This window comes from Centrocercus urophasianus, unplaced genomic scaffold (assembly GCF_019232065.1).
Source record: "Centrocercus urophasianus isolate 14NV4802_14NV808 unplaced genomic scaffold, USGS_Curo_1.0 seq_10, whole genome shotgun sequence".
Classification (NCBI taxonomy): domain Eukaryota; kingdom Metazoa; phylum Chordata; class Aves; order Galliformes; family Phasianidae; genus Centrocercus; species Centrocercus urophasianus.
The window spans coordinates 37,161,346-37,284,054 of NW_024884142.1; the positions used below are offsets into that span (position 1 = coordinate 37,161,346).

General features: G+C 41.0%; 3 protein-coding genes and 1 long non-coding RNA gene across 7 annotated transcripts in view; 3 read left to right on the forward strand and 1 right to left on the reverse strand.

The window, feature by feature from the left end:
• Positions 1 to 11,795: 11,795 nt before the first annotated feature.
• Positions 11,796 to 30,778, reverse strand: SNX3 (sorting nexin 3). Its single transcript, XM_042822726.1, has 4 exons — positions 30,515 to 30,778; positions 16,526 to 16,621; positions 16,026 to 16,150; positions 11,796 to 12,462 (listed from the first exon to the last, which is right to left on the reverse strand). The coding sequence occupies exons 1-4, from the start codon at positions 30,674 to 30,676 to the stop codon at positions 12,357 to 12,359; spliced, it is 489 nt and encodes a 162-aa protein (XP_042678660.1). The 5' UTR covers positions 30,677 to 30,778; the 3' UTR covers positions 11,796 to 12,356.
• A 159-nt stretch (positions 30,779 to 30,937) lies between these two features.
• LOC122159712 lies at positions 30,938 to 34,311 on the forward strand. Its single transcript, XR_006168598.1, has 3 exons — positions 30,938 to 31,011; positions 31,313 to 31,958; positions 32,888 to 34,311. It is a non-coding gene; the product is annotated as an uncharacterized LOC122159712 (long non-coding RNA).
• A 1,990-nt stretch (positions 34,312 to 36,301) lies between these two features.
• On the forward strand, positions 36,302 to 100,681 carry AFG1L (AFG1 like ATPase). Of its 4 annotated transcripts, XM_042811639.1 has the most exons (14): positions 36,302 to 36,402; positions 39,907 to 39,966; positions 43,032 to 43,258; positions 53,766 to 53,817; positions 54,608 to 54,709; positions 57,108 to 57,238; positions 63,047 to 63,146; positions 65,528 to 65,586; positions 81,548 to 81,630; positions 85,158 to 85,228; positions 85,485 to 85,585; positions 94,224 to 94,364; positions 95,537 to 95,650; positions 96,349 to 100,681. In XM_042811639.1, exons 1-14 carry the CDS (start codon positions 36,303 to 36,305, stop codon positions 96,481 to 96,483), a joined length of 1,476 nt encoding a protein of 491 aa, XP_042667573.1. In that variant the 5' UTR covers position 36,302; the 3' UTR covers positions 96,484 to 100,681. The 4 variants fall into 4 exon arrangements, with proteins under 4 accessions (XP_042667573.1, XP_042667577.1, XP_042667597.1 ...); XM_042811643.1 differs by lacking the exon at positions 39,907 to 39,966; XM_042811653.1 differs by lacking the exons at positions 36,302 to 36,402; positions 39,907 to 39,966 and adding an exon at positions 42,835 to 42,905.
• A 21,857-nt stretch (positions 100,682 to 122,538) lies between these two features.
• The window catches only part of FOXO3 (forkhead box O3), an 84,642-nt gene continuing 84,471 nt past the window's right edge, over positions 122,539 to 122,709 (forward strand). Inside the window, 1 exon segment of the mRNA XM_042809365.1 lies at positions 122,539 to 122,709. Within this exon segment, the coding sequence (XP_042665299.1) occupies positions 122,539 to 122,709 (171 nt within the window).

A 122,709-nucleotide genomic window follows, 5' to 3' on the forward strand; every position in this document is an offset into this window, starting at 1 on the left:
CCCCTCCTCTCCCCTCCCCTACGCTTGTTTACACAGACAACATTTTTTTCTTGTTTCAGTTGTTTTCTGCAAACTTACAATACAATTAGTCCAATATAGTGGCATGAGAATTTGGCCAGCCCCCAATATTTTTTCACCATTAATTAAAATCTTCCCTAATCTGTCTTGTTTTCCTCTATGACAATTTGTCTTTGCTTCAAGTAAATCACATGTGAACCATACAAGATGAAGCAATTTCTTTATGACTTGATTCTTGATGAGGATGCTGTGTGCTTTGTATAACGCATTAATTCTAAAAAAGTAATCAGATAATTATGAAAAGGAAGGGGAGAATTCTACGCAAAACTCCAATCATAAAAGATGTTTAATAGTTTGATATGGTTGAGCTAATTTCACAAACTTGTTGCTAGAAATGCCATGCCTCAGATGTTGCATGTACCAGACACAGAGGAACACGCATCAGAGGAACTATTTGCTCTCCATGGATTCATGTTGCAGTACACGTGCAAGTATAGATTTTGAACCGAGCTTCTTAGGGAACACAGTTTTATGCTGAAGGGTACACCATCGTAGTGTGTCATAAAGCTCAGGTCTATTGAAAAGTCTTTTTTATAGCACCAGATCTTGAAACCTCTGTCTTCATAGCAGACTAACAAGCAGCTGCGATGCTGTCAGCGACTGAGTGTGTGAGAGGAGGGATGGGCAGGGCCCAGGAGGCTGCACAGGCCTTAAGCAACCACCCTCAGGAAGGCAATGGTTTCACTGCAGCATGCTGGTTTCTACTATTGTCTTCTGCTGCTGTTATTCCTGTGCAGCATTGGATCTCAAGGAGCAGGCCCCACTACCAAGGAGGTGCAGTAAGTATGCTGCATCAGTAGAACTGCAGGGTGCAGGAAGGTGCTGGGCTCATTTCTGGACCAGCAATGTCTGCAGCAACCAACAACATTCATGGGAAGCTCCTTAGGTGAAGGCTTCATTTGACATCATATGGATGCATTTTCCAGCAGGCCATCTCTATGAGTGAGGTAGAAGGGATGCCTCCGTTGCTGAGACCAGGCACGCCTCAACCAGCAAGGCCTGCTTTTCTGCCACCTGCCATCATTAACAACCCACTGTCTGCTTCACCTTCAAGGCTAAAATGAGTGAACTACATATAAAAATCCCAGCCATTCTAGATCCTTTTTCCCACTTGCTGTACCTCATTGCAAAATGTCTTCCTCAAAACTTAGAGCTGCTTGGGCCTTTTGCCACATGGGTCTCCTGTTGTGTTCAGGAAAGCTGGAGAAGAAATAACCCTGATTTTAATCACCTTATTTCACAAATAATCAGACCATTGATTTTTATAATAGTGCCGTTGCAGTATTTAATTGACAATGGCCCATCTGTAAATGTCTGAATTTCTCTTTTTGTGTCCCTGACATCTGCTCGAGTAGAATCAGAAACCTTTTCCTGGATTTGCTCTTGCTTCTTGCTTTTCTGGAATGGGAACTACACTGTGACTCTGGGACTCCGGAACAGCCTGATCTTGAGAGGAAGGAAACAAGCAGAAGCTGATTTGCTGTCCAGACACAGGTCCGTGTCTGGACTCCTCTGACTGAAGCAGAGGCTGCTCCTCTCCCACCTCTTCAGAGCCTGTCACCCTGTTGTAGTGGAGCCACACAACCAAAACACCAGCTCTGAGCTTGCTGGCTTGCACGCCTGCCCAGCTGCTCCACGAGACAGATTGGCCCAATGCAATAGAAAGCAAGAAAAGACCGTGCTAGCAAGATGAGATGGATTAAGAAGCAAAAACTGGTCCTTTAGAAAGCCTGGCATTTTTTGTTTCTTTGAAGGGCTGAGTATGACTTCAGCATGAATTACTTTAATTGATGGTTTTACAGACTTATGCATAGGCATGAAGAAAGCCTCAGCCATCGGAATAGTCTCTTATTTCTAAAGTCCTCTGACTTTAGACGCCCAGTGGGAAAGAACATATGAAATTGATATCTTCCAGGAACCACCATTCACTACCATTGTATCTGCATGAATGAATGACAAAAAACATATTACAAAAACAAATGAAAGGCTGGCAAATCATTTCCTATGTCATACAGAAACCTGTATACCCATCAGGATCACCTGGAGGAGGGGCTGGGGCAGGCAGACTGCAGCATTTCCAACGCTCAAGGGCTTCTTGCTCTGGCTGGAGCTGAGATTGGTGCTGTGCCTAGACTCAAGGTTTTCTGGCTCTGGCTGGAGCTGAGATTGGTGCTGTGCCTAGACTCCCCCCGCATAAAATGATCTGGGCAGCTTCTAGCATTGTCAATGAAATTATTTCAAACAAATTATATGTAACCAGAGACAACATGCTTTTCAGTCACAATTTCCTTAACCAAGTTATGTAGAAGTTCTACAAAGTACATAGCACACCAAAGTCTTAAGACTATAGCAACACGCTTATGAGAGCTCTTCTCATTCTGTTCTGAGCAGGGTGGTTTAAAACTCTCAGTGCTGTTAGGGCACTTAGATAAGGGATTCATTTTTAGTGCATGTTTTCTGTATCATCTATTACTTTCATATATCTAATTCCAAGGAAATTCATTTGGTATGAGGTATTTCTTTCTCAGAATTTTCTAGACTTCATATGCCTTCTTTTCTATCTCCCTGCTGCTATTTTCAGGGACCACAGCAATATTATTGTGGTTTGCTCTTTTTTGCCGTGCATTCTGCACAATCTGTTTTCACTGGATGAAGCCATGAGATGACCCCTTCTGAGCCCACTACAATCTCACCTCTCCACATCTCTCCCAGCATACAGAGAGACAGGAAGTCCCCCAGCACGTCCCTTAGGCTGGGTCAGGGAGCTAACAAATGTCAGTTGAACTAGGACCCTCCAAACCCCTCCTAAGATTTGGTCTGGGCCAATAACCCTTAGATGCTCTCAGTACTGGCTTTGCCATATGCATTATCAGGAGTCACATCTCCTCATATGCACCAGTGCCTCTCCACGGAAATAGATGGCATTGCCTCCAGAGAAAAACACATCATTCGTAAAGCCAGACAATGTACAAAAATTGCAGGGAAGTAGCAATGCTGACAGCATAGCTGCTCGAATGCTGAGTTCAGAGCCCACTGCCCTGCTGATGGCTGTTAGGAAGAGCTGAAAATCCCCAGAGAACGGGAGGAAAGCGCTCTTCCAATCTGTACTAGGACAGTTCTACGTGCCCACGGAGAGCAGGAGAAAGCCCACGCTGCCAGGAGTTGTGCTGAAAAACATAGGCAAGCGCTCAGGTCAAGTGCAAGCTCTCAGGGGCAGGACTTCTCACTCCCCTTTCTCTTCCCTTTTGGTCTACAACACAGTGCATAGTGAGCCAACACCAAGTGATTTTCTACAACGCATAGTCTCATTTCCAGACACCTTCTCTAAAAGCTAAGAGAAGAACTAACAGATTCGGTGGGGAAAATACCATGACAAGCATTTAAAGCAGTTTTTAAAATAACAGAAATTTACATATTTAAATTGTTTGTAAATCTATAAATTATACACTATGTTATATTGTACATCTATTGTATGACAGCTGATGCTTTTGGAAGATGCTTGGAGAGAACTGTTTGTTCTAGGAATAGCACAATGGGCCATTCCAGTTGATGCTAACACTCTACTGGCTGTATCTGGTAAGAATTGCACAATTTAATGACTTTGTTACAAAAATTACCATAAAAATACATTACTGAAAAAAGAACAACATGTAAAGAATAACAAATCCCTACTGAACAATAGAGCATACCTGTCATTTATAAATCTATATTTAAATGCAAATAATGTTGTTTTGTTGTATTCATGACTGCTTGCATTGTCATTTAAATGCAAATTACTGTGTTTGTTATCATCCAAGAGAAGATTTTATATTAACTTTCATACAATATAGTCAGTTTACCAGATAGACAAGTGTGACAATAGAATGGATATCGATACGCAGGATTTTGTCAGAAATCAGTATAAAATAAAACAAATGCATTTAATATTATTTATTTCATCTGTTTCTGTTTCAGGCATGAACGGTGACAATACAGATTCTCAGAAGCTGAATAAAATTATTTCAGAAATACAGGCTTTACAGGAGGTTGTGGCTAGATTTAGACAACTCCGTTTAGATGCTACTGAATTTGCCTGTCTCAAATGCATCGTCACTTTCAAAGCTGGTAAGCAGAAGTCACCTCACACCTGTCTGGCCCGATAACTTCGAAGTCGCCACGTAAAAGTGAAAATGACGTTTTAAACCACACATAGCACTGCACCACCCCATTGCTTCCTGGCGTGGAATTCCAATAGTCAGTGCTGTGCTTTGAAAGGCTGGCAGCGGAGCACTGGGGAACTAGTGAGACTGCTTAATGTACACGGGTAGTGCCAGCTGGTCTGTCTTGACCCCACTGAGCTGTAACCATCTGCTTTCCAGTGCCGACACACAGCGGGTCCGAGCTGAGGAGCTTCCGGAATGCCGCTGCCATCGCCGCCCTCCAGGACGAGGCCCAGCTCACCCTGAACAGCTACATCCATACCAGGTCAGCTCCGTCCAATCCCTCCCGCAGCGGCAGGGGTGACATCCCGCTCCTGCTGTGGCAGAGAGGACACAACCAGCCAGGTTTTTACAGCAGCCGGCCTCCCGGAATTAGGCATTTCCCAAGGAAATGAGAAAGGTGTTTATTCAGACAAATGGAAAATGGGAGAAGGAGAGATTTTCCTCTGACAAGTGATAGTGCCGTGGGGCGTTTTGCATTCTCAAAGGCTAGATTTCCTCCACCTTCTATTCTGCTAAGTAATGCTAACAGTGACGCTTAACATCATGCCTTATGGCAGAGTAAGTGCTTTTCACCCAGGATCTCCAGTACACTTCCCCATGTCATTTCCCCCATTTTGCAGAGAGAAATTAAGAAACAAAGAAGCTAAGCGACTCTTCCCAGATAAAATGAAAAAAATAAATTTGTGAAACTCATCTTGGTGTCAGAGCAGAGTGATGAGAATCAGTTTCAGAAGAAAAAAATCACCTGTCTCACCTAGTGTAGGTTTCCTAGGGCACAGCAATCTTAAAACCTGCTGTACAAGCTGTAGCTGGCACCCCACAAATTGTACAGGGCTAAACCCAGGAATGGGTTACATATGTTATACAAAATGCAAATCCCCACTCTAACACGTGGCTGAAGGGACGAGCAGAATGAGCAGCCTCCTGCCATGGAACTGTACATAGAGGAGGGGCAGGGAGAACCAAAAGAGTATACCCTCTGCATCAACTTTCCCTGCTGGATCAGGATGCCCAGGGAGAGCTGCAGCAGGTCCTGTGAAGTGCACATCATAGCCCATGCAGTAGACACCCATGAGATCAGCACAGTGGGAGACGAAGTGGTGGAAGAGGCTCTTTTATGCTGCTTTTGTTTCTGAAACTTTTATCTGCTCTAACAGCAGTTCTGCCTAGCAGAAGTCAACTCCATGTTAGAGAATAGTTGGCAGCAGTCTTTGAAACACTTTCATTTAGCCCAAAGGCAATGTCCTGCCCTGCAGATGGGAGCAAAAACACAAATTCTGTCCAGTTCTGGCTAGTTCAGAGCAAAAAGAATCACCACTGCACAGCAACCTGTTCCTGTTCTCACAGGAGGCCTTTCCCACGGAGAGTGCTCCCTGGAGACTCTGAGTGAGCCAGGGCTTGTTGGAGAGAAAAGCCAGGGAAACATATTGTCACACTGCCATGTTTTCCATTCCAGTCATGGTGACATCTCCATTACATTTTTGCACTATAGGAAATATTAAGCTAAAGAGAATCTTTTATAAAAGATTACTTTTCTCAAAGAAACTGCAGCAAATAATGCAGTGAAAGGCTGCCTGTATTCTGAGTAATGCCTACTCGCTCCTCATCCTCATCAACAACCTCATCTTCCCAGATCAGGAAATCAAGGCTTCTGCAGCTTTTCTAGAAAAGGAGAAATCCTGGCTCTGCTATCAGAACTGTCACACTGACTCCAATGGCTTTCACCTCCTGCTTCACCCTCAGTCTTGAGCGTACCTTCCTGTCAGTGTTAGAGTACTGCTGCCCTTCCATTGCAGCGGGGGCAGCTGCACTCAGCAGGGTGCAAAGGAGGGTGGCCTGGAGAAATGTTTCTTCATGGATCTGCTTATAGGAGAACCACTGCTACACAGAGACTTGAGAATTACACTAGTGTGAAGTCAGCGTAAGCACAAGTAGAATACATATCTTGAGTTATATTCGCTTCAAAAGCTGTGAGAAAGAATGGGAAATATTCTATTATGCAAATACATTACCTGGGGACAAAACACAGGTTCTTTAATCAAAAAAATTCTTTCAAAATGTCAATTGTTATTAAACGTGTAAGGCAATCAGGAGGCAAAATGATTACCATGACAATCCAGCTAAGTTTAAATTGCACTTTAAATGACAGGGTATTTATTATAGGTCAAGCTCGTCCCTGAACTGCATCAAGAACATAGTTGTTGTCGGAGGGACTAGCCAGAGCAGATCCTATATCTATATTGCTACTACTCTGAGGGAATAAACAAGGGAGCTAATCAAAACTCAGGGACCTTGCTCTATATTCTGCTAACCTCCATTAAGAGAGTTTTCCTTGGGGTCAGCCTACTTGTTCAAGTGAGTACAAAGCAGGGGTTTAGCCCAGGTAGCACCCATCTGTACAGTTCACTGAATATTGGTCTCCTCTATAACATAAAAGATTTTCTTTGGAGAAACATCAAAAAACTTCACTAACATTTTTTTTCCTCTCTCCTCTCCAGGTACCCTACACAACCCTGTCGTTTCGGAAAACTTTTATTGCTTCTACCAGCTTTACGTTCTATTAGTCCATCTACAATAGAAGAAGTGTTTTTCAAAAAGACCATTGGGAATGTACCAATCACAAGACTGCTTTCAGATATGTACAAATCCAGTGACATATAAATTTCCTTAAAACAAACGATCAGGACGGACAGTTTGAGAAGAACTTTTATCTATGGAGAATAAGCCTCAACTAACAAAATCTACAGGAAGCATAAGCCTGGGAATGTTTAGCCTTTAAACCCATTGACAAAAAAATACCCCAGTAGATATGATTCTGCTGCTCTGAACAGAGCGATTTAGATCATGGAGAGAATGCTTTGTTCTACAGAAAAAGTGGAAGTGGTTGGAATTTGGCTGCTTTTCCTGTTACTACAGGATGGAGGCAATTCAGATGCCAGTCATAGTTAACAAAGACTGTGCTATTCTCTCATTTAACTGGCAGATCTGAGACGAAATGTGAAAGAAGGTACTTTAGTTTTGTTCAGTATTTGGAACTGGGTGACCAAACTTGGCTTCTGTTGTAACGCGAGATGTGGTGGCCTTCAGAACTGTTCTAAAAGTAGCCTATGTTGGTAAAATGTTTTAATACGATAGGCAACATTGAAGACCAGGTTACCAAAACATTGCTTCTGCAGTAACACATCATAAAGTGGCCTTCAGAACTGATTAAAAAGTAGCTTATGACAGCAGTTCCATTCTTCCTGCAAAATAAAACTGGTGATCTGTGATGCACATGTCACCAGAATTAACATCTCATGACAGAAGAGCTTTATACAACTCCCCAATCCTTCTCTCCTTCTTACACACACGCACCCATCCACACAGCCTCTGGCAAAGAGTACAAGTCAAGGAAGGAAGACAAAAACAGCAAAACCAAATCCAATGGAGATGATTGCTTCAGTGACCTGCTGGCTGTCCTGTCGGCACACTGCTGAAACCAAAGGCAACGGCAGCCAAACTCTTTGTCAGTGAGATGCGCAGAGAAGTAAAAATGACTGTAAAGACACCAACGGAAATACTTTTATTTCAAGGAAATAAAGTTGGTTGACTGAAACGATGCTAACAACTTTCGAAAGTCTCCAATGCCTTTTTAGAAAATTCCAGGTTCTAATTTTGAAGCCTTGTTCACCTACACCCTCTTATACACAAAAATGTTATAAGCTGCTTATTTGATGTATGAAACACGTAGAAAAAAATTAAAGATAGCTGCTGTACTTTTCAAAATTTGATTTGTTATTAGAAACTAGCACTGAGAAAAATCAGCACTTGGACTATCATAGAATGAGTAAAACTTTTCTGTACAAAGTGGATTAACTGATTTGTGAAGTTAAAAAGTTGTACTCATTGTATTTACAAAGAATAAAAATATATTGAATTTACCTTTCACTGTCCTTTTAACACTTCTCCTCTTGTTTCTGGATTAGCATCTTCCACTGTACCCTACTTACCAGGGAACAGAAACAAACTCTACTAAAGTGTATTGCCTTAGGTACTGTGGGGGGTCTCCATCATCAGAGGTTTTAAAGAGCAGGCAAGACAAACATTAAGGGAATAACTCAGCTACAGGTGATGCTACCTTCACGCAAAGGGACTTCGAAGTCTTGCACAGAGCTGTTTTCTGTAGTCCATATATATATATACTCATTGCAAGGTTTCTAACATTTTCTTCTCAAGGATCTGACATACAGCTTTTTCTGGGACATACTTCTAAACAGATTAGATGTCTAACTTGTGTAAGTTTTCCATTTCATGTTATTTCAGTTTTTAGTATTTGTGAGTTGTGCAGCTCACAACGATTGATGAGTACAAAAACACTGCTTCAACTAAAAAGATTCGGGAGTTTTATTACGGTGTCCAATTGTGTTATCAAACCAAAGAAAAGGGTAAGAAACTTCAGTGCACAGGATGAAACTGGCAATAGAAGGAAAATAAAACACACTGTTTATAAGGCAGTGAGTAACCGAAGACTGCGCACATTAAAACGGCAACTGGAAACATACAGTGTATATCGACAGCTCATTCTTTGTTGGTGTCAAGAAACACAGACCAGGACTGAAATCCCAACTCCATGGGATACAGAAGTCAAAGCTTTTCCACCCCATCTCTGTTAAGTCTGACAGGTCTCACATTCCATTCTTTCCAAGACAGCAGGACCATTACAAGACTAGTTTTCCAATGAGTCAGGTAAGACAAACTATGGACTACAGGACTTTGGAACACCCTCTGTATGAACCAGCACGGAGCATTTGAGAATGCATTTTTACCATAGGATGAGGTGAATTTATCTCTTAAAAAAAACCCCAGTGAACACTTAAGAGTTCTTTCTGCACTTACAACAGATTTTACTATTTCTTGCTCTACACTAAAATAAACCGACGATTGCAGACAATTAGTTATTTCCCACCCTTGTGACAATACAGTTTTTGAGTTGAAAAGGCTGAGGGCACTGCTGTTCAGAACCAGTGACAAAATATTCATTTCAACAAGTCTCATGCTGTGCAGCAATAAACATGAACTGCACCTAAGATATGAATGAGGTAGCTGCACACTGCAGTCTGCTATCCAGTCCCAGTCCCTAGATGACTAATCTCAGTGTTTCTCCACAGATTGCACAGCAGCAGAATCACTTACGCTACACCAGAACTAGCTAGCTTCAAAGCACTGACACTCAGGAGAAATCCTAGAAGCCAGTGCAGATGCCCACTGTATCCAAGATCCTGTCAATTTCAGAGGTTGTAACAACTCCAAAATCCTTGCTACACTTCAGAAATACAAGAAGAATCTACTGACATCAAGTATGCAGCTCTTCCCTCTTCAGCTGTGATTTTTTTTGCCTGCACCAGATGATGAAGATCGTAACATCGTCTTTTAGGGATATGACAGATCTACTTCGATTTCAGAAAAAAGCTTCTCACAGAAAAGAACGTTTGAGAAAAGAAAAAGAACACCTGATTATGTATCTAAATAATAAAACTTCATATACATTTAATCTTTCATTCCCCATTTTCAAGAGTAACTCAGCCTAAGTGTAATTCAACAGCAGCAGGGAATTTTATAATAGATCGCTTTGCCTTAACTAGAACTACTTGAAAAGCTAGACTAAAAAGTTTGACACTCAAATAACTGATTTTTGCCCCCTTCATACATACCAAAGACTATGCTGATTCTATCCCACGGCCCTACCCATGGAATCAAGCATCAAAACTTACAGAACCCACTTGCAACCCAGACCTGTACCACTAGCAACTAGTATGTTTCCCTCCATTCCAGAATCCAAAAATAAAGACTGCACTTAGTTGCAAGCAACCAGATAATTTTTGTTGATATAGTCAGAAATGAATTCTTGTTTTATTGCAGCCACAAAATAGAATGCTAAAAGACAAGTGTTCACTGATACTACACATAACCCAGTCAGCCCGCCGATATTTTGTCAGCTCAAGCTTTCACATCCAGAATTCGATACAAATGACAGAGTAGAAGTTTAAAATGAGATTAACAGTCTTATTTAAAGAAAATTAGTAACTTTGCATGTTTGTAGCATGTTCTCTACATAGTGGCAGAACAGAGTACATTTTTATATAGGAAGGAAAAAGCAGCAAAACCAACTCTAAGCCAACATGCACTCAAATTGTTTAGAACATGCACCGTTAAGAACACAAAACATTGGATCAGATTGCTAGTGTTCTTGAACAGGTTTTCAAGAGCATCTGGATAGGTAACTTCCACATCACATTTCAGAATACTAAGAAGGCTTTTCTAGCCATAAAAGCATTTAGGGAGAAAGATTATTTCAGTGCTGTTACTTGCAAACTCAAGTTTAGGCATTCATAATCTGCATTTCACCATTGGTCATAAAAGCACAATGTTACAGCCTTTCCTTCTCTTAACATTCAGGGAAGTGAGCACACTGCACAGCATGCTTACATGACTCTATATCCCTCATGGCAGTTGCAGATCAGAACCACCTTAATCTTCAGCTATAAGACCTAAAAGCCCTATGATAGTTTATGTCAACATTTCTTTCTCTGCAGAATGGTATAATTTTCATGTAATAGCTGAATCTAGATTGAGGCTTCTCATACGAAATGAAGATGTAGCCTTCTTCGAAGTTTAATGAAGCCATGTATCTGTTGACTACCATGAACAGGGCTGAACAATGCTGGAACAACCTTTAATACTTTCCACATCTCATAATGCGACAAAAAGGAAAACACCATTCCCATTTATGAGAGGGAAGATCTGGGGAACTACAGGCCAGTAAGCATCACCTTTGTGCCTGGGACGATCATGGAACAGATCCTCCTGGAAGACACGCTAAGGCACACATAGGATAAACAGGTTATCTGAGACAGCCAGCACAGCTTCAACAAGGGAGGGTCATTCCTGACTAACCTAGTAGCTTTCTATATGTGATGGCATCAGTGGGCAAAGGGAAGGCAACTGATGTCATCTACCTGGACTTCAAAGCCTTTGACGTGGTTCCTCACTAACATCCTCATCTCTAAAATTGAGAGATACAGATTTTAAGGGTGGGCTATTTGATGGATAAGGAATTGGTTGGAAGTCATAGACAGAAGATTACGGTCAACAGCTCTATGGCCAGGTGAAGGCTGGTGACAAGTGATTTCCTCCAGTGGTCTGTCTTGGAACTGGTGCTCTTCAACACCTTTATGAATGACAGTTTTTCACTGAGAGGGTGGTGAGGTGCTGGAACAGGTTGCCCAGACAGGTTGTGGATGCCCCATCTCTGATGACCCTCAAGGTCTCTTCCAACCCAAGCCATTCTATGATAACACTGGATTGGTGAATGCCCATATCCCAGGGCATTACAGGGTTAGCTGTTAGGGGCAAAGCACTACCTTGCAGAAGAATATTACAGCAAGGCTGAAACATCAGTTCACTTAGAATAGCAAAGTCTTTGCTTCTCAGAAATGATGAGATAGCCCACACTCAAGGTCAAGAGTGACAAACACCTGAAGTGCATTTTCACTTTTATTTCAAAACTTTTAGACAAGTTATTTTAGTATATAAATTTGATTTTTCCTCTTACAGAATATAAAGATAATTCCCTCATTATTTCAGTATAAAGTGTTTTACAAGCTTGAAGACAATTGCATAAGTGTATCTCACATAGGGTTATCAGAAAGAAAGCAGTCTCTTAAAGAAGTTCAGACAAATGACTACCTCAGAAAGCATAGCAGTTTAGTCAAATACAAGTGAACATGTGACACTACAACTGTGCAAGTTCAAGTAAGGCCAAGTCAGTAAACATTGTTAAGTCATTGCAAGTGAGTGGAAAGGTTTGTGAGACATTGCAAGGGGTGGATGGTCTCATAATATAGTACTCTTGAATCAGAGGGATTAAGATAAAAGACAAGTGAGTTTTTTAATGCTATAAAGTATATGCAAAGACCAAGCAGTGTACTGATGTTAGTGGAGACTTTGTGCCTGTTTATCCTCAGCATGCTAAGACAAACTACAACCTCTTAAAAATCAAGCATAAGAACCACTAATGTTTGGAAAGGATTTCAGAATTCAAGTATGTCTTATTTTGGATGGTGTGTAGTTTTTGTCTATTACTTCATCTTGTAAGAACATATGAAGACAGCGTTCATTCTGTGCCAGTGGGTGGCCTGCAACCCTGGGGAAGGAAAAAAAAAAGAAACGTTAGTACTCACAGACTGAGCCTACTTGCAGCTTGCCAGTAGCAAGGGTTTTTACACCAACAACCTATGGGCTTGCTCTTCAGCACAGATCCACTTCCAGCTACTGTTGGTGTCTACAAAGATGTCTGGCAAGACTTGCCATTCTCCCCTGCATTAAATTAGCCCATAGGAACTCTGAGTTATCTCAGATCAGTAGGAAGCATATTATGTCATGCATTACCTGCAGCTGAGAGGGTGCTTTGATTGTACCCATTCTATGAAAAAGTCAAGCCAAGTTAAGCTGATTTTATTGGTCCTGATGCCTTTGACACAGAATAAGTCTCTAAAAACAGCTTAACACATCAGTTCTTAGTCTGATTTCATTTAGTTAGACCAGACAGAGTAATAGTTAGTCCACCAGGGGGTGTGAAGGTCTTCTGCAGGCCCTGACACAATTTAAAGCAGAACATTACCACAGTCGTATTTTCAGTATGCACAAGCAGCACTGATGCTTAACCAAAGGGTACTAGATATGGCCACTCTGTTAACTGAAAATGTCTTTAGATATGAAACACAGCAAAGAAAGTGAGTTTGTCTGTTCTAGAAGAGAATAACATCTCTATCATAGATTTTTGTTTCAGGTATGAACTAAACCAAGCCACTTTTTATTAGCAAAGAAGCTGAAACTGAATTATCTGTTAGAACGCGTCTGCTCTAACTGGAAGATTATTCACAAAACTAAATCACAGCTTCAGAGGCTCAGCATCAGTACCTTAGAGAATTTACATGCACCTTCTCCACTTGTATCTAGTAGTGTTTATTCCTCCACAGGACTGATTGATTTGTCACAACTGGCTACTGAGGGTACCCCTTAACAAGCAAAGCTCTGCTACCCAGCACCGATAGATTGCATTGAGAATAGTCAAAGCCTATCAACATTAACAATTGCAAATAAATAGGCAGCAGTCTGAAGCAAAACACAGAACAGCCTGGAGTAGCTAGTTTGGGTTTCTTACTCATATCTGACTAAATCGTTTGCCTTTAAGTTCAAAGAAAAACTCAGGAAAAGAAAAAGACTACTTTCTTTCACCCTCATCTAAAGGGTACAAATTGGTGGTTGGACTGCTAGACTAGGTCTGATCTCACATCCAGCTCTTGGTTTCACACAAATACCTCATTTTGTACTTCTTTCCCCCCCCCCCCCTCAGTATTCTTCACTAAGGTGACACACTTGCAAAGTTCTCATGCCTCCTTAAGTTAGGTTCCAGCAGAAAAGGCTTCTGCAGCATACCTACACCTGCATCTGGCACTGTGAGTAGTATTGATGGCTTTGCAAGCAAGCTGGCCCACTAGGCTAGCTCAAAAAGGCTCAATGTTGTCTAAAACTTCTCAACAACAGTCATCCAAATATTCCTGAGTATCAAGAACTGGCACTGGTGCACTATGACCTTCCCTGGATGCAGCAATACCAGTTACCATAGGCACTGAATAAGATGAGCTTTGAGAATGCAGTCTGGTAACTACATTATGCGAGATCCACTCTAGGCTAAGTTCACCAGCACAGAATACTTCGTAGAATCTTAAAAGCTGCTACATGATTTAAAACCTTAATTGGCATAGGCAACTCAAGCAAATACAACCATTAGAATAGATTGATGAGCTTGAATAGCCAAGTTCTGCCTGATGAGTCTTTTTCCAGATGTACTCGAGTCTGCCACTACATCAATAACTACACTAACAGCCTGCTTCTATCTTTCAAGGAAAAGAAAATTGACCAAGAAGTTTCATACTGCCACAAGATCAGTGCATCACTGGCTGTAAGACTCAAAGTGTTATCAGCAAATTGATCACTCCATTTCTATCAGCTATACTGAAATGTTCTTCTTTGAGATGTTCTTCAGCTATTTGAGTTAAGCTGTTTCACTGTCAGTTGCTTTAGAATGTCAGCCACCTTCTTTCTGTGCATGTCAATAAACTCAGTGCTAGTATGTACAGTTCCTCCAAACTGGACAGTCCCAAGCCTGCTTGAATGACAGTTCTAACTCCACAGTTATCATATAGCCTTACAAAGCACATTTTATCTTAGCACAAGCACATCTTGTGCCTTCAAGTACCATAAAAGCAAAACTGAATGTGCAAGAAATTCATCCCACTTGTCTTCAAACAGGGAAGTAACAGTTGAAAGCATTTTATTTCCTCAGAAATATTAGAAATACCCCCAAACTGAACTAGCAAGCAACTATGTGAAGACTTGTGCAAGTTCTAGTTTCCAGTAAACTAGTCATTCACTTGTGACTCCCCAAGCCACAGGCCTGAACTGATCAATAAAAACTGACTATAATCAGCTATATACGAGCAGATTAAGATCTTGTTTAACTGAAGGGTATCTCCCATTCCCATTAAACAGCATTATTATTGAACAAGATTAAAATATTAGTGGAACTGACAAGCTCAAACCTTCTATGATGAAGAAACCCAGAACCAGATGGTATGAACAATATAGGCTTTAGAGATCTGAGAAACCAGGAAATGACAGTATTCCATCTATCCAGCTACAGCACCTCTTCTGTGAAGGCAGAGGGAGCTGGCATTGTTCAGTTTGAAGAAAAGAAAGCTCTGAAGAAATGTCATTGTGGCCTTCTAGTATTTAAACATAATTTATTAAAAAACAAAAACAAAAACCAATAAGCTTTTACATATTGTAATAGTACAAAAGGTAATGATTGTAAACTAAAAAGAGAGGTGTTAGGTTAAAATTCTTAACCCAGAGACTGGGAAAGAGCTACAAGAGATTGCCCAGAGAAGCTGCAGATGCCCCATCTCTGAAGGCATACAAAACCAGGTTGATGGAGGCCCTAGGCAGTCCAATCCCATGGGATATATACCTGCCTACAGTAAGGAGGTTGGAACAAGATGGTCTTTAAGGTTTCTTCCAACCCAAATCACCATAGGTGATTTGGACCTACAGCATAAGAGGTTAAAGTAGCTCCTAAAATCACTATATATTGAGTAGTTAATAGTGCCAGGTGGTAGAGCAAGAAATAGGTGTCTTTATTACTGATATATATATATATTTACCCTTAGAAAGCCAGTGACAAAGTTTAAAGTGTCTGTTTCAAACTATACATATACATACCTCAAGCACCTTTTTTTTTTTTTTTTCAGAAAGATTCTTATAACATTACAAAAAATATGCATAGTTATATGAGCTGATAGTACCTCATACCTGCAATTGAAGTAAACTGCTGTAAGCTTCATCATTCACCTAGTGCAGGATACCTTCTCAAAGTGAAAAGCAGAACTATTTTGAATGCTATAATTTTAGTAGTAATTTGCATAAATTAGCCATAGCACTAGCATTCACTTTAGCAGTTCAAGTAAGCATCAAGATATCCAAACCTAACACTGGATGAGCAATGTTAATGTGTCCTATTGTGAGATTATGGAAAGTTTCAATTACTGCACCTAGTGTAGCTACCATAACAGATTAGCAGCTATAATTCCATTTTACACAGCTCAGTTCTGAGTTTATCTCCACATATTTAGACTCAATACTTACTTGTTTATGAATTGCTCAAGAGCTTGCTTCCTTTCCTCTATGAAGGAATCATCAAATATACCATCATCTCCTCGGAAGGGGAGCTGACGAAGAAGAGCTTTTCCTGGTAAAGGCGGTACCACGACCTGAAACATTTAGAAATGTGTCCTAAGTGCAGCCTGTAAGCAAATTTATACAACTCCTGTGCCACATCTTCCTTTTAGAGGACCCAACTCATAATTCAGATCTCTAGTGAAGGAAAACAGGACTAGAGAAGAACAGTAATTGCCCATACTGATAAACTGAATTTAAGTTGATCAACTCTAATTCAGTGCCATTAAACAGCTAATAGCTGTGTTAGTCTTTCAGCAAACCTCAAACATACTTTTAGCTCTGGAAGCTTTGAACAGCAACATCAGCTTTATGATGTAGCTATATGCTTCATAAGATACAGATAACATTTCATTATCAGTTCTCCCTGTATGTACATGAAGACTTAGTTCATATTTAAGTTTACCCACCTTGCTTTCTCTTTCTAGCTCATTCCTTAGCCATTCAAAGTCACTGTATCTTCTTCTGACTGTAGATTCTTTCAATTTGAAGATAGGAAGATTTGTCTAGAAATGAAATACATCCTGATTAGATGAGAATGAAGCTTTCATAAAGAGAATCAACAAAAATGATCTTAAAGGTTAGCACTGCGTTAGCAACAACACAACGGTATTGAGAAACACTCCATACAGAAATGCTGATAAATCCCTTTGTACGTTACATAACTAAGCTGTCTCAAACTGCTCAACTGCAGGCCCTTCATTCGTACAGCATCCTGTTAACTGGCATTTTGTCATATTGCCTAGGAGTAGATTTGCACATCGCTTGCAATGTTTCCAATGTTGCACAGGTATCTGCTAGCCTTACTTTCTCAAAAGTTAAATTCCCAATGTCAATATATGCACACTGGAGAGAGGTAGTCAGAATAAAAAAGCCTTCTTTATCCACTCAGGCTCTTCTTAATGTGCTCAAGGGAATGTTTCAGGTGCCAGCATACTGAATTAGCCAAGTTTCCTATGCTTTTCTGACACCTGAGGCAACAAGGTCTCCAACATCTTTAAGAACAAAGCAGGCAAGTCCTACAGTCTTCATCGAATTCACTCAGGACAGATGAAGCTGAAGATCTGTCAGCAGATCTGTCTAATCTGGATAGCTCTAAGGAAGCCTACAAAGAGGAGATGCAACACAACGTTCAGTGTAGCAAAACCACATGATCTCAAATTTAAACCGAGCAGCGTTTCATGATTCATGTCTAGAATTCCTAGACAAGTCAGCTCTCAACTCTAATGTCCTTGAGAAACATCAAATGCAAGTCAGGCTATAACGCTGCACACCACATTGTATTAATTTGTATATATTAATCCTGGGGTGCACATTTATCCCACTGTTATCTAAACTACATCTAAAGAGCAGACATGAAGAACACTCTTCTAATGATGTTCCCAGAAAGAAAAGCTCCAATATCTTAACGACATTTACACTTCAAATAATGATGGCAAACTGTTGACGGGGTTACAGAAAAGTTCACATAGGAGTTATGATCAGCTATAAGCAAGACCAAAGCTCCCTAAATTCCATGCATAACCAGCAATAAAGACTGCTGGCAGACCACATATTCACCAGCTTTGTCTCATACATCTAGAAAGGAAGCTTTCGAGGAGTACTCAGATACTAAGATTTAACTGTGATTATACAAAGTTCTCTTCTACTGGAAGAAGCACAGAAATTACTCTCAGCTAGTACCTTAAAGTGGGATGGCTTAAACATCCCACTCAGCTTCTGGTCCCAGTTTGAGTGGATATCCCTGAACAATGTCATTTGTGGGCTGTTACACTTAGCTATCAAGTGACATTTCTGGCTATTCATGATAGGTTTAACTGCCAAGCTATATTTCTGGCACCAGGCAGGCCTATGACTGCAGGCCATTGTGCTATTGCCTGTCAATAACAAGCTTTTGGCTGGGGCAGTTCAAAAGTAATTGAGAAGTTAGTTAGGTACTTTCACATGATGCTATTTAATCCACAATTCACAGATGAAGTACAAAACAGTATTTTATAATGAAATCTCATATTGCTGAATGTTTAAAAGCATTTAGGATCTCATTCCCAGGCAATTATTGTTCATTGTACTGCTGGCTAATAATAGACCCGAATGCAATTTTATTATGTCAGAACTCAGGCTTTATAAACACACATCAAATAAGAATACTCTACTCAAGAGTGAATGAATCTAGGTCCCCAAAGGTGCATGAAGGAGATTCCCAGAAGTGAAGCAGTGGATTATTTTTCTCCAATTTCAGCTACTGGCTTTTTAACTAAGTTCAGCCTTGCACATTATAACATCAACTCTTTGTTAGTGTCTTGGACAGAAAGTCCTTCATAATATTTAACATCTAGGCTCTCATCTGCAGAAAATATTCCATTCTCTTATCAAATTACTTACAAGAAGGATTACAGCAGAATAATAGCAGATAAACATAAGTTCCCAGGTCTTCAGGAACTCTTTTCATGCTTATAGGCATAAAGTCTAAAAAAGTTAATCTGTGAACAACATATCAGGCTGTAAGGTATAATGCGGGGATAGAAGGGCCAATTAAGCTCATTTTACCTCCTGCATTCCCTTGTCAACTTTTAACACACTAGTCAAGCAAGCAGGTTGGAGAAAGGAACAGTCATAAGGCTCGCCTTCCCTCCAAGGTGAATAAGCTTCCCCAGTTTTGATCATCACTGAAAACGTTCAAACATGTATACTAAAAGGTTAGCATTATACTGATACAACTTCAAACTATATGCTAAAAGAAAACTACATCCACTGCTCTTCAATCCAGATATGAACTCAGAGCTTCTAAGATCAACTTTTAAATATCATGTTCCTTTAAGTCCAAACTGCAGCAGTTCTCCTTCCTTCAGAAATTCTACTGTTCTTTAGTTATGCAGCTGTTAAAAAGATTCACGTAAAAAAGCAATTTGAGAATTCTCTTCTACACTGCTTAGCCTACTCATATCTTATGCACCTATTTTTAAGTCAGGTTATATTCACACCTGAAGTACATTCCCTCTCTAATGCAGGATTGCTACCCTGTTTGAGCAGACCACTTCAATCTTCAGTAACAAGGGGTTTTCATATGCCTCCACCCGCCATGGAGAGTTGGTTTTCATTAAACAAGCCAGTCAGTTGCTGAAGCATGGGCAACCACTGAGCCAGAATTTTGCAGACAACTCTAAAAAATGTCAAGAGGAACTTGAGTTCCTAATAAAACGTCAGCACCAGAGCCATGCAGTGTATTAAAAGTTATGCTCAGCTTTATAGTTCTTTGTTTAGCCACCAATGAGCCAGTGGCTATTCAGAACATTGCATTAGCTCTGTTTGCCTGCTAGAATGGGGATGAGAATAATACACAAAACTTCAAGTCAGGCCAATTTCATTTTCATAAACTTCTCCCTCAATTTTCTGGCCTGTTGATCTGCACAGTCTGTCATGAAACTCATGACTCGGTTTGGCACAGCCTTTGGATCACAGCTCATCCAGCACAGTTATTGTAACAACTGTTTCTTCTACAGCATAATTGTCTCCTTTTTTAATCAAAACCATTTTTAACAAATTTCCAGTCTCTTTAGTAGTTTCAATGCAAGTTATTAATCTGAAAGGATTGGGTGCTATCAAATACACTAGACAAGCAAGTCAATTACCAGAACTGCAGATAAATCATAACTCCAGGACCAATAAACCAGAACTGCAGAGGTTCTAAATGGCCCCAAATACCAAGTATAGAAAGATACTAAGAAAAGAGATGCTGTCTAGTATCATTTCTTCATCAGAATATTCGCACACACCCATTAGGCTTTCTCTGAATACTCTAAAATTATCAATTTTATTTTGCTGTGTGAACTAACAGCCAAGTCAGTGCACTAGAATAAGCACTGTCAGAACTGTTGCCAAGTCCAACTACTTCATTAAAAATCTAAATAACAATCAAATCCTAAGTCACTCCTGCATTCCTCCACTCAGATGCCAAGCAAGTTTCCACAATCAAGTCATCCGACTGGTGTTTAACAAACTGACAGCAGGAAGCAGCAGCTGCCTACTAATGCATTTTAGGGCAAAACCCGCATTTGCAGAGAAACTATTTCAGCTATGTTTATAACATTCAAACTACAGAGTCTAACCCCAAGCTCAGGAGAGTCACTTCAGAAGCAAATGACAATTCTAAGACTGCAGCTTGGATGACCACAGACTAGTCTTCTAGCTGCTACTATGGTTAATTCCTATAATACGTCCAGTTAGAAGGTTTTAAAATGGTGTACAGATACAGCTGAAGAGATTTGCAGACGCAGAGTGCAAGTAAATGAGTACAAGCCAACACTATGCTTTAAATTCATACACAACAGTACTCCAGTGCAGCCATTGTGGTATAGAAACAAATTTAAACGCAGGAAGACAACTGAGGTGCTCTAATACTATCAAGTACTCTACTGAAATCATTTAAGTGTTCTATTATCCGGATTGAATCAACCCACCCAGCCAGTAAACAACTTAGCAAATAGCCAGACTTGTCCCTATGAATCTGTTACCAGATATAAATTCAACTAAAAAGGAGCATTTGGGCTCTTCAAAGAGCACACTGACACTCCACAAGACTGACTCAGCACATCAGCACAGCCTAGCCTCCCCATGACTGCTGAACTCCACAATCATAGCTAACTAGGGCAGTTTAAGGCAGATTTGATTCATTTTCTCATATGCCAATATTGCACTAATCAGCAGCACGGCATTGCTCATGTCTCCTACTCTTAACAAACTGAGAATAAAGCAACACTGTTGCCATAGCACCTACTTTGATGTTGTCTTTTCAAGTAGGTTGTGGTAGCCTTGATACTACTCCATTTCCATTAAAATAGAATGAAACAAAGCACTCAGCTCACTTGTGATAGACGTTTGCAGCCTTGACTCTCAGAAGCTAAATTCGAGCTTCTCACCATCTCACCATACTAACCACAATCTTTGTCAGGAACCTACACTGCCAGCTATGTTTACAGGCAGCCAATAGCAGCTCCTGGGGATTACAGTAAGCAGTCCCAGGGTGGGGAAAAAGTATTACAAGTTTCTTAATGCAAGAGCCCCACCATTCTTTATAACTAAAAACAGCTCCAGCAGCCCACTGCTATTGCAGACACCCTGTCAGTGGTTTGCTTCCTTCCAGACTAGACATAAGCAGCAACTTGCCCATCTCCTACAATTATAAAACAAAACAAAACAAAGAACAAGTACAAAAGCAAGCAGGCTCTAGACTTCAGGTCACTACAAGTTTAAACTTTTTGCTATGTACTTCACCAAATGTAAGCCTCTTTCCCTGCAGCAGAAGTGAATATCAAGACTTATTTTCATACATGCTTTCTAACAATCAGTCATCTGATCAAAGCCAAATTCTACAGCTTTCCCTTATGTGCACTTGGCATCCAGGCCTGCTGTAGGTATCTTACACACCAAAAAGTCTGTAAAACACTGAAACAAATCTGACCATATCTGTGAGCCTGGATTTAAAACAATGCTGACTTAGCTAAACCAAGCTCTGCAGATCTTCCCATTCTACAGTACTGAGACACAAAGCTACAATATTTTTCATCTTGAGGACTAAAGCAGTAGGATCCTAATAGTGAAATAACCATGAACATTATCAGTCTCAACTACAGACAAAAGTTAACTTCTAGTAGCTGTCCTGAGCCCAGAGCTGCTCTATGATAATTAGCATGCATGCCTTCAAAGTTTTGGGTTTTTTTTTTTGTTTGTTTGTTTTTTTGCCAAAGAGGTTCTGTCATTACCTGGCAAAGTTTACCAATATCCTGAACAACTACACTAGGTGTGCCACAGTCAACAGGCTCAAAGCAGAATAAACCATAAGATTAGACCACAAAAACAGATTGTTTCATGATGCTTCGGATTGTATCCCCAGCAGCCTAGGCTAAAAATGGGCTCATTTTAGAAGAGAACACATTCAGACAAAGAATTAGTAAATTCACCAGGCAGGTCAATTGATCATAGGAGATCAAGTTGGTCAAGCAAGCTGGGCTTGATCCCCAAGTTGTCCCACACATGCCTTGTGATCGCACTCAAGATGATCTGCTCCATAACCTTTCCTAGCACCAAGGTCAGGCTGATAGGCCTGTAGTTTCCCAGATCCTCCTTATGACCCTTCTTGTAGGTGGGAGCCACACTGGCAAGCCTCCAATCCTCTGGAATCTCTCCGGCTGATCAGGAACACTGAGAGATGATGGAAAGCAGCCTGAATCATGGGGGGTTTATTCTACTCCCCATCCCAGACTTTCAGGTCAGGGGTAGAGTACCCTGGATAACCAGTCTGATTTCTGAAGACAGATATAAAGAAGGAGTTGAGAATCTCAGCATTTTTCTTATCCTCAGTGATCATGTTCACCACAACCTGTAAAGACAGAGATTCTCCTTAACCCTCTCCTTATTGTTAATATATTTAAAAAAAAATTTTATACTCTTTTACCCCAATACCCAAGTTGAGTTCAAGCTGGGCTTTTGCCTTCTAGTTTTCTCTCTGTATGCCCTAACAACTTCTTTGTATTGGCCCTGAGCTGCCTGTCCATTCTTCCACAGGAGGTAGATTCTCCTCCTCCTGGAGCACCAGGAAAAGCTCCCTGTTAATCCACCCCAGCCTTCTTCCCCACCGGCCCATCTTGTGGCACTGGGGGATAGCCTGCTTCTTCACCTTTGAGACTTGCTTCTTGAGGAACAACCAGCCTTCCAGGCCCTTTTACCCTTCAGGACTGAATCTGAAGGGACCCTCTCTACCAGCATCTTGAACAGTTCAAAGTCCACAGCAGCAGTTTTGCTGCCCCTTTCCTCACTTCACCAAGAAGATGAGGGCTTCTCCATCATGACAGGACAAGGGGAAACGGCCAGGAACTGCAGCATAGGAAGTTCCGCACAAATGTGTGAAGGAAGTTCTTTACAGTGAGGTGACGGAGCACTGGAACAGGCTGCCCAGGGAGGTGGTGGAGTCTCCTTCTCTGGAGATGTTCAAGACCTGCCTGGATGCCTACCTGTGCGACCTGCTGTAGGGAACCTGCTTTGGCAGGGGGTTGGACTCGATGATCTCTGGAGGTCCCTTCCAACCCCTACAATTCTGTGATTCTGTGATCCTCATCTCAAGTTTCAACAGCAATCTAGCATGGTTTTGTACTTACTGGAATAGTCTTCAGTAGAATAATTGGTATTGCAATACCAAGGGGAAAAAAATACAACATATTTTCTTTACAGTTCAAAGCCACAATTTAAACTGTGCTATTTATTTCATCGGATGAAAAACAGAAGACCACTTAACTGTTCTGAAGTTGACTTTTTTTTTTTTTTTTTTAAACAAGCCAGCTAAAAATAAAGATGCATAAAAAAAACCTCTGGCATCACATGCCTACCTGGATCACAGCCATCTGTCCTACAAAGATTAGACACTGTTCTGTTTGATTTGGTCTGTTCAGCACTGTATTAGAGTGCACTCAATATATGACAATCAAGGCATGCATTGTATGAGCAGAAAGAAAAAGTGCTTAAGTCACTAGTTAAACTAATATACTAATAAGGGCTATTCAAAGACTTGGTTATTTTATTTACACAGTAACAGACATCAACATCAAGCTAGTCCAGTACCTTTGGATTAGATTCCTGAGTTTAGTTTAAATTAAAAACTCCACAGAAAAATCAGCTGCTCAGAGCAAATGCATGGAATAGATCTGTAAATCTACTTTTCTTGCTTCAGAAGTTTGTTGAAAACATGCCTGTTCTTGGTCTTCTTAGTTAGTATCCTGGAAATTTCTTAGATTTTCAGCTAATGCTCTGAATTGTTGCTCTAGAGAACTGTTAATGTTTGTAAATGTGTATACAGTGCCTGGGCTATAGAACAAAGTTACCTGAATCACCGCATTTTTATTCTTTGAAGTCTAAAAACATTCACAATTAGTATCAGTATCTAGAATTAGAAGAGTAATTAGCTAGCATTAAGGTCTTGCAATGTGATACAAAATTTGCAGTAGCATAGAGAATTCATGCTGACTATGCATCCCTAAACATATCCGCACTGAGTCAGTGTTTAGTCATTACCCCACCACAAGCTTCACAGGCCATAAAGCTGAATGACACTAAAATGAATTATGAGTACCAGTGGACTCTCTTTCCTTGGCAGGAGAGGTCTACAACTTTAACCCCTGCTGACCTCAAGGACTGGAAATTTGCTATGGCTCAAGGACAAAACAGATCAAAACCACATTTGCTAGCTCAAGAGTCCCACAGGTAAAACACGGGCCTTCTGCTCATTAATCATTCTGAATTGATTTGATAATATAACTACTCAACTCAGACTAATACCAATAATCTGGAGTACAAATACAGTATCCAAACATAAAAAAAAACAACACACATTGGTTTAAGATGACAAAAAATTTCAAAAGAAACTGAAGTTTAGCAGTACAGTGATTTACTTCCCCAATCCTTCGAGACCAATACTATTCTTAACACCGCAGGCACTTCACAGCCTGTGTTCATTTCCTTCCCCACATTTGGTCTATGCAGTCAAGCATGTGTGATGTTCTGACAGTAAAGCTACAGAAACTACAACAAAAAAAAGAACACAATAACGCTTCTTGATAGAGCATATTCTTAGCTACAAAACATTATCTGTCAACAATCACCATTAGCTATGTATTTTCACCAGCTATGAACAAAGCCTGCATGCCACCCTCAGAAATCTGCACTAGTAGAAGTGATCCACTGTTTCACAGCTGGATATAATGGCATCATTGCTAAGATTCCCCTACTGTATGATCAGTGAATACACAGATGTTATAATTAAGAAATATACAAAGAAAGTTAGGCTAAACAGATTATCATGCTAAAGAAGAATGGATGGAAAGCTTACCGTTGCCCTGGGCTCACTGAGAAGACTCTCAGAGGGGGGATCTCCAAAAGAGATCCTTCCCCACTGGAATGAGGTCTAGGAGAGGTGCAGCCAGGCTTTCCTATTCTTTCCAGTAGCACAGGTGAATTGCCTTCACCTATGCTCCCAGGGCTGACTCATTGCTCACCTCAGGTGGTCAATCAGAGGTTCAGGCAGTGATTCAGCAGTTCCCACACACCTCACAGTCCATCTGTCATTGGCCTGAACACTTGGAAGTCAGAAGGTACCAAATCTGGACTATACAGTGAGTGCGATGGGTCAGTCCAGCCAAGGCGGGCAATGTGCCCCATCGTTTTCAAACTGGTATGTAGCCTGGCATTACTGTGTTGCAGGAGAAGGTTTGTCTTCTTCTCTGACCTTACTCAGGGAAGTTCAAGCCTTCACCTTAGATAGCACCATGACATAACTGATGCCAGGAAATTTCAGAAAGATCACCCCTTTCCTAACCCAAAAGACTGTGCACATCACTTTATCCACTGAGGGTGGTGTCTTCAACCATTTATTTGTTCGGACAATTTGCACACTGCCACTCCAAGGGCTGCTGTTTTGACTCCAGCTCATAGTGGGAATCTCATATCTTGTTTCTCACAACAATGCACTCCAGGAAACTGTCATCTTCAGCTTCGTATTGGTTCAGTAGATCCTGACAAACCTGCATACAGTGCTCTTTCTGTTCACGTGTGAGCATTTGTGGGATCCACCTGGCACAAACTTTGCAACATTCCAACATCACCACCGTCATTTCCAACACACTGAAGCCAGTATTCAGCTTTTTACACAGTTCCCTGATTGTAATCTGCTGATTCACACAGATGTGCTGATCAAGACTCTTCATTCTATGGTGCAACAGCTGTGCATGGTCTCTTTGAAATATGGTTTGTCTTTCACATTGCTGCCATTACTGCTGAAAAGCACCACTCACCACCTCATTGTGCTCACATTCACTGTTCAGTCTCCATCAATGTTCAGCAAGTGTCAATGAATGTCAAGGGCACCAGTTTTTTTTTTTTTCCCCACACAGAGGAACTCAGTGATGCACCTTTGCTTCATACATCCTTCCACATCAGATGCCATTGTCAAATTGCCCCTCTGCTGCCATCTGCCACACAGCAACAAAACGTAGCAGAACACTGACAGGAATGTTTAACCTCTACTGCCATACCCTCAACATCCACCTCTGACATTGTGGGCCAACACAATATAATGCAAGGTGTTACCTTTGGAGCAGCCATCGTATCTCTGCAGGCCCACAGATGCCTTCGTACAAAATATATAGAAAAGGTGACCGCTGCCTTATGGAGCATTAGTTCCACTCAAGTAATGTGTGTCACATCTGGAAGCAAAGCAGCCACGTTACCTTTCTACAAGGAATTGTGTTTAATACATATTTTTCCAAATATATTAAGTTCCTGTGCACTTGTATGCTTTGCTGTCCTCCTAACCTACATGCTCACCTCCTGTGGTACTGCTGTTATCATGGGAGTGTGGTTCTGAAGTGTCACCAATTGCTGAGATCAAAGTCGGCTTGTAAAGCTTAAATCTTGTCTCCTTAAAGGATTTAGCTACTGAGGTTGTTGCACAGAACCCACTTGAGCATGGATGCTCCTGCTGACCCACTTACCAGGAATACTATTGCTCCCAATTGTAGTATAAGTACAGTAATACCCAGAACTGGATTAGACTGAAGATATGCTCTAAGAGGGTAATATGTCATTTGTTCTAGATTTGTTTCCTGCAACTCAGAAAAAGTTCTAGCTTAGAGTCCACAAGTAGTAACATATGCTTTTACTGAAGTGTGCTGATGTGTAGGCCTGAAAAAGTAAAACTAACAAAAAAAAAAAATATGTCTAAGGATAGCTTTTGCTCTCTGAGAGAAGAGGGTGCTCTTCCCCACAAAAAGGACTCGATTGAAAAGCAAGTAAAGACTCCTGAGAAACTGCACATGACATCAAGTATATTTCCACTCAGAACTTAACTGTTAAATCACATTTCTCATCAAGGGGCAAGGGCAATAAAATACATTGCTGTATTGGCTTAACAGGCAATCTTGTTCCTTTGTATCAGTTTTAACCATTGCACAAGCTCTAAGTCATCTAGACAACTTTAGATGACTAATTTACCAAGCAGTACTTAGAAAACATACTTGAAGCTTCATGCCCTAACTACTTTATTCTCCTTTTTAGTTTACTCCAAGCCTGCAGACAAAGGATATCTCAGGATAGTATGAACTCACTGCCTAATGTTGCTGACAGAGAGCAAATTCTCAAGTACCCTGTCAAGAACATTACCCTCTCAAATTTCCTATTTTAGTAATACGCTTCAGTGACAAGATGGCGTTTTCCATCATTTACCAATACTGAACAAGATATCTGATTTTATTGTCATGATGCTGCTGCAGAAGTATAGTCCCATATTGCCACATTGTGCAACATTACTGGTTGCTGCAGTGAAAAGTTTTCCATCGACACCTTATTCAGTTTGCTGAGAAAAGAACGTCACTTAATGCAAGCACAGCATCAGAAGACTATATTTTGGCTTATCCCACCTAACAACTTTTACTGAAAGATTCCAATATCTGTGACTGTATCTTTACATGCTAAGAAAACAAAAACCACACAGGTAACTGGTCACTTGTTAAGCAAGCTGCAACACTGGAACCACTACATAAAGCTTGCACTTGCAGTACGCACACAAAAGTTTAAATGTCTGTCCACGTACCACATATTTACCACAACACAGAGGTAAACTCCAAAAAGCTTTTCTAAATACTGAAATACAACCAACTTGCTCATCCAGTAGTATATTACTAAGCAGTGTAAACACATTTGGGTTCCCTATTAAGCTTTCCAAGCCTGATGTCACCAGAAGCTGAAGAATACAGCAAACTGAGAAAGCATGAAATCAATCCACTTGTTGCTTTCCAAACAGCAGATACGCTTCTGCTGCAACTCTAGCAGAAAGCTTTCCAATACAGGTGATGACAAAAACCTGCAAAGCCTCACACAAGTACCTTTAGCAAAACATTAATTATCAGACATCAGTTCAAAAGTTCGCTATCAAGCTCAGTCTTCCTAAAAAAAGTTAAATCTTGAAATCCAGACAAAGCAATAAAGATAGAATTATCCTCAAACCAGGTTTGAAGGCACCATAACAATGGCACAAGTCTAATTGCTTCAACACCAAAATGACTCTCAGCATCTTCTGTGACATTGCTTCTGCCTTTACATGATATCTGCACGTGGTAAAGCTGTCCAACAGTTTCAACCATAATTTTCCAGGTGTTTAGTCACTCATTCCTGCACCACTCCACATGTTAGTGTTGGCGACAGCCTAAAACAAAGTCTTCCAGATACAACACAGGTATGTCAATCCATCTCCTCAGGTTTGTTCTGCTGACATTACTAGCACTGCTGGGGGAAAGTTGGGAACATCAGCTACTACTTTCAGTGACCACAACAAGACACCAAACCACAGAGACCAGTTAGTGGCTCCTGACTGTAATGCTCATCAAGCAGATTATAGTACAAGATCTACCTTTTAGAAAAGCAATACTGCAGTAATTCAAGTTCAAACTACTTTCATGCTGAAATTTTCATATTAGCAATATAGTTTGTGTCCATCTGAGAAAAAAATAATGGACGATAGCAAATATTCTGCATGACTTGCAGTACCTGCTCTGTAGCCTTTGGCATGCAGAAACACAAAACTCACCTTTACAGTTCATGATACCCATCAGAATACACATCAAGGACACAATATGTACGATAATACACAACTGGAAAGGGCATGATCATGTACTACAACAGATAGTTTTGTATACCTATGCACACAGATGCATGCAAGAGAGATGAAGGAGGAAGTGTTTACATAGTAACTGGATTAGCAGGAAAAATAGAAGGTCACTGTATCATTACAGAGTATGTTTGTTAAGGTCACTTCTAGCTCTTCCCTATAACAGGGATTCAAGATTTCTACCCTAAATAGGCTTCTTTAACCCATCTGCTATCCAGAAACCTGGCCTTCTGTTTTTCTTTAACCTCAAGGACTTTAGTTGGATTTTTATTTTTTAATCCCAAGCAACTCCCTGTAAATTCTCAAGGACATACCAAGGCTATGACTGCTCTTTCGCATTACGCGCCTTGGATCCAGCAACTCCAGATGCTCAGACTCGTGGAAAGAAAAGACATAAGAAACTTACGGCACTAGAGCATCTTACCCATCAACAAGGTGAAAAGCTGCATCCTTCTTTCTGCTAAGAGGGTAGCTGAGGCCCTGATAATCACAGCATAACGTAACACAAGGCAGCTAGTCCCAATTTGTCTTTACACAGAAGCCAAACTTAAGCTACAGTTGCATTTCAGTTTATTTCTCCTGCCATACAGATGTATCCTGGAATTTAATAATAGCAACTAGAGAATGACAATTTAGCAGTGCTATAATTAAAGCTGCATCCTCTCTAGTACCTTTAGGTCTCAGTTGATTTTGCATTCCTAAGCAAAATTACACTAAGCTGAAAACATGGACCTTTACTACCTGAAGATACATACAAGGTTTTAGTTTTATCTGAAGACTTTTAATGGCCAAGAAGGCAGATGTCAGCCTAAGCCTCTTACGCCAGAAAGGCACGTACACTTTGTGGCATTCACTAAAAGCAGAACTTACACTGCAGAGCCTGAGTGCATGTGCAAGAGATCAGTGAGGTCTCTACTTCAGGCAGTTATTACTGAGCAGCTTCAACGATGACAGCTACAAGACAGCAGACTCAATCACAAACTACAGAGAAAGGTCAAATCATGGAGGTTGTCTTTCCCAACCCAACCTATCCCCAGCAGTATAGACTGCAAGTGCAACCTGCCTCAGGTCCCTGCTAGCCACAGGCACTGAGAGTCCTGCATATACTGTGTTTTTCTGCCCACTCCTCCAATGTCCTGCTTACATAGACAAACATCAGGAATGAGAAACACAGCAATAGCTTCACACAGCTTTTCCTCATATACTCAGGAGAAAGCTAGGTTTAACCTGGCCTGTCTGCTAGGCTTGTTTACACACTCTTTACAGCATGCTGAGAGCACTGCAATCCTGAACACGAACTCCTTTCTATAGGTAGATCCACCCACGTTACACCTCCTCAGCTGAAAGCTCACCCTCTTCTAGTGACATGAAATCAGCCACACAACGTACGTCCTAGAGGAGTATTTCAACCCAGCAGCAGCGCACCTCGCAGCGCTCGTTCCCAGTTATCTACAGAGAGCCGTGCTGCGGGTCCAACCGCCGCTTTATCAGCCCCCAGCCCAGCGGCGGGGCCTCCCGTCCAGCCGAAGGAGGAGCCCACCGCCCCCGGGCTCCCAGACCGAGCCCTGGCGCCCGCCACTAGCCCCGCCGAGCTCAGAAAGCAGCCCCGGGCCGCAGGGCGTCCCGCTTCGGCCTCACGCAGCCGTGCGAGGCGCCAGGGCCCCGGGTGGGCCAGGCCGGGCCGCGCCCTCACCTTGACGCGGATCTCGTAGGTGGTGAAGCGGCCGCGGCCCACTCCCACGGTCTGCGGGTTGCCTACGTCGATCTCTAGGAAGTTGCTGGGAGGCCCATAGGCGTCGTTCAGGTTCTGCGGCTTGCTGATCAGCCGCCGGGTGTCCGCGATAGTCTCAGCCATAGCGGAGCGGACGCCTTCGCACCCTCCGGACGACCGGCAGGACGCGACCAAACTCCCTAACGCGGCCGTCCTCCGCCGCCCGCCCTCTTACCGCCCCGCGGCCAGCTGACTGCCCGGCAACGCGCGCCCACGCCGCCGCCAGCGGATGCGCCCACCGCCCGCGCGCAAGGCAGCCTGGGAGCTGTAGTCCGCAGCCCAACTCCTCTCGCGGCGCCCCACGCTGTCGCCCGCCTTCCGAACTACAAGTCCCGGCGTGCGCGGGGCATGCGTGTTTTGGCGGCTGAGAAAGCTCGGGTCCTCGGGCCCGCGCGTGGCTGTGGGTTTTTAAACCAAAGGTGGGTTAGTGATTACGGCAAAAATAATGCTTTATTCTGAGCTGGAACTTCTCACCAGCGACTCTTAGCACTGTGCGTAAGGATGGGGGATCCAGGATAAGATACATTAGCCAGGAACATAGCTGAGGTGAAGCATTATGTCTGGCCAGCAGTTCTGCGTTGCTGTGGAGGCTGTGAGGGAGTTCTGGAGGTGTTTGTAAATGTGTGGGCAACGTTAAGAAAAGGGCAGTGGGCCTGTGGTTACGGGCTGGTTTGAATTAGCAGATGACGCCTCAGTAATGTATGCACAATTGTTTTTCAGGTGGCAAATGGAGGACTATAGAGACACTTGACAGTTTTCATAATTAAAGTATGAGAACAAGAAAGAATCCTTGTGACAGCATTGCCAGTAGGTGTGGGCAAAGATGTTTGTACCAAGATGAAGGAAAAAAATTCTGTTGTTGTCATTCCATATCGCAAAATGTCAGCTGGGAGGCTTGGGTGGGCCATACCCAGTGCCAGGAATGGACCAGAGGGACCCCAGCAAAGGTCCTACCTTGAAAATGGAGCCTGGAGGATGGACAAGGCCATAAAGAAAGTGGTAATGATGTCTGCAGTAGCCTTAAGGCTTTTAGTAGTGGCAAATCCTTCAGTTTTCACAAATGATATGCACTTATGGCATTATAGCCAACTAGCTCAGATTTGATAGCTTACAAAGCTAAGAGTTTGTTAACATTTCATTTATAAGGGATAAGAAGGGAAATTTGTATTCCCAGAAAATAAGTATACTGGAGGTTAGGACCTTGAAGAAAAGTTAACAGGGGAGAAAAGAATTAGATGGGGAAGTGTGGCCTCTACAAAGACATAAGGTTATCGCTGCTTCTGTACCTGACTCAAATACCCAACTCAACCATTGGCAAAAGAAGTAGAATGTTTGCCTTCTGCTTCACCGAGGACTCCAGTGAATGGTAATTCTATTGCCTCATTGCTAATACTTCTAAATGACTCTTATCATCTTAGAGATTTTTATCATCTTCCAGATTTTTGATTTAATATCTGCTAGCAGTATCCCTGCAGTGAGAAAATGCATATTTCATTTTCCTTCACTATGAAAGTGTTACAGCACTCAACTACTAGCTAGGTAGAATGAGTTTATAGAAAAACTAGTTATATTTTTTTTTTCTAAGAATTTGTGTCTAGGCAATAGTCAAAATGGCAGGTTGCCCACAAATCAGATTCAAGAGACTCAAATTTCACATCCAACGAGTTTGGATAACAGTTGTCTAGAATAAAAAGGTAATTAAGAAGCTCAAATGAACCCAAGTTACAAAAATAGCACATCCACAGAACGAGAGTGCTGTAGGTGTTTTGCTTGGTAACTTTTCTCTGAATTTCCTGCTCATCACTCCTCCAGCATAATTCTTGTCCTTACTAGTGCACCTTCCTTATTTTTGCTGCTAATAGCTGCTAACTACTCACTTTATAATTATAAACAGAAATTAAGCTGACAGAATTTTACAGTGTAACAGTGAAAGAAAGCCTTATTTGAATTAGGTGAGTTATTGAACTGGTCTTGCAACAAGGCAAGAAAATTTCATGCATTCTACTGAGATTACTCGTATACACTTTTGCATACACTTTTGTTTGTTACACAACTTATGCAACCACATCTGACTGCAAACATGAAAATAAGACAGAGTACTGCTATTATCTTAAGTATATATTAAGTAATATATTGCCTGACTGGTTTTATTATCTATTCAAGATAACATATAAGTGCACAATATTGTGCATTTGGGAAGATGGCAAGCATATGAGGAATGACGAATAGAATTTGTTCTTACGCTGAGTAAATACTACTGACAGTGAGCCTTAAGTTGACTGTTTTCTCTCACAGCTGGGAATCAGATCCTCTGTACTGGAAGACAAAGGGGAGATGCCCTGCTTCAAAACTAGACCCTCCTTGCATATGTGAAAGCACATATGCCACACTGGCTGGCTGATGCTGCAGAGAGAAAGGAATGAAGGCGGGGGAAAATTAGGACTCCTTTGAGTCTGCTTCTTTCTTTCCAACACTCAGAGGATGTGTTTATTCTGAATTATGGATCATATTTTTTGTGAACCATGGAGCTCTGGAATTACACCGTCTGCAGTTCACTACTTGCTGCAGTGGTTCATCTCAGGATGGAAAAGGTGAACCATAAATTCAGAAAGAATGTTTTAATTCTATTTCTGATGTGAACTTTGGGCCAAATTTCAAATCTAAATGGAAAGAGGTCATCTGTGTTTGTAGGTCCAAAGATTATATGCAAGAAATCAAGCATTTAGACAAACAGCCAAGAGATTAGGAATTCATGGATTTGTTGCCGCACATTATTTATTCAGTTAAGATTTTCTTGCGTAACTTCAAGTAGTGTTATGAATACTGGAGTTTCCTGGCATGTACGCAGAAGCAAGTATTAATGTATGATTAATTCTTAAGTTTAGTATAGAGATACCTCTCAAGTAGTTTGTTTTTAAAAGAGAAAAAAAATTATATTCCTTTAACTGGGTAGGAAACCAAATCTCCATTACCCAGCGGGGGTTCCCCAGCCTTGTGACAAGCTCCCAAGTTAATACAGTTTAGTCAACACAAACATATTTTGTCAAAACTTCTGAAGAATGCTGACCAAGGATAAGCCATAGAAGAAAAACTGACATAAAGCATAGAACTAATTGTGCAATGCTTTATGTGGAAAAATGACTTCCTGATACCAGTGTTAGTAGCATCAGGATGTGATATTTAGAGATCTACATTTGGTTCTTATCTTCCACATATAAATATTATGCATATATATATAACTTGTTATATCCACATATATTAACTATTGTATTCAATGCCTCTTCTCTCTTTTTACCTGATATTTTTCAACACAGGTGATCCTCTTATATACTTTTAGATTTCTTACTGTTTAAAATGTCATCCACCAACTCACAGGTATTTACTTTGTGAACCCCTTGTTCTAGAGAAGCTGAGTGGTGCCCATGTAGCTGGAAAGTTGCACAGTGAGCTTCTAACACATGAAGCTGAGTGAGCTGACTGAAATGCAAGCTGTAAACGGACGGATGTGTAAAAATAGCCCTAAGTCCATAAGTTTGGGAAAATTTTTACAACTTTAAGAATCTTTGATTTGGTAAGCAGCATAAACTATCTATTGCATATTTGATTATTCCTGTATAGATAAAGCTAAAATCAAGTTTACCTCAGAGTGTTCTGTCATAACTCTATGAAAATGGCATTTGATACAAACTAGTGTTAATAAAAACAAACCACAAAATCCATTTTCCTACAGTAGGGTGAATGACTTCTCTTACGTCAAAAGTACATGTATGTATTGGAGCCAGACATGTTTTCCATGACAGAAGCATCCTGGAGCTTTCCTGCCCTCCTGAAGGAACTCAGAGGAGGTTTGGAAAAGATCCAAAGGTCTTTAGACACAAACATCCTTGTGGGTTCAACACACTTGATTTTCCAGAGGAGTGAATTTTGTATCTCCATAGGATAGTGGGGTCTTCAGAGGGGTTTTATTATGCCCCTGTTTGTATTCCTATTTAAGACCACTTATTATTTCACTTAGCTTGCAAACTAATAATGGTACTAAGTTAAGCAAGCATCAATCTAATTCCATCGTCTTTATAACTTTATTTCTCTGGAGGCATGAAAAGAGATGAATACAGCAAATGAAGTGTATGAACGTCCTATAGAATGGATCTGTATCTGTTACAAGGCATTAACCATGATGATCTACAGATTATCCAATTCTTGTTATTTTAGGTTAACAACAAAATGTGACTTTGCCAAATGCAGATTCAGCTCCCAGGGTGTTCAATACAGTGGCACGTATCATGGCATTTCAGAGTTTGCTGTGTACAGAAGCACTGTAAAAAGTTTTTTCACTTAGGTAGAGAATAACAGAACAAACCCAAATGGGAAGTTTTTCTATACTTTCTTGCATAACAAGGTCAAGCAGAGAATCTGTTAAGACAAAAAAACAGTGCCAATTTAAATAAATCAGATGTTTTTGCTGAAGATTATGCTGTCATTTTCTCCAATTATTCTTGACATTTCACCCAATCGTATTGTGATCTGAGTTAATAATGGAAGAAAAAGAACGGCTCTCGTTGCCTTGTTTATGCTTTGTTCTCAAGGAGATAAGCTGTTTATAAGGATATTTGTTATTTAAATCACTTTTACTGAAGTTGTTTGTTTCCTTGTTTGAGATTCTAAAAATATTGCAACAATTGTGATGCATCTTTGAAACGCCTATTCACTTCACTATGATTTGTACTGAAATTCATTCCTAAATGGGCACAGGTGTTGATAGCTAAAATGAGTCAAAACCAAAAAGTTCTCAATAGAAGGAAGAGGAAAGAAAAGGCACTGAGAACAGCTCTTTTGAGATATGATAGATTGCATTTTAGTTCACTGCTTAATTTAGATATGTAGTATGGACAATGTGCCTGGTGCAACTGCATATTTTAAAACAGTTGACCATAGAATTACTGATTGATCATTAAGGTTGGAAAAGAATAGTAAGATCAACTAGTCCAACTGTCAGCGCATCCCCACTGCGCCCAGTAACCATGTCTCTCAGTGCCACATGTTCCTTGGATGCCTCCACGGACAGCGGCTCCAACATGCTAGAAAATAACTTCAAGTATCATCAATATTTTCAAGATCATAAATTTTATTTTAAAAACATTAGTAATACTGTTCAGTAGAATCTACTTCTGTAGATCATGTTTGCAATCAGTTCAACAGTGCCTTGATGTGATATTTTGCTCCCTTCTTATGTAAGAAGCCCTGTTGAAAAGTGTTCTATGATAATGACTTGTTCACTTGCTCATGTTGCACAGAAATTTAACTCTAGAGTACGTTATAGGAATTCTCATATTGAAAAGCCAAAAATCAATTCATGCATTTCTTTCATGCTTTTACTGTGAGCAACATCTGCTGAGTCCACATTCTGACACGTGGGTGCATTTGTGACAGCAACAGAGAGGCAGCCAGCCGCAAGTCAACGGTAGGTTATTGGCTCCTGAATGCCAGTGCCCTTTTATTAGAATCTACGCTTGTCTGTTTGTTCACTGCATTGTGCCTTTCTGTCAAGTTATCTGGCAAACTGAAGCCGGTGGCTGCAGCACTGGCACTCCTCGCCCAGCGCCCGGCTTCCCTGAGGCACCGCAGCCGGCGCCAGTTGCAGCGCCCTTACCCCGGGACTCCATTTCCCAGCTCGCCCCGCGCCGTCCGCCGTGGAGGCCGCGCCGAGAAGATGGCGGCGCCCGTGTCGCCCTTGGTTACTGCGCGCTGCCTGCTACGGGCACCGGCGCGGCGTGCTGTCCGTCTGCTGCCGGCACGGGCCCTGTGGAGAGGTCAGTGCCGCCGATCCCGCGCCGTGCCCGAGGGAGTGCGAGCCCTGGAGCGCGGTGCCCTGGAGGGGGGAGCCGAGCGGGCGCGGCGCCGCCGGAGAGGGGACACGCTAGTGCCGGACTCCGCCTCGAGGCTGCCGGCGGAGTTCCGTGCCGGCTCTGTGCGGGGGGAGAAGGTGGCCGCTACGCCTGGCTGCCCGCGCGGGGATCTGCCGCGTCTTCCCCTTCTCTGCGGCCTGCACCTCTGCCCGGCCCGGGACCTGCGCCGGGTTCAGCAGGCCCTGTGGCTTCCCGGCCAGCCTAGACTGCGGCTCTGCCTGACTACTCGCTTGTCTCGTTAACTCTTCCTCAGAAGGGTCCTCTCATCTGTCACAGCAGCTGAGCTTTCACTCGTAGCCTGATAAAGTCAGCATAGTACATAAATTCATAGGAAAGCAGGTTTTGCTAGCATGAAACTTAGATTAGAAGCTGAGGTCATTTCCCTTTAGTAAGAGCTCTTCCAGAGCAGTGAACACGGCCACAAGCTGCCAGAGTTCAGCGGTGTTGGAACAGTGCAGACATAGGGCTTGGATTTTGGGTGGTCCTGTGTGGAGCCCAGAGCCAGTGTGGACTCAGTGATCCTGCGGTCATAGGAGACAAATAAGCATTCACATACACGTGTTGTACTGTGGCTGTACGATGCTTACATCCTAAGGCAAATAGACTGAAAAAAGATGTGCTGACTAAATGAGTGTTACAGTTAGTACAACGGTTGTGTTTTTATTTAATTGTGATATTGCTTCAAATCTTTACATTTGTGTTCTTTTTTTAAGTCAGAGGAAATCTGGTGACTTTATCTGTATTTTTTTTGGCTTTGCAGGGATGGGCAATGATCACTGAATTAATTTATAATCCTGTTCTTATAATCAGTGTTTTCTTTTTTTGTATGATCTGCCTGCTGCACCTTTACACCCTGGAATGGCTTCAGAATTAATAACTGTGAACAGTTTCCCTGACAAACTTTCCTGCCATTACTACTTTCACCTTTAGCTGATGTAATTAAATGGGCAGTGCATGGAAATAGGACAAGAAATATAATTTTCCTCATAATGTCACAGGTACCTATGGAAAAATCAGTTCTACTGTAACACTCATATTCTCTAGAAGTTTACACACAGAATATATATATATTCATATAAGAATATTCATATAATGAATGGACTGTAGGAAGGCTAAATATGGTCTAAGTGATCAATCTAAGTTTCTTCTCATACAAGGAAACAAAGATGAATGGGCAGTCTAAGACCTTGTATCTTACTTGCAATTTGCCTTTTATGATCTGAAAAGTTTGTAAAAGTTGCTTTCTGTGACCTTGCTGTCACCCTTCAAATTCTAGTGTTTGTGAAAAGCTCTTAAGGCAGAATGAAGTCTGCAAAGTAGCAATGAAATGCATGTGCTTCCTGCATTGGCACTGGCTTAGCCAATGCTATTCTAGCTTCTTGATGGCAGCTGGGTGATCTTTGGACTGTGGACTTTGGTGCACTTGTAGTCCCCATGGTGAGTTTGGTTTAGGTATAGTTCTCAACTGCTGGGAGTATTTTCTGTCTTGAAGGCAAAGAACTATTAACCACTTGAGGAAGTTATTATGGGAAGTGGTTGATTCCCCATCTCTTGTGCCTTTGCAGTGCACTTTGCTCAGAATGTGTAGTCAATCACAATTCACAGGCATAGTTCGGAGGTAATTAGGTGAATACTGGTGTTCCTAATACTTAAAAGGTTTGTTGTCCTTAATCTCCAGGAAAAGTATTTGTGATCCTTCTCATGGTGGAGTGATTTGAAGCATACATAGAGAACAAAGGTTAAATGCATTTTAAATCCCTTTTAGGATTTGTTTCCTCTTTGATTAACTTTGAAAATTAATAATACACATTTACACAAGTACTGTATATGGCTGACAATCTATTAAGTGAATGCTGTTATCTGAAGCTTGATTCACCTTTTGCAATAAAAGGAGCTAGGTTGCATTTCTTTGACCTTTGCTTCTTTAGTTGGATATTATGTATCTTTTTTTATTTTTTTCCTTTTTTCTTTAGATTTTTTCAATATTTCTTTCCACTGAAGGTTCACAATTCTAATCAGACGTTTTAAAGATGCTCTGTTCTGTAAAGGATTCTGCAGATCAAATTTGAATTAATCTGTGGAAATAAAACACTTTCTCAGTAATGAATAATCATTTTAAACACGAGATCTTCTCCCCATAAGTTTGAATTTATTAATCTATGAATTTTCAAATATGGAAAAAATGAAACATGGGCAGGGAAGCCCGTGTTATTTTGTAGGTTCAAATTATATGATTACATACAATTAAGAGAAGGAGAAAAAGGGTTGCTAGGGTGAGTGATGGTTTGTCTCAGTTACCCTTCTGACTTATCAACCTCCTGGCTTCTGTCAAGATCAGGTTATGACAGGCCACAATCCAGCTTCCATTTCAGATTGTCTTCTTACGTAAATAACTCTAGTGCCTGCCTCAGCTGTGAGCTTTGCTCTGAGAAGCAGTGTCATTGAAACTTGCTTACCTTTTTCCAATGTCATCCCAGACATGAGTTCTAAGCAGCAGAAGGGAAGGTTGACAATGTACTGATTAAGTTTCCAATTTGTTGCTCTTTTCCAGAGCAGAATGTCTTTGAAGTTAAGAATGCTTTTTATTTTTAGATTTTGATGCTAGCACTTATCTTTGCAGTGATAAATCAATGCTAGTTTACTGAAGGTAACTCTTAAGTAACTCACTTGAAGGGAATTCATACTTTCAGATTGGCATTTACATTAGTTTACATTAAAAAGTTTTTGTTGTCTTTCAGTTTTTTTTCCCCCTCTTATTTCTCCAAGATTTCTCTCTCTCTCTCTCTCTCCCCCTCTTTTTTTTCTTTTTGTTTGTGTTTGTGTATCTCAGTAGGTTTTTGTTGCAGCTAGGTCTGTGATGCTTGGACAGGCAGGCAGAAAGGCAAATGCAAGCACCTAATTTTGTGGCTTGAAGTGAAATGAGATAGCCCTAATGCTTCTGTTTCAGGAACAAGAATTCAGTAGAAAGGTGCAACCTACTGGCAATTGTTAAATCGTAGTGAATGTTAGGCAAAACATGGTAAAATCCAACACTGTAATGCACTCTGGGAGTGGAAATTATGGCTCATGTCTCTAGTTTTACACTGGTTTATGTAAAACTGAGTAATGAATTGACATTGGGCTTTTCAGTACTCTTATGTGGATACACAAAATGCTTTTTCTCTGTGACACTGGAGTGTTCCAGAAGAAAACTAATATAAGCAAGTAACTTAGTATAACATGAAGATGTGAAACAGGAAGAGAGTTTTTGCAGTATAGAGAAGTCTGCAGGACTAGCATTAATGCGCTGACTTACATTAGGCAATTCTGTTCTAAGTTTCCTTGATACAAAACTGTATAAGGAAATTGTCTGGTATTCCTCTGCTATGTATTAAAATTTCTAAAAATTCATTTTCTTTATCTGTACAGGAATAGATTATTCTAGAAGCTGTAGTGTGAATGATTTTTGCGGTCTGCTCCACAAGGCAGGTGAGAATGGAAGACTCACTTGTTTGTCTCTCAGTATAGTTTATCACTTGAGTAGCTGTCTTCTGTTGACTTCTCTTTAAAACTCATACATGCTTTATGTTCTCTTCAGGGTCTATGACTTTGCTCTACAGCGACACATAGAATTTATCACTTACCATTTACTGTGTGTCTCCCGGTACCCCTCACCATATTTAAATCTTGGCATTCAGTATTATTTTAGGAGAACAGTGAGCAGTTTGTCCCACAACACCCTCTGTCATCACTTGCACAGTCTTCATCTCTGTCATCTGTTGATGACATAGTGTTTTATTCCCACTTTATTTCCACTTATGGTCAGCTGTGAGTACATGTAATCTGACACAGAAGGCATGCATGTGAGCAGCTCTGCTGCTATCCCTTGTCCAAGGCCAGAAAGGTAATGAGCCACAAACCCTTTCTTATCCCTAAACCAGCTTTTATTTTTTTTTCTCCTAATCTCATGGTAAGCAGTGGGAATGCAGACTTTGCAGGTTAAGGCTGGACCCTTACATCAGACCTTTTGGAGCCATTGAGCTGTATGTGTTGTGAAGGCAGTCAGTAGTTCAGAGGTGCAAACCACACGACTGAGGCTGAGTTTATGTAGGAGTAAATATTTGGAAAAAATAAGATGAAGGTGAACTTTGAGAGATCATCTATCTATTTCTCTTCCCATTATCTCCTTTTATTTGAATGCAGATGAGGTATTACTGACCCGTTATTGATAGATTTTCATCAAGATTGCTCTTAAAGTTCTTTTTTCATCAGTTAACCCATTTCACTGCCTTAAGTAGATTTACAGTCTTATCTCTAGATAGGACTCTGAGAAAGCTATATGATTTTCTTTAGCCTTCTGTAAAGATGTTAGTGAAATTTTTGCAATAACGGATGTTGAACTCAACTCTCTAGGTGATCTTTTTTTCTGGGGATGAACTAATTACTTTTAATTTGCAGCAGTAACTCAGTTCCTTTGGGGCAGGAGAATTTGGTATACTTATTGTCTACAGTTGTAAATATTGGCTGCCTTGCTTTGGAGAAACTGAGGTCTTTTCAGTTCTTTTGTTTTATAACCATATCCATTTTTAAAAATTTCACGCTTTTCTTGTGCCTCTCTGAGCGCTGTTACAACTTCTCTGTGGTTTGTGACCCATGGTATAACAAATACTAAATCACACATTTGTCAAGGCTCTGTTGTGTTCATACCTTTTATGAAATGTGATATGAAAACCAAAGTGTATTCTAGGATGGAACATATCGCTATTGAGTAGAACAGGGTTGGTTCATGAGTGCTTATGTTTTTTGTACTTCTATGAGCATACATTCTGTGATTCTATGATTCTGTACCTCAGAGTGCTTTCTTCTTTCCTTACTCTCTCCCCAGTAGTTTTGTGATGATGTTTCACTGCCAGTATAGCCTTGGATTGATTGTTTTCTGCGGAGTTGCTTTTTAGATGGTCAATGTCCATCTCTAAAGTTCAGCTAACTATTCCCCCAAAGAACAATGCCTTGTTGCAATGCATTCTATTTGGTGTACTCTGCCTTGCATTCTGGAGTGTGCAGCCTCCCCTCCTGATGATCTTACCTGCAAGCCCATTCTATGAAGTTCTATTTACCCTACGCAGGTCATGGATGGAAATTCTGAATTGCACCAGATTGAGCTTCTGAGCCCTCTGTGAAACTCTGTTGAAAACATGCGTGTAGCTTAACTGTAGTAGTTATTTATTACCTACAGTTTTTTCTAGTTTGTTTTGTACTTGCTCAAAAGTTATGTCACTAGCATCTAGCTTTCCTACTTTATACTGACAGCACTGTGTGACCTGATGACAGAATGGTTGCTGCGATTTAGAACGTTTTTCCTCATTCTACTGAATGTATTACGTGGTCAGTGGGGAAGACTGTTGCTCTCACACTGTTCCTGAGGAGTTGATGTTGCCTCTCATTCATCACGATTTACCTTAAGCACGTCCTAAAATAAATAAATAAATAATCAGAATCTGCTTCTACTAATTCCAGTATTTTTTGTGGGCTTTAAAACTGTGTTGACTGACCTATGAATTTTGGGATTTGTCTTCTTAAATGTTAGAACCTTTCCAGGTTTTTTCCTAGGTTTTTTTTTTTTTTTTTCTGAACCTTGCTTACTATCCAGCAGTTCTCAAATCAAGCTGCTGGAGGCTGTTGGGTTGTTTGAGGAGCTTACCTTAAGCATTTGAGGATGGCTTTCATTAGCTCGAGCAATGTTCGAATTCTTAAACATTCTCATTAACTTTTGTCATTGATACATCTTGTGTTACTCGTGATAGTTCTTAAACTTTCAAATGATAACATAAGCAAAGAAGGTATTAAACATTTTCTCAGTGTATTCTTTTGTTAGATTTCTGATCTTAATGATTTAACAAGCCTTCTTTGTAAGACTTTATATTCTTTGATTCCTAATTATAGTATTATATCTCATTTTGTGCCTGTCAATTCTGACTTTTTTCTTTTTAATCTAAACAGAATTCCTTGCCATGATCCTGTCTCTAAGTAGAAGATTAAGCCAGCAAAGTGAACTGTGGTATTTCAGGGTTTCAGAGTTCCTGTGCTGCTGACTGTGGTCTTTCACTCTTTAAACTTGCTTACACACAAAACTCCTGTTTTGGCCTCCTGTTTGCCGTCTTTTAAATTCTTTCTTTCAGCATGCCTCTTTCTAAAGGATTCATCTGTTCAGAAAAAAAATGCTGTCTGTCAGGGGTTTTAAATTATTTTACCCCACCTTTGCAACAGGTATGTCAACACTTCCAACGGCTCGTTCAGCTTCCCCACTGAGCACTGTGTGTATGTGCTTTTTATTAATAAAACTGTTAAAACATACTACTGAATGTATTTTGTAGTTAGTCGTGGATTAATGAAAAACAAAGGCATAACACACTTGTGCAGCAGTCTAGGTAAGTAATGTATATCAGTCTTTGCATGAACTGTTACATGATGTTCTATGTTTACAATTTTAAGACATTTTCGATTTTAAGACTTTTCGAAACATCTCTATTAGCAGTCTGTTTTCTATTTTACAGCATATGCAACTCAGGCAGCGAATGAAAAGGTGGTTCTTGGTACGCTTACGGATGCTAATTCTAGAGCCTTACTGGTTTGCAATGGACCTTTAGAACATTATGACTTTCTGATTAAGCAAGAAGAGCTGAAGAATGATGAACAGCAAAGAAAAGTTGTGCAGCACCTGCAAAAATTGCACGACAGTCTTAAAGGCTACAGGATCAGCTCAAAAAATTTTCTCTCAAAGGTGAGGTTGATGATGATAAATATATTTTTGGAATTTATATTTTCTCATAAGAATGTGCTTAAAAATATATCGATGTATATCATTTACCTAGTCTTATTTTTGCACTGGGCCTTTACAGCTAAATCTTTCTTTGTATTTGGGTCTGCAACCCGATTGCATTTTTGGAGGTTTCTTTTCAAAGCATTAATAAAAAATCAGGCTCACACCTGTTGTATAGTACATAGCAATGACTTCTAAGGACCTGCTGTTTCAGTTCAGGAACTTTTCCCTGAAGTTTTTGGCACAGTATTTTCCAGAGCTACTGTGGGCGTACTTTTCGTATCTTGTTCTCATGCTGTTATTTTCATGCTCTTGCTCTTGTGGCCTTGCACCTGCAAATTCTGATAGTGTTGTTCTCATGGGAAGTGGCTAGAACTGGTGTGAGAATGTTTAATCTTCCTCTGCCTTCCATGTCTCTTGTTTTGTAGACTTTAGTTTATGTACCTGAAAACCAAACATAGTGCACAGCAAGGTATGCAAGTTCTTAAATCCTAGATAAATATTAGTCAATAATATACGTGCTTAGAAGCGGAATGACCAGTGAATGTGCAACTTGTGCACCAGATCAGTATATTTCAGCATAAAGTCATAACTGGGGATGGGGGACAGAATTTGGAATTTGAGTGAGTCTCATTTGGAAAAAAGTATCATACTGGGAAAAAGCGTAGAAAAATACTCATTGCCATCATCATAATCTTCATTTTTCAGGCCTCTTGCACTGGGGAGACATCTCACATATCAACAGCTTTACTGTTTGTTTTTTTTTTTCCCAGTCAGTCACTGAGAGTTTTTCCTTTTCTTTCTCTCTACTGTACTACTTTTGCTTTTTATTTTTTCAATAGCAATACATTGACTGTAACAGCTAAAGTTATGTCATCAACTATAGACCCTTTAATAAGTCTGTCAACCTCTCTCAGCATCTATTATACAACGCACTTCATCTCATGGGCATAGAACGATATGACTAGCTGTTGGACTGCATGTAGTTAGTAAATTTGCCATTGCAACCACAAATTCTTCAATTACATGGCAAGTACTTTATTGTGTTTGTGTGATAACCCTACATGAGCTAGCATGAGATCAGAGGAGCCAAAACCTTCAGGGCACAAATACCTGTAAATGACATGCTGTCCTCTACCTTTTAGGTACCAAACCACAAATTGCCCCTCCAAGGCTCTTGCAAACTGTGTTAGCTTTGAGGAATGAAAAAAAGCAGCAAACAGAATATTGCAGAGAGAGCAAGTACTATGCAAATGAAAGTATGTGTTTCAAATGGCGAGGTACAGAGCCCTGGGTCTCAATACTCATTTACCAGCCTGCCTTCCATTTGCCTTGAATGTTTTAAATTTATACTTGTAGCTGTGTGTCATGTATCTGCTAATCATGCTTGACTGGGAATTCTACAAATGTCTTCCTGCCTTCTGACAAAAGGTAGCAGACTAGACACCTAGGAAGGAGCTCTTTTGTTGTTGATGTACAGTGGGAAGAAAACTGAATGAGAGAAATTTCCAAGGTGCAGAAGTCAGAAACTTTGGAAAGAAAAACATGAGAATGATGAAGAACAGGGAGTGTTCTGAGTCAAGTGCTGAGGCAAGATTGATCATAGAGATGGTTGCCTTGTCCCCGGAGACGTTCAAGGTCAGGCTGGACCAGGCTCTGAGCAACCTGATCTGGCTGTAGATGTTTCTGTTCATCGAAGGTGAGTTGAACTAGATGACCTTTAAAGTTACTTTCCAACTCAAATGATTCTTTGAAAGGAATGAGTCTTTGGAAGTTCTGTTTTGAAAAAAGTTAATAAAACTTTGAGCAGGGAGTTTGACCATACAGTCTCCTGAGCTTCCTTCCAACTTAAATCATTCTATAATTTTAACTTAGTTATGGTAATTGGAGTCCACCAATTGTTTGGAGAATAGTTTTGTCTCCTCCAACTAGTGGATTAGTTAATCTCAATACTAACCTTTTTACTTAGCCAGCTGGTGAAAAGAAGTGATTCTCTCACTATATTTAGCATTGGTGTAGTCTCACCTTGAATACTGTGTGCAGTTCAGGGCCCCGCAGTGTAAAAAAGATGTTAGCGTCTTGAGAAGCACAGCATGGCTGGAAGACGTGTCCTATGAGCAGAGGCTGAGAACAGTTAAGTTGGCTCATCTGGAGAAGACCAAGAGGCAACCTCATTGCTCTCTGCAGGAGAGTATTCCCCTCTGAGGAGGAGAAGAGGGAGGTGCTGGGCTGTGCTCCCTGGTACAAATGGCAGGATGGGGATGGTACAAAGCTGTGCCAGGGAAGTCTCAGGGCATTAGGAAACACGTATTTACTGTCAGAGTGGTCAAACACTGGGACAGGCTTCTGTTATGGATGCCCTGTGCCTCTCTGTGTTCATGAGACATTGGGATAATGCTTTCAATAACATGTGTTAGCTTTTGGTTAGCCCTGGAGTAGTCAGGATGTTGGATTTGATGACCTTTCTGGAAGAAAAATTCAAAAGTTATTATCTTTGTTATTCAGAGCAATCTTATGGCTTGTCTATAAGATAATCTGTTTTCCTGTGAGTGTAAGGAGATCAGGCTGGATTCCTAAACCTATTTTGCTGGCCTGGCACAGACAAACTATTTCCGTAAGCGTAATCTAACAGGCTATAGATTGACATTTGAAGGGTACTTAATGTATAAAGTTGCTCTTTATCAACACTGTACAGCATGAACTGTAAAAGAGGAAATTGCTTAAGAGAGAACCAGTTATTTGGCTTGCTCCTATGTAATCCTTTGGGCATAAAGCCAAACTTTCATTCATTTTCATTCTGTAGAAAAAATGTGACGAAGGTTTTGATCTTGCTGTCTAACCTGAGAATCAGTAGGCTAGCATTCTATCTTTCCTGGTTAACTGCTTTGGACATCTGGATATTCTTTTCTGAAACCTCTCCCTTTGAGAATAACTTAGAGAGCTGACTTGTTCACTGGAGTGCCCCGAATCATAGTGGTTGTGTCTTACAATGACTTTGTAGATAACTGCTATGTGGGCTTGTTGTTTACCATTTTTTTGATTGGGAACCATGAATAGTGAAGAAAACATCTACTGCAGGCAACAAAGTGATACTAATCTTATTCTAATTACAAGATTGTGATGCTACTTTATCCCTGTAGCAGAGCTAATCACGATAAAGCCACCTAACTGACTTTCTCCAAAAAGGAAAAATTCAGATACCATTGTTTTAGGGTGTGAACATGGGTTTCCTCTAATTCTAAAGGAATCTTTTAATTGTTTCAGTTCCACTTTTTAATTAAAAACTTCTAAAGTTCAAGTTTAAAGCTCTGTGATACTGGCAGCTAATGTCATCTTCACTGAGATGAAGCTGTAGAATTACTTGTTAATGTGACAAGTGATAGTGTAGAGGTTTTTCTTCTAGTGCTTGATACCTGTGTGGAAGACTTTAGAAGTTTGGGAACCAGATTAAGCTATGTGGTGTCATAGATCAGAACCCTGGGAAATGCAGAGAACAGTGAGTTTTGTGTAATTCTGTAAAGGCTTCTAGCCTGCATAAATATATTAAATCACAATTTGTGATGGAGAAGTAGTAATGTCCTTGTTTCTCTTCTGGTATTTTTGAGGATGTTAGTTGTCAATTGGTGTAGTTCCTTTTAAAATAAACCACATTGTTTGGCTTAAGACTTTAAGTTCTATTTCAGGACAGGTTTTGCTTCAGTGAAGTTGTAATCAACATCCTTAATAAAAGTTTTCCCCAGAGTGAGTTACAGCAGAATAGTTTGTAAAATCACAGACAACAGGCACTGTATCGGTTGTAGACAGTGATACCATGTGCTTTTCGTATGTCTGCGTCTGTTGAAGAGTTTAAATAAGCCTTTGGACTCTCCTCTTGTGAAGACCTTTCACATTGTAGCTTTATGTGCTACAGTACAGTACACTTGATCTTAGCCAAAAGGAAAGCTGAGGCACAGGTGGAAGCAACTTGGTGAGATGTGAAAAATAACAAGGATTCTACGAGTACATAGGTCAGAAGAAACAGGTAAAAGATAGTGTACCCCCTCTGATAAACAAGAGGGGAAAACTGGCTTCAACAGACATGGGGAAGGCTGAGGTACTCGATGAGTTCTTTGTTTCCATCTTCACTGGCTATCAGGCTTCCCATGCTTCACATGTCCCTGAACTTCAAGGAGAGGGTTGGGGGAACAAAATCCCTTTGTTAGAGCAGAGCAAGTTCAGAGATCAGCTCATGAGAATGTATGTGTACAAGTATGTGGGGCCAGATGGTGTGCATCCCACAGTCCTGAAGGCACTGGCTGATGTGGTTGTCTAAGCCGCTCTCCATTATACTTGAGAAGTCATAGCTGTCAGGCAAAGTCTCCAGTGACTGGAAACAGGGAAACATCACTCTCATTTTTAGGAAAGGAAGAAAGGAAGAAAGGAAGACCAGTGGAACTACAGGCTGGTGAGCCTCACTTCTGTGTCTGAGAAGATCATGGAGCAGATCCTCTTGGAAACTGTTAAGACATATGTGAGATGAGTAGGTGATTTGAGACAGCTGGTGTAGCTTCATCAAGGGCAGATAATGTGTGACAAATCTGGTGGCCTTCTCTGACGGAGTGCTGGCATTGGTGGACAAAGGAAGGGCAACTGGTGTTGTTTACCTGGACTTATACAAGGCCTTTGACATGATCCCACATCACATCCTCATCTCTAAATTGAAGAAATACAGATTTGAAGGCAAGACTACTCAATGAATAAAGAATTGCTTGGATGATCACAACCAGAGAGTTCTTGCCTACAGCTCTGTGTTCAGATGGACACTGGTGATGAGTGACTTCACCCAGGGATCAGTCTTGGGACTGGTATTCTTCAGCTTCTTTAGCAATGATCTTAATGGGCTGAGTGTTGCAACTGGTGTGGCAGAAGAAAAGGATACCATCCAGAGTGACCAGGACAGTCGTCAGAAATTGGCCTGCATGAACCAAATGAGATTCAACAAGGCCGAATGCAAGGTGTTACGCTTGGGTTGGGGCAATCTCAGATATGTGTATAGTCTGGGAGAAGAATTCATTGAGAGCAGTCTTGGAAGCAGACTTGGGAGTCCTGGTGGATGAAAAGTTGGACATGAGCCAGCAGTGTGCATTTGCAGTCTGGAAGGCCATCCTGAGCTGCATCACAAGAAGGGTGGCCAGCAGGGTGAGGGAGGTGATTGTCCCTCTCTGCTCTTGTGAGGCCCTGTTTGGAGTACTGCATTCAGACCTGTGGCTCCTGACATAAGAAAGATGTGAAACTGTTGGAGTGGATCCAGGGAACGGTCATGACAATTATCAAAGGATTCCCCTTGCACGGATTGATGGACTTGTTTAGCTTGGAGAGGAGAAGACTCTAGGGAGACCCAATTGCAGCCTTCCATTACTTGAGGGGATCTTGTAAACAGGAGGGAGACTGACTTTAACATGGGTAAATAGAGATAAAGGGTTTTAAACTTTTATAAAAGAGATGAGTTTTAGATTAGATGTTGGGAGGAAATTCTTTACTCAGAGGGTGGTGAGCCACTGGTGCAGGTTCACAGAAGCAGTGGATGCCCCATCTGTGATGACACTGAAAGCCGGGTTGGATGGGGTCCTGGGCAGTCTAATCTGATGGGCGGCAAACCTCCCTATGGCAAGGGGGTTGGAACTTGGCAATCTTTAAGGTCCCTTCCAACCTAAGCCATTTTATGCTATAGATGTTCAGTTTTTTAATACAAGGGCTGGCATTTTTTAAAACTTAATATTTTTAATTTAATGGATTTAAACAAAACACTTGATGTATTTTAAGTTGAAAAATTCTTGCAAATGAAAAAACTCTTTTATCAGTTACACATAGTAGCTTGAGTTCGTGCTTTTTTGGGTTTCTTGACAGTAACCAACCTACTTTTAGTATGGAATCCGTGTTGAAAAGATTCTAGTGGCAGCCTTTTAAAACTATAAAAAAAAACAAACGAAAGACAAAAAAAGTGATGCACAGCATCTCAATAATTTTTCCTAGTTTTTGGCAGAGAATGTGGTAAGAGGTGAACGTGAAGAAAAGGGGAAAAAAAGAAAAAAGGAAAAAAGAGGAAAAAGAGAAAGAGATGGTAGGAAAATAGTTATTTCTCTTCTTTGGTCTGATACTTATTGCCTATTACAGAAATACAGAAGTCTCTTCAGAAATGAGTAATTCCAGAACTACAAACTTATTGCATTTATAAATGATTAAAATAATGTCTGCTTTGACTGTAATTTTTTGTCTCCTTTTATTCACTGAAAGCACAGTGAAAGTAGGATTAGGGAACAAATACTGACAGACAATAAAAGCATATCGTTATTTACCTGAGGGATTTGCATCACCTGGTAGGCAAAGCCTTTATAAAATAAGCAGTTTTGGGAAAGAAAAAAGCCAACAGCCATTTCCTTTATGATAATTAAGCTATATATGTCTTATTATATGTTTTTGGACATCAGCTTAGAATAAATCTAAGGGGGGAAAAAGCAATTAATCTGTTGCTGCAAATCAAGTATGCTTCTGTTTTTCAGAATTATTTCTCAAATGTGAACAATGACTTTGATCTTCAACTTGGTGAAAGCATGGCCTTGTATACTGAGATATTTTGAGATCCTCTGAATTGAAGTTCAAGGCCATAAGAGTTTCCACAGATGTTTCAGATCTCTAGCTTTTCAAAATAATACCAATTGGGGCATCTTAAGAGTTGTTGAGTTGCTGTGCTAATGACTTGAAATAAGCTCAATTATAAGTGAGGTCATGTTTTGAAAAGAGGTATGAACAATAGTAAATGCCATCCAAGACCTTGAAAATGTCTTCAGCTACAACAGCAACCAAAAAAGAGGTCTGAAGGAGTAGGAGAAAGAGGCAGTTAGTGTTTTGTCTTTGTTTTTTGTTTTTAAAGAAAGTGCTGTCTGGATACTTCTCCCTTGAATTTTGTGTATTTTAATTAACCACCATAATACATGGATTTTCACCTAAAAGTTTCCTAAATTGGTGCATGAATATTCCCAGGAAATGAGTTGGGTTTTTTTTGGTGCATGAGGCAGGCTGTATGGGAGAAGATGGGAAGACGTTGCAGTTTGTTAAATACACTGAAGAAAGAATAGAATCTGTAGGGAGAAGGAGATATTTTAATGAATATAATTCCTGAGATAGGATGCTGATTGATTAAAGTGAAGTTTGAATGAAGATAAATGTGACATGATGGAATCAAAGCAAGGCATTCCATTTTGAAACGGAAACTTATAACACATTTTGAAAGCAAAGGAGGGAATTCCGTAAATCTGGGAATACTGTCCTTTTTTCTTCTGTAACTGTAGATATTTTAGAGTATGTATAATTTTCTAAAGGAAAAGTTCCTATTGTAAGCACGTTCTAATGGTAATGAAGCTCAGTGAAGCAATGAAGTTATAATTTCTTTGGTTATTGGAAAGAATATTACAGTAATTAAGAAACCTGGAGGACTTTGGAGTATTGGCATGTTTCTGAGGATACGCTTATTTAAAAAAACATGTGGCAGAGCATTCAAATCATACATTTAAAGATGTCTGAATTCTCCCCTTCAAAGTCAAATTCTCTGCATTCCTTAAAATCTTTTAGTTTTGTATATTTTAACTGTAAGTATTAATGTTCTTACATCTTTTCACTCCTGCAAAGAAAATTTGATGTAAATTAATTAAACATGATTATACTAAAACCTTGACAATACCTCACTCAGGACAGTAGGGAAGTCTGAGGGGTGAGGAGAAGCACAGGAACTTACTCTGTTTTCTACATCACCTACTCTTCTTCCTTCTCTCCCTGAAATACACAAATCTACTCCTAATTTAGGAGATCTGAAATCTCCCTCCTATTTGTTCTTTAGCAGTGTGTGCTTCAATGGAGCCAAGATCAGTCTACTGCTTTCTTCATTCCCATACTTTGCTCGTTTTCTTACCTTCTTACTGTGGTCTCCAGTGAGCCAACACTGGACTTTTTTCTGGATTTTATCAGATTTTATCAGAAATACTAGTTACTTTTTTGTGCTACAGGAGGTGCATGTGAATCATTAACTGGAGCAGTGGGGAATAAAAAGTAAATCATATGAGTTCATATGGGATAACTTGAAACCTGTGGGAGTTTTGGTTTCAATACTGGAAATCTACATAACAAGTTTTCATATATCTATTGTATTTTTTAATAAGAAAAGGTAAATCAGAAGTCTGGAAGATAAATATTTTTATATACTATATATATATTATATGTATATATATATATTTATAGTTCATATATGTATGTAAGTAAATATACATATAGAGATCCATATAACCTATACATGTATAAATAGATACACATCTTTAGTATTCTACAATATCTGAAAGGATTAAGAAAGAGAATACCCTAGGTGGCAATAGTGTCACTTCTCTCAGAATTGAGCAAAAGGCATTTTGCTTGAAAACAAAATACTTCCTACAGATGTCTTTAATTTGCTTGAAGAGGATTTACTTTTAGAGTTTATCAACTTCAGCAAATTTATTCAGATCTGCCACAGTACCTCTCCTTTCTTTTATACATCGTTTTTTTTAAGGGCTGAGGGGGCTGAGTCATGACTTAGCATCTGCCATCTTCTCAGAGAACTAGTTCTATTTTTCTAAATCAATCAGGAGTTGAATTAGACTTTCTTGAGCCCAAGCCATTTTATTTATTTCCTTTAGTGAAACAAAACAAACAAAAAAGTTGCCTGTGATGTTTTCTAGAAGTGGTAAATATTGGAGAAAGCATAAAGCATTCTTAAAAGTACACATTTTAAGAACGTTAAATGTAATCAATGAGCATATTGCAGTTTGCAAAAGGATGTAAAGATAGGCCTTATGACCTGTTCTACTTGTATAATCGTTACGGAGACAAGTAAAGCACTGATGTATTTTCCCAGTTTTGTCATTCTTTGTACATCTGCAAGCCACATTAATACCATCTTTTTAATTGTTAAAAACGTGTTATTTATCTCAAAATTAAGACATTCTTACAAATGTCTCTGCTACAGAGTTTTTTTTCTATTTCCCCTTTTTTCACTATATAACTTTGAGAATTAGTTTCAGTGGGTGCGAGCTCTTAAGTAGTGTACAAAGAAATATCCATGTCAATTAAATTGTCTTGCAGAGCTTTAGAGGCACTAGCAAGTAGTTGCAGCCACGTGTATTAATGGAACTGATTCAGAACATCTGAAACCCTCTTCAGCCACAGACTGATGATACACATTTTTGTTTCCCTCTTAATGCAGCTCTAAATTAAATCTGTAAGTGGATCTTATGTATGAGCTATGGTTGCACACTTTCTGAACAAATACTGTAGATCTGAGACATTATCTTTCTACTTTGTTCATACATTTTCTTCCACATTTAATTAGTGTTTTGCTACTCGTTTCTTTAAGATGGTGTTGTGTTTTGTAAAGCGCTTTAGATTGAAGTTCTTCAGCAATTACTCAGCTCCAAATGAGACCAGAGGGTTGTGATTTTAATTTTCCTCAGTTTTTCCTTAGTTTGTATAGCTCAGAAAGTGGAACAATGCAACGTAACTTTATGCTGTAGTGTGATGATTTTTGTGGGTATTGATTTGATGAGAATTCTTTAAGATGTACAAAATTTTAGAAACTCTTTCCTTTTAGAGTTTTAGGTGGAAGTGGCTGTGCAATATTGGAATGGGGGAGGACAGTTTCAAATCGAAACTATTCATAAAAATACATATTTGAGTAAAACAGAGAAAACCATCAGGTGTCATATCATATGTCTTGAGTTGCATTAAGAGATTAAATATTCTTAACCAGCGTCAGTTTGAGATAAATTCACTTGTGAAAATAATTAATAAAATGCATACTTTGAATATAAACTTACACATATATGACACATTTTTACTGTGCTTCTGTTGATTTTTAAGTATGTTTAAAACAGGTAACTGCATTTAAGATTGAAAGTGGAGAGGAAGGAAGGGGACCTGGAATATTCATCGACTTGATCTTATGGCTTTTCTGAATTCTAATGGTTTAAACCTAAAGCAGAGCTGGTATATGGAACCTATACCTGCAAGTACAATAGTAATGCTTAATTTTGCATCGTTTTTTCTAGGTCTGTTTATTCAAATGACTTTATAAGAGTTTGTTTTAATCATGATGTACTGGGACACATTTAATAATTTTGTATGTGTTCTGGTTTAAAAAAACAAGAAAAAAAAAACATGTGTACCGTGATTAAAAAAGAAAAAAAGGATGGGTATTTGCCTCCCTCCTCTTTTTTTTTTTTTTTTTTAATTCCCTCAAATACATCATTAGATAGCATACTAATTCAGAGTTAATAATTTATTCAAGGTTATACTTTGCTGGCTGTTCAGGTGGTTACACGTAGCCACTTGATTAATTGATCACAGCTATGTGCTTGCTTTTATTATGCTCCGTGTTTGTATTTATTGTTCTCCTCTTGATTTGCAGCTCTTTGCAAAAAACAAACCTCCGAAAGGTCTTTATGTCTATGGAGATGTTGGTAAGTCTCAGCTGCATCAGTTTCAGTGAAATTTTGTCTTAATACATGTTTATTCACATTGTAAAGTATCTTAAGAGCCTGAAATTTATGTAGCATGATTACTTTAGTGAATGTTCTGGGTTTATTTTTCTTCTGTATTATGATGTTAGTTTATGGAATGGAATCATAAAATGGCTTGGGTGGGAAGGGATCATAAAGTCCTCTGAACTCCAACTCCCTGCAATGGGCAAGGTTGCCCCCCACCAGATTGGGCTGCAGCAACCTGGCCTTGAATCCCTCCAGGGGTGCAGTTAATCTAATGGCAGTTAATGCAATTAGATATAGAAGTTTGGAAGCTATTGAATTGGACTGCTTTACCATGTGTATTTTTTCCAGTGTTACCCACTCTCTATTATTTAAGAATGGGGAGCCAGGGAGGGAATTTATATGTTATAATTGCAGAATACAGAATAAAACAGAAGAAATACAGAATAAAACAGTACTCACTTTTCAAACTGAGATAATAAGGATGCAAATGGAGGCATTTTTGCAACCTTTTTGCAAACCCTATATAGATCAAAATTTTAAATGGAAAAATAACAGTCCAGTTGTTCTGAGCGTTTGAACGTAAAACAGAACCTTTCTTCCCAGTCTGGCCTTGTACTTATTCAGTGTACTTATTCAGTGGTTATTCAGTAGTTTCATTATTAAAAGCTAATGAACAATCATTATTATAATCAGTATGTAACTGTTCTTAAATTAACTACCTGTTGGATGGGGGTTTTTTTGTTTGCTATTTTTTTATTTGAAGGCACAGGGAAGACAATGGTGATGGACATGTTCTATTCTCACTTAGAAGTAGAAAGGAAAAAGAGAGTCCATTTTCATGGCTTCATGCTGGATGTGCACCAGAGTAAGTGAAGATACTAATATTTACAAGAATTGTATGAAAAACTATCAACTGTGAAAAAGTCTGACTCATTCTCTTACGTATATTATTCATCATACAGTGTAATTTTCTTGAAGTTTTTAAACAAATGAAATAACAACAACAAAAAAAAGAGTGAATTAGAAGGTTTGGTCATTGTTTGTCATACCAGATTGGATGCTAACTGTATACTATTTCTCAAGTATCTTTTCAAATACTCTGATGTTCTGCATACCTGATTGTATAGAAGACTGCATGTGTATTTAAGGATGATATAATAAGGATCGAATCCCTATCTAAATAGTCTCTGGTTAATTACTTGGCTGCAATCTAAAGAGAGCACCTGCTGAAATAGAATGATGAAGTACAAAGCAACATGGTGATATCAGAAAAAAAGGGTAGATAAATGTAAATGTGATATTGCGGTTTTTTTTCACTGGATCATGATTCAGAGGCAAAGTTTGTGCTTCAGAGAGATGGACTAATTCTTCCAAGACTTGTGCAGTATTTGTCAAGTTGTCACGTTCATTCATTACTGCTTGGCTCCATATTTCTTTTCACATCAGTCTGGGAAGATTTTAGCTTTTATGAAAAACAAAACAACCATTGCTATGTAATGTTTTGGGTTTTAATACCACTTAGTATTTGTTGATTTGTTGCTAAGGAATAGGTTGTGCTCCTTACAGACCAAAAGAAAGTTCAGCTGAGTGAAGAGAACACGTCTGGGGAATGAATAGATAAGTTAAATCATAGATAATCCAGAATTTGCCTTCTCTTTCTCTCAGTTTTGGGATATTCTTTCTGAAGGAAAGAGTCAACTCAGTGATAAATGTAGTCATTCTGAAACTGGATCGTATGAACGCAAGACAAATGGTGCAAAAATGATAGGAAATAATGGAAAAGTATAAAATATGGGGTAATGCATCTTCTCTCATTTGGTGCTTTAATTAAAAATTTTAAAAAAGCATAACCTAATTTATTTGTGGGAATAGATTTACAAAGATTGTAGAGGAGAGGACTGTATTTATTAACAGAAAATGATCACAAAAATAAATGGTAATGGAACTCTGTCATGACAGAGGGAGAAGAAAAACTAATGCATTTGGATAATGACACTGACTATAATAATAATGTACCATATGAAACGTTAGCAAATAGAAGTTTGTTTCCTAAGGCCCCGTTAAAGGCAAATCTATAGCAATGAATTGATTGTGTAATGGCTGAAAAAGAGCATTGTGTAAACTGTTTTTTTGACAGTTGTGTATATAAATAATTTTGATCTGTGTAATTTGAATAAGCAATAACTAAATGAGGTATAAATGCCGACAAGAATGAGAACTGTTCTGGGTTGGTGAACTTAGCAAAACTGATGATAATCAGTTTTGGGAAAATAGAAGGAAGGTGATCCTAAGTTTCAGAACTTTTTTCTGACAGAATGAACAAGGTGCTTTTTGCTGCATGGAATATAGGTATTTTAAAATCTGCTTCTGTTTCTGAAATGTATGACTTTAAAGTACTGTGAAATTGGTTACGTGTAATGGTACAATTTACAAATACTGTGACAGCAGCATTTTTCTTGGAAAGCTTTCACTGGTGTAAAGAAGCTCTGCTCTTTTGACTGCCCTTCTGTCGTCACTGGGTCACTGTTGAGATTTTCTTTTTCCATTTCTTGTTTCTTGTATTTTTAACAAAGCCAGCTTCTTACTGTAGGACCTTGGTTTGCCAAATGTCTTTGTGTAGGCAGATGGAATGCAGTCCATGACATATTAAAGTATGTACTTATATAAAGTATGTACTTATTTGATATTTCAGTGTTACCTTGTTTACATTGTAAAATATAATTGTATTGCTTTGTCTGAGTTCTTGTAACTAAGTATATTATACTTAGTATATATAAGTATATAAGTACATTCTAAGTATATCTCCAGACCAGGCAATGCACAGAGCTGCGTCGTGGATTTGGAAACTGTAAGGGTTTTTCATATTCAGCAGATTAAGTCATAAAATGCCAAATTATGAAGTGAAACTGCAGCTAAGCTCATGAACTGGAGCAAGATAAAACTGTAATTTGGATCAGTTTTTAAAATAAAATATAAGTGTTTGATATTAGTGCTCAAGGGTTCATAGTTTTTTATTTTACATATTTCTAAGCAAGAAGATATAAATCACAGAGTCTCTGTGGTTTTACTGGTTACCTGATGTGGTTGCAAACTTAGCAGTTTTGCCTTCTCAGAGTTAGATGAAATTTGAAGTGTGTTTGTTTCTTTTTTTCCTGGCTTGAATCACCTTTTTATTTGATAGCTAAATAATTTTGTTTTCTGTATTTTAGAATATTTTAGAAGACATAAGAAACACGTTATTCACTTATGTTTTATCTACTCAGGAATACATCGCCTTAAGCAGAGCTTGCCTAAAAGAAAGCCGGGATTTATGGCCAAATCATACGACCCAATTGCACCAGTAGCAGAGGAAATAAGTGAAGAAGCATGTCTCTTATGTTTTGATGAATTTCAGGTAAGAAATCAGAGATTAATCCTTGGTTTCAAGGGAAACTTCGCACAATTATTTTTAATCTACAACTATGGTATTTGTTTTTAGTAACATATTATTTGAATTACTGGCCAGAATTGAACTGGGGAAGTTCAGAGGTGGAAGGCATTTCACAATTTTGAAGGTGATGTTTTTGTTGGTTTTTTTTTTAGGAGTTGGCAACGTGCCCCCTTACAGTCCTTTCACTTTCCCACTGTAACTACTGTTCATGCTAGCGAGTAACTCAGATTGTGGTGAGAGGCTTGTGAGTGCTTCAGGGCAGGAGCTGTCATCTTAAAATGAGTCTGTGCAGCACCCAGGCCAGCAGTGACACGATAGAAGCTTTGGGTGCTGGGTCTTTGCCATGTCTCACAGAGTGGAACGAAATGGTTTCACTGTCATTAAGGATATGGAAATAATATTTCAATTTCAATCTGAATTCCTTCCTAGAGTTACTGGAGCCTCTGGCACATCAGTGTCAGGTTATGTTGGCATAATCTACTTTAGAGAAAATTTTATTGAATTAAATATGAAAAGTAAAAAATGAAATGATAAAATTCATCTTTGCACAAACTCACTTGGTTGTTTCAATTGTTTTATGTGACTTGTGAATTCTGTTCTAAGGACATGTCACAAATTTAAGCGTAGAGTTGCTTTATAATTTTTTTGGAGAGAAGAGGTATATTTAGCAGCTCAATTCAGAAATCTCATCTAGAAACTACAGGGGAAGATGGGGACAGGTCCATGTTGTTCAAATCACCACCTATCAAAAGAATAATCATTTAACTGTAAATTTTCTGCATTACACTCTTAATATGTAACTGGAAGGATAGAACAATTTTAATCTCCTAGGTACTACATTTAGCTTGTGCACTAAGAAAGATTTATGATCAGCTTCCACGATGGGGATTTTTGCAGCCATTCAGTACGTGTTTCTGTTTTGTTACTTCTGCATTTTGCATCAAGGAATAATCCTTAAACCTGTGGTTTCAGAATGTGTGGAGTCACTGCAATCTCAGTTGAAAATGTTTAATAAAAAGTTGTATTTGAGTTATATTTTTGCAGGGTCTCAGCGTGTTAAAAGAACACTTCTCATTGTTAAATGTGTTTTGTTGGAGTACGTTCTCTAAAATATGTTAACATCAGGAACTTATTCAAATCATTATACCAAAGTTCATTGCCTGCCTCTCAGCTAAAGAGCTGGAGATTCTGTTTTGTTCTTTGCTTTTGACTTTGTTTGTTTGTAGTAAAATTTATAACAACCAAGTTTAGAAGGAAATGTAAATTCTAACTGCAGCTCTCATGGATTTCTCTTAAAAAAAAAAAAAAAAAAAAAAAAATTCTGAACAGTTCACTGGCATAGACACATTTGGGCATGGCTGCCTGTAGCCATGTGATATCTGGTGCTAGCAGTTCAAGGAGGAGACAGCTGAGGAGAGATGTATAGTGAACGTGCCCTTCTTTCCTCTTGTCAAAGACTCACTCATCTTTTCAAGTTGTGTGCTTGCACATGTGAACAACTTGTGAACTCATTCATAGACTGAATAGTGCGTGGTTTGAGTTTTGATGGTGCATGTTTTCATTCTCAGCTTTTTAATGAAGTGATTTCCTTATTTCAAATGCTGCTGTTTGATCATTTGAGATGTGTTTTATCTAGCTGAGCTAGAACACTGGGCTTCCAAAACTCATGGAATGAAATAAAATACAGAGACAATTGTGTTTACACTATGCAGAAGTGAGAAGATTTGGAGTGGGGTAGGGAGAAGTGATATATTCATGTGATATATCATTAGAAAGGTTTCACAGAGGCATTTTTGCTAACAGTAGCACCAATATTAAGTGTAAGCACCTGCTTTTCTGTATAAATGCCCACTACTTTCATGTACTGTTATTCTGCATTTACATATTGTCTATCATCTCGCTGTATTCCCAGAGACTCTGGTGATTTTGTTTTCAAGTTGTTTCTCTGCTCCCCCTGCTGACTTGGTCGAGGTACAGCAACCACTTCAGCTGTAAAAATCGCTTCGTGTTTTATAAGTGGATCACAGTTGGGAAAATAATAAATATATTTCAGAGTATATTTCTTGGACTCTGCATTATTATGCGATACTTTTAATGAAACTACTTGTTCTTGATGCACTAATGGTCAGAATCCATGGATTTCTTGGCTGATCTTCTGTAGCATGAGATGCTACTCAGGCTCTGCCTACTGAAGAGGAGTCGCAGAGTGTATAGAAGGCCCTGAATTTGCTATGAGAAACCTTCTGTTTAAAAACTGTTTAAGTGGTGCAGTGGCTGGAAGAGCAGTTCACGGAGTGGCAAAATTAACATTGGTCGTGTAACTCAGGACTTTCTCTGCTGATTCCTCCAGTGAAATCTGTCCATTATTGCCACTACAACTGATTCAGTCATATTTAAAGAATTGCTAGATTAAAAAAGAAAAAAACAAAACCCAAGCAAACAAATAAAAAAATACAGCTCAAACCAACCAAACAAAAAAAATCTGGACAGACAGATCGTATGCTGATCTGACTTGCAGGCAAAGCTGCTTTCTGTTTTGACGTGTGGGAGGTCAGGTTGGGTCGTTCGTTGGCGAAACGCTTGTGTGTTGAAGAAATCTCAGAAACACTTCTGAGATTTGTTTGAAGCATTTCAAGTGTCTTTTCTGTGGTGGGGGGAAGGAGAATAAGCTGGGTTGATTTTATAAAACTGAGGTTGTGAATTCCCCCTTGATGGGAGGCTGAAGCAAACCGGAAGTACTCTGAAGTACATCGTTGTTGCCTAAAGAAACCTCAAACATTTGCTTGACTAATTCACTTCAAAAGTATTTCAGTACGCCTTGAGGTTGATTTTTTTGTCTTCAGATGTATTGTTGTTTTTTCTGTTTTTAAATGTTATTTTTTGCAAACTCTTTGTGGTAGAGCCAGGCCATTAGACATGGCATTAAGCTTCTGACCAGTCTGAAGCTGGTGAAGCATCAGCATCTACCTGAGATACAGGCTCTCAGGTTGTTAAAATTGTGCTGCTTCTTACTGATCTTTATCATGCCAGTGTGATAGAAATGCTAGACCTTTTTCTTTTAGCCATTCTAAAAACACATCCTCACTTGAAAAACAACAGAAAAAAAGCCTCAGAGAATGAATCCATTTGTAATTATGATTTTCATGTTTCAAAATGCAGACATTGCCCAATATAACGAGACCAGTCATTGTTTAGTGATCAGGTAACTATACACTGGTAATCAGAAGCACTGATTTTACCTTGAGACTGTAACCTGTGACAGTTAGTATTGGTGAAAAAGAATCCGTACTTCTGCTGAATGGTCACAGTGTTAGTATTTATACACCATCAGTACCACTTGGACTTAAACCAAGCTACAATTTAGGGAGTTTTTTACTAACATAACCTGCATGCTATTAAAAGCCTCTAATAAAAATTAGGCTCTTATTTTTGTGCTAATACTAATTACTGGTAATGCATGCTTATGTTTATCATTCATTACATGGAACTATACCAATCAGCAGATGACTGAGTCTTGAGCACTTACACATGTAAATTAACTCTTAGTGATTTTAGTGCTTAGTGCTTTTTATGTTTTTTTAATTCATGTAAGTGAGCCACAGTGAAAAGCAACACGGGGTCATAAAATTTATTTTTCTTCAGTGTTAATGAAATGTCTCCGTTCTCTCCATTACCAGGCATTCCTTACTGCTAATTTGTAGCCTTTGCTTCTGTTCCACCAAGTAAGGATTGCAGGATATGGAAAAAAACGTAAAAAATAACAGTGGTTAATTCCTGTCAGCTAGTTGCTTTGGCTGGTAGAATTCTTCCCTTACCAAAGCTCTATTAGTTCAAAAGAAATTTGCATTCCAGTTCTCAAAATGGCTCTGGCTTTTTGACAGAGCTTAAGGAGTTTGGTTTTCTTTTCTAGTATAGTGAGGACACCAGAATTTAGCATGAAACAACAGTTCTCATTAATAAGAGAATTTTATTCACTGTTTTCTGTCATGCAAACACTAACATTTTTTCCATTTTGTTTTCTAAAGGTAGTGTGCCTTAGAGTGCTTTCTGAACACAAATTTGGTTAAAAAAAATAATTTATAACATGGATTTTTAAAACTTGCATCACAAAGCAAACCTAAGAGCCAAGAAATTCATTTACCACTAAAATGCCTATATTGATTTTGTATATTTTGAAGACAAAAGGGAAAATTCCTAAAATCTAATATTTAGAAGAAATAAATTGTAGGTGGAAGCATCAACAGCTACATCAGATATGTAGTACAGCTGTGACTCACTACATGTTCCTAAAGCGTAGTGATGGGAGAGATACAAATCTGAGAAGTGTGTTACTGATCTTCTGAAACGGTTTGGTTTTGAAAGAGAGAAAAAAAATCCGTATTAACGGATTCCATGGAAATAAATAAAAGAACTCTTTGGGAGAAGGAAATTGATATTTACACACATTTCCTTAGGAACTTTACTGCTTCCAGTCTAGTTGTGAGAATCACAGCCTCATTCTTTTTCTGTCTCTAACGTAGAATTAATTTGTTTTGCTTCTCAGATAGGTGTGTTAGAATTTGGGAGTGGGGATTTGGAAAAGTACAATACTGATCAGTCTTTCTGTGGCTTGCATTACCATTGCCGTGTTCATATCTAAACTGGCAAAAGCATAGCAGTGCATCGGTCTGTAATCAGCACGTATAACTGCCAGCTGACCACCACCTTTTTATTTCCCCAGCACTGGGGTCTGTGGTAAGTCAAAATGCAACAAGTGTCTATATATCAACGAAGGAGAAGGCAGAAGGAACAAGAGCTTAATGATAGCAGAGGTGATTTACTTAATAGGACTGCTAATTTCAGCTGCTGAACACCTGCAACATATAAATTGCTGTTGTAACAATGTTATGTTTTTTCAATCTGTTTGGACAAATTTATTCCTTTCTTTCATTTGTGTAGAATGGTTGCTGTTTGGCATTCCTTTTATTTCTTGATACTGTAAAGCAAGTTAGTTCAGCTAAACTTAGATATTGAAAGAAATTTTACTTTATTGCTTATTGTTTAAGCTTTTTTATTTCAGTATTGCCTGTCCCACCCCTTTTTATTTTCTGTTAGTGTTTTCTGCCTGAAGGTTAGAAGAGGCTGACTGTGCTGGAAGTGACTGCCGTGCCTTTTGATTATTCATGGACAGTAATAGAAGGCACTTAAAAAGAACAATGAAATTGCTTATTTTTGTGATGGGCCATCTGTTGAATTGTTTTTTGCAACAATCACACAATAGTATCTATGTCATATCATTCTATTTTCAACAGCAGCTGATTATGTATAGTTGGCTCCTTATCTTTATTTCTGAAGTCCCATGACCATTTAAATTCACCTCTGCAAACCTTTGCCTCAAAGGTAATAGAAATGTAAAACAGCCGGTGTGTATTGTCTTTGTTTTCTGGTTTTTTCTTTTTTTCGTGTTGTTTCCAATTGATGAGGTCTCTTAAATGTTTAGATCTGTTTTCTGTGTTTCCCACCTGTAGTTTTATAATAGAAGTTAACATGGAATCGTTTAGCAATCGGTAGAGATATGGTGGAGTTCTGTAATAAAAAGCAGGCAAGTTTTGAAAGGCTGTGGTACATTCACTGCTTATTAATTATCCCTTTTATTTTTTCCCACCAAGCAATAATTAGAATCTTTCTCCATGGCTTTCACTAACAAGCATTTTTCCTAGCTATAAAGCCACTCGCAAATCTATTGCGGCAGAAGCTGAAAGCAAGACAAAACAAATGTGTTGTCTTCCGCAGGTCACTGACATTGCTGATGCCATGATTCTGAAGCAGCTTTTTGAAAACTTGTTCCAAAATGGGGTTGTCGTTGTGGCAACATCTAACAGGCCGCCAGAAGGTAAAAACAAACATGCTACTACTATTAACCAGGTACAGTTAATCTCAGTATCTTACAAAAGAATCCTGTAAGAACAATATGTTATTGAATATATATTAATGAACTCACTAGCCTTCAAAAATCTGAGATGCCCCATTTTGTCTCCTGTTTTCTGGTTTTTTTGTGTGTGTGTGTGCTCTTAAAAAAGAAAGGTTTTTCACTTCATCTTACTCCTTTCTTTTCTTGTGCTGAACTTCATACCTCTTCTTTCCCTTGTCCTTCTGTGGTTTTTGATTTTCTATACTCTATCCAAACCAGTGGGAGGAGAGTATTTAGGAATGGGGATGGGTGAAATATTGCTTCTGTTTGGGAGTTTCCAGGGCAGAAAAGATCATACCCAGAATAGAGGTGAAGTGAGACAGTTTGTCTACTAGTTTGTAGCTAGCAGACTGCAGGCCTTCTACACTAGCTGAGGGGGAGGAGCATGCCCCTTTTTTAAGATACCATTTTCACAGCCTAGTTTGAGGTCATTCGTTGGAAAGTACTTAGATGGAGAGTTGTTTCCATTTCTAACAGTATTTTTAGAGTTTGACTGGATAGATCCTTCTAAAAGCCCTCAAATCTGCATGGGTTTTAATCAAGCAATAATTGTCTTTTTTTTTTTTTTTTTTTTTTTTACATCATAATGTAGTGTATATATAATGTTTTGTTATAGCATAGCATTAGTAGATAGCATAATGCATGATTTCTATGCAACTTTTATAACAATTCACAATTCAGATTAATAGCAAATGTTTGCAAAGCACACTAAAAGGTTACAGCATTAACTGAGTGCCCCTTAATTTTTCTACCCAAATAAATTAGGTAAAAGAGAATTTTTTTTAATCTTCAAAAAGACAAGAAAACAATCAAAATACTGTTACTGAAAGGCAAAATAATTTCCTGTTGGGTTATTTTCCTTTTTTTTTTTTAAGCAATCAGTACAAAATCAGAACTAATATAGCTAAGAGAACTACAGGTTAACTCAGTGCTGGGGCCTCGCTCACTTAGGATCCACCCTCGTGTTTGTTGATTCACCACTATCACTACTCTGTGAAGTTCAGGAGAAATTCTTATAATTTGGGTATTCCACCTTACATCTTAATTTGTCAATCTGTGACCATTACTGTCATGTGTCTGTTTTTGGTACATATTTAGTCAACCTGAATAGCATTCATTTCTACTATCTACACAGCGGAGAACATCATAGAATCATAGAATAGCTTGGATTGGGAAGCACCTTAAAGGTCACCCAGTTCCTGCCGTGAGTAGGGTTGTCACATCAGTAAAGGCTTCTCCAGAAATGAGCAATATTGCTGTCCAGACACTGATCATTGCTTGCTGTTTGGTGTTCTTGTTTTTGTGTTTTTTTCTCCGTACTGCTCCATATTTGTAAATGCTTACACTGTGTGTCTGAAATCCTTCCACAGAGAAGAGTGCTGGATTAATCCCTATGTTGTATCAAGGTTTAAGATTGAATTAAGAAATTCTCCTATTGTAAATACAAAAGGAAAAAGTGGCTTTTTTACTAGCAAGCAGATGCACTCAGCAGCTGACCTTTAGTGATGTGCTTAACCATGTTACAATTCTGTCCCATTGGAGTATGAGGGGAAATATAAGGAATAGTATGTGAGGAATCCTGGTTTATTTTCACCACCAAAATTACTGTTTTTTTCCAAATCCTCATAAAACAGACATAATAATTCTTTTATGATTATATTAGACAGTTGGATAGTTTCTTTAAGCACAGATCTTCATTCCATTGCACAAAAAACATCTTAATATTTTTTGTATTCAGTTGCATTTTGAGCAACTTCGCATAAGGCTGTTTTCTGTTTATTTGTTTTTGCCTTAGAGATGACTGTTCTTGTCCCTTTGGAAAAAGAGTGGACCTGGTACAATTGCTAAAGGTTAAAGTTTTCCAAACTACACTGAAAAAGAATTATACTAACTTTTAAAATACAGGTTGCTTATTTGAGTTTAATCTGAGTCTTTCCCTTCTACCCAATAATTTATATTTAGCAACTATATAGTGACAGCCTTATAACATTCATTTTGAGCATTACAAATCATTTTTGTATCCTTTTTTTAATAGTTGTCTTCTGCTAAAATCAGTTATCTCATTAGATGTCTCATCTTTTACTCTATACCTTTTCCAGACTTTCTAAGGATGTTGCTCTCTTACTTGAGAGTGCAATGAATTTTTTATACAGTAAGAGAACAGAAATCAATTTCAGCTTTCCTTTTTCCACTTTTGTTCCTTATCGCTTTAGCAACACAGTTTTATTTGCAAGTCTAAAAGACAAGCTCACATTGTTATTAAGACTAAGTAGCAAAACTGGTACTGATTTCCTTTCTTTCAGATCTCTATAAAAATGGTCTTCAGAGAGCTAATTTTGTACCATTCATTGCTGTGCTGAAGGTAAGGAGAATCACTTTATAAATGCTTTTCAATTTGCCTGCTGTATTAATCAATTTGATTTGGACAGGATTGCTTTGATACTACTTAGGCTGCTCTGAAAGAAATGCCTCCTAGTTATTTCCATGGAAACTACAACAGATACAAAGAGCACAATAGCACTGTTTGAAGGAGCAAATTCTCATCTACAAAAAGCTATTTTTCAACATCGTCGCCATCGTTAGCTATGCATTTTTGCCAGCAGTGACCAAGAGCCTGCATGCTACACTCGTAAAAGTCAGCATCAGTGGGGATGACCCACTGTTTCACAGCTGTTACGATGGCATTGTTGCTAGGAAAATGTTGCCCACGCAGTCCATCTGTCATCATCCCGAATAGATGGAAGTCAGAGGGCACCAAGTCTGGATTATATGGGGGGTGCGGTAGGACAGTCCAGCCAAGATTGACAATGTTCTCTGTGGTCTTCAGAGTGGTACAGGGCCTCGTGTTATCATGTTGCAAGAGAAAGTTCATCCTCTCTGGTCTGACTCCGGAAGTTCAAGCCTTCAGCTTAGTTAGCACTGTGACGTAGTGGTCAGAGCTGATGGTTTGCTCAGGTTTCAGGAAATCCCAAAGAATAATCCTTTTCCTGTCTCAACAGACATTACACTTCGCTTTACCCACTGAGAGCTGCATCTTGAACTTTGATAGGGAATTCATATGTCACCACTCCATGGACTGCTGTTTTCACTCTGGCTTTTAGTGATGACACCATGTCTTGTCACTGCTCATAATACACTTTAGGAAACTGCCACCATCAGCTTCGTGTTGGTGCAAGTAGATCCTGACAGATTTGCATACAATGTTCTTTTGGTTCCTGTGTGAGCATTTGTGGGACCCACCTGGCACAAACTTTGCAGTATTCCAATGCTGCAACTGTCATTTGCAATGCATTGAAGCCAGTATTCAGTTCTGTACACAATTCCCGGGTTGTAATCTCCTGATTTGCATGGATGAGCTGATCGAGATGCCCTTCATTTTGTGGTGTAACAGCTGTGCACAGCTATCTGGAGTGTGGCTTGTATTTCACATCATTGTTGCCACTGCTGAAATGCATCACTGGCCATCTCATTGTGCTCACATCTACTGTTTGGTCTCCATCAATGTTCAGCAAGCATCAGTGGATGTCAGTGGGTGCCATCTTTTCTGCACAGAGGAACTCAGTCTGTACTTCACATCAGACTTGATTCTGCCAGGCTGCCTCTCTGCTGCCATCTCTCACACAGCAACAATGTGTAATTGGTGGGAACATTCAACCTCTACTGCCATATCCTCAACATCTGCCTCTGACATCATGGGCCAACATAATGAAATAGGAGGCATTACTTTTGGAGCAGCCCCTGTAGTTTCCAGATAGGATGTATATGGATCAAAAATAATTGAAAGTAAGCAAAGAGGAACATAGTTCTAGAACAGGACATTTAGTACGAGAAAAAGTTTGCCTTTTTGGCCAAAGCAGCAGAATGTGTTTGGATGGGACTTTCTTACTGTCGTGTGACGTAGTAATTCTGTAACGGTGATACGCTATTATACTCATGGGCATTTTACATTTGTTATACCAAAAAACCCTCTATGTTCCTTTGGTTTAAAGAAATTAGTATTGTGCATGTACCCTTAAATTACCTTGTTTGGGGATCTGTACATTTTTTTTCCCCCTCGTGTGGAAGTGGACTTCTGAGTCTGTATTTGCAAGGCTTTGTGTGATGCCCAACAAATAGAAGTTCCAAAGCATGATCCCTGGAGTGGGAAATGTGTGAATTGCTTCATTTAGGTGAAAAAATGGAGCATACTTCTTAAATGTGAATAATAGAATCATTCACTTTGCTTTTAAAATAATATATGCTGAATTCACATTTTAAGTTCTGGTTGAGTTGCAAATCTTTCTAATTCCCAAACTCTGACTGTATTGTTACATTATTGAGGGCTGGCCTGTGGTTGGTGGGGTTAGCATACAGCCCCTGTATTTGGGTCTGTCTGGACTGACATGACATGCAAGGTGCAAATAACAGCACTTACTTTCTTCACAGTAGCGTTGCCAGCATAAACACATAAATAAGGTGAACTGTATCAATATCTAAGAAGATATTGATAGGGAAGGTAGAAATTGAGGTCAGGTTGGATTAATAAGGAATTTAGAATTTCAGAATAGATAGATTGGTTGGATATTTATGCTAAGGTGGTCAGCAGTGAGGTAGTTAAGTGCCTTGGACTTTCAGTGGGCATGCTGGAATTATGAGATTACTTAATTGGCTAACCACCTTTGAAAGTCCTGCCTGACGTAGATATTTGAACAATTACCATGTTCCAAAGTTAACGTGCTGTTGACATAGGCAACCCTAAATATCTCAGAATGGCTGTGTATAAAGTCAGGGAGGTTACCACTGAAAGTGGTTCTTAACAGGATGGCTTTAAAAAAGTAAGAGATGTAAAAACGAGTGAACAACTATAACCACTTTAGATTCTTGAAAAGGGCTTATTTTGTAGCTAATAGATGCATGATAGGTTGCAATGGTAGAACATTTTCAAGAAGGGTAATAATTTTACATACGTTTGCTTTTCTAAATGCAGCATCATTCTCAGCATCTATGACAAATCTTGCTTTTTCCTTGCTGCTAACCTGTCTTTTCTATGTCTTTTTCCTGGTTAGCTCTTAGTTTTCTACCTTGATGAATGTAAAGCTCTTTTATTTCACTTATGGTCAGAGTTAATGAATATCTGTCGTGCATGTTTATCTGTAGTTTGCTTTTACTTTCCCTTTGGCTGGCAGAAGAAAAAAAGTAGAATGTAGTTAAGTAGAATGTAGTTTACACTTACAGAATATCTCATTAGGACGGGGAAAATAAATGTAACAAAAGGACCTCATGGATACGGTGCTGACAGAAACCCTAATGATTGGTGCATTGGTTTAGAGCTGCAATTGAGGATGGAGTAATGTGAAAAGAAATAAGTAGCACAACGTAAATGAGAGATGTGCAGACATTACCATAATGAGTGAAGGGAGAAATGAAGTTTGAATATTCTGCTCAGAAGGACGTTTCTAAAATTCTGGATTGCTTGTTTCCCCCCCTTCCCTCTCCCCCTTCCCTCTCCCTCTCTTTGTTTCTCCCCTGTCTAGAGTAATACAACTCTAAACATACCTGCCTTTACTGCCTTTAATGTAAGTGTTCAGTAAATGTTATCAAAATAGTATGATTCTTTCTCAAAACATAATGCTTGAAGAGCAGATCCGATGAAGCTTATCAACAAATGTTTCTCTGACCTTAGTTGGAAAGTGGAAGGGTGATGACAAGTCATTAAAAACAATAATAATTAATAAAATATCCAAGTCTACATTTTGAATTCAGCACATCAGAAGCAGGCATTAGAAACCTCATGAATTGAATGTATTTTGAAGCAAGATTTTAACAGATGACTGTTACATTACAAAGGCACGGATACAAAGAAAGCCATCTTCTGGTTGTGGTGGCCTGAGAAGCACAGGTTTAAGCCTTCTCCATGTGCATACAATCTACATCATTGTACCCTGTAGCTTTTCTCACTACAGTGGTGTTACTGCATGAAGAAGCTTCCTCAGTGTTCAGAATTCCATGTGTGTCTTTAGGAAGTGGAAAGAGGATATTAGGATTCTGAATTAAGATATAATGGGAAAACACTGCATTGGATACTGACAAATCTTTGATTTACTACCTTGTGTACCTTCAGCTCATTCCAAGCTATACGTGTCTGTGTTATTTTTATGGTAATCTAACCTGTTTCCTGAAGTGGCTTTGATAACTTGGACTAACTTCTTGTCTTACTTTTCTTTGGATTCAGAGCCTCCTGCCCTGCCTTTGCTTGGGATTTGGCAATGTTTTTCTCTTTCTTTCCTGTCTTTTGTGACCAGAAAACTTAAGATAAGGCCTTTGCACTGGAAGTAATTCAACATATGAGTATTAAAGTCCTTCAAATCATCTTAGGAAGATAGGATGAATGGAAGATATCAGCAGTGTTTCTGTGAAGAAATATTTCACTTGAAATGGTACAGATTTCAGGGTCTTTCTATTCTACAAAAGTGGAGTGAGTAGCTCCTAGATACCCCAATAGCTGTAGCAAAACTCTTTTTCCCTGTCTTCATATGATAGTGAAATAGTTTCCATCTTAAATCAAGGATTTGTTTATTTTCATCTTTTCTTTCTTCCTTTCTTCCTTTCTTCCTTTCTTCCTTTCTTCCTTTCTTCCTTTCTTCCTTTCTTCCTTTCTTCCTTTCTTCCTTTCTTTCTTTCTTTCTTTCTTTCTTTCTTTCTTTCTTTCTTTCTTTCTTTCTTTCTTTTAAATTTCATTTTATTCAAATTACATAGTTCTGGTATCTGCGTTTGGGTTCCTGTTCCTCGCAAAGACAATTGTAAGCCGATTTCTGTGTGATAAGCACAAAGGAGAAACAGTGGTTTATGGAAAATGTGCCTTGCAAAGTTTCTTCACGTTGCTTTTCTAGAATTCACGTTGCTTTTCTGGAAGGTAGGCTACTGGGGGCACGGAATTGCTGCGTGCCTACTGTGGGAGTTGCAATTGGTGACCTTTTTTTTAGGCCCACCTGAAAGGTGCAGGTCCTACAGCCTGCATCTGTAGTTCAGCACATGGTCCCCTCTGCAATCTGCATTTATCCCAGTGTTCTGATCCTTTAAAATCTTACATGGCTTGGGATCTGAATTTTCACTGGTTTTCTTAAATAGGGAAATACTCTCAGTTGATTGGTTTGTTGTGGCTGAAATTCTTTGGGATGGAATATTCTTTCAAGAAAGGCTTAGATTCTGCAGCAGATAGGAGTGCTTCTCCAGTCTATGCAATTTTATTAAAAATACAGCTTTTTCAGAGATAAGTATTAGGAAGGAAAAATCTTTTAATTCTATAATTGCAATTAGACTCAGTCCCTTCTGATTGAGCTTTTAATCTTGCGGCGTCTCTTACTGAGAATTTTGAAGTGCATGGAACTCCTTAGTGATTTTTTATAAAGGCAGTTCTTGACAAGAAAACCTTGTGTACTGGTTACTTTGATCAAGTGCTTGCAGCAGAAATGCTTCCAACATTATTAGTTTAAAGCAAAATGAAAATGTGAAAACTTTCTCAACCTTTTAACGTTAGTTTACAAATAAAGCCATGCATCCTTAACAACTTGATGTAAGATCAGAAGTGAGGCTTTTCAGGAAAGAGAAAGTAAAATTTAATTTATTGGTTTGACAGTAATTTGGCAAGTTTAATTTCTATAGACATTTAATGAAGATATTTACATCAATCATTCACTGCTCTGGAATCCTAATTCTAATTCAGTAGCTTCTTCAGGCAAACACTTTTCCTCAAATAGTTAGATGTATATCAACTAGAATTTTAAACTAGTTGTATTTGCAGAGATTTCATGGAGCTGTAGTACAAAGTTTTAAAATGCCAAGCCAAGTCAAAATATTGAATACGTACCTTCAGCATATTGTCAGATTTTCTTTCCAGAATAGAACTGAAGCTGCACAAAGTCCCAGCTCAAAGTCAGGAGGTGTTACGGGCTTTGATAGCCTGAGTATACCTTTAAAAGGTACAGATTTAAAATAATAGTAACATGAAAGTCAAGCTGACTTTGGTTACCTGTACTGCTTGAACTAAAAGTAAAGAAGCAACCAGAAGTCTGGTTTTAGTAGTACAGGAAATTACTGTAAGCTCCCTATGGTGAACTTCATTTCATTATTTCTTTCCAACTGTTTGGTTAAAATGACTGTTAACAGCAAGCCTGGTAAACACCTTTCACATAGAAAGGAGCATCAGTGTATGCTGTGTTGCGTTTATTATTTGTCTCAGATTGGGTTGGTGATTATTTATTGACATTTTTATTTGCTCTGCTGAGTTTTAGTTAAAATATACTCTCTTTTCCAAAGCAGTGAAAGGAGAGATGGAAAACTGTTTTCACTTTTCAATAACTTATGCGAAATAGGTGAAAATATTTAAAACATTTTGAGCTGCCCCTCAGGAAATTGGTGCGAGTTAGCTTTGTACAAAGGCATTTGGTAGATATAAAATTTCTTTGATTGTGCATTCAGCTTTTGTCCAACCACCTGTGCTGGAAATACAGGGATTTGCTGAGTGGCAGATCTGCTCATTTAAAAAAAAAAAAAAAAAAAGTCATCTCATTGATGAAATTGATTTGTCAGTTTGTTCCATTCTAATGGTGTGATAGCCCAGCAGCTTTCAGTATGTTGAATAGTTAAAACCTGCTTTTGAGGTCAGTGTCAGCCACTCTGACCCCTGTGAACTGTCACCTGAGTCAGGATTGCTGGGATTAATCCTTTGATATTGTGATGGCTTCGCCTATCAATTGACTTTTTCATTACTGAAGATGTTGGGCCTTTTGTTTCCCTTCTTAGTATGTAACCAAGCAAACTCCTAAGTAGAAGGAGCATTTGTTCTTGTTCTCTCTCTCTTTGCGAGTAATAGAAGCATTCATCTTTTGTGAAGTGTACCTAATTAAACATGTAAAAATAGAAAATATAGCATGATTGCAAGTATTTCTGTGCCGTTTCAGTGTCATTTACGGGTAATTTGTGTGACAAATTTGTGAGACCGAACTGAAAAAACGTTGTATTTAGAAAGCAAGGTGTCGAATTAGAGCTTATCAGCCCTTTCTGCATACAGCCTTTAAAGTCTGTTTTAAATTTAAACTCAGGGGTTACTCGAATTCTGTAGCTTAAAGCACTACTGCTTATTATAAAGTACCCATCGCCTTAGCTCGTTCTCCCATTACCAAGCAGCTGTTTGTTTACTTTCCATGGCTGTTTTATACACACACGCCTGGGCTCGCTCCTAGACAGCTTATTTAGAGGCAGACCAAAACTTTATCTGAGGATAAAACATTTCCTATTGTAGCTCCATGCGGGGCCCTCCTCCTCCCTTATTTCCTTTATTTGCTGTTTCCCAAATTCTTGCTTGGTTTGTTTGCTCTTCAAATAAAATGAGTAAACCGAAGCATATCGTAGATATGGAATCACTGATTCCTGCTGTATCAGGGTAAATTAGTCTAATTACACGTGGCAGTTTTATTTGCTTGTGATGTAATGTGAAATGAGGTCCTGCCTCCCCCTCAAAAGCCCGAGCCAATTAATAAAGCTTTTAAGCTCTTTGTCACAGGCCACCGTGGAGGTCTGCAGAGAAGAACTTTAATCCAATAAACATTTCATTTAGATCATGAAAAGAAAGCATGAGGAGAAGCTCCTACAAGAGGGTGTTACCAGCGATTGTAGCCACGAAGAGATGTGAGGAATTTGCCAAATTAACCGAGAGGCCTTCATATTTAACACATAAATGTGTCAAAACTAATAATAGAATTATTTAATTCGAGTCGAACCTTATATTGTTAAAATTCTAAGAAGCCACGACTGTTTTCTTCAAAGACTTTACTGTTGAGCTGGATGGACAGGGCAAGGGGAGGTTGTGAGAAACCCAGATAGCAAATAACACTGGCCGAAGCTGGTGGAAAAAAAAAAAAAAAAAGGAATAGATAATTAGGTGTAATTAGCGTGTATGAATTGTTGTCTCCCTGCCCTCGGCTTGAATAAATTTCGGAGAAAAAAAACCCTAGTGGTGAAAATGCTTTGATGTAAGAAGAGTCATTGTGGTTTGGCAGCATAAAGGCAGTGTTTTATACTTCTCGCATAATGGTCGTGATACAGAAAGAGTGAATGGACTCTGCACCCCCCAGTCTGCTTTACAGCAAGGACTTTTGGATTCTCTTGAAACAAAATGCATCAGAAGTTTTCAGTTGTTGGTAATGAGGTAGTGGACCTCATCAGAGCTAAGCGTAAGCCATCTTTAGCCTTTGTTTAGATCTTAATCGCGTTTTTTTTTCTTATTCTCAGAAATCCAGTTTCGCAAATCAATACTTTTTTTTTTTCCCCCTGCCTGCCAACAGCTCTGGCAGGAGCAAAGGCTAATGCTGGGAGAAGAAATACGAATCAAACGTTAAAAAGAAAAAACAACAGCAAAAAAAGAAATGGAGACAAATAACTTTGGGGCGTCATTCAAGTGAAATACGTGTGGTGGGGGTGAATTTGACCCTTAGCTCATGAAACATTGTGCTAGAAATTCGGAGTGAACTCTTGGCAATTTGCTTTTCATGGAGCAGCACGGCTCGTTTATTAGGAGATTGAAAGTTACAGTCATTGTGGCTCCTTCGCAAAACTGCATCTTATACAATCTTTGTTGGTTTTGGTTTTTTTTTTAATTTACATTTAGTCTGCAAGGGCACTTTTCTTTTTTCCTAAGCAATGTGAAATGAGGAAAGCTGCTCAGTGTAATACTGCGCTGGAAGTTTGCTGTTTGCCATTATTCTGTTCCTTGCCTGGAAAAAGGAGAGACTACTTGTCTCCTACTCAGAACTGCCACATCTGTACCGCCTGAATTCTTGCACTTTTGTCTGATTATCTGAAATACTGTGCATACAGCAATACTGAAAAACAGTGCATTTTAAGAGTCTCTGTCTTTATGCATGCACCATTATTTTACAAGTTAATTGTCTATTTTTCCTCTTCTTAGGGGGTAGCTGATTTATAGATAGATCTTAAAATAAGTTATTGAAAAGTCCTACAATGGATCTTATGTTCCTTGCAGTCGCAAGAATAGCGGGCTTTCTTAGTTGTTAAAAGTTTTGAGGACTGTAATGTAAACTTGCACAACTTCCACTGAATTCATTTTAATTCTGAATATTATCGATGCTGAACTCTTCAGTTTAATGCGTTCTTGTCACAGTGTAAGACAGAGATCCATTTAAAAAATTCTGTTAGTAGTATTTGACTTCCCAGATCTTTGTGCTTTAAGTCCATTCAAAAACAGTTCACAAATAAAATGTTCTAAAATCATCCAAACTATTAGTTTTATTGACATTGTGAGCATTAAAAATTGGAACAAACACTGCTGTCCAAGGCTATTGCAGCAACTCCCTGTATTTCCTTATTGCAAGTAATGAAGAACATGGGAGAGAAAGGACTAAAAAATCAGTTAACTCCTTACAGCATTGCACTATTTTTATAGATCAGGTAGGCTTTTGTACTTGAAGTTGATTTGATCTGTGAAAGGCAACACCTGAATATCATGCCAAGTAATTATGTCTGATTGTAGGATTAATTTTTTTTTTTTCCAGGTATAGGTCACAGCAAATTCAGTTAGGGTAGAGTATGTACAAAGCTAAGAAATATGCAGATTTTCTGTTGTAAGATTGTGTAAAAATTATTTACAGTTAATACTTGCATAAAGGTTAGAAAGGTTGATGAAGTGATATTTAGTTTTGCTTTACTATTCACTGCATGTCAGAATGTAATTATGACTGATTCATGAAACTGTCTTAGCAATGAACCATCTTTATTAAAATGCTGATCAAGACAAGAGCTGACAGTAATAAAGAATAGAACATTTTAGTGTTGTTGCTTTTGAATGATTGCTAATTACCCCAGAGGTCACATATAGTGCTTATGAGGATTCATTGACATTTTCTTTAAAGTCTACTGTTTCAGCAACATGTGAACAGGAAGACCAAAAACTGTATGCATACCCAAGAGTGCTTGGACCAAGTTTTTATCCATCACAAAATACCTGATGATTCTTTCTCCTTCCCTCTCCCCACAAGGACATCTGTAGTCTCATGAATCTGTGTAGGAGAAAGTTAGGCATGTTACAAACTCTGTTTTTAACAGGGCCAATTTTAAGCATGAATAAAGTGAGCAGCTCTTTGAAGGTCCTGCATCCGTGCCATGTTTGCCTGCAACTGTCAGGGTGGTTTCCTAATGGAGCTGAGGAAGCACAGCATGTGTTTCTCATGCTTCTCTCAGCACAAGTCCCAGTCAGACCAGTTTCATGTTCTGAAGCATGCTGGTGATTGCTGCTTGCTGATAAATTGGAGACTAGGCTAAAGGTAAAGCCTGCAGTATGCCTTGCAGGTCAGAAAACATGTTTTTAATGGCACACTGCAACTGACTTGAGAGGATTCTTGTTCTACCAGAGTTGTGAAACACTTGGGAAAACATCCACTGTAATGATATCCTTTGGATGAAGAAACCCTTTCTTCAAATCACTTAGGCAAAAAAAATAAGATCAAATAAATACATTTCTAGTGGATAACTTGAGGCTAAGTGAGTCATTCTGGTGAGCTTCGTTTACCCTAGGAACTCTTTCTCTGTTGCAGGCCAAGGCTTTTGAGGTGTATTTATGCATTGTTATTCTGGGAGAATGTTTCTCTCCTTGGATGGATGGATGTGTATGAGGAGAAACATTGCCAATGAACAGTCTCATTGCTTTCTGATTTGATAGATGGAAGAAATATCAGAGTGGTTAGAAGTTACACTTCTCATTTAGCTGTGACCTGAGTGACAGGCTGAGGATGCTCATCAGGTGTGGAAATTAGGGTAATCATCATCCCAAGATGAATCACTTCTGTCTCTGTCACTTTACACCTTCTCTGGGGTTCTCAAATAGGGTTTGTCTGTTCTTGTAGGCCAGCAGGAGATAATGTACGCTTTTGTGGATTTTTCATTTATCTATTTATTTATTTTAAATGCCATTAGAGTTTGGAACAGAGAATGACGATTGAGTTGGCCTACAGCAGTCTTGGATAAAATTAAGAGATAGTTGCTCATCAGCATCATCAAGGGTCATGAGCCGATCACGGTACTTGAGTTAACAGGAACGTATTTTACTTAGTACAGTGTCTGTCCCGGACTCCAGGGCCATTGGCACTTCATATATCTTACTGTGATACATGGGAAACAAACATGGTGAGAAATTGCAGGTTCTCCAATTCGCTTGGACCATCTTGAAATTTTCTAGAACTTTTGTTCCTCTCCTTAAGAAACCACCACATCATGTATTTTAAGTAGTTCAAGCATTTTAATAGCTACCGTTCAGGAATGCAGCACCAGAGGAATATCAGAGGTGCTTACAAGAAGAAAAACATTGTAAGTCTATGGTTAATAACTTTCTACTCAGAATTTTATTTTAACTATTCTATCTGAAGACTCATTTTAAGTGTTCTGACTTGAACTCAGCCTTAAGGCTTTGTTTCTTTTCCTTCTGAAATAGGAAGTTTTTCTACTACTTCACTGGAAATGAGCGCATGATCAAGCTGTATTTTTGACTTACTAATTGCTTTTTCAGTATTGTAATTGTATTTGTTCTTTGTATACATAAATACATAAATGACTTCAAAATAAATTGTATGACTGATTAATTTTGTGCATTTAATTTGAATAGGGTAAATCAGACTAGAAATATCTCAGTAGAATAGAAAATCTCTCGGAAACTGAAAGTGGTTCTACAGGAAAAGACCAGATGAGCTGTAGCTTCAATTTTACACATTTTCATCAAAAGGGAAGTAGAAATGTAGCCCAAGCAAGTGAAATTTGTAATTGTAAATTTCCATCTTAAAAAAAAAAAAATATATATATATATATAAAACATATATATACCCATATATATGAAACTATGTAAACTAATAGTTACAAGTGCAGCTTTGACAATTAAGTACTAACAGTCTGAAGCCACTGGTTAGTTCTTTGACTGTTGATTAGAATTCCGTGGTGGTGATTAGTGACTGTGAGGGTGCAATCACATCTGCAGGATTTAATCAGTTCGGTGGTGGAGAAGTTAGTCTGAAGATGGAGGGAGAAAGTAGAACTTCTGTACGTAATTCTGTTAGGTTTTGGGGTGGTTTTTTCATGCTATAGAAAAAAGTAAGGGTAAGAAGTAGAGATGTGCCTTTTTTTTTTTTTTTTACTTAAGAGTTTGTGGAATTTGTGAATGATACTATTGGGTTTTTTTTCTTCTGGTTCTGTAATAAGAGGAATATAATGTTGCTGACAGCTCTGAAGAAGTGAGAAAATGCATTGTGGCACTCAATGTGCGTGACTTCCGTGGCATTCGGCATTTAATTCCATATTATGCAACCATGGATACATTTTTTTTATTTTCGTAATTCTAATATTTTACATTCTTAGCCTGGAAATGCATGTTTTAGTTTCTTGTATTTTCTTCTCTTGTTTAGATTGCGTGCTGTCCTTTTTTTACCATTTAAGGCATTTACAAATATGGACGTTTTGCCCCATGTGCTCCTGTGAAGCAGATAAGTGAATGTTTACATGTATAGACACAAAAAGCCTGGGTGGCTACCGTTGCCTACAAAGGAAACCCCAAAAGGAAAATCCTTCAGATCTCTGCTCTGTGCGTAGCTTCCTTGTGACCTTTTTGACTCTGGCTTTGAATGAAGGTGACCAAGTGCTGAACCCCCCCTCCCCTTTAGAACAATCTCCACCAGCACATTCTCAGCGTGGATGAGAAATGCTGTTGTTACTGCCTGTTGGTGCAAGCAGTCCTCCCACAGCAGCCCTGAGTTCACTGATGCTGCTGTCGGACCCTTTCTCTCCTCAGTGTGGAGTCTGAGCTGAGTTTGTGGAAATAGCAGTGCCCGCAACAGTGATTGGTTGTGTGATGTTTTGTTGGCAGCCACTTCTTCCACCACATCATTTAATGATTGCTTGTGTTACTTGTGCTTCTGTTTCGCTTTTGTTGTTACTGTTGTTATTTTCCAGTAGTACCTACAGATCTGTGCTGCACATTCACATAAGGAGAAAGCTGTTCCTGCCTTCCAAGCTTACAACATAATAACAGCAGTTGTGTTGGAAAGGAACGCTTTCTGGAAACACGTTGCTCTACAGATTATAACAGATATATAGATTATAGCATTTTCTTTTGATGGTAGGGGCCATCTATTTTATACATATTTATACAATGTCTAACACTAGTTGGGAGTGTGCTTTAAAACATCTCAGTAAAATTAATTATTGGCAAACAGTTGCAGTATTTATTCACACAGAAGGGTTAGGAAAGTTTTGTGGCTGTTCTTGTTTAGAACATGGGTTGGTGTACAGTGGTTACAATACACTGCTGAACAGAGCAAAAAAATTTAAGATGATCCAAAGGGAAAGACAGTAAAACCCTGAATGTTTTCCATTTTTCAGAATTGCCGGTTAGCTGTCGCCTGTGTTTGTATCTTGTGTTACAAAAAACTGCTGTGTATCAGAATTGTGTGTTTCCATCTTGTGTGTATTTTGTTAAGTCGACCTTGGCTTCCTAAGGAAGCAAAAAATCAATAGGACTGTAAGAACCGTATTTGATAGATCTCTGAACTGGATGCTGCTCTTACTTTACTGGATGAAAGGCACTATAGTCCATGATCTCTAACAGGTATTTTCCAAGTAAGCTATGTAATGTTACAAGATTTTGGATTCTAATGTGGTGTGATGCATGTCTATGATTATACACTATAAGGATAATAGGAAAAAGTAGTATCTTTCCTTCAGGCAACTGTTCATAGCTGTAAAAGGGCCCCAGACCATAAACTGGCTTTTTATAAACAAGTTCTTCTTCACTGGTGTTGTTAATGATAGTGATTTATCCTGAATATCAATACCACTAATTATTTTGAAGAATGAGAAAAGGGAGGGAAGTTGGAAGCAATGCACCCACTTCATATCTATGTCAATAATATTTACATCCCCAGTTCTTATCTCCAAAACTCGTTCACTGTAATGTAATATCATGAGTCAGAACAGACTGTGATTGTGTTTAAGAAGCACGAAGTTTGGAAGCAGAATGCAAACAGACTGAAGTGTTTCATCCTATGTATCTCTGCACGCCTCACTGACCTGTGTCGTTTTCCCCACTGTTGGTCTGTATTTGAGCATGCACAGGGCCTGCTTTTCACAGCAGTCATCAGCAGCCTAGCTGCTAGCAGGGCTGTAAGTATCAGCACGATGAATTTACACCAGCTACAGTGTTTCAGGTGCATTTTTTTTTCTTTCAGTAATGAAAAAAACATGCCACGCTCCTAAGTATGTCTAGTTCCATGTTTGCTGTTCTCTGTCTTGCATCACAGCACCCTGCAAGAGTGGCGTGGTTTGGCACCCTGTCTTGAAGGCCAAAGAGATGAGGCTGAATTCATGCTAAATTTGCCATCTGTTCCAGGGGAGAGAAAGGGGAAAAAAAAAAAAAAAAAAAGTATTAAACAGTATTGCTAAATATCAGAGTATCTAAAATCTAAATAAATTCCAACATCTGCACATCCTCCATCCTGATAGCAGGATTTTATTCCTGCTAATGTGAAGAAGATAGTACTTGAGCTAATCTACTACTTTGAAAAAATTCAGCTGTAGGCAGAAAGATGCCCAGCGTCGCTGCTTATCAAGGAACAGCCAAGTGCACAGCTTTGCACTGAGACTTCAGCATCCTCCCTTCCAGCCCTGCCTGCCTGCCTGATGCTGAAGAAAACGCACACACCCTCCTTTCCTTCCGCGTGTTATCACATGCCTCTGCAACTTTTTTCTTTTGCTCCATTACTCTTTTCCTTTGTAAGCTTTCACCAAGAGAAAGGGAATAGATTGTAATAATATTGTAGCACCAATGCTATTGTGTTTGCAGTAGCCTTAGCCCGGCATAATGATTTGATTAGCATGGCTTTCTCACCGCAATTAAAAATACATGCGTTTCCCCGGGATTCTGTGTTCTCAGAATCATTTCTTCATCATCTTTCTTTCTCTGTATATCTCTGCAGAGAAGCTGGAAGCTGGTTTAAAATAATTACAGGGCCTTCAGTAATTGTCGGGGGCAAAAATGAATGCCGTGAGTCGTCGCAGTCACTCTGGCAGATATTTGTGTTTGCTAAGTCCTGTGCAACATGCTTTTTTTCAAAAAGGGCCATTGTCCCTTAAATCACTGAGGATAGTAATTCAGATATTTAAGGATGTTTTATTCTTGCTGTGAGATTTGACATTTCCAGGTTTGATATCTGAAAAGTTTGATAGAGAATATGAAATGCTAAGTGAGGATATTAATGAGAAACTGGTAGTTCATAGTGCACTGACCGTGCAGAATCAGTTAGTGGGTTCCACCAACCCAAAGAACTCTAATTGGGCTGAGTTACCTACAAAATTAATTAGATTGGTTTAGTTAAATTGCTGATAGAGTTATATTATCTAAAATGTTAAAACTTTCTCTCCTTTTCTTTTACAGTTTCTTTTGCTTGGGGTTGGGTAACAGCTAGCAGTGGTGTATGTTGGCAGCAGTACTAATAGATAAACACAGATATTCCCTTTGGTAGAGGCTGTGAAATCTTAATCCCACTGGGGTTAGAGAGAACATTGCTCTCAACCTTAAGGTCATGCATAACTAATAATAATAATAAAGAACTGTTTGATACAGCAGGTATGAATGCTCAGGGACATCTGTATTGTACTCAGAAGCTTAATTTTTTTTCTTTTAAAGTTCTTTGTCTGAATGGATGGTACATTGTCAGAAAAGGTTTGGTTTTTGTAGCTTCATTCACTCCCCTTTATGCTTCAGTGCATTTTGTAGCAGGACTCTGTACGGCTTACATATATGATGTTTGACTTACAGCACTGTTAATCTTAGTAGAGGGAAAAAAGCAACTATTTTTAGCTGGGTGAGTAGCAGTTTTAGTCATCTCTGTTGCTAGAAGTTGGTTGTGATCTGTTAAACATTTACTGCTCCTCATTTCCTATTTTTAAATTTATATTCTTGAATGTCAAAATAATTACTTCTAATGCCCACCACCACCAAACAAAGCCCTATCAGAATTATTAAGCAATGCCCACTTTGTTTATTGCTCTTCCAACTGATACATTTTTGAGAACAGTCACTTGTTTTTTGTTTGGAATGTGTGTATAGTTTTCAGCTTATTGCTTTCCTTCAATAGTGATAAAGGAGACATCAATTTTATGTCTTAAATCTGGGTTGTAGGTGATATTCATGCCGATAGTTTGCCACAGCAGTGTGCCTTCTGTTTAATACAGGCAGTAATAACTACAGCATTATCTTGAGGAAAGCTTCTTTCTTTTTTCCCTCCCTGTAGAAATACTGCAGCACAGTCCAGCTTGATTCTGGAATAGACTACAGGAAACGAGTGCTTCCTGCTGCTGGAAAACTGTACTACCTGTAAGTTGATCTACAGTGAGGTATTTGCCCTCTTTTTCCTTATTAGCCAATAATTTCCTAGTGAATGGGAGATGAAAAATGTGTAGTAGAATTAGCAGGCTGTGACTTTTCCTTTCTTTGCTTTCTGGTCCATTTTGTTCAGCAAACCGCCTTCCATTATGCCTCGATATTAACTTCATTAAACTACATTTTCAGTACCCACACTAGCATCGTTTATAATGTGTGACTGAATAAAAACTAATTAGATTTTCTGGGGAGGTGTGGTGTTTGGAGAACTGAAGTGACAGATGGTTAGAAAGTAATGAATATCCTCTTGTAAGAGATTGCACAATTCTCTTATAATAGAAGAACATCCTTATTGTATTTAAGTAATTAAGTATTTGTAGAAATCTAATGACAAGGATTCATTTAATGTTGGGTGTTTCCAATGACAAGGATTCATCTCGTGTTGGGTGTTTCCAGTGCTGTGGATTGGAAAAAAAACAGCAAACTCATATTTTGACATTTTCTGTTTATTGTGACAAAATTTCTTCAGCACTTCATTCTGTGTTTGCAAATAAATGTCTTTAAAGATCACATTCACAGTTGCAGCATTATCTGCCTACTAGAAATGTCCTTTTTTAAAAACTACTTGGAAACATTTACATTGCAGGCATTTTTCTGTCTCTTATTTGCTCTTAAGTTACAGTATTATTCAATTGGTAACAAAATGAGTAAGGCAGACGGTAGCCTAAAATAAGATTTTTAACCATGATATCTTTCAACCTGGCATATAATATGGATTAAAATCATGTTTGCCTTAAGAAGGGTGCAGTATTTCCACCTCTGTCATGAATCAAACATGCCCCCCTTGCTGCTTCACTATAAAATTAGAAGTTTTACTTTTCTGTCTGAAAGAAGTACTGACAGGCAGAATTGCAGCAGCTAAACTGTTTCGGGAAAATGTGGATGAAATGGCAGATTTCTTCCTCCATTTTATTCCAAACCTATTGAACGTTTGAATGTTTTCCTTCATTGCTTCTTTCATTGCAAGATTGTTAGGGCCTGGCCCCACTGTTGCTTGTTCACATGTACAAAAGGAACATACTCAGCTCTAGCTAATTCTGGAAGGAAATTACAACATCCTAGGTATGGAAAGTGCAGCTTAAATGGAGGTTCTGCATCTGCAAACAAGCTCAAGAAAAAAATCTCTTGCTCTGTATTCCTGTGTAGCTCCATTTTATTTTATTTTATTTTATTTTATTTGAGTTTTTTAAGTTTCATGTTGTCTTCTTGGAGGTACTGCTGGAAGTCACCTCTGTTATCTCACAGTTGGTCCCTGTGGCTCTTACTCTGGTCCCTACACAGCTGTCCTTGCTTCAAGCTGTGCTGAGTGCCTGGTGCACTCTGTGACCTTCTGTTCAATAGCTGTGGAAAGCCCTTACCGTGTTCTTTTCTTCGCTGTCCATACTCCAAGTAAATGAAGACTGCACATGTGGTTTCCCATAGGTAACAGGCTAAGTGACATTGCTTCTCAGAGGAGAAGGAATGTGTGAGTAAGGCCCAGGAGCGCTGCTCTTCCGTGCATTTCATGGTGTTCTGCTGAGAAACTTGAGACCGAGAGAATGGGAGACATTGGTGAAAAGTCTTTTCCATGTTCTGACATTGGAAGGATGTTGACTACTTTTAGAACTTACTAATTCATTTGGAAGCAGTGGAAAAACAGAAGTCCAGAAGCTGCCATTGGAAATAAGATGCTTAGCCTCATTGTCCGCTCTTTCTCTGAGGGAATTGCATTTAATCTTCTATTCAGACTCGTTCATTAGAACTTTCAGCCTTACAGAACTCACTTAGTGGTGGGTTTTTTTGTGTGTATTTTTTCTTAATTATTAGGTACTGTATAGTATTTTGCTTCAGATTTTTGAAATTCATTTAGTCTTTTCCCCCAAAGAAAATCTTTTTGTTCAACGTATGTACATTCCACTACTAATGGTTATAATACCATCATCATAACTTTTTTTAACTCCTCACATAATCTGTGCTTCATAATCTGTGCAGTCTTTTCTTCATTTCGAATAAGGGTTGCATCTAGGAGTTGCTTTAAGTTGCTTTTACTCATCTGAAAGCAATCAGTGTAACATAATTACATGATGACTGATCAAAGCAACTTCCTTGATCTCAGTCTCAGGTGTCTATTTTCAAAACAAACTTTCTTGGTAGTTAGGTACAAATATCCACCTTGTGTCATGTTTGTGTGTTTCTTGTAGTCTTTATATCACACTTTGTGACAGATACATGCATGCACGGGTGCATGTTCTCTGGTACGTAAGTGCTCTCCTCCCTGTTGTATGGCTTTGTTCTGGCTTTGTCTGTTCCTTTTCATTTCTCACTTTTTTTTAGAAATCTAATTCTTTTGGAACGTATTTTATCTGATGTCATCTACTGAGAACAGTTTTATTCTGAGGGTTTCAAATAAAACTTGCAGAAGTCTTTTTCCCCCAGATCTTCTATGTCTACAAGGTTTGGTATCACTAATTTTGAACTACTAAAGTAATTATTTCAGTTTTGCTTTTAACATTTTTAAGATGCTTAAGGCTTAATGAAGAGGAGTGTGATTTGCTGATCGTCACTTGTTGCTTTACGGATGTCTGTGTGCAGCAACACAACTTAAGTGCATCTGCTATCTATAAAGGTAGACTTTTTGCACCAAATATTGTACAAGCTTCAAGGAAGCATTATATATTTTAGCACAGGTTCATTGTGTGCTGTCGCCTTAATTTACTGTTCTCTGCTTTTGAACTCAGCTGGACATACTGTCTTATTTAAGGAAGATGGACACGAAGAGTTTGGCCTTGTAAACCATTGTGGGGAAAAAAAATTCTCTGATCGTACTGATACATCATTCTTGTGGTATCAGAAGTAGAACATAAACTTCAGCTGTGTGCACAGATATTATATATTTTCCTTACCTGTGGTTGACCTTTTCCAAAACAGTGTTCTATGGGTCGGTAGAAAAAATGAAGCAGATGCAATTACTAATGCTGGCATTATGAATCTCACTTTAATTTTACAAGCTCTGTACATTTCGTTCAATACAATCAGTTGACTTGATTTTTTTTTTCTCTCCATAAAGCTGCTCTAATATTTAATTTCAAGAAGTCCCTTCAGACATTTCAAAGGATACTTCTTTAGGTGCTTGACTGCCTTGCCTTGTCTATTTGCTCTTATTTTGCATGCTAGATAGAGCCAGAAGCCTTTTTTCTCATTGTGTACACATAGTGTTAATGGATCTGCTCTGCCTGTATTGCCTCATTACTGGAAACGGCTCAAAACACAGAAGTCTTTCAGTGTATGCAAATAAGGCAGAATCATCTACCTGAGAGTTAATATTCTCTACTTTTAAGTGTATTCTAAATCTAATGTTTGTATTTAGAGCATAACATCCTGTTCTCTTTTTCATGGGCAAAAAGCTAAGCAGGCTCAGGCAGCTGTTTGATGTTGGCTTCAAGTGTTATTAATTTCATATTCTATTATTCTTTTCACTGTAGCACAAGTGAAGCTGATGTGGAGGCTGTCATGGATAAGTTGTTTGATGAGCTGGCTCAGAAACAAAATGATTGTACGTAAGTTAATTTCTCTTGAAAGAGAATACATTTAGAACACAATGCCCAATCTCCACTGACCAATTAATAAGTTCCATTGCTGTATATGGGTTGATGCCACACTCAAGTGGCAGTCATTGTATCAGCATTTTGTCTAATTTATGTGTTGAATCATGTGCTATTATTCATCAAGCTATGCATTTCCTATCTGTAAGAGATGAATTTTATAGTAATTATCCAGAGAAGATTGAGTCTTTGTTCATGTTCCCATAGTAACTAGACCAAGGATTCTAAAAGTGCAAGGCAGAGAGCTGAGGCTGAATAAAGCGTGTGGAACCATTGCAGACTTCACATTTGAAGAGCTGTGTGACAGAGTGAGTACCCAGTCAAATCTAGATCAGTTAACGCTCAGACTTTTCACAGTTTAAAAAAACACCGTACAAACTTACTATTTTTCCAAGTCTTACTGAATTAAAAGCTTTTTTCACCCGCAGAAAGATTTTGAATTTAAAAGGAAAAAAAAAAACCACCAAACAACAAAACTTCCCAAGAGAACAATAATCATTTTCTTTTTAATTATACGGTAAATTCACTTTTAATTACATTGTCTTTGAAAATCCTACTGCAGTCTGTGCCTGGCCTAGCATCATTGTTGGAATATTAGGAGACAAAACATAATCATATATAAAAAGCATCCAAATACTGTTTTTAAAATTTGGGTTATAAGTTTGTACTTGGGCAAAAGACTAGTAATCCTGCTGCTGTCAGATGAATGCTTTGCTGCTGCTCTAATCTCTTGTTGCATTCCTTAGTTGTGACTAGCTGTACAAGGCCTATTTAGTCCCAGGCTTTCTTAAAAACTTGCTATATTTCTTTAAATACTGCCAAATTCTATTAGGTGTGTTTTGTGATTGTGTGTGGGTACAATTCCTGAAATGCCGTCTGTGTATGACCTCACAGGGTGTGAAGACAGTCCTCCCCCAGGAGCCTTACACCCGAGGTTACTGTGATGTGATCACAACCCTTAGCAGGGCTGACAGCACTTTTGTTCTTTTTTTCCCAGTATGTTCACCAATCCTTTGATTGTAGCATTGTTTTCACTTCCTTGTAGCTACTGAGGTGATAACCAGTGAAAGTGCTTTTCAGGTAATTACATTGCAGACTGTAGGTTTTGGCCTTTCACAGAATCACAGAATTGTAGGGGTTGGAAGGGACCTCCAGAGATCATCGAGTCCAACCCCCTGCCAAAGCAGGTTCCCTACAGCAGGTCGCACAGGTAGGCATCCAGGCAGGTCTTGAACATCTCCAGAGAAGGAGACTTTCAGTTTCAAACAAAACCAGTTTTTGGTTTTGTCAAGTAAGACAGGAATTTTGGCACAGTTTATATTACCTGAACATTATTGGCTTCTTCTCAGAGGAGGTGACTGAACCTTTAATAACGTTGTGGGAAAAGGAAAAGGTTTTTCAAGAAAAACTTAGTTCTAGATGAAGCAAGGTAAAATATGTATTTCACTGAAGAGTAGTAAAATAACTTTCAATCTGTTAATAATTTGAGAATATGTTATAAATAGCCTGCAAATGCATTTCAGATCGTTAGTGCTGGAAAACTGGGCTGAGATCTTTGACAGGGCTTTTATTTAAAGTGAATATTCTGCAAGTGAAATTCCAGAGTGCTAGAGTGCTACTGTGTGCCAGTGGTAACAGACAAACAGGCAAAAAACCCAAGTAGGACCTGTATACCTTCAGTCTATCGGTCAGCTTTTAGTACAGAAATGGTCTTGGAAAAGTTGGTTCTGGTTTCATAGTGTAGATAATTAAAGAATGGAAATGAAATGAATTTCAGTCTCCCTGATTTTGCAGAGAAGGCTGACTTTTCTACATGGTGTTCTTACTAAGAAATTGGCACTATCTGTTAAATGGGTTGAAAAGTTAGTTAACTAATGTATAAAAATATTTCTTGCAGATGGGTTGTTACCAAATGGAATGCTGGAGCACTGAGGCCTGATTTCTCCATGGGTTGGTGGCATAGAAAGGAGGGTAGAAAGACTATTTTAGCTTTGGAAGCAGCACTGTGAGATTGATGGCAGAATGTTAGCTGCGGTTTTGACATCAGAATTTTTGGGAAGATACAGAAAATTCTGAAGAGGCTGTTGAAAAAGGCACAAATTGTTGAAGCTGGAGAATTTGTGCCTTCGCATGACAGATTTACAGTTCGTTTTGTTCAGTTTGTCAAAAAGAGGACTGGAAGATAGTTTTGTAACACACAGCTGTCTTAGTTGGAAAAAATAGAGGTATTAATGGGCTCCTAAATCTAGAAGAAACGTGATGAAAGCCAGAGAATGCAGAGAGATTCAGATTAAAGGAAAAAAAAAAAAAAAAGCAGCAGCATACTTTCCCCAAGTACTGAAGGAAATGGCAGAGCCTACTTGTGCTATGTTTTGTGTCCAAACTGTGTATAATTTTAGGAAGAGGTGTTTGACCTAAAATAGTAATTTTTCTTAGGCTGACTGCCTGTAAAATTTAGGGAAGTTGGTGATCTCAAGATCTCTTCTGGTCTTAAAATGTCTGCAGCCAGAGATGTGAGGGTGTTGGGGTCACTGCTGTCGCTACCCTTTGTGCAGTGCTTACCCTACCATGAGTCTGTGTGGTGATTGCAGAGTGCATTTTGCCAAGGCCAGTCACTTCCTGTGGTTTGAATGGTGCCCTATCGTGTATAAAGCATCTTCCTGACACCAAAACAACTTTCTTACAAATTTGACATTCTCGATCCACAACACAGAAGCACAATTTCTCATCCAGTCGCTTGTAAAGGAAAGTTTAACTTGAGAGCAAGTAATAGCTTTACATTCAGAAATACAGTAGATAACTGATTTTTTTACAAATAAATATGTGTCGTATATTCACATGAAGTCAGTTTGAAGCATGCATATAGAATGGGAACATTCTGTGATGAAAAGCAGGCTTCATATTAGAATGTATCAACTCTGTTCAGACTTCTGTTGACAATAGCTGCTCCAAAAGTAGTGCTTTCTATTCATTACTGGCCCACAGTGTCAGTGGCAGATGGTGGCGGTACGGCAGTAGAGGTTGAACATTCCCTCCAGAACCCCATTAGGTGTTGTTGCTGTGTGACTGACAGCAGCAGAGGAGCAGTCTGACAGAATAACATCTGACATGGGAGTATGAAGCAAAGGTGTGTCACTGAGTTCCTCCATGTAGAAAAAACTGGCACCCACTGACACTCGTTGACACTTGCTGAACATTGATGGGGACCAAACGGTGGACGTGAGCACAGTGAGGCAGTGGCTGCTGCGTTTCAGCTGTGATGACAGCGACAGTGGATCACCTCCACTGGTGCTGATTATTACAAGCGCAGCATGCAGGCTCTTGTTCATCACTGGCAAAAATGCATAGGTGATAGTGGTGACAGTGTTGAAAAGTCGTGTTTTGTAGCTGAGAATTTGCTCTATCAAACATAGTTATTGTGCTCTCTGTGTCTGTTGTAGTTTCCATGGAAATAAATAGGAGGCATTACTTTCAGAGTGACCTACATAGTATTATAGTTTATTATCTTGCTTCACGTCTTACTATAATTTTTTTTTTCCATATCATCAGTAGGTCTAAAATAATGCATCAGGTATTAATAACTAACAGTTGCCAATTAATCTGTAAAGAAGTAAAACACAGAGACATGTGGCATGCAGCTGATTTGGTAGTGCTAATTTTTACATTGGTTTCCTCACTGAGGAAAGTTACATGTTTTAGCTGATTCAGTTCAATTCAAATGTTGAAATTTTTCTTTTTTTAAAGTTTTACTGGATTACATAAGCATGTGGGAAACTATAAAATATGGGGTGACAGAATATTGATCTATTTGAGTTGCTTTAAAGCAAAATAAATAGCAATTTTTCAGGTCTGTGCCACGTCTGGGGCTTATGTGGCAGTACTGTGAGTGGTGGCATGAAAGTAGTTATCTGCTTATTAGAATGGCTTCCTGTAAAATGTGCCTCTCTGGTGTAATCTTTCAGAACTGTGTTTTTGTTCCTTTTTAATCATATCCCATCAAAGCAAAGTTTCATTTCTGTGCACGCACAGTAAGGTCAGTATTCGTTAAGCCTTAGAAAAATCACCCTCTGCCAGTTCTCTTTCTTCACTTTTCTTTTAAAATTTCGTTTAAACGTGGTTGTTGTGACAGCTTGGCTTGACTCCTGAGCTGGTATAAATAATTGAGGCGACAGCATACCTTGTATTTCATTCTCCAAGGTCCCGAGGGAGTGAGTAGGTACTGTTTAGCTCCTAGTCTGGTCTTTCAGTCTTCCTCTCGCTTGAGCGTAGCAACTGCTGCCCTCTGCTGGCAGTACCTATAAAACTGATTTTATGGATGGGTAACCTAAAGAATGGTGACGTAAAATGCCAAAATGCTATTCCTCTAAGAAAAAAAAACGAAAACAAAATACCCACCTCTTTACTGTTGGCAATCATAACCGTTTTTCTAGACTTCCTCATGTCTCTGTAGCGTAACTTGCAATAGTCATGGCTGTAGCTGAAGTCAGCAGGAATTCTGCTTTGAATTGGTGTCATCCAGGAAACCTGCAAGACTGAGTTTCGGAAGACGTTGGTCTAGTACCAAAAGCTTACCTGTAGCTCGAATTTCTCTGTTCTCTGTACTCTACAGACAGTATCGCTTTCTTGATTCACAGCCATAGTTGTGGAGATAAATTCATTACGAGTGAAGTTGTTGTGGTAACAAAAGCCAAAGAAGAAATGCACGATTTTTCTTCAACATGAGTATTTGAAAAGTCCATGAAAAATGAGGCCTTGTGACATACCAGTAAAGAGGACAAAACCCGTACTAATAAGTATGCATTATGTGAGAATCTCTGTTCTGTACCCTGGGTGGGTCAAGGGCCCTACAGGGCGGGAGGAAGCATTGGGTAATGCCATTCAACACTTTATCAGATGTCATATATTCAAGAGATCTAAGAGAAGGTTGCACAGGCTAACATCTGTCTGAACTGTCAGTTTTTTCAATGTGTCTTCTGTTTGTGTGATTAACAGTGAAGAGGGGTAGGTTGTTTTGGGTTTTTTGGGGGGAGGTTTCATACTGAGAGTAGCTAAAACGTACTTTAAAGCATATTTAAAAGAAAGAATAACAGATCAATCAGTTTATATTTCAGCAAACAAGTTATGTAGCCTTCTATCAAGCAATATTGAGGCAGGCTACAGGATTTAAAGTTTCAGACTGACTCACGATGTTAGTTAGGAAACACCAAATCAATACTATTATTTGGAACTTTCCTTGGTATGCCCTCTGATGTGATCTTTAATGACACAATGACATGCTTCCTTTTTTTTTTTTTTTTTCCCCACAAGACCCCTTGGTAAAACTTACTAACAAGTTGCCTTCTTCATTAAATTCCCAGGTTAATTATAGGGCTTCAGTGAAGTCCTCTTTGCCTTTGACCAGCCAAATTTTCTAAAAGGTTCACACTGCCTTAAGACTCTTTAAATTTCTTCACCGAGTTACCTACACCCTAAATGCTTTGTTTTTGCTTAAACTTTGATGTAGATGCGTCACAGGTCTGTTCTTCAGTGTTTGCTGTTCCTTACTTGAATTGTGATCTTAAAATGAACATTGATGCTCTGTTTCATCGGCCGTAGTAGTGGCTCCTTAGGAAACAGCAGAAAGAGTTTTGTAATTTTTTGTTGTTTTGTCTCATATGTAAGTTGTAAATGTTATATAGTCTTAAACTGTATTTTGTTTTTATGAAGTTTTGAAGTGTTGGAGTTGCTGCATGAAATTATAGTCGCTGTCAATTACAACTCCTCGGGGTTTTATTGGAAGCAGCCCTGGAACATCTTCCAATGTCAACAAGCAAATTTTCTCCTAAGATGAAATATCTTTTCCTAACACATGTAAAGCGTTTTTTATTCTTCAGGCAAACCTCTAAAAGATGAGCTGTTTTGTCATTGATGAGCCACCAAAGATGGGTGCTTTCTACTTTAATTAATGGGATATATAATAGAAACAGATGACAACTAACTCTTAAAACAGTCCACTGAGAGCTCCAAATAATAAACATCCTACTCGAACTGAGATGATGATGGCTGAAAATGCATTAAGTAGAGAGAAAAACAAAAACAAATGAAGACAAGAACTCAGTCTCCAGCAGGCTGAAGTGGGGTAAGCACTCTGTAAGGAGGCTAGCCCATGCTAGTGCTAATGCATTTTGCATTAGTGCAATGCCTAGAAAACAGTGATTCCTGGCATCAGAGTTAATGACAAAAATCTACAGCAGTTTTACATCCAGGAAGAACAGTACCATGAGAAAAATTCATATCTGTCAACATTTTGTGCAAGACAACAAAAATCTCATTAGGTGAAAGAGTGGGTAACAAATGGTTATTGACAGTTATTATTGTGCTACGGTTCTGAAGCTCAGTTTTGATCAATAACCAGTAAAGCAGAAGGAAGATCAGACAGTACCCGAAACACATACCAAATTAAGGTATTTGTAGGATGCTGTTCAGAGGACCAGATTAACCAGGCTTAACTTCTAGTTAGAAGATTACATATCTGTGTTAATATTAGGAGGAAATTTAACTTCATTAGCAACTTCAGAGAAAGTGATACCTTTGTGTACTCTACTGAACAAAAAACAGAAGACTTTCCATCGCTGGCTAAGGTTCATAAAATAAACTTCAGTACTGCAGACTTACAGAGGGGACAGTGGTGTTTGAAATTGTTTCTCACTAATCTTGTCCTCTTATCCAAGCCTCAATTGCTGGAAGTCAGAACCCAGCCAGTACTGAGGATCTTGCTGCACCGATAGCAGAAGGCCTGTAGGGCAGTTTGAGTGGCAGACTGTTGGCTGCTCTAAGAGTGGAAATCCTCTCCTGGGTGGAGCCTTTGTGTGTAGAGTATACAGTCTGCATCTCTAGCAGTGGTGTCAGCTGGCCTTGAACCCATTAGTCTGGCTTTGTTTCCTTTGCTGCTCTTAGTTGGTTAGGGCAGGGCTTTAAACTGTCCCCAGAGCATTAGTGAGTTTGGTGACTGTTCCTTCTTTTTAGAGAAGTAGAATAGGGCAGAAATTCTTGAAGGACTTGTGCAAAGTGAGAGCAAGTTATTAAAAGCCTTGTGTCCATCTGCAGGGCTGTGTATTTCTCAACTCCAGAAGTAGAGGGTTGGAGAACTTTTCTATGTGGAGAACTATACAGCTCAGCTGTGTACAACAGCTGGCTTCTTCAGGGATTTTGTTGTGTCTCACCAGACTCAAGTCTTGGCGGGGGGGTGCAATCTTATTCTGCTAAAACAGTCATGGCTGCTTGGCTCAGATCTTTCTGATAAGATCTGGGAGTCTCCAAAGGCACATTTCCATCCACTCTGAAAGAATATCACCACTCATTGCTGATGTAGGTGTTTCAGAAATTCTTGTTGAAACACTCAGAATGATCTGCCTTCCTTTAAGTAGAGGAGTTTTGAACTGCCTGCTTCTTGTGCTGCTGAAGTAGGTTGAATCCTTGTTTGGCTGTGATAAGGATGCGTATTGTAACCATCTATTAAAAACGTTTTTATGGCAGTAGAAAGAAGCAAAAGTAGTATAATGTCTTCCTTTCTTCACATGATGTGTCATGCTTTTACAGTCTGCCTTGTTTTCTTTAGCACTCACTATGATTGTTTTCCAAATAGTCTTGACCTTTATCCCGCGGTGAGATGCTAAGTGGGCTGGCTCTGCAGTGTTTGCCCACTGGTTCCTTTGACTTTCTTGAACATTTTCACACCACAATAATGGCAGGGGGACTGAAACTGGAGAGAAAGTAAACAGTATGTGCAACTCGGAGCTGAAGATACAATACGTACTGCTCTTTAACACTGCTAAAAGTACTTGAACGTGTAGTAATTCTTTCCCACAGATGTCACAAGGAAGTTGTGTGGTTGTGAATAGGGAAGCAGGTGATTCACCAAAGTGCACATGGGGGAAGTGGCTTAGAGTCTGGGTCTTTGATCCTTGCCTGTGAGGTTGGTTGGTGAGAAGCTCTCCTTGTTCCTATTTGTCACCAGAAGAATTTCTGGAACGCCATCAGAGCTTTGCTGTCCTCTGCTGGTGTGTGTACAGTTTCTGTGGGGTTTCCATTCTCAAAACCCAAAGTCCTCTTCAGGATTATCATTAATAATTGCCCATAATTTCTTGAGGAAAGATTCTAGTGAAGCAGCTATGCTTGGTCTACAGTAAATTTGTTTAGTAATTTGTTATGTACAATATTTCTGTTTTCCTGTTTTTATGTTATCAGCAATATTGCCGTGCTTTATAACCATGTTGTCCTGCTGAGACAGTGCATTTCATTAGGAAGGGAGTTGCAACATTGTGCAGGATGCTGCTGATCTTCCTCGATGGAATGGTTGCATCAATATACTCAAGTACCCACACAAGTAAAACTAACGAGATGGATTTCAGGTGTATGATGCTTTTTTCCTGAATATAGTGACTTAAAAGCTCAAGATAAAATACTGCCTGCAGTACTAGTAGGGTAGACCTCACAGAAAAAAGATGACCTTCCATGTAATGAAAGTCATTTTAAATGAATATGTTTGAATACTTGAATGAGGTGCCACTTCTTGTCTGTATCTTCTGTTGATGGTTTAGGTCCTGTTCATTGTTCAAATTATTTATGCTTTAGGTTGATGCTGCCACTAACTATTTTTGTTCTTTTCTTCTATGTATTACTGTTTAACAGTATGTGTTTCATTTCTGTTTGAAATTGTCAAGAGATGAGGTGGTCAGGGTACAGAAGAGCCAAGTTCTTAACAAAAAGTGTTTGGGTAAAGCCATTAGTATGAGTGAGCACATGTTTTCCTGTGTCAGTAAGAGCGAACTGAACTGTTTGTTCCTGAAAAATAAGAATGTGATGAGGACTTTTCACCCTTCCTTCTGTAAGCATAATAGTGCAGGGTACAGTGCTATAGACCTTTCTCTCACGGGTTTCCATTTCCTGTGGTTTATTTTGTTCCAGCCTCTTGGGGCCAGTGACTACCTGGAAATATCAAAGCATTTTGACACAGTCTTTGTTCGTGACATCCCGCCTCTTACCATGGCAAAAAGGACTCAAGCTCGGCGTTTCATTACTCTGATTGATACCTTTTACGAGCATAAGGTGAGAACCAAGCCTTTCAGGCATGAGCAGGAGTAACAGCGAGAGCCCCCAGGCCTGCCTGTCACCTTCAGCCAATTAAATATCGGTACTCTGGAAAACATAAGCAGCAAAGCATCCTCCTGGTTTCACAGATTGCCCCATTGTGAATAAGGCAAATGAGGAGCCATTGTATTTTTGTGAGTAGTAAGCATGACCACATTTTAATGATGAAAGATTGTGTTGAAGCCTACCTGAGAATAAGTGGTTTCGGGCTGTATGGGCACTGGTCAGGAATCCTTCCTGCACTGAGCACTAAGGAGTTAATAGCACTGTTACATTATTAATTTTAAAGGAAACAATCGCTTTGGGCTTTACATTTGGTTGTGGAGCTGCTAATGAAATAGTAATAGTAAATACAGCACTTCACTAGGATTTGCAGTGGTTTCAATCGTGGAAGTAAAATCAGGACTATTAAAGCAACCAAAAAAGAGAAGTTCATGTTTCAGATTTTTTTTTAAAGTAATGGAAGAAAGGATTTTACGTGTTCTGTTTGATTATATATGCATAAACTTCAATATTTATGCAATCAGGAAATATAAATGGAGGTTTTTTTCAAGTCTGTCCTGGCAAGATGAGAGAGGCCCTGACCCAGCAAGGCGCTGAGCTGGGCGTGCCTGCAGTCACATCACAGCCACGTTCCTGGTGCTCACTGGCTGCCTGCATGCTGAGTGCAGGCCAGGCCACAGTGCTGGGACCACAAGGCTGCAGTCAGCCTGTCTCCCACTGCACCTGGCATCTCCTCCCAGCAGACGCAGACCAGCCTTTGTTATCAGCAAACAGTGTGTATCTGAGTGTCTTAGGTGCGAGAGGAGTGGCTTGGACTGCTGGGACATCTCGAGTGTAGGCATTCTTCGGGTAGAAAGATGTGGGCGGTGCACCAAGTGTTTAATAGCACAGTTGTTCTGTTCTCTGAGTAAAAGTTATTGCTTGAGGTGCTATTAAGGAAAAGATCCCGTGAGGTCAGTATTCCAGATGAGGAAGAAAGGTTAATCTATCAGCAGTGTTAGAGAAAGGAGAAACACGTGGAAAAAGAACCCACGAGATCCTACTTGAGGTTTGCTTCTCATGAAAGATGCATGTTATCCCTTTTCCCACAGCATGGGTGCTGAATCTCGATGCCTGGTTCCTTTCAGGTGCGCATTATCTGCTCTGCAGCGACTCCTCTCCAAAGCCTGTTCGTGGTAGAAGCCGGCAGCAGTGAGCTGGAGGACAGCAGAGTGTTGATAGATGATTTGGACTTGAGCCAGGTACATGATACTAACATCCTCTCCCTTTTGTAACAGAATCGGTTGTGGTCTCATAATTACAGCAGCAGTTTTAAGGAGAGGAATCAGGTAAACAGGTTGAACCAGTGATCTGCTGTTTTTCCTGCAGCGTATCTGTCGCTCTCCTAATTGTATGCTTTGTTACTTATTCGTAGTCAAAGAAAATATCACACACTGTATAGAACCATTTTGCATAAATTTTAAGGTAATTTTGATTGTTAGTCACTAAATGTGTTCAGTGATGTATGAAAATAAGTTTAGCTCCAACATTTAAAATCTGGAAATTACGAATGATCTTTTCTGTCTCCTGCCAGGCTGCCCAGGGCTGCCTCACACATCTTCAGAGACAGTTCTCTGTGTTGCTCATTCTGTTTTTCCTTTTTCTCGTTTAAATCAGCATGCAAGCAGCCAACAGAGAAGTGGAAGTAGATGGCTAGTGTGTTAGCATCCAAATTCTTACTTTGCTGTGCTCTGTCAGAGGATTGCTTAGCTGAAATAGGTGGTTTTGTTCAATTTCAGGAGGTTAATTTCGTTTTCTCTTGGTGCCATGCTGCTGTTTTTGTTGTCCAAGTTTTTTGTTGTCCTATAAATCACTCAGCATATGAAGACTGAGGTCGGATGCCCTTCAGTACAGCTCTGTTTCTCACTTATTGTGGTGCTGTTTTTGTGTACTGATACAGGATTCTGCCAAAGGTCTCTCCATGTTCACGGGAGAAGAGGAAATCTTTGCATTTCAGCGCACTATCTCACGGCTCACAGAAATGCAGACTGAACAATACTGGAAAGATGGGGACAGAAACAAAGAGCGGTTGTAATTAAAAGTTGAATAAAAGCACCAGAAAGTATGCAAAGAAGTAAACTACAGAATTAGAAGGCCTTATAGCACAACCGAAGTAATAATGGCACTTTATCATCTGGATTGTATTTCTTTCGTTGTTTGGTTTTCATGCTTAGGACATGAAGACTTATTCTTCCGTACCCTCAGTATGTGGGCATGTGAAATTTTACCTTCGTTTTATTCTCTGTGAAACATAATTTGATGTTGAGGAAGTGTGACTGGATGAGAATTAGTCTGGAGACAAAGTCACTGGGCTCTGCAGGATTCACAGTGGGTCGGGAATGCTGTTACCCAAAGAGGGCACTTTGTGGATCACGCACTGCGTCTGTCCCCTCTTGCACAGTTTGCACAAAAGAGGGATAGAAGGCTTTCTTGATGGAGCTCCTGATGTTCTGTAGCTCTCTGCGGAGAGCCACGTTGCTCCTTTGTAATGCATTCTCCTTTGTTTTTTTTCCTCTCTGTTTTCTGTGTGTAACCATCTGCTGACTTTCAGACTCCAAGAGTTTCATGTAATCAGCCCGTTGCTCAGTTTGGTTAATACAAAACTAACAGTTTGGTTCCTGAGCAGCCTGAGGAGGAGCTAGAGGGTGCTGGAAATCTCAGAGGATTAAATCCAAGTAATCACATAAGGTAAAAGAAACTACCTTGGCAGTGTATACCATAATTTGAAAGTGCAACTTAATACTTGCCCTGTATTTTCCATTTCTTGCAAGCTGGGTTTGTTCCTTTCACTCTAGTTATGTGTTTCTGAACTTTCATCTCTGCAGCACCTTCCATCACTAGTGACACATCTGCCCTGAGCTGGCGATGGCAGGACAGTGCTACTGAGGCAGTTGCACCATTTTGCAATACCAGTGTGTTTTACCAAAATATATTGTTTTGGTAAAATATCATTACAAAAATATTCATCTCTGCTTTTATGATGCTTGTTTGAGCCCTAACCCCCCTCACAATTAAAGCAGGCTTTTAAAAGGGACTTTTTAATAGGAGGCACTGGATAGCTCCTGTGCACTTAGAGTTGTTACAGCAGTACAGATGCTTTGGGAGTCACGTGCTCAAGTCTGGATTCCTGTTCTGACCACTACTTTGGCCTGGGCTGTGCCAGCTTTCCAAATAATCATTAGAGCCTGTGCTTATAGTTTACAATTGATGTGACTGTGTTATGCCCACAAGAGTGACTACGCCTGAGAATTTTAATGTATATTTATGAAAAATCCAATGAAACGTATTACGTTTACTTAGGAATTGATGAAGAATGGATGTATGCTTTCAGGGATTTTTTTGTTTTGCTTCTCAAAAGAGAGACTGCTGAGATTCATGCACATCTGTGTGTATACACAGACACATAGATGTATACTTCATTTATACGTACCTAAGTGTAGGTAAAGCTAATACATATAATTTAAGTGTGTGGTCATATATTTGTACATAGCAATCTCTGCTTATCAGCCCGTCCCAACCTTACAGCTGTCCTGAAGTTTCAGCTTAGACTCAACTTTTCTTTTTTTCTAATTGCATGAAATGCCTTTGGCCTTGTCCAGGCTAGAATTTATTGTGGTAGATATATTTTTTTTTGCATTATTTAAAAAACAGTGCATATGTTTAGCTCCTATGTCCTCCTCTATCTATGATAGAGAAGAAATGCAGAATCTTGCAGAAATGCAGGTAAGACATGGGACACGTGAGAGAGGAGCTCTGGCAGGCTGTGTTCCCACAGAACTTAGCCTGTGGAAGCAGAGTGCTTTCTCTAAGTCTCTGTGGGTTGACCTCATTAAACCAGGGCTTCCCAGGAGCCCTGGGGCTGACGTGCTTGTGCTCCAACAGGCACAGCTTTGCCTGATGGTATTTGAGGCTTTCCTGTATTCCGCTCTGACCCCAAACTCAGATTCTCCAAGTTTCATGGTATCATAGACTCATTAAGCTTGGAAAAGATCACTAAGATAATGGAGTCCAACTGTCAACCCATTGCCACCGTGCCCCTAAGCCATGTCCCTCAGTGCCACATCTACCCTTTTCTTGAAAATCTCCAGAATTTTCTGGAAGCACAGCCCCTAATTGCAGCAGGCCTGCAATTCAGAATCATTGAAAGCCCCCTGGGATACAGGTTAGTTCTGATGAATCGTGGGAGGGAAGCCACGTTCCCAGAAGCTTCCAGAGTCAGCGCTGCTCCCAAAGCACATTCCTCAGTGAAGCCATAGTGCAGCCTTGACTTGGCCAGCTAGGAAGCCTTCTGCTGGGATACTTTGGTAGGTGCTGCCAGCAATCAGGCAGAGGAAATGGGGAATATTTCAGAAGCATTTGGGGGCTGAAAGGGGCTGGAAAAACAGGAAAAGCTGCTATAATCTGTGCAGCATTTGTGGTTGCACTGAGAGCGTGGATTGCTGCACTGAGGTCAGGACCACAAAGAGAAGTTACTGGGACCAATCTGTCTACCAGCCTGGATGCCAGAGGAGAGATCACTGCAGTACCTGCAGAAGAAGCATATTTGCATGTATCCACTTCCTTAAAGAATGTAAAGCCATATATGCTTCTTGTAGGTGTCATTTATAATTGTGTGGCATGCATAAATTCTCTTTCCAATGACAATTTTGGGGTGGGAGGGACCTGAGGCCAAATAGCTTCCAGGCAATTGAGCATTGTATGAGATGTGTCCCTGAGGCATGAATTAATTAAAACATTAAGATGTTCTAGTTGCCAAAATGCAAACAATGAAATGCCTGTGAATAAATTGTCCCTTAATGGCCTTGAAATTGCTGGATTTATGCTATTCCAAGATCCAGTAGGGGCTTCTTGGCTTTTCTTGCAAACTCATGTCACCTCAGATCCGCAACGTGTTTTTGTTTAACTCTGTGTTACTGAGTGAGCATCAGTGTAATTCTTTGAAACACTTACTGCAACCTTATTGGTGCAGTATGAAATTTTGCTGTCATAGAAAGTAAAATTCATGTGATTATGGACCACATGAAGTGCTTCGTGTTGGTTTGTAAAGGCTGCATCCTGGCTGAGAATCTCTTGGCCAATGTGTTGCAAATACCTGACTGACAAAGGAACCATGGAATCACCAAGGTTGGAAAAGACCTCAGAGATAAACTATTTCCCAATGTCCAGCAATTCAAGATACAATCTCTGTGAGTGTTGTTACTTTATCCGTGTAGACAACCCATCTTTAAAGCTTCATTTGCCTTTCACATTCTTGTGCAGTAGCTCTTTTATTGTTATTTTTTTAAACAAATAACAAAATTCTGTCGTTCTAAGCTACTGGTTTTCATTGTTTGCCTTTGCACAAATGGAGGGAACAATGGCAGTATTGTGGGCACAGTGAGACAGCCTACCCGAGGCCTTCATAGGAATTGGAGGTATGCTTCTTACAGTGTTATTTTGATCTGCAAAGGAAAACCACCAGTGGCTTTTTGTGAATAAATGTGATCCATAGTGACACTGCAGCTGGGTAGATGTCACCTGCTTTGCAGCAATTTAACCACAAATAAAATGACCAGGTTTCAACCGGTGCTCATCACGGCCACCAGGCATCTGCCAAGGAGGAGGAAGAGTGTCTCCATCAAGAGCCAGAGGACGCAGATCCAGGAGGGCGCTTCCTGCAGCTGTCTGGATCTAAACTACCCCCCCTCAGTTTCCCTGTTGATAAAATGAGAATGTTATTGTCTTATTCACTAGCACTGGAGTGCTGCTGAGCTTAGTTAGTAACTATCTGGATACACTGAGGCTGTGGGATGAAAGTGTATAAACAGTACAAAAGAAAATCAGCTACTCCATGAGGAGTTTGGGATTTGGGTTACAGAATGAATGCCTTCAACTAAACACCACGTGCCTCTTTGCAGAGTCTTTTTATTTTACTTTTTGTGAAACGCAACTATTTTAAAGAAAAAAAGAGCAATGTGATTAAAACCTTAAATATTCAGGCTGTTTTCCTTGTAGCTGTAATGACAGATTGTCTTTATACATTTCATTACAGCATTAGCTCCTGTACCTGTGAGCTACAGCAGCTTTGTAAATTCTGTTGGGATTTTCATCTTGATGGATACTGAGAGTTTTTTAAAATATGTAATTTTGAGTCTAATATATAAATGAGCCCTGTTAAATCCTTCTGTTATTTGAAAATAAGTTATGTTGTAATACAGAAAAAAGTAATACATCCAGATTTTATAAGCATTTCACTTATTGTTCCCACTATTTCTTGTACATGTTCTGAACAGATTCGGGTTTGTCCTCGTCTATTACTGCTGCCAATAGCCTGGCCCTGGCAGGCTCTCATTTCTGTCTTGGAAACCATTTTTTCACATCTCTCTCTTCTCCAGCAGCCTGAGGGTTGGTGCTCCATCTCAGAGCAAACCACAATTAAAACGCTCTCTTTCTTCTGCTAGTATTCTTATTATAGGGGTTCTTATTGCTTGAGAGCTGCTTTCACTATCAGCCAATTAGTTCTGCAGTTGGCAATGGGATTTGCACAGCTTGGAACATCTGATGAAGAAGGAAGAGCATTAGCCTGATGTGTCTATTGACAGAGGTATGGGAAATATTCTTCACCTTTAAAATCACAACTTGTGCAAAACGGTTGATCTCTACTTTTTAAACTAATAAGGTGACTTTGCAAAGCATCCTGCTTGGGTGAGCAATGGGGCAAGCTCAGAGCAAAACTGCTCTGCTGTGGTTCTGCTCTGAGCCAGACTGGGGATCCTGTACTGCCCAGGCTGGAAAGCAGAACATTTTAATTGAGAAGCAGTCACCTCTTACACCTCCCTGTATGCACTCTGCAGCACGGGAGGACTCTGCTGATACCTGGTGATAAAGATGGTCTGGAAATTTCTCCATAAGATGTTAGAGATTCACCAAGGTGTCTGAAGCAGGAGGCTGCATCCTGCCCGTGTTTCATCTCACGTAACATCACATCCTTTGGAGGTTCTGCTGTGAAGCACAGCACTGCTCCTCTCGATGCAGGGAGCGAAGCGGCAGAACAGCGGGAGCATCCGCGACCCTGCGAAGCGGGAGATGGTTCCGACCCTTTGGCTACAGCAGCGCCTGTGTTTTCCCTCCTGTGTGCTAAGAAGCAGGGCTTGCGGTGGCAGCTCGACTTGTGAGAGCAGAGGGAGGACAGAGCAGATGGGGGATGCAGGCCACTCACTCCCTCTCCAGCCTTCTGCATTCTCCTCATATTTGTAAAACAACTTTTGTTTCAAATTGAATTGAATTCTAAGAGCGTCATTAAAACACAGAAATGCTTCTCACTGACCTATTACTCCGCATTCATGTTGGTAAAATTTTGGATGAGTTTCTATAGTTCTCCCGCCAGTTCTTTGTCAGGGTGAAGGGTTTAGTTGGCTCCGTTAATCCACTCTCTAGCTGAAATTGTTCATTTAAATCGTTATAAAAATCCACTCTTTTCCAATGCGAATCCTATATTCCCGGATTCGAGTACTGCTGCCAGTGCAAAGATTTCAAATTCTTTCAGTGCAATCACACTGTGTTAGTCCAAAGCCAAATTACAAACACTTATCTGCAATTCCCCTTACTCAGCTTTACGCTAATTTTTCCAGTGGGCAACAATAGCCATGAAAGTGTAGAAAAAGATTATTAGAAGAGCTTAGGAAATGGTCAGTCGGTTCCTTCAGAAGCCGTGGTGCAATTCTGCCACATCCTCTCGGGGCAGAAAGCAAGCGCTTCAGTTCTGTTGCTTAATATATTTTTAGTGCACGGTTCGTGAATGTCACAGTAATTAAGAGAGATCACAGCCGCTGGAAGATGAAGCGCGCAACAAAAGATCAAGCGATTGTTTAAGCTGAAGTTAAATGAACCAGGGAAAGTAAGCTCGCTGACACGAAGAGAAAGCTCCCTTTGTATCCTCTGTTCTTTTACAATTAGTAAAGCCAAACGCACTTGTGTAACTTGTTTGTTCTACCTCCAGTGATGGATGACGTTCGGGTCACCCGATGACGTGTCGGCGGCTTGTTTCTTTCCTGCCGCCTTGTTAAGAACATCGCTCACGTAAGGCCTGTCCCGGAGCTCAGGGAGCACGCAGCCGCCCCAGGTCCTGCTGGCCCATGTTCAGGCACTGCACACAGCTAACGCAGTCATTCTAGGTGCAGGGGGACAAAGCTCGGTGCATACACGGGCTGAAGACTGGTCTCCTTCAGTTGTGATATCTCACAAAAAGTGAAATTTCAGAGGCCGGTGGGGAGAGGAGCAACTACTGTCCAGCAAAATTACAATCTGAATGGTTCACCATTTTCGGTACTTCACTACGACGGCAGTGATTGCTATAGAAACTTCTGAGAGTGAGACGGAGAGGTTTTCCAGCACTGCAAATAGCGAATGGAGAAGGTTAGACTGGGTGCAAAGCCCATTCAGTGAGGCAGCTGCCAGTTGAGCTTCTTTGCCAAGTAAATTGTAGGAAATGCTGATTAGAATGTCCTCTGAACACACCAGGCAAATTAAATTTCAGTCAGAGCCGCCTGGCCGCTGTGGGTGGGAGATGGTTCCAGCACACAGTGCACCTGTGCTCGTGGCACACAGTGCTGCGTGGCCCTGGGGGCACAGGTGAGGGGTGTCTGTGGGGAAGAACAGCCAGCTGTGTACCCAGGTGCCCAATTGGGATGCTGGACTGTGCCCTGGCCCAGCTTTGCCACCTCTCCCAAGACACAAAGTTGTCACATTCGTCTCCCACTGCTTGGTGCAGCACCACTGGGAGATGGCATCCCCTTTCTGTCCCAGCTGTCCCTGATTCCTGCGCTGACATAAAGATGGGCACATTGCCTGCCAGCCCTTTCCTCTCCAAAAAGCCCTGCATCAGACCCCTAAAGCTGTTCCCTCTGGGCAGAACAACTGGCTGAACCTGTGGACAGGACTGAACCGGGGGACACAGCCAAGCCTGCATGCGGGCTCAGGGCTCCCCACCTGTCGCCTCTCCAAAAGTTCAGGCTTTTGAGATTTCCTTGAGATTTCCCCCATCGCCCATCAGTCTGTATACACCCAGCTGCATTTGCAGCTCCAGCAATGCCTCTCCTTTTGAGGCTGCTCCCACCTCCTTTCTGTACACTGGGCCTCTCATCTGTGCTGGAGAAGGGTTCAATATGCTTTCATGTCCACCACCAGCCTTGGAAAACCAGCCTGGCACCATTCTGGCAGGGGCTGGTGGGCCCTTTTCCAGGAACTTGCTCCCCACTGATCTCCTGAAGGCCTGATGGTGTCACTAGGCCTTATCACCGCCATCACTGATTTCCTCCTTTCTCCCATCTTTCTTCAGCTTCTCTCAGTTTAACTCCCAGCAGTCAGCCAGGAGAGTACCAGGCAGGTACAGTGAGACACATGCAGTGCTCTTCTGCCTCATGGGTTGCACGTGCCAGCTCAGGCAGCACAGACATCAGCCCTAGAGCCCTCATGACAGCTGCTTTTCCAGTCATGCTTGGCTTCCACATAAAACGACGGGAACTCCTATCTTTCTATCTTGCAGTTTCCAAATACATTGGTTCTTTGTGGACTGAATGCATTGAAGTACAAACAGCTATCTGGTATGTATTAACAGGAGCAGTGGGGTTTGTCCTGCAGAGTAAGGGTGAGAAATGCAGCAAGTCATAGCTTATCAAATCCATAAACTGCTTATTGTAGATAATTTCTGCAGAAACAAATAGTACACTACTAGTATTAAGTGCTGCACCTTGAGTACTGTGTTCAGTTTGGGGCTTCTCATACAAGAAAGACATTGAGGCCCTAGAGCATGTCCAGAGAAGGGCAACAAAACTGATGAAGGGTCTGGAGCACAAGCCTTATGAGGAGAGGCTGGGGGAACTGGGATTTCAGCCTGGCAATGAGGAGGCTCAAGGGAGACCTTATCACTCTCTACAACTCCCTGAAAGGAGGTTGTGATGAGGTGGAGGTTGGCATCTCCCAGGTAACATCAGTAGGATGAGAGGGAATGGCCTTGAGTTGCACCAGAGGAGGTTCAGGTTGGATATTACGAAAAGCTCTGAAAGAGTGGTGAGGCACTGGAATGGACTGCCAGGAAGGTGGTAGTCACTGTCCCTGCAGGTGTACAAGAAGTGTGTGGATGTGTCACTGATCTCCTTGGTTAGTAGGCATAGTGGGGACGGGCTGATAGTCAGACTAGGTGAGCTTAGAGGTCTTTTCCAACCTTAACAATTCTACACTTTCATGTTTCTGAGCATAACCAGCACTTTGGTCTGACTCTATTCAATTACAATTTCTAAATACACAGTACTTTGAATAACAGACAGACATCCCCCTCTGTTATCTGAGCATCTGAAGGCTGTGCTTGCTCTGCTTCAGTACCTGTCGTCACCTACTCAGGCTTTTTATGGGCATTGATTATTTGCTTTACTAATGGCTGTGACATAGCATGTACATATGCACACACACACACACACATATATATGTACTCGAGGACATATTAATGGGCTTTGCAGTCCTTGTGGACTGTAACTGCTCCCACAGCCATGAGTTAAAGCTTGGTTAATGGACTCTAATCTGTGAATTCTTAAACAATTTAGGAAATTAGTTATTGACATAATGGAGAAATTATCTGAGTGTATCACAGCAACCCATACTTGAGGACACCTCCATCTGCTAAGGTTGACCCCAATAATTAACAGCCTTACCCAGTGCCCCAGAGGTGCTCTATAAGGCACAAGGCTGAAGGTTAAATAGCTCTTGTGCATCAGATGTGCTCATTACACCAGTATGTCTGTAATCGCCTTCCTGAAGCCACAGCAGCTTGCTATTGATTGCTCTCATTTTACCCTCCATCCACAGCAGATCATTACAAAGCTTTGCCTTCTCCTTGCTCAATTGCCCTTCTGCCTCTCAGACCAAGTCTCAGTGTGCCAGACAGAACCTGCCTGCACCCAGACATTCCTTGGCATGCCCATGCCCACGCACAGTTTTGTGGTATTGCTGAGCTGAAACTACTACAGCTGCTAATGCCATGCTCCTGCCTATGTCCCAAGTGAGAAATGAGATGCAAAGGCTTCAGCCCTTGGGTCTAAATATTCCGATGTATTAGGATACCTCACTAGAGTAAATTGTAGGTTCCTGCATAAGAGCTGGATGCAGCACCTCCTGTGTTGTAAGCACAATGACTGAGCTCATATGCCTTGCATATAGCAGTTCAAGCAGATGCTTAAAACCAGAGCTTGTGGCAGAGCTTCCCAGCTCTGTGAAACAGACAGGAGCTCCCCTCTTCCCGTCACCTTTGCTTCTTAGCACTTCTCAGGCTCATACAGAGGGGATGCACAAAGACCTCCTGAGCTGTTGCTCTTTGGAAGGTTTCGCTGTTTCACGAGAGCTGAGACACTCCTGATTCACCAAAGGGAGCAGCTGGACAACAAGTCAGGTGTTGGGGCTACCACTCTGTTAGCTTTGGTGCAGTTACAATCAGTAGCAATAGATAAGGTCACTATTGTATTTAAGACGATGTTAGGCAACTTAACTTAGGCAAAAATGTCGAATGCAGGCTACAACAGGATAAGCAGTAAATGAGAACAGACAGCGAGTCCCTAACTCTGTAGGAGAACCTTTGTGTTACGGAGTCCGCCTATGGAGGCCGGACACTTCATACGCCATCATCTAGCTCCACCATGCGTCGGGATCCTCTCCCCGTGCTAACTTGCAAGCAATGTAAATGCTCTCTCTTAAATGCTGTGTTTCAACGACACCAAGCAGGCAGGTTCACATGAATCACACATTTTTTCCTGAGGTTCGGTACCTTTTCCAACTGAAACGCGTTCCCTAAATAATAAAAAGCCGCACGAGCACGCGGAACGACGCTGGGAACCGTGAGAGCTCGGCGGGCGTCTGCCTGCAAGGAAGAAGAAGACCACGAGATGGCAGCGTTGCACTACGGCACGGGGCATCCATCGGCTGCGGACTGGGAACCGCCCGGAGAGCGGGGAGGGGCTCCCGCAGCTGCTGCCGGGCTGCTGGGTGAGGTGAGCCGGCAGCCTCTGGGTGGGTCAGGGCTGTTCCTTGTGAAGAACTTCACTAATTTATTTATTTATTTATTTATTTCCACAGTTTGCATAAAGTTAAGAAGTGGATAAAGGTTGCTGATGGCTTTCACGTTGCCGTCGTGCAGAGAACAAAGCGAAATAAACACACGATCCTACTTTGGAAAGAGATTGTTTTTGCAAAACGCTGAAAAAAAGTGTTAAGCTCTAAAGGCCTCTGCTCCTGGCACAGAACAGAACGGCAGGCTCCTCTGCAGCGCCCTGTGGCAGCAGATCCCGCTTCTGTTGCAGCCTCCAAGACTCAGCTTGGCGATTTGCCCTGAGCTGCAGGTAGAATCCCAGCCTCAAACAGCATGGCAAGGCTGCATAAAGGCTGGAGGGAAGAGGTGAGTAAGCAGCTATAAGAGAGAGACCTGTGTCTACCTAGAGGTGTGCACAGAATCATAGAATTACAGAATCATTATATCTCTAAGACCAACTAGCCCAACCATCGACAGAATGCTCTGTAGGGGGTTCTGCAGCACTGAAACTCACAGCTGGCTGCAGGCAGAAACAGTGAGTGCAATCACACCAGGGGCTTAACGGCATCCTGGATACACTGTTGGATAAGATACAAGCTTAAAAAAAAAAAAAAAAAGAGGAGGCAGAGGAGTCACACATGTCTAGGGCGACAGGGAGGCTGTTGTATGGGGCAGCATGGGGCAGTTGGGCAGCAGAGCCTTGCATAGGATAAAGATGACACGACACAGAACAGTTCATTTCAGTACGTACCCAGTCAAATACCATTCAGTCTTGTGAGCACTTGGGGCTGCTCCAACGTACCCAAGGCACAAGGGTAGGACTTTGTCCACCTGTGCTGTTGAGCCTGTGGAATAGAGAATCTAGAATCTGTAAGGGGAGTAAGAAGGAAGCATTAGTGATGGGTTTGGTTACCTGTGCAAAGTAAGTGATGTGCTCCTGATTACACACAAGAGGCCAATTCAAATGTTCAGGCTCATCTTGGTGGTTCCACTTTGGAGTCCAGTCAGCAAAGGCAACAGAAAGAACGAGGAGATGAGTGAACAGAGATCTTCAAGCAATGAAGCAGGTGCAGACCAGGTCTAAGGAGTGTGGGAAAAAAGCATTATCAGAGAAAGCAGAGCACATAGTGTAAGTGTGCATACTGATATAAGGAAGATGACCGTGAAAAACTGCCAGGTGTTACCTTTGCATAATGACATCAACAGGCTTGCAGGTCCCTGTGTTATAATCAACCTTTGCTGAGAGGAACAGCCTGGAAGGGAAGCCAGGCTTTGATTTAAAGTGAAGTGGAGAAGGTGGCAAGCGAAGAATTGGACCGAGAGTGGTGATCATGGTGACCCTTCCTCTGCCTGGCAGACAAGCTCATGAAGCACTTCGTGCCCCACAGCCCTCTTGCTTCCCTGAAGGACTGGCACATCCCTGACTGGTCTGTACCTCCAAGCTGTTCTCTCTGGTGACTGAGCTCATTGGTGCGGGGAGGCCTTCTCCTCCCCCCACCATGGAAGCTCTTTGGAGAAGGTCATTGCTGCCCCTGCATGTGGGGATTTTTTGGCAAGCGGGAGGTGACTAGCATCATCCATGGCTAGGATTTTATTTAATTCAAGGATGCTCGGTGTGTACACAAGTAGCCTTGGAACAGAGGGAGAATTACCCAATTTCAGGTGTAACTGAATTACCCAACCTCAAGTGCAGCTGTGACGACAAGATATTCCGTATCTCAGTGAGGAAATCTCCTTAGAGCAATATATTCTTCCTCTGCTGGGATCCTGACACTGTTCTCAAAAAATCATAAAACCTGGACAGATTTAGAGTTGACACAACCTAATTTCTTCCCTAATAGCACGAGCCAGTGCCTTTCTAGCCTGGAGAAGCCTGAAACTGCTGCTCTGAGATCCAGAGCAGTCTTAGTATTCGTCTTACAATGGAATCCTCTTAAAGAAAAATCCATGATTATGCCTCTACTAAAAGAGATGATTCTTCATAGAATCATAGAATCATAGAATGGTCTGGGTTGAAAAGGACCACAATGATCTTCTGGTTCCAACCCCCTGCTGTGTGCAGGGTCGCCAACCAGCAGACCAGGCTGCCCAGAGCCACATCCAGCCTGGCCTTGAATGCCTCCAGGGATGGGGCATCCACAGCCTCCTTGGGCAACCTGTTCCAGTGTGTCACCACCCTCTGGGTGAAAAGCTTCCTCCAAATATCTTACCTAAAACTCCTCTGTCTCAGTTTAAAATCATTCCCCCTTGTCCTACCATGCTTGTTCTGATAAGAACTTCTGGAAGGTCCCCTGTCCTGTTCTGCCACCAATTTGTCATCAGACTCTCAACTCCTCCCACATGGCTCAGCTTGCAACAATCCTGTCCACTGCTTGTATTCCAAGAATGAACAACAGCACTTTGAAAGGCGACACAGAAGAAGAGACTTTTACTGTAGCAAGTCAACGAACTTTGATGGAACAGATTTTTCTGGGAAATTAGCTGTATTGCCAGGGTAACCAAATCACAAAAGCATACGGGACACAACACACAAAGGGATACAGACATTTGCTGAAAAGTTCTATGGGCATGACAAAATGAAACGAAACTGGATGCCCTAGAAAACAGTTTTCACTTTCATCATGTCTCTTGGCTGGATTCCATGGCATCGCAGAAACATTTCTACAAGAATTGATTACTTCTCTCCTTCTGTGCCCTGGAAAGCTTCCTACACCACTCAGAATAGGTAGGACTTTTTGAACTTGGAGGTGAGATCTCAGCCAGCTGGGCAAAGCTGCCATCCTTCCATTGCGCACTACTATGCGTATGACTGAATCCTGTGATCAACAAGCCAAAATAAAACAGAGTGAAAGGGCTACCTACTTATTTCACTCATGTGTAACAGTAGGATGTACATTTAAATAGAGGTGAACCAGGAAAAACATGGAGAGAGGGCAGTAAACTAAATCTGAGCTAGAGAGCAAAGGTGAATAATCTTCAAATGGCTGGGGTTAAGCAAATGGAGCCAAGCTATGGAGTAAAATCAAAAGCAACATCTCCCCTGAGTTTTGAGAATGTTTGATATTCATGGGTTCAGTTCAGCCTAAAACATGGGTTGTTTGGCCCCAATATTCCCCTAAATTTGGGAATATTCTGAATCAGCTTTTACCTTGGCCTGCTTTCAGCTGCAGCCTTTGCAGATAGGACCAGCCATGGCAGGACTCCACACAGTGCCCTGACTAAGCCGTTATCAGGCCACAGCCTGATTCTTCCCACGTCTTCTGTCTTTTCCCTGGTTGGAGCTCTTTGCTCATGCAGATGCTCCTGTTACTTTCCTGAGGCATGTGGGCCTCTGACATTTTGCCAGCCACAAGAAACACTATTTGTATTTCCTTAAAAAAAAAAAAAAGGTTTCTTATCCTTAAAAAGATTTTTCCATGCTAAAATAAACTCAGGGCTCTCATTTGATATTTGGAGATTTTAATTGAAATTCCTTCACTACCTCTTATTTTCCACGTTTCAAACATAGACTCCATGCATCAGGTTAATGGCCCACGGGTACTGATGATGACGAGATCTCTCCCTGTCCCTCTGCCTGCCTCGTTTCAGCTCTGACTTTGTACAAAATTACCCTCTGGCACAGGGAAAAGCCAGCAGACTTTACTTATGGCTCGAGAGAACAGCAAATTCTTACATCATTCTGAGCAGATGGGGAGAAAGTGGGAGAGCACTGGGACCCTGGAAAAGGCAACACAGAATGAGAAAATCTTGCTTTTCACAACCAACTGGTTTTCCAGGAAAGAAGTCTCGTTTTTAAAATTAGATTAGAGCACTTTTTTAGACACAGATTGCAGGAGGAGTTATTTTGCAAGGACACCTTAGAGCATCAGTAGCTACAAACTTATACTTCTGAATGAAGGGTTTCTCTTATCTAAACAGCACATAGCCCTCCCATGTGAAATCTGTGCAACAGAGGGTTCACTTTGTTACATTTATCCCCAGATTAGCTAAAAGAAGCTTCCAAGATGTACTGCACCAGAGACTATTGATGCTGTACAGAACCTGGTGGCAAAGGAAATAAAAGGAAATGGGTGGTAAGGGAATTAGGAGGTGTGGAGGACAGGTGACCATGAAGCTCAAGTGGATGAAGTAACAACAAACAAAATAGGAAACTACTTTTCCAAGCTACCGTATGAGCAGCTCAGCATCACAGTTTTTTATTCACACTCCAGTAAGGTGAGAAACACTGACACAATCAGCACAGAGTGCTGGAGGTGGACTGGAGAAAAACTAGTGTCGAAATTGGCGTTGAAAATATATTAATAAAGACCTGAAAAGGCGAAGGGTACAATCCTCCTAGATACAGAGGGTACATTAGTGTGCCAGGGACAGGGCTGTCATTTCGATCCTTCCCTTCCCTCCCGCTCTCTGTTAAGTGCTATTTTCTCAGTCTCTTAGAGGGTGAGCACAGATGGGAACCATTAGATCTCTGTGGATCCTCTGGGAACTGTTAGTCAGACCTCTTGTATATCACAGCCCTTCAAATCTCGCCTGCTTACCTTGACTACAGTGTCATTCATGCTTTTAAATGCAGTGAGAGCACATCCATGAGGAACGTGCCTGTCTTGGCTTGGGCACATCTGTAAAATGTGCCAGCTGCCCTGACAGCTTGTTACAGTGATTAATCACCTTCATTCTAATAAATTTGCTCTCAGTTTTTCATATGAATTTATCTGGTTTCAGCTTCCTGATACATATTCTCATAATTTACTAGATTAAAGAGCTTTTCAGTACCTGATATATTTCTCCCAATGAAGTTCCTTAGCCGTCGTAATCAATTCCCTGCTCAGTCTTTTTTTGATAAGCTAGAGTGAGTGAATGCTGCAAGTCTCTAATTGCAAAGCATTTTCTTCAGGCTCTGAATCATTTTGTGTGGCTCTAATGTTTCACTGCCAATTTTTCAATATCAGTTTAAAAACACGAGCCATCCCAGTGCTGGTCTTGCTAATACAGTGCGTGCTTGTACCCAGTTGCTTCTCCCTTCAGACTCTTAAAATCTATTCAAAATCTCATGCAGATGCAAGTGATCTAACTTCTGCCTGCCATTTGGAGTAATTGAAAAGCAGCCATCAGTTACCCTCACTGGTGCTGCCATCTCAGCAGGTACAGAGGAAGTATGACAAGGCTGTGTCCCTGCTTGTTCACTGAGATGTGATTTGATACGGGAAACTGATGCTGTTGCTACAAAGGGTAGCACCCAGAGCACACGTCACCTGAGGCACGCCAAGACCGCATCTGCTGGAGCAAATCATCTGACTGGCACAGAGCAAACACTGAACCTTCTTCCCCTTCAAAGCATGAGTGGCTGCGTCCATACTTTTGCATCCTTCTGCTTACACAAGGATGGTCTGAGGGCTCACACTTATTCCAGAGAGGCAGGATAGAGGCAAGATGTCTGCGGAGTCCCCAGCAGGTGTATCTGGCCTCTTGGTGCAGCCTCATGTATCTCAGCAAGAAAACAGACTAAGAGAGAAAGTCGGTGGAAAATCCTTACATTTAAAGGAGAGCTTACAGGGAGAGGAGGTATTTTGCAACCATACCACTGCCTCAGAAGTAGAAGGTTGTGAAGTCAGGGCTTCTCTTACAAAACTGCCACTGACTGTAAAGGCATTTTTGCATAAGCTCAGAGGGAAGGGCTTGTGTCTGAGACTGCACATCATCATCATTCAGTAGAGACTGAAACCTGGCATGCCAGGCTAGCAACCTCACAAGGCTGGTGCTCTAACCCAGGGCATCCCCAGGCCAGACATCCTGAATCAAATATTTGCTCAGCACCAGTATCTCAATAGAGCCGGCCTGTCACACTGTCATTAAACTCAAAGGATCATTTGCCAGAGCCAAAACAGCAGCAGCCTGGTCATCTAACTCCAACAAAGTCCATGGCATTTCACTTTCATTATCAGTAGCTGAACAGTTCAGTACCCAGGCTGTGCCTAAATGCTTCTTTTTCTGCATTTATTTCCAGGGTTCTCAGATCACAAAATTGAGGGAAGAATGATTTGGGGAAAAGATAATCCCCTCCATGCCTCTGTAGATGGGAACAAAAATACTTGATGGCAAACACTTCTTCACAGTAAGGGTGATGGAGCACTGGAACAGGCTGCCCAGAGAGGTTGTGAAGTCTCCTTCTCTGGAGACATTCAAAACCCCATCTGGACGTGAACCTGTACAGCCTGCTGTAGGGAGCCTGCTATGGCAAGGGGGTTGGACTTGATAATCGCTAGAGATCCCTTCCAGCCTCTACAGTTCTGTGATTCTGTGAAACTTTTTCTGCAGAGTTTTCCCCTTTGTATTCTGGCAGCAGCAGAAAATGCTGAATCACAAACTTGGAGTTTAAAAAAAAAAAAAAAAGGTACTTCATAAGCAGAAGAAGCATATCTTACATCATTTCATGCTTCCTGCTCTGCTCTCTGGTACAACGTTTCTCATTTTCAGGGTATCATAAGGGTCGGTTTTACAGAACAAATCCTGACATTGAGCATAGAAATACGCTGCCTTATCGCCTCGGGATCTCTTCGCACACGGTGAGTTCCAAGTTCCATTCCTGCAAGTAGAGCAGTCCCCAGCACCACTGTCATAGTGAAAAAGACAGGGTTTTCTTTTTCTTCTCATTGCCACCATAGTCTCAATTCGTAGGCTGGGGGCTTTTTCAGCAGTGTAACACCAGTGCCACCTATGGGCAAAGAGCAGAGCTATCACCCATACTGAACACAGTGAAGTAGGATTACATACCTGCATGGAGAACTGCTCTCAGAAAAGTTTGAAAGAACTTTTGAGAAGACTTCCTAAGATTTTACAACAGCAGTGGATGTAGGATCTGAATAAAAGTTAATCATGGGCAGTAACTACTTCTTCTGGTATCTGTCTTAACTGAATTGTGCATTCATTCTGCCGGATTCGTTTTGCCTGAGGAATTTCGATGCTAAAATTTAAGCAGGAGGAAGAGGCCACAGTGTCAAGCCAGAAGTATGCATACTCTATTTATTTAAAAAGAAAAGAGAAAAAAAAAAAAGAGTGATTTGAAATGGCTACTATCAATTATCAAATGTGCAAAGAACGATGAACAAGCTTTGGTGCTGCAGGAATGCTGCAGATTAAGCAGATTACTTGCTGGTTATAAATTACAAATATATACTGGCAACCAGTTACAGTGCTCCCAGCTCCACGACCGAGGCTCAGAGATCTCCCCCCACACCTGCAGAGTGCTGCACCTGCTGGCAGGAACCACACAGGGCCAACTCATTGGGCTCAACCCCTTGGTGTCAGTCCTTACAGAACTGGAGAAAGGATAGTGCTCACAATGACCCTGAGAGCAAAGGCTGCCCCACGGTTTCTGCTCAGCGACTCGGCAACAAGCACGTGGCTGAGACCTCGCTCAGCCCCCTGAAAGAATATCTGTGAGAGCTGAGACTGTGAGACTGAACCTCGAGAGAGAAGAGTCGCGGTAGGTGCATGAAAAGAACCGAGGCCAAAAGTCCTCTGCTAATGGGGTCACAACAAAAGTATTTGGATAGGATTTCTGCAAGAAAGACCCAGAAGTGTTTGTGAATAAGCTCAAGAATAGGCACTTCCAGTTACTGCAGCACTGTAAACAAAAGTACTTTTGTGTGCTCCCGGATTACTTGCTCTTATTTTCTCCTGCAGTCACATGCCTATGTGGGCCTGTACTAAGTGAAAAGGTGATTCATTAGGACTTTGTAAGCTGCAACCAGGTATTGTGCTATTAGTATGATTTACTTTTTATGTTACTTAGCTTAATTTTCTTCCTAACTGTATCTCTTACATGCCCAAATCCCCAGTGGTTTTTAAAAAGTTTTGTTTGATGAGTGCAGTATGTTGCCAAAGTGTTTCAGATTTATGGGCTTCCCTCCAACTGCCCTGTCATTGTTCCACTGGGTCAGGGACATCCCCTTCTTTACAGCAGATTGAAACATCCAGTAATGCAAAACAGATTTGGTGACCCCGTGGCATTAAATCACGCTTTGTGGTACTTCATTCTTTCTCCAAAAGATTTTATGCATTAGCGGGTACATAAAATTGCACCAGAGACTGAATACATATTGAAAAGTAGTAAATGATTCCATATGGTCTTAATTTTTCAAAGCGGTGCACCACTGTTTTAAAGCTACAGCATTTAATTTTCCAATTAGAAAGAATTTTAAATAGCTCTTCCAACCCACGGCTATGGGGACACTCTCACTTCAGAAATTTTCCCCAGCTGAGAAATTTGGGTGCACCAACAACTTCCGCAGTCAAATGGTGTCCTGGCGAGGGTGCAATTAGCCAAGGCAGTTAATTTCTTCTTTAAAAAAAAAAAAAGCTTGTGTCATCATTCCTACAAGGACACAGGTCACAAAGCCACTGTGAACAAACTGAACAGTCTGTGTTCCTCTTTAGGCTTCTTGTATTCGGACATGTCAGACTTCAGCTACAGTTTCTCCCCAGCTTTCCATGTTAGTTCCATGGAAAAAAAAAATAAAATCCATTTTGGTAAAAACAAGGCTTATAATAGCTCTACCTTGATACATTTTATGTTTAATATGCCTATTATGAAGAGTAGCTACAGCATTTAGAAAAAGCAGGCTCTTCAGCAGATCATTTCTCGTGTGTATTCAATTACACGTGCTCACAAAAATGGTACACCGAAAAAAGAAAAAAAAAACAAGTTTCACTCAATGTCATCAGCTCTCCAAGGCACAGTGGCAGTGAGTGATTTTAGCCATGTGTCTCTCACGCAGAGGTTTGCCAGACTGAAGGAGAGGATCCTGCAGGGCAGGGGAGGGTGCATGTGGACAAGAAAATTCAATTTTTCACGTGCCAGGAGGAGTTTGCAGGGCAGTTAGCTGTAATTGCATGCCCCAAGCACACTTAAGTGACACTCACATGAACCACAAGGAACATGAGGCTTTTTATACTCAGGACTTGGGCTCAGCTGAGGCATTCAAGCCCAGATCCATCACCCCAAAAGTTCCTACTGTTGCTGACCAATCCTGGGGTCCTCTATTTTCAGTCTGTCTGCATGTGAAGATGTGAGACATTCTGCTTTGGGCATACCCAGAGCCATCCCATGCTTGGCAGCCCCATATCTTCTCCCTCTCATCCCTGCTCAGAACTGAGTGCTCAAACACATTCCTGTGCAGATGAGCTCCTCTGAGCGCACCCAACACATGCCAGCAGGCTATAGTGCCACATTCCTACTGCCACTGCTCTTCCCAGGTGGAGCAGTGGGCAGGAAGTACCCACCACTCACTTCAGCACAGCCAGGATGCTTGGAAAATGTCACCCCCCACACCAACTGGAAGCAACTCCTGAGTAAGCAGCCTCTGAGTTCCTCTGGCAGGCAGAAAGAGGGCCAGCTGCAAGCTTATCAGCCACTTCCTCCACCACATGCAGAACGATGGCTGCTCTCGCTTAGCACTTCACCAGCTCCTTTGAAGCCTTCCTTCCCCTCCCCCCCCTCCGGGTGATCTTCCTCCCCCCACACCATGCACCAAGAGGTGTGGGGTCATCTCAGGGATGTGATGGAATCACTGCCCCTGGAGGTGTTCAAGAACAGGGTATATGCAGCACCGAGGCGTGTGGCTTAGCGGGCACGGTGGTGATGGGCTGATGACTGGACTTGATGAGACTAGATGTCTCTTCCAACCCCAATGCTTCTACGATCTCTGGTTCAGTGGGGGTTCAGATGCATCTCCCCAGCCTGCCAGAGAAGCATCTCACTGAGCAGGAGGTGGCTTGCCCAACCATTGCCAGCCAGTCTGCTGAACTCATACTGCTGCCTGAGGGACAGGGTGGGCGACTGGGGCTTCTGCCAGCCAATGTGGAGGCTGTGACCTAGCAGCAATAACATTGCCTTGGGGAGGGGAGGGACCCCCTGGCATTAGGCCCCTTTTTGCTTATATGTGCCTTGCATTGAACACGTGTTAGGGAGCAATGATCTGGGAGAAGGACCAACACACACTGTTGGAGAGGCACAACGCAAGGAGGTGGGTGCTCGGACTCCTTCCTCCAGCAGCGTCCTACAGGAGGAAATCATTAATTCTCCAGAAGAGCTGAAGCAGCCTTTAGATAGATTCTGTTCTCGTCGGAGGCAGCCAGGCCGCGACCCCCAGCCAGGCAGCGAGCCCTCGGACAGCCCGCAGTCCCCTCAGCCATCCCTGACTAACGCCACCGTGGTACGAGTCGAGGAGACGGCAGTTACTTAGCGCTGCTCAGTGAATGGGGACCCAGGTGGCACCCGCTCTGCGGCAGCGCTTGGAGACAGCCGCCTCAGGGGCACCTGTCAGCCCCCAGCCGCCACCCGTTGAACGGCCGTCTAGCCGAGGCACGAACCCAGCAACAGCCTCACTCGCACACAAACCCCCACCCGCTCTGCTGCTTACTCGATTGTTTATTATTTTCCAGGAGGCGGTGGCGGGGCGAAGGCGCCAGCCAATGGAGAGCGCCGCTGTCCTGACGGCCGAACGGCGCCGACCAATGGGCGACGAGGGCGGGCCCCGGCGGTCACGCGCGGCTCTAGAGCATGACATCATCTGTTTGCACGCCGCAGCCAAGCTTGGTGCGGGCGGGTAGCGGCGAGAGGCGGGGCTATGCGAGGGGGCGGGGCTATGCGAGGGGGCGTGTCCTGGGGCGGGCTGCGGGCCTGCAGTGTGGCGGCCGCTGAGGTAACCCTGCTGCGGGCTGCTCGGGCGGGGCTGGCGGCCGCGCTCCGCTGTGTGGGCAAAGGACGGCGTTAAATTACAGGGACGGGATAATTATGTAATAAGCGGGTGTAATTAACTCCTTATGGGGCAAGAGGCGGTGTGCGCGGCTTGCACAAGGGGTCGGCTGCGGGGCAGTCCCATTGGCCGTATGGAGATGTCCTGACCGTGTGTTTGTGGGTGAGGGTGTCCTGGCGGGGGAGGGCGAAGCGATTGAGTGCTGTCTTCTGTCGTGAGCTGGAACTGCTGCTGCTGAGACTAAATCCTTCCATTCCCTCAAAGCTGAATGTTTAAAAAAGAAATAATACAAAAAGGAAGCCGGAGCTGAGCGCTTTGATTCGTCTCATCACACTAATACAAACTCAGTAATTGCTTCTACTCTGAAGTGTACAAAATTTACTATGCAAGTTTTTGAGTAGCAGAGGATTGGCTTTAAATCAGGTTTAAAAGGTTTTAAAAAAGACTTCTTTTCCTGCTTTCTTCTTGGCCCTGAAAGCATACTTGGGCTGCATCCACAGAGTGTTAGGAGCTTGGCTGTGGGTTTAAAATGGCAGCTGAGATGCTCCTTTAATGGGGCTTTCAGGACTTCAGGAAGGCACCAGTATTGCAGGACCTGAACATTAAGCTGCGGGAGCTGGCAAGGCAGCTATGTGTGCTTACGTGTGGTTGTTACTGAAAGTATGGCACCCAGTTAGAAACCCTCCATGAGAAGCTGGGAGCCTGCTGGTATACAAGGCACTGCTCTTTGGTGGGCCCTAGCAATGCAGGAGGTGTGAGGCTGCTTTAATAACAATGTGAAACGATTGGGTTGAATTTTCCCACTTTTTCTTTGGAAGTTTAAGTTATAAACCTAGCTTTTTCCAAAAGGTGAACCTGTTCTTGAATGTGGAAATCTGTAGGCACTGCACACATACAGAAATGGGTCAAGAGTTCCTTGGCAATGGGTGCACAAGTTTTGGAGCCAAACCAGTCTTAGGTCTGGTCCCCAAGTCGTCAAGATCACTTGAGGAGAGAGCACTAATGTCACTGTTTCCTTCTTCTGCTGCATTTCTCTTCCTTCCCTCTTTTCTCACTGATCAGCAAGTTCACAGGCTGAAGTCCAACCTCAGCCGATCCTTATATTGCTGTTCATTTATAGTTGGAACTCTGTAACTGTCTTTGGCAAGCCCCCTTTGTCTCCACGGCATGATATGAACGTTTGCTCTGCCTCTCTGCCAGTCAGCCAATCTCCCCTTTATAACTTTGGAACCCAGTGGTCAGCTTTAGCCAAATTGGGCAGAAAGCTTGAAGTCTCAAAGTAGGATGTTGGCTGGCTTCTAGGTGACATTTCTTTCTAATCAGCACACAAGTTGCTCTCACAACTTGTGAGAGTTGTGCACAAAACTCTGCTGCCCTTTGCCTGTGTTTAAAGGGCATTAGGGAACTGAGGGAAGAAAAAAGAATAGGGCAGATGGGAGGGGCAGGAGAGGTTATTGCAGTGAGCACAAACCCATTGGAGAACTGGCTTCAAAGCCCAGTAGCTTACAAAGGAACTTGCTATACACTTGGTTGTGTGAAGTCAGTGTAGACAATGTGGCCATTGTTTTAAGGTAACTGCAACAACATTGTCTTACGCTTTACAGTAGATGTTGGTAACGATAAGTTCCAGGACCAACCCCCTCCTCAAAGCACCTTTAGCTCTACCTCCAACTGTACACCTGTGCTGCTGCATTAAGAAAGCCTTTGTAAAGAAGTAAAGCCAGAAAAGTGACCTGCACTTCTCCAGCTACCAGCCGAGGGAGAATGTAGGTTATGGCAGAAGGAAGGAGCGATCAGATCTGGGTTACAGCTAGAAACTGGTACACTGTCACCTTAGGAGAAGCTGGCTTTCTGTGTCAACAACATGGAAGACTCAAAAGAAAAAATGAGCTGATGTAGCAGGATGTAAGAGCTTAAAACAGTTAATTTCAACAAAATAATCACTTGTAAGGATTCCCCTCCAGAGCTCTGTCGTATGACTGCTACCTTCCCCTAGGCAGTACGCCATAGGCCCTGCGTCTCATGGGTGGTGAATGTGTGTGACTGAGATAACCCACAGAAATGACTCAGCTGCAAAGGAATCATGACCCCACTGGATCCATATCAGGTACTGCCTATGGCATGGAGAAGAACAGCTTTTAGAGGAATTCAGGAATACATAATTTAAAAATGTGTAAAATAGTTTGCCCACACATACATTTTTATGTAGATCCTCTGAATCACATCATCCCTTGGAGTACGAGCACTTAATATTCATAAAATATTTGAGTTTTTCTTTCTTTCATCTTCACCATTCCCCTTATTTCCTCTATTTTTTTCCCACCCTTTTATGAACCCTGAAGAACACCTCACTTCAGTTTCACCTGTGACAATGGCCTCTCTGGAGCAGTCCTGCACTTTGTGGAGGAAAAATTAACCCAGCCATACCATTTCGTCAGCAAGTCCTTCTGTGGCTTAAGGAAGGGAGATGGCTGTGCAGAAGTCACCAAACTCCATCTTCCGTCCAAGGAAGCAAATGGCATGCAGCCCTCTCAGTGAGAAGGTGGCTGCCTCATCCACCGTGCAAGATACATGTATATCTACTGTCCTTACCCAAGGTTTTGAAATATGCTGCAGAGGAAGACACAGTACTCTCAGCCTAAGTAGGCACAGTAAGTGAGTGAGACTGTCAGATGGCCTCAGGGCTGGCCTAGCTTTATTCCTGTTGAAGTCAGCGATAAAACTCCCATAAACCGAGCTTTTTGAAAATCCCACCCTCGGGGCATTAAGGTACTTAAAGGAAGAGGCTGGAAATAGTGCAGGCTTTAGATTCAATTTGAATCACTTTTTATACCTCTTGCAGTGTTCCCAGCCACAGAACAGTGATGATAACGGGTTCCTCGTTCTTTTTCACTGTGTGGAAGCATGGAGAACAGATACTGTAACTTATGCAGTAAAAGGCTGTCTGGCTGAGGCACCAGTGCATTTTGAAGAGGAAAGAGAATCTTGCAGCAAAGGGCCAGGGCTGGCACCCAGAAGATCTGGTTTTATTTCTCAGTTCTGACACGGGCTTCCTGTATGACCTCAACAGAGTCATGTAATTGCTTGGTGCCTCAGTCCATCATCTCCTTAATAGGGTTACTACTTACTTATTTCCTTTCTCCCGCCCTGGCCTGTCTTACTTAGGCTGCAATTCTGGCAGGGAGTAGAGCATTTCTGACCACGTGCGGGGCCTTCACCTAGCACAATGAGACGTAATGGCAGTGCCTGTGCAGCAATGCGATGCCAATTAAATAAATAAATGAAGATGATAATATCATTTAGGACTAGATCTTTAGCTTGTAACCCAGCCCAAGGTCAAAGCATGGTATGGAACTGTGCGATGTGGAACCTTGGGACCTGAGGAAATGCTGCCCCTGAGCACAGGTTTGGGGAAAGCCTTGGTGGTGGTGACAGCCAGCACCTGGCCTGCTTGGGCTCCTCGTGGTGTTTGAGGAAGCCTCATCACTCACAGCCTTGCGTGGTCTTCAGTTGTGACTTTGATCTAGATAATAATTCTATGTGGAAACGCTTCAGAAGCACACATGCTTTAACCTGAGTCCACACGTTTTGTACTGAATCTGGTCCGTGGCTGAGGTTGACATAAAGCTGGGCAAGAGCTGATAGGCACACACTGTGCTTTGTAATGACATTTGTGTTGAGAGTGCTGGGTTCCTGGTTTGTGGGTCACCCCTTTACCCAACCTGTCATTAGCGACATCCTTAAGCTTCAGAGGCCCTTCTGTCAGGGGCGGAGAACGCAGTGGGGTGATGGCCTTCACGTGGGCACTGGCTGAGCGCTCTCCACCCTGCTGGCTGAACGCAGCGCCAAAAACAGGCCAGGTAAACTGGACTCCAGAGGTAATACCTGCAAGAAAACTCGTACACACATTTACAGCTCAGTTAGGAGGTGCACTATTACTCCACTGCGACAACCGGAGCTATCTGCAGATAGGATGCAATCGGGCGAACGTGACAAAAACTCAATGTATGGAGTAGTGAAATCACTCGTGTTGCTTAAACGCACGAGGGAACAGGCAGCAGCTCCGTGCCGCTGTCCCCGCTGTCCCCGCACTCCCCGGCGCCCGAGACGCGCAGCGGAGGGGCGCTGGGGCCCGGCCGCGCTCAGCTCCCCTCTCCCCGCCCTGTGTGGGAGGCCCCGCTCGGCTCCGCCCGTGGGCGGGCTGCGAGGCGCGGCGGGTTAGGTTGCGGCTCTCTGCGCGCGGCTATAACTTTGTGTTGTGGAGAGGAGGAGGAGTGATGTGCGAGCTGGCGGCCGGCAGGGCCACGGGCAGCTGGGGCGGGCTGCGGCAGCCGGGCCGCTCGGCTCGCCGCCTCCCCCCGCGTCGCCTTTAAAGGGAAGGCTCCGCCGAGCCCCAGGCGCAGAGCGGGCGGAGCGGAGTCGCGCAGCAGCAACAGCAGTAGCACCACTAGCACCGCCACCAACGCCAGCGCCGCCGCTGCTGGGCGCTGGGCTCTGGCTTTCTGTTGGCGTGGGGGCGGCCGTCGGCTCTGTCTCCACCGCCCCCCGCCCGCGGTTTTTCGGTGACTCGAGCGGAGGGAACTGTCAAGATGGCAGCGGCAGGAGCACGGGGGTTATGAGCACGGAGGTTATGAGCGCGGCGGTGCTGCTGGAACAAAACCCGTTCGCTTCGGCAGCCCGAGGGAGGGCTTAGAGCTCCCGGACCTGTTGGAGAGCTCCGTCCCTCTCGTGCTCTCTTTTTCCCTGCGAGAGAAAGGATTTTTATCATTATTATTACATTTTTTTTTTTTTTCCTTCTGGCGAGGAGGTGCCGCGGAGCTCGGGGGCACCGCGAAGTGACGGCGAGCGGCGCGCAGGAATCGGCGCTCCCCTCGGGGCGTCCCGAAGAAGGAGGGACTCCTCGGTGCCGCCTAGGGACGAGCGCAGGACCCCCGAGGAAGGGAAGGTACTCTCCGGCCCCCACGGCCGGCTACGGCGCGGACGCGGCCGGAGCGCCCGCATGGAGTGAAGGAACATAAACAAACGCACACTCGCACCGCCGAGCGCGCCCCGGCACCGCGCTCCTGCGCTCCGCCCGATTTAATCGCGTTTTTCGCTCTCCGTTTGTTATTTTTGCCGGCTCTGCCCCTTCGCTCCGTGCCCGCGGGGAGCGGCATGCCCGCCCGCTAGGCTCCCGGCGGCACCGAGCAGGCGGCGGCGGAGGAGGAGCGGGGCCGGCAGTCGCCCGCCCCGTCGCAGCGCCCCGCCGCCGCCGCCGCAGCCGCCCCCGAGGGAGGCCAAGATGGCAGAGGCGTCGCCCCCCGGGCCGCTCTCGCCCCTGGACGTGGAGCTGGACCCCGAGTTCGAGCCGCAGAGCCGCCCCCGCTCTTGCACCTGGCCGCTGCAGAGGCCCGAGCTGCAGGCCAGCCCCGCGAAGCCCGCCGGCGAGCCGCCCGCCGACGCCGCCTCCATG

What these genes read in the sequence shown, in the direction of transcription:
- AFG1L (XM_042811639.1), top strand. Translation starts at nt 36,303, where the DNA reads ATGGCGGCGCCCGTGTCGCCCTTGGTTACTGCGCGCTGCCTGCTACGG. An exon ending in TTATGTCTATGGAGATGTTG is followed by an intron (nt 53,818 to 54,607) that starts GTAAGTCTCAGC and finishes TTTTATTTGAAG; the next exon opens with GCACAGGGAAGACAATGGTG. An exon ending in ATACCTTTTACGAGCATAAG is followed by an intron (nt 94,365 to 95,536) that starts GTGAGAACCAAG and finishes GGTTCCTTTCAG; the next exon opens with GTGCGCATTATCTGCTCTGC.
- SNX3 (XM_042822726.1), bottom strand. Translation starts at nt 30,676, where the DNA reads ATGGCTGAGACTATCGCGGACACCCGGCGGCTGATCAGCAAGCCGCAG. An exon ending in AGCTAGAAAGAGAAAGCAAG is followed by an intron (nt 16,151 to 16,525) that starts GTGGGTAAACTT and finishes TAAATGTTTCAG; the next exon opens with GTCGTGGTACCGCCTTTACC. An exon ending in CTTGAGCAATTCATAAACAA is followed by an intron (nt 12,463 to 16,025) that starts GTAAGTATTGAG and finishes TTCCTTCCCCAG; the next exon opens with GGTTGCAGGCCACCCACTGG.